The following is a 144,179-nucleotide window of genomic DNA, read 5'->3' as shown; positions in this document are numbered from 1 at the left end:
CATATAGTGAAAAATGGAAACGGTGGTGTAAACCCAGTTGAAATCAATATCACATTAGAAGAAGATGGAAAACTGAATGGAAACTATAAACGAAGAAGGAGAATTCATCAAGTCTTGAATCGTCTGAGATGGAGAAATCGGATCTAGGGTTAGCAAATGTGGGTTCTTTTCATTATCTGTGTTTAATTTTCTTTTTGTGTATGAAGAATTTTGTGAATTTTTTAGTGTGTGTTCTTAAGGACATGAATTTTGAAGGTACGGAGAGAATGTGAAGTTTGTTGATGAAATACACATTGAGAGGTAGAGAGTGAGAGAGTGAGAGAGAGTGAGAGAGAGAACATGGGGAACCGGTGGAGAGAGTTGATGTGGGGTGGGGTGGGGTGAGATTTTTTTTAATTATTTAAATACTAAAATTAACAAAAGAAAATAGAAAAAAGAAATGAAAAGGGTAAAATTGACATTTCAAGTGTATCAGGGACCAAAATCACACAAAAAACTTGATTTTTGACCTTCCATGCAAGTTAGAAACTTTTTGGACCCTATCCAAAGTTTTTGAATACCACAGGGACCAATTTTGCAGTTTATTTGTCTTGTTTCTAAGATTTAGAGGTTGTTTAGGTGTTCATCTAAAAATTTCTTATTAACTTATTGACTTCTTGAAAATTCAATAAGTTAAAAAAAATGTTTGAATACCGAAGTTTAGCCTTTGAAAATGAGTTTTCAAAATATAACAAATTGTAAAAACAATTATTAAAAAAAAAGTGTTTGGACACCTAAGAAGGACTTTTAATAAAAAATAAAACAATTGATCTAAAATAGACATAATTTTCACATAGCCTTGTACGAAAATACCAAAAGGTTGTGAAAACGTAATACGACGTCTTTGTAATATTTTAATCATGTTACTATGAAAGTGTAACATCCCAAAATTTAAGACCAAAAAATTTATTTTTAGTTTAATAATTCATAAAACCAACGGTACAAAAACATCTCATGTCAAAACCAAAGTGTCAATAATCAAAACATGTTATCATAAAACAATATCATAGTATAATCCCAAAGATCTCATGTGCGGAAAACAGAGTGTGATGCGTTGCGATCGTCGGCTCCTTTCCTTTGAAAATGAAGTACCTGAAACCAAAACTGAAAAACGTAAGCACGAATATTAGTGAGTTCCCCCATCATACCACATACCATACGATAAACATACTGCCAGGCATATCTGGGTGCCTGGCCTACCCCGTTGAGCAGATCTGGGTGCTCAACCTACCCTTGTCATACATACCGGGGTGCCCGACCTACCCCTGTCAAGCATATCTGGGTGCTCGACCTACCATGCCACGCATATCTGGGTGCCCGACCTACCCTCCGGTTTATTTCAACCGGTTACGGGGACTATTTCACCCCTACCACTACCACACAATAACATAGCATAGCATATTGTCAGGCATATCTGGGTGCCCAACCTACCCTGTCGGTCCTTACAATTGATATTGGGGTCTATCCACCCCTCCTACCACTATCACATAATATCATAGCATAACATACTGTCAGACATATCTCGGTACCCGACCTACCCTGTCGGTCCTTACAACCGATATTAGGGTCTATCCACCCCTCCTACTACTATCACATAATATCATAACATACTAACACATAACTCATAACAGATAGTGGCATACCAGACAATTATCATACAGACAATTATCACACAGACAATTATCTTAACTATAATCAACTACTAGTGGGTCGGCATTGGTGCCTTCGACCCACTTCTACTGGAAGGTAACTCGCCTCGTACTGCTAAAGTCCCGCATACAAAACTCTAGCTGCTGGATGACAGATTCCCGAATTGTCAATCATCAAAATAACACCCAATCAGTAATTGGGTTCCAACATATATCCATAAGTCCATGCTTGGGGTAAAAGGCTACTTTACCCCCATCTTAGCTTGATTTAAGCTCAATGCCCAATTCAAGGCCCAAAAGTCAAACTACGAATCAAAACCCAACATATGGCCCAATTTTCCAAATTGGGCCCAAACCTTTACATGGTCTTACCCTAAGGCCCAACCATTTCTTCCGGTCCAAACATTTGACATTCCAATGGTCCAACCTCTCATGATCCTTAAAGCCTATTTATGGCCCGATTTTCCAAATTGGTCCAAAACCCTCACATAGGCCTTACCCTAAAGCCCATCCAAATATTATAGTCCATATGCTTGTTCTTGAATGGCCCATCAATAGCCCAATCACCAAAGCCCAATAGGAAGGCCCAATTCAAGGCCCAAGCAAAATTAGGGTTTTCACATTAAATGATAATTAGGGTTAAATGTTTCTCACTTAACCCATTAAGGACTTAATCCATTAAGTCCATCACTCTAATAGATAAATCATATGGTGTGATCGGGTGTAATTCACAATTCAATTCCAATGGCCCAAAACGCGGGTCCCGATAAGTCCAAACCAATAAAATCCAAAATTAGGGTTTTCTAAACTCTAATTAGGGTTTTCTAAACTCTAATTAGGGTTTCCAACCCAATCGCGATCCAGTTAGCCCATTAGTTAAGTTGTTAAGTTAATTAATTATTAATTAAGTTGGACACCACCCACTACCACCTCGGGTAGTGGTGGTCAATGGCGGCTCATGGCGGCGGCCACCACCTCACGGTGGTGGTGACGGATTTTCCTTAATTATTCTGATCAAATACAATGTTACAACGCAATATCCAAATAAACGCACACACACAAATAACACATACACACACCCAGCCACCCTTGTGGCGGCAAGCGGTGGTTGGAGGTGGCAGCCACCACCTCACGGTGGTGGTGTTTTTTCTCATGAGATCTGGCCAAGCAACACCACACACAATACACTCTTTCTGATCGCAACATGAATCCAGCCACCCACCTGGTGGCGTATGGCGGCAGCCACCATGGCAGCCATGGTGGTTTTCCTTGAGTTTTTTTGTTCAGCAACAAGCCAACAACACACATACACGCGCATGGAACACAACAACATCGGGTTATGCACTCAATCAAAAAACTTATGGCGGCATATAGTGGTTGGAGATGACAGCCACCACCTCATGGTGGTGGTAGTGGCGGGTCATCTTGATTCCCTGCCCAAAATAACGCACATACATCACTATTAGCTCATAAAGCAGCCCTTAAAGGCGAACACACACGCATTCAGCCACCTACAAGGTGGCAGGACATCGCCGGAATGCCATAGAAATGGCGACCAACGGCGGCGGCGGCCAAAACGATGATTGCGGCCCCATACAACTAAAAGGAATGAAAGAGATGAAAGATAGCCTCACCATGAGCATTCCGATCGTGCACGACTCGTGTTCGCCGGTCACAGCTCCGTCATCGTTCTTGGTGGGGTTTCTCCGGCCTTTCACAACTTCACCGACGGCAGCAGAGGAGGTGACGGTTGAAGAAGGAGAAGAAGAAGAACGGAGGAATTTTGGTGCTCGCGTGGTGGTCGCTAGCTGATCGGAAAAACGAATTACATGGATGGCGGCGCCGAAGGTGGAGAATGAGGGTGGCGGCCGGTGGTGGGGGACATAAGGTGGCGGCTGATATGGTTCCTAGGGTTAGGGTTTTGGAACAGTTAAATACCCGACACTTTTTAAACTTTATTCCATAATGGTAGAAATGGTCCCTCCCCATAAACATCTTTTCAAACCAAGTCTATAATTTACCATTTATACCCTGCCTTCTGAAATCCCTTTCAAATCAAGTCCAATATTTTACCAAACAACCCCTCTCTCTACAAATTATTTTCAACTAAAGTCCTTATGTTGCCAAATACCCCCTGTCTTCTAAGAATCTTCACAAACAAATCTCGAATTTACACTTTAACCCCCGAATAATCCAAATTATAACATTTGGCTCCCGAAAACCAACACCCCACTAAATATTATGGATTTTAGGGCTGCTATTCATATTAATTTTATCTATTTTATTTATTTAATAACGGGGGTGTTACAGAAAGTAAGTTGGACCAACAATTTTTTCCAAGGTTCTAAAAAACTGTGTAACGTCCCAATTTTCAGAATAAATTTTTCGTTTTAAACACATGTTTTCATAAGACATTTTCAAGGCAAAACCATTTGTTTGTAAACCGTAGTCCAAATTAGAGTTATAAAGAAAAGTGTCACGAAATCTCAAATCATTAAATTGTTGATGGGTGTGTACAATCACACATTCGTCATCCAATAACTGTCAAAGTACCTGAAAAACATTTAATCCACAACTGTAAGCCAAATCTTAGTGAGTTCCCAACGGCTAACGGTATCATATACATCACAACATAAATAAACAGTTATGGATTATCAGTAACCATGGGGACTATCAGCAGTCCTGGGGACCATCAGCAGTTCAATGGGCTCACAACAACCCTAAGGGTTATAAGCAACCCTACAGACTATCAGTAGGCTTGGGCTTATCAACAACTCATATAACAACAATCAACAAATAAGAACCAGTTGGTCTAACATGCACACACTATGATATAGGTAATACAGTGAGAAGATTCACCTCAACTACCAGAAGAAACTCAACAAAGAACAACTAACCCAATCTACCTAGAGTCAAACCAATATTATCCCTTAGCTAAATACTCACTTTTAACCAAGTTTGACCAAAACTCAAACTAGTCAAAAAAGTCAACATTCAAAGTCAACTCAGCGGACCACCACGTCGTGGCAATACCATGGCCACGTCGTGGTCCGGCCCAATGTAGAACGCGATGAAACTGCTCACCACGTCGTAGCCATGCCTTGAACACATCGTGGTCTGCCCTATTCCAGCAACTCCAAGAAGACTTAATCCATTAAGTCCAGGCTTCCAACTTTCAGATATGATTGCTTTTTACATCTAAATGGATAAAGTTTCCAGTTTTATCGATTAAGAAGCTCCAAATAAGCAATATCCAAATCTGTAGGTCATAAGATGCTCAAAACACAATTTTCTTCATGTATTGAGTAAATAGAGTTATTGCAAGCACTCTCTGCTCCACCAAATGACCATATCTGATCCTAACATCAATCAAAAGCTTAAGAGTTCTGCAAAATCTATGAAATAAGCCTCAAAGGGACCAAAACTCATTAAAATGGTGTAATATCCAGATCCTTGAGGTATTCTTATTTTAATTTAAAAGGTTGAGTCTGATTTCCACGACGTGGTGGAGCCACCACCACGACGTGGCATATCTAGAATGTTTGCGGATTCTTAAGTTGGTTGCCACAGCGTGGCTGCATGTTGTCCACAGTGTGGCGACCATCTGATGAGAAAACCCTAATTTTTCAGGTATTTAAAGGAAAGTATGGACTAGGGTTTGTTTACCCTCAACCTCCATCACTCTCAAACCTTATAAACCCTAACACTAATCTCTCTTGAAGCTTTTAAGCTTATTTGCAAGCCTTTTTTGTGGGTTTGAAGAAAGTAGAAGAAGATTTTGTGCAAGAGACAAGCAAGCAACACTCCCCAATCTCTGAAATCATCTTGTTGGACAATTTGTAAGGCTTCTTGATCTGATATTTTGGTTCTTTCTTAGTTGATCTAGGTGTGTTGTAGCATCGGTAGTGTGACTTTGACCAATAGTGTAGTTGATTTCGTGAGACAGGTGAGTCTTCTCACTATACTATGTAGGATGCTAGCTGTCTTTGTGACTCTTGCATGTGTATGTTAGGTTGGGCTCATTTATTATTAGGATGGGCCCATTTATTCTATGTTGGGTTGGGCCCATTTGTTATTGGGTTGGGCCCATTGATTATATGTTGGTCTGGGCCTATTTGTATGATTGGGTTGGGGTCATTTATCAGTATGTGGTATTTTGGGGAACTCACTAAGCTTTGTGCTTATGGTTTGTGGTTTAAACATTTTAAGGTACTTCCAATCCAAATGGAAGGGCTCGGCTTGACTGCACAATATGCTCTCATGAGTTTCGCATCGATGATGTAACATTCTAGATTTTGTGGTATGTTCCTGTTTAACCCTTATTGTAAATTCTTTTCATTTTAGTCCCTAGTCGAGTACGTTGGGCATACTGGCTCAATTGATGGTCGTGGAGGCGCCCACGTACGTTGGTCGTATGTGGGAGTACGCTAAGCCGGGCCAAACCATAATTTTTAGGGTTTGTAATGACCCAAAAATAATGGTAAAATTTCGTTTTTTAAAAACTAGCCAACTCGTTCATTAAATTGTTCAGAATAAACATCAAGTCATAATATCCAATACATTAGAGTACAATATATCAAATGCGGAAATCGTGAGGGGGGATGTTGTGCCATCATGTCGGGCCCTTCCCTTTGGAACTGGATATACCTGAAACCATAAACATAAACTGTAAGCATAACGCTTAGTGAGTTCCCCAAGTACCACGTACCACACATGAAAGAATATAAATGTTATGTGCCGAATCATAGTCATATAGTAGTTTCCTGTCATGGTCCAAACCATGGTCTTTCCGTCCAGTGCCGAGGGCCAAATCTCGGTGTTGTATACAAATGTCAGGGGCCAGATCTTGGTCTTTCTAATAATTGTCAGGGGCCAGATACTAATCTTTCATATAAATTCCAGGGGCCAGATTTTGGTCTTCCATATAATCATCACAAGGCATCCAAAATTCTACACAACAAATAATGGGTCGACATTGGATCTAGTGAGGAAACTCACCTCAACCGTTGAAAAACCCAGATAAACGCTCAGGCTACTGGATTGGAGAAATCCCCGTGCTAACTAAACTATAGAGCCCCAATTAATAATTGAGACATAACCCAAAACTAAAAACCTACATTGGTAGCCTAATGTCCAAGGAAAAAAGGGCCAAGTTAGTCTTTTAAGCCCAATAAAATCTTACGCCCAACCCCAAGGATCATCCAAGGACCAATATGGGCCCAACATCATAAGTGGCCCAACATCATGAAAGTTTATGGTCCAACCTAATAATCAAAGCCCAACAATTAAGGCCCAAAAATTACCCAAGTTGGAATGGGCCATGCGCTCGACATACCAACTGGTACGCGTAGCGTATTCATCCGAACCGGGAGGATCACAATTAGGATGCAGTACGCGCGACATACAGAGAGTTACGCCCAACGTACGCACCCATCATGCAAACTTATGCAAAATGTCTTAATGCCTTAAGACCCTACAACCAAACATAGATTTGAACTCACTACGACCCCTAAGGCCATAAAGTTGCAAGCTTTATGCCTTTTCATGGCTACAAGAAGCCCAACACTAAAAGCCTATGTAACATCCCAAACTTCATCGGTATATTTCGAATCTCTTCTCTTTATTTAATTGCCATTGTAGTCCCTGGAGTTGGTTGAGTTGGGCCATGAGGAGTATAAGTACTAAAGTTGCAACTTTAACTCAGGAAGGAGTACGCTGAGCGTACATAAGGGTATGCTGAGCGTACTAGGCACGCCCCAGTACGCTGGGCATACTCATGTCAGGAAAAAACCCTAATATTTAGGATTTGGGGACTATATAAACACCCTTATGGATCATTTCCTATGATTATCCTCAGCCTCCACTGCCTACATTCGTCCTCCCCAAACCCTAACTCTTCTTTTGTGTGTTAAGCTTATTTGGTGTGTTTTTGAGGGCTTCAACAGGAAGGTATTTCATCAAAGTGTTGGAGAAGAAGATCAAGTTTGTAGATCTGAAGTTAGTTTGTGCTCAAGAAGCTCCAAAAGGTATAAAGTTCCAAACTTTATGCATATATGCTTAGATCTCATCATTTTACTTTATTAGAAGCATTTATTGTCCCAAAAGCCATAAATTGATGCATGTTGTGTTGTGGACGAAAAGATCTGTCCTTCCAGGCTCTTGAAGGGACCTTGAGTGATAAAAATAAGGTACCATAGGCTGTAGGTGTCCCATGCAAGAGAAATAAGGTCTTAATGGATTAAGACCAAGCATTTAGGACTTTATGGACGTCCAAAGAGATAAAGTTCGTGACTTTACGGACCATGGGCATGTTAGGCCTCTGGATCTGAGATTAGGACTTAAGTGCTTAAGCCATTAAGCACTAATAAGGTTTTGGCTAGTTATGGAGTACGCCCAACGTACTGGGTCAACCACCCCGATGGTGGTCAACATCTGGTCGCGTACGCCCCGCGTACCAGAGGAGTACGCCCCACATACGTCCTCTGTTGGGCCATTGACATTTGGGCTTCTGGTATTGGGCTGCTTATGGACTAAAGGGACTTGGGCCTTTGCTGGACTTAGTAAATAAGGTGTTATTGGCCAGTTAGTGGTAGTGGATCATGGGTTTAGGCCCAATAAGGAGATTGGGCCCAATTTAGTAAATTGGGCCAATAGTGGACTTATGTATATGGACTTCCAAGTTGAGGGCTTGGTGTGGGACTTTGGCCAACAAAAAGGGAATGGACTTAATAAGTTATGAGGACACTTAGTCAAGGGAGTAATGTTGAGTATTAACCTAGTATTTATTATTATGTGACAGTTCGGGATTCTCGGTGAGACAGCAGTTAGAGAATTACAGTATTTCAGCACTACTTGCGAGGTGAGTTATCCTCACTATACTAAGGGGTCTAAGGCACCAAGGCCGACCCATTGGATATGTTATCCTAGTAGTGTTATATGTTGAGTGTGAGTTAGTGCTGCATGCTAGTGATTATGCCAGTTAGGTAGATCGGTAGGACTACCTGTATTGTTATATGATTATCTGCATGCTCAGTAGTTATGCTATATGTTGATATGTTATGTGGGATGGGTTGAGGATGTACTGCTTCGTGCGGTGACCAATAACCCCTAGGAGCATTCCAAATACGAGTTGTGGGCCCGGTAGGCAATCCAGACTCGTACTGTGGGCTCGATGGCAATCCAGATGTGAGTTGTGGGCCTGGTAGGCAATCCAGACTCACACTGTGGGCCCAGGGGTATTCCAGTCTGTAAAGTTGTGGACCGAGTACATGCTGTTAATTGTATATGTATTATGTGCAGTGTATCGGTATTTTGGGGAACTCACTAAGCCTCGGGCTTACAGTTTCAGTTTATTGTTTCAGATACATCAGGGGATCGCGGCAAGGCGAAGGCGTGATCGTACAGCTCCTCATATTTATGTTTATGTTTCTGGGATACTCTGATATTATACCTTTTGAAAATAAGTTTTGTAATAACTAATGGTTTTTGGATTGTTTAAAAAGTTTTAAATTGGCTTGAATTTTATGGGTGTTATAGCCTAACTTACTTAACCCTTTTCTACACCCTAACTCTTGGATGGGGACAAATCAAGGTCCAAGCTTGCATTTTTATGACTTGAAATGCCTTAAAACTTCTGAAAGGACACCTGAAAGGAAAATAACACTTGGAGTTTGCTTTGGTGTGGCTTGAGCTTGTAGATCCAAAATCATCATCATCTTTGCAACCTATTTGAGGTATAAAGCTCTCTACTTGATGATTTCTTATGCTAGATCTAGTTTAGGGCATTGTTTGTGCATTTTTGGGTCCTTTAATCCATATTTGAGAGTATGGTCTACTCCAGAATCCATGGATGTTAGATCTTAGCACCTTTGAGGTCCCTTGTCCATAAAAATGCAATCTTTATGAGTTATATTGATCCATGCATGTGTTAGGATCATTTTTATGGTTCTCTTTGAGTTTTGGGTCCAATTAAGTCATGCATGGGAGTAAAGTTTCCAACTTTACGTGTGAAGTCACCATTTAGGATCAGATTTGAGAGTTTGGCTTAATGGCTTAACTGATTAAGTGCTTAATGGGATGGGTTGGTCGTTTGTGGAGTACGTGGGGCGTATCCAGCTCGTACGCAACGCGTACTGACCCCGGAGAGAGTACGCCGAGCGTAAGTCTAAGTACGCCAAGCGTACTCAACAGTTTGACTTTTGTTGACTTTTGCGTATTAGGCCATATTTTGGACTTTTAGGGTTTTTAGGCCTTGTTGGGCCATTAGACTTCTGACTTTTGGTCATTGCTAGGCTATGATCCTTCTTGGATTTAGGCATATGATGGGTTTTGGGCCCATTTAGGAAGTTGGGCCATATTGGGCATTGGGATGTCATTTAGAAATTTGGGCTTTTTGAGCAAATGGGTTAGGACTTGGTTTTTGGGCCAAGTAAAAAAAAGGTAAAATGGTCTTTTACCCTGGATGTTGGACAAGTGATCTAGATTCTTGATTATGGGTTAAGACCCAGTTATTAATTGGATATTATTTGATGATGTTAGCGCGAGGATTTTCCGGATCAGCATACCGAGATTTTATCTGAGGGATTCAACAGCTCGAGGTGAGTTTCCTCATTGTGCTTGACGAGTCGAAGGCACCAATGCCGCCCCATGATTTCTTATGGATAGGATGCTAGCTATCTGTGTGAATCTTGCATGTGTTGTATGTGATATGTATATCGGGCGGGGGCCGATGGCAGGCGGGGCCTGATGACTATATTGTATGTTAGATATCTTTGTGATTCTCTCATGTGTTTATATGTTTGTATTTATACCTGTCGGGTCCCGATGCCAGGCGGGGCCTGATGAATGTGATGAGGCAAGGCCCATCTCATGTTAATGACAGATCTGTTCCGAGCGGGGCCCGATGCTGGGCGGGGCCCTTTATATGTTTGATATGTATGTTATGTGGTGTTTTGGGGAACTCGCTAAGCTTCGTGCTTATGGTTTTCAGTTTATGGTTCAGGTACTTCCGGATCCAAGGGGAAGAGATCGGGGTGATCGCATCGCACACACTGCATTGTTCCACATTTTATTTTACTCTGGTGTATCTGGATGTTTTGGTTACACTTGATTCTATTATGGTTTTATAAAACACGTTTAGGCTAATGGTTCTATTTTACTTAAAATGAAATTTTTTGTCTTAATTTTTGGGACGTTACAGATGATTATTTTACTCTGATGATTTTGATACATTTGTATTGTGATTGGTTTTGAGACACCTGATGTATGATTTTATGATTTTAAAAATGAAATTTTTTTATCAGTATTTTGGGATGTTACAAGTTGGTATCAGATCCTTGGTTTGAGGGATTCAGACACACTTTCGGGTGTGCCTGAACTCAAACTGAGGAATTGTATGACATCCGTTAAAATTTTTGTCGACAAAAGTCAACAAGGGTCAACAAAAGTCAATTGTGCCTATATTAGATCAAAAAGGCGAAATGTGATTTTTGTAACATCCCTAATGTATTATTGAATATTATAATGCTACGTACGCTATTTTGAATCCATTGTCGAATAAACGCTTTTATTGCGGTCATTAAACTACGATAATGTAGTAATTCGATAAAACACACAAATATTACCGAGAATTGAGTAATGTTCATAACAAGAGGCTTAATTGTTCACAAATCCATAAACACATTTTAAACATCATATAATCTGGTATTTAGCTTGATACTCCGGTTAATTACCAGAGAAAGATCATACATCAGGAAAACGGAAGTTGTCACGTTTAACGCTCACATTTTATACAACAAATTTGAGAAAAACAATTTAATCATAAGGTGTTAATATTATTGTTAATAATATTAAATAACAATATTTTTATTAGTTATTAAACCTTACCAATTTGTCAAATCCCACCACACTTTTATAAAAATGACAAACTTTTATAAAAAGGATTAGGTTTTTATAAAAACTATATGAGACGAATTATGTCTCTCTTCTTCCAACATATCTCACCATATCTGGTGGTTGTCGAGGCCAACAAAAATAAATAACCCTAAATCTTTTACACTAAAATAGTGTATAGTGGTAAAGGGGTCGATCCACGGAGATTGGTTCAATTTATAACTCTATGGAAAATCTTTTTGCAACAGTACTTGTAAAATGACAATAAAATAAAAATGGGGGTTTTGATATTTTTGAAATACTTAAACTAAAACTAGAATTAAACTAGAACTTAAATGAATAATTTGGCAAAAATAAGAATTTGATGTGAAATCAATAAGAGAAAGATGGTTGATTTAAGGTTCCTTACTTTGAATTTTGATGAACATATCATTAGAATCCAATGGTGCAATACTTGATTTAAATTCTTAATTTGGCTATAGTAATCCAAGAAGCTTGAGATTACCTAGACTTTTCTTAGTTGTTAAAATGGTTAGAGAATCTCATAACAATTTCCTTAGTCAAAGTCACAATTTCCATTAAGCATGTAATTAGTGAAAGTCAACTAGCATTAAGAACCAAAAAGTCACCAAATCCAAGAGGGGTCAAATGCTTTCACCACCATGTTGGAGGAAATGTTTTTATGATTGTGTGAAGCAAAAACAACACAAAAATCATTTGTTGCTTGCTAATTTGAGGATCCTTTACTTAATCAAGAAGTTAGCCAACTAATCACCACAAACACATTTAAACTCATGAACAAAAACATACAAGTAGTGATAAGATGTTAAAACACAAAACATTCCCATAAAGATTTAAGAACATGTTCATGGATTCTTTAACATTCAACAAAAGTTCAAAGGATTCAACAAAAGTCAACCAAGATTAGTTTAGCCAAGCATGGCTAAACTCAAAGAAATAAAGTTAGAGAAGATTGTACCAAACATTTTACAATAATCAAGAGGTGAAAAGAAGATGTTCTTGAGGTGTTCTTGGCCTTCAAAAGTGCTCCAAACTCCAGAGAGAAAGTGTCAAAATCGGACATCCAAGATAAGGCTGAAGAGGCACACCAACCTTCCCAATATAGAGCTCTAGACAAAATCCTGAATTTGTCCTTGTCATGATTCCACGCGGGCCGCGGGGAATCTTACGCGGGCCGCGTGACTATGACGGAGTTTTTGGGCTTCTTCAAGTTTTGGGCCCCCACAGCTATTCCATTGGCCCAGTTCGAGTCCGATCAGCTTCTAGCCCATTTTTCTTCAAGTTCTCTTCAATTTGAGCCCAATTTGACTTTTCCAAATCCTCCAAAGCTCTTGTAATCGCCCGATCATCAGCCTCCGCACACTCGAAAATTCTCCCGCGCCTTGCAAATTTAAAGTTCAAATCTTCCAAGCCTTCAAGCAATTGACAAGCCCACTCCATGAATCACCTCCATAGCCATCAAGCACTAAATCCCCATTGCCCTTCAAGTCCAATCGCTTTCCAAAAGATCCCGCTCCGCTAGTCTCCTTAAAATCTGCATTTATACTCACGAAACTAGAAAGTACCCGAAAGCGGTCATAAAATAACAAAAAGGAAAATATGCATGGAAATTAATTAAAATGCGAATGAAATATGCTAAAATAAACTATAAAAAGAAGTAAATAAAATGGAGCTATCAATATCCCAACATAATCATATCATCTTTATATTTTATAATCAAAAGAAACCATATTTTATATATAATAACATAAAGTAAACCATAGTTTATGTATTTTATTCCAAATACCATAACCCTAAGATTTTGTATTCAAAAGAATGCAAGTTGCTACTTCCCCATGCAAACCACCACACCTCTCTCCCTCTCCCCTTACAAATTTCGGCCAAAAGGCCCTCCCCCTCCCTCATTTCATCTTCAAACTCTCTTACACTCTCTCTAGTGATTCCAAGAACACCCAAGTTGTTTCCAAGCTTTTTGCATGACTTTTGGTAAGCGTTTCCTCCTAATTTTCGAGATTTACCGCCATCCATCATCATCTTTTAGTTATTTTTACTCATAATCTAGAATCAAAAACCCTAGGCAAGATCTTGAAGTTCAAGAAGGTGTTGTCTGCCAAAGCTTGATTCATACCTCATCTTTCTCACCATTTATTTCCATCTTCTAGGGAAAGCACAAAAAGTGAGTTCATACCCCCTTTTCTACTAGTTTTCACTCATTTTACACTTTCGGGGGAGGTTACATGCCATGCAAACAAAATACATTTTGGACAATGACTTTACATAAAGGTCCTAGATCTAATATATGACGGATAAAACTTTTAACCATTGGTAATACTCTTACATGAATGTTTATGTTCTATTTATGAAATATATACATATATTCATGTTTTCAAAGAAAGCACACAAGTCTCATTCTTTCATATGCTCAAACTTCTAATAGTGGATCTATTGTATGGTGGATAATATCTTTATCCATTGGATAATATTATTACACAATGGATAAACACAAACTAACATTTTTACCAAAAGTCTAGTTTTGAAAGATTAAAACTTTGTGTTTACACATTGGACAAAACCATTACCCCTTGGATAATTGTAACGCCCATAGAATTCATGAGAATTAAAAAAAATTTCAAGCATTCAAAAACCATTATTTATTACAAAATGTTTTCAAAATAGTTTCATATCAGAGTATCCCAAAAATCAAAATCATAAAATGTGTGGAGGTGCACGATCAAGCCTTCGCCTTCCCGCGATCATCCGAAGTACCTGAAACAAAATCCAAAACTGTAAGCCCGAAGCTTAGTGAGTTTCCCCAAAATACCAACGTCATACAAACCATAACAATATCATAACAAACAACATGCATATAGAGTATACAATATGACTGGACCGCCCTCATCGGGCCTTCAATCTATCTGGCCCACTCTCAGAACCTTCAGCATGTCTGGTCCGCCCTCCCGGGCCTTCAGCCTGTCTAGACCGTTCTCCGGGCCTTCGGCCTGACTAGTACTCCCTGATGGGTCTGCAGTCTATCCGGGCCCTGGGTATGTTGGCCTTCAGCACAAAGCAGGACCACCTCAACCCACCCCCACACATACAATCAACATACAGATAACAAATGCTAGCATGTATAAGCAGTCAGACTGATCTAACAGATCACTAATCATAGCATCATCCTATATACCAGGCTACTTACCTAACAGGTCACTAAACATAGCATCATCCTCTTTACCAGGATACAGATCTAACAGATCACTAAGCATATCATCATGCGATAACCAGGATAACAATCCAAAAGGGCCGACATTGGTGCCTTCGACCCTGTTAGTATAGTGAGGTAAACGCACCTCACAAGTAACATTGGATGATAATGTCAAACTCCCAAACACAACTCCAAACTCAATCACCTACAATCATCATAGGACCAATTCTATCAAGACCCAAATTACCAAAGTACCCTCAGAAGTCAAACTTGGTCAACCCTTGGTCAAAGTCAAAGTCAACGGTCAAGGTCAACAATCCATGTTGACCCAACATGCACATCACTGTTAGCTCATAAGCACGAACACTCATTCCTGTACCGATCAGCCTCGGGCTGGAATGACATCATGTCGGGTCCAATCAACCATCGGGTTAGAATACATAGGGTTTATTGGCCTACCACCTCAACCCTACCGCTCCTCCTGAGCCTCCGTGCCTACGACTTACCGTTGGCCCGCACCAGGTGTCTTGGCCTTCCACAAACTACCAAAGTACCCTCAGAAGTCAAACTTGGTAAACCCTTGGTCAAAGTTAATGTAACATACCAAAAATCATGACCAAAATTTCTTTTTAAAACATTACTAAACCATAGTATCAAATCATTTCAAACATACTAGAAAGGTTATATAACAAATCAGAGTATCTTTTCAAAACACTTGTTTAGTTTATCAGAGTAAACATCCCAGGCTAAACTTCTTTGGTGTGTGTCATGCGATCATCCCGAGCTCTTCCCACCGCTACCGGAAGTACCTGAAACCAAAACTGAAAACCGTAAGCACGAAGCTTAGTGAGTTCCCCAACCTACCGCATACCACATACATAACCACATATTGGGCCTTGCCCACTGCATCGGGCCCTGCCCGACATCGGACTGAAGTACGGACTAAGTTGGGCCCTGCCCACTGCATCGGGCCCTGCCCGGCATCGGACCGAAGTCCGGACTAACTTGGGCCCTGCCTAATGCATCGGGCCCCGCCTGGCATCGAGCCCCGCTCGGTATACAAATCTGTTCTCTTAGACCCCGCCTGTCTCTGGGCCTCGCCCGTGACTAACAAATACAAGCATATAACATAACACATATCATAAAGCTAAACATACTCTACTGTACTACTGATCTCAGGCCTCGCCTATCTTGGGCCCCGCCCCTGTCCAGCTACTGGTGAGTCATGGAACCCCTTCCATGCTCCTGCTGATAGTGAGATACGGGCCTTCCATGCTCCTGCTGATAGTGAGATACGGACTCCATGGTCGATGAGTCGCTGAGCCAGGCGTTTAGCATTATCGAACGTGGCTGGGTTAGAAGACAACACATTTCCTTGGGTCGGAGTAGTCAGACCCCAAATGTATATTTCTATCTTCTTGCTCTCCGGGGTAACCATCCCGGGGCATAGAGCTGCTAGGTCACTGAACCGGTCAGTGTAGGTCACTATGTCTGAGCCGACCATAGTGAGCTCCCACAGCTCTTGTTCCAGCTTTTGAATTTCTCCTAACGGGCAGTATTCCTCCCGCATTAACTCTTTTAGGTTTTCCCAACCTATTGAGTTAGCCACTGATAGGGTCAGTGACTTAACATGGCTGTTCCACCATGTTAGGGCCTTGCCAGAGAAGGTGCAGGCAACAAACTTCACTTTGCTTCCTTCTGGGCATAAACAGATTTCGAAGATCGACTCTGTTTTCTCGAACCATTGCATGAGGGCAATGACTCCTTCAGTCCCATTAAAGGACAATGGCTGGCAATTGGCGAAGTCCTTGTAGGAGAACTCTCTCGAGCGCACGAGGACCTCACCTTGAGTAGAATCAGTAGGCGTTTCACCTCCGCGGGTACTGATGGAGTGATATTGAGCCATGGCTGTTGCCACAGCCGCAACCACTACAACGTTTATAGTTGCCATATCGATTTGCGAAGGAGGCGGTATTGGAGTTATCGGAGTAGTGCGTCTGATAGATCTGCGAGGAGGCATCTTTGCTAAAAGAACACAAAGATGAGACAGAATAAGTCTAAAGCAATGGACACAAGCCGAAAGCTAAAAAGACAAGGTTATCCTAGTTCTGGATGTATCGGGTCCTGACTTCCACAGGGTTCTAGAAACAATTCATAAAAGAGTCTATACCTAATAAACTCTATGAATTTGAAATAACTATCCTCGAATGAATATTTGTTTCCTGAATAACTGTTACCAGCTGCATATAAGAAAATAATCTTAACATATAATGTGAGCAGTGTTTCCACTCGCTCTTTTAACAAGATTATTATTTAATAGTGTGGCGTGTAAGATGTTTTGGTTACTTCGGCTGATCCCTCTTTGAAAACTTCTCATGAACTTGTTCTTGTTCCTCCTGGACTCTTATGTTGTCTACTATGAGGAAGTGGTTACATTTATCTGGGCTTGTCGTGCGAGAATGAAAGTGACTAAAGAATCTATGAGCCTTAAGGTAACTTTATGGGGTGATCCTTACGGTGTCCTCCTATAATTGTACAATGTATACAAGTTTGTATACAGTTGAAGATTAAATAGACCTTGAAATAAGTGGTCCTACTGCAAAACTACACCCTTAAGAGGAATGGATAGCGAAGCGTAGACCATATATTCTAAGTCTATAAGATCTTAATTATACATAAAACTTTAGGAATATACATTGCAAGATTATAGACCTATCCGTAAGGGTCTTTTAAGTTATCACATAAGTTATTTATATGGACTAAAATACTCCTATAGTATTTCAACGTAATGTACTTGGTATGTTCTAAACTCGTTATCGCGCTATCGTATCATAGAATACTCCTATAGTATTGTAACTCTAAATGTACTTGCTCTGGCGTTCTCTTAACTGGTGTTCAGGTAAGTTTTAACACTGTTGCAACACCACATCGTTCCCAAACACATGTCGGTCACATCTCGAATTAATATAGTTGATCAGGCTATATTGATCCTAGCTATGATTACATAACTGTTCGAGTTGCGACAGTGCCCAACTTTTAAATACTTTAGTTTTGTTCTCCTCGTGACACTAGTTCTATTATGTACATGTATAAGAAAGTAGGTATATTTTTTATAACTTGTAGTTATACTCTAAAAATATATCATTATCCAGAGCACTTAAGCCCCATTGTATTTATAGTTGTATATCTTTTATCGGTTGATATACTTAGTTCACTATAAACAATGCTCTGATACCAATCTGTCACACCAAAAACCGGAACGGCGAAAACGTTCTGGGGCGGAGGACGTCATGTTTAGTATCACAAGTCATGCATCATAGTAAGCAAAGTAATAAACTACCATTTCATTAGAAAGAAAGTGTTTACAAAGGGTGTGTTCACAAAACATAGAATATATAAGCAAATAACAAACAATACTTGAAGCTATACTGCTCCGTCTTCTGAATCCCAGTGCTAGTACCTGTCTACTAGGCTCCTGAGAATACAAGTTATTTGAAAGCGTAGATCAACATTTAAGCTGGTGAGTTCATAAGATTTTAGTGTTGTAATGTGAGTAGTAAGAAAGTTGTAGTAAGTTGTAGTAAGTTCTGTTTAGAAAAGTTTGCCTGTTCCTCCAGAAAATCCTATATTTCCTGCTTTGATGTAAGATAAGTAAAAATGAATCAACAGTCCTTTCTATTAGTAGTAAATGAAAACAAGTTATATAAAACCCAAAGTAAACAAACAATCGGTTGTGTGTATCTGCCCTAAGACCACAACCAAACAAGGAACAGGGAATGAGGCGGAAGACACACATCCCATTGTTTATTAGATCATCGTTGTATATAACCCCTTAGTATTCACTCGGTACTTACGGAGTTAACTGTAACAGTTCCTTTATATTTGAATGAAAAGATCCTTTAAGAAAACCCTTATTTCTTATAATAAAATGATAACCACAGTAGTTCCTTCTATAATCACTTAGTTTATACTAGTTATATATAATCTAATATCGAACACATAGTTAATTGTGTGAATCTGCCCTAAGCCCACAACCAAACAAGGAACAGGGAATGAGGCGGAAGGCACACATCCAACTATCTATCGGATATTAATTATATATAACCCTGGTGTATAAACTAAGGTATTATAGAATTAACCACCTAAGGGCCTTTAAGTTTTACTAGTTTAATAAAATGGATTAAACCCTTTACTGATGAGTTTCTAGTTTTGTATACCAAAAGTTCTTGTTTGAAAAGCATGTTTGTGTACTAGAAAACGGTGCATTGAATTAGGGTCCTATGACCTGACCCATACATGGTACCCCTTATGATTTCTTGGTGTATACGGAACATATATACATCTAAGCCCGGATAGATAGTAAGCTGGGTGTATCCGCTCTAAGCCCACAACCAAACAAGGAACAAGGAATGAAGCGGAAAGCACACATCTTACTACCTGTCAGACCCGATTAATATATATCCCTGACTGCATACACTAAGGAATCATAAAGTTAGCATTATAGGTCCCTTTCTACTAAATGTACTAGATCCGACTGTTCCGTTTGTCGTTTGTAAAAATGTATATTTTCCCTAGTTTATAACTATCTTGACTCGAAAATAGTTTGAGTTTGTCTTTCACGTGGTACCGTCACTTTATGAAGTAGTGGGAAAATAACGAAGTACTGTAGTATTATAGTATAGTGACTACTGCTGTACTAACTACCTTAAACCAATTGTTAATTAAGGTATAATGTGATATAATTGTAACCATACTTGATCGACCTTAGTAAAACACGACGCTCGAAGACGTCGAGATGGTATGACATTCATCACCCGAAGACCTGCAGGTCCCACTGTAGCTAGCAGCAAGGTGTAGGACGGTCAGTTTAGTATAGATCTATACACGAATTCACGCTCTTCTTTCAGAAGACTCTGGTTACAAGTCGAGCCATGACAGAGATGCCATGCCCCGAAGTAGTGCCTCATATTTAGGTTATAGTGTGTATGTATTGTTTGTACTAGTGTTGTGTACGTTCTCCCTGATTCTCATCATAGTATGTTCCTTAGTACAGTATTTAGTGTGTATGACTAGTATGTATTAGTGTATGTTCTCTCTTTCTAGTGTGTAGTATGTTCAGTTTTATAGTGTAGAGTATGCATTGTTTACAGTATGCATTGACTCATGTATGAACTGACTCTTTGTATGTTTCATAGTATTAGTAATAGTGAATAGCATTCTCCTAAACTATGCCTATTATAGTTTACTAATGTTCTACTTGGAGTGTTACTGAAAAGACTCATTTATCTACTAAGTTATGTTTGTACTTTAAAAACGGAGTTTTGTATAACTATAAAGTAACATAACTTTAAAGGAGTTTTTGAAATGTTTTGACAACTTATAAATGATATAAGTAGCATTTTGAAAGATGTTTATAACAAACATTTACACAATCATCATTGTGTTCAACTTGTACCCCCCCTTAAAACAGTTAAAACAGTTTAAAAGATTCATTACGGGGTATGAACTCACCTGATGCGGGTAATTCAACGAATACGCGTGTAAGGATGAGAAGTTCCACGAATGAAGTCCCGAGACACAACAAGTCCTAAATGACATACATTGGCATGTAATGACATAAATATAGTGCTTGGAAGCAACCAAATGTAAGGAAACACCTCACGGGACTAGGAAACACCTTGGCCAAGTGTTGGAATCACATGTGATTCAAACTAAGGGAGTGTACGGCCACAATAATGGGTGTGCGGCCGCACACTCATGGTAAAGAGTGCACAAAACGTTTTCCAAATGGTGGGGAGGCTTGTAGGATTGATGCTCATCGAGTGTTGAAGCTAGAAAGGCAGTTTGGAAGCCCTAAAGCACTAAACAAAGGGGTGTACGACCACATGGAGTGTGTGCGGCCGCACACTCCTTGATGAACATGTTTTGGACGTTTTCTAAGGCTCTCATCTAGCAAGTAACAAGCTTGGGGAATGGCATTCACAGTATACAAGTCTTTAGGGGTGTTTGGGTGGTGTTTTGAGAGTGTTTGAGGGGTGTATGGCCACATGAGTGTGTGCGGCCGCACACACCATATGATCACGAGTTATGGGCATTTCTAAGGACTTAAACAAGTGTTCTTAACAAGATTCAAGCATTGGAAAGAAGTACTTACAATCCGGAAGCTCGAGAAGGTCCAAAATCGCCAAGAACAAGTGTGTGTTCTTGGTGTTCTTGGTGAAATGGATGAAGATTTGAAGATCTAGCCAAAACACGATTTCAAATGGATGAAATCAAAGGTTGTAACTAGTTTATGAAGATTAACTACAAACCAAAGGAAGAACACTTACATTCTTGAAGATCTAGGCTGAAAATTGGATGCTAGTTGAGAGAAAAATCGAGTTCTAAGCCTTGGGGAGTGAAAAGGGATGAAAGGAGGCTGAGTTCTAAACTTATACACGTGAGTGTGCTGCCAGGAGAGGGGTGTGCGGCCGCACACCCATGTGTGCGGCCGTACACTCCTTGTGTTGGAGTGTAAGGCCCGGTTTTGATGCTAGAAGTGTACGCGATCCCTTCCTATGCTAAATGCTTGAATGTATTGACCTTTGGACCTTTAAACAGACTCCAAACGAGGCTAAATGATAGCAGAAATGGCTCTGACACTCAGCTGAGCTGACTGGCTGAGCTTTTAAAAGCAAAAAATTTTCGGGTTGTCACATCATCCCCCCGTTAGAGGGAATTTCGTCCCGAAATTTACTTTCTTCGTAGTACTACTGGGGTTGCGCTCCCCTGATTTATAGAATACTTACTCGTAGGCCTGGCAACTTCGCCCTGGTGTTCATAATAGGGTTCGTACTAGGTCCATCTATCATTACCTCGTGTATACAGGTCGTATATAATTAGGATTAGTAAGACGGTCGGATGTGTGACTCTGCCCCAGGCCCACAACCAGACAAGGAACAGGAGATAGGGCGGAGACACACATACTAAATCAGTGTAATCATAATCATATACCACCCTCGCGTATACACTGTGTAGTAATAGGTGGGTTGTATTCTTCCTTAGCCTCTGTGCTCGAACTTGGGCCCGTTGGACGAGTGGTATTTCGTGATGGTCTGCGGACATCTGATGATATGGCTTCGGAGGACAAAGTACTCTTCGCACAAGTACTTTGGGATTTAGAATATGAAGGATAAAACTGAGGTTTAGGTCGGACTGTCGGTACGAATGACGAAAGTTTTTGAGAACTTGTCGATCGAGGCGATAGGAACATATGAACCCAGTATGCTGAGGACCACGCCAATTCACGACGAAAGATAGTAACGAACTCTTTACTGAACAAAGTTTTGGCCGATTTGAAAGAAACGTTTGTTATACGATAATGTACTTCCCTAGTGTGATCGAAAATGTACCCTTAGTGCGTTCTACTATGTATTCTTAGTGTGTTCGAAAATGCACTTGTAGTGTGTTCGATAGCGTACTTTTCGTGAATGCCCTAGTGCTTTCTGTGTTTCCCCTTGATATTAACACCCCTACGTATCGTACCGCGATGTGCGCGTACATACCGCGAAAGTGCTTTGTTAACTAGTATCGATGCTTAAACTAAGATCCTCCTTGATACCACTACGGTCACCCCGAGTATACAAGTTATGAATAATTAGGATAATTTGGACGTCGACTGAGTAACTCTGTCTCAAATCCACAACCAGACAAGGAACATGAATTAAGGCGGAATCACTCACTCTTGGTCTGCAAAATCTTAGCTATGCACAACCCTTAATGTACACTCTGGCCATCATAGCTTCTCGAAACGGACCTGTTAGTTCTTTTGAACGTCGTAACTTATTTCAAAAAGTGAGTTATTATAATTACTTTTAGGTGTTATCCCCAAGTGTTAATCTTATACAAATATAAGTTTATTTTCAAAGCAATTACTAGGTCGAAAACGTACCATTGCTCGTCGGCGACTCCGGGGTTGATTCTCCTGCGGTGATCATTAGAATTCTTCCATCCGTGCATGAGTTCTTGGTTATCGGGCAGTCCTCCTGGTAGTGTCCAGTCTCACCACAGCCATAGCAGGCTTGGTTTTCTTCAACTCCAGGGACTTGGGAGATCGGTTGAGCCGGTGCCCTGCAGAAACGGACTGTGTGTCCCATTCTGTGGCAGTTCAGACACTGCATTATCCGACATTTTCCATGGTGGTGATAGTTACATTTCCCACACTTCGGAAGGGTTCCAGCATATCGACTGGCCGGTGCTGGAGTACTAGGCATTGTAGCGGCGTACATAGTACTCGCTCGTTGCCCTTGTGGGGTGTCTTGTGTTGTTCGCTTCTTCTTCCTCTTGTTCCCCGACTTCTGATCGTAGTCCTCTTCCCTCGATGGCTCGGGAATAGGGACTTTCACACCATGGCGGACTCCATGGTCGATGAGTCGCTGAGCCAGGCGTTTAGCATTATTGAACGTGGCTAGGTTAGAAGACAACACATTTCCTTGGGTCAGAGCAGTCAGACCCCAAATGTATCTTTCTATCTTCTTGCTCTCCGGGGTAACCATCCTGGGGCATAGAGCTGCTAGGTCACTGAACCGGTCAGTGTAGGTCACTATGTCTGAGCCGACCATAGTGAGCTCCCACAGCTCTTGTTCCAGCTTTTGAATTTCTCCTAACGGGCAGTATTCCTCCCGCATTAACTCTTTTAGGTTTTCCCAACCTATTGAGTTAGCCACTGATAGGGTCAGTGACTTAACATGGCTGTTCCACCATGTTAGGGCCTTGCCAGAGAAGGTGCAGGCAGCAAACTTCACTTTGCTTCCTTCTGGGCATAAACAGATTTCGAAGATCGACTCTGTTTTCTCGAACCATTGCATGAGGGCAATGACTCCTTCAGTCCCATTAAAGGACAATGGCTGGCAATTGGCGAAGTCCTTGTAAGAGAACTCTCTCGAGCGCACGAGGACCTCACCTTGAGTAGAATCAGTAGGCGTTTCACCTCCGCGGGTACTGATGGAGTGATATTGAGCCATGGCTGTTGCCACAGCCGCATCCACTACAACGTTTATAGCTGCCATATCGATTTGCGAAGGAGGCGGTATTGGAGTTATCGGAGTAGTGCGTCTGATAGATCTGCGAGGACGCATCTTTGCTAAAAGAACACAAAGATGAGTCAGAATAAGTCTAAAGCAATGAACACAAGCCGAAAGCTAAAAAGACAAGGTTATCCTAGTTCTGGATGTATCGGGTCCTGACTTCCACAGGGTTCTAGAAACAATTCATAAAAGAGTCTATACCTAATAAACTCTATGAATTTGAAATAACTATCCTCGAATGAATATCTGTTTCCTGAATAACTGTTACCAGCTGCATATAAGAAAATAATCTTAACATATAATGTGAGCAGTGTTTCCACTCGCTCTTTTAACAAGATTATTATTTAATAGTGTAGCGTGTAAGACGTTTTGGTTACTTCGGCTGATCCCTCTTTGAAAACTTCTCATGAACTTGTTCTTGTTCCTCCTGGACTCTTCTGTTGTCTACTATGAGGAAGTGGTTACATTTATCTGGGCTTGTCGTGCGAGAATGAAAGTGACTAAAGAATCTATGAGCCTTAAGGTAACTTTATGGGGTGATCCTTACGGTGTCCTCCTATAAATGTACAATGTATACAAGTTTGTATACAGTTGAAGATTAAATAGACCTTCAAATAAGTGGTCCTACTCCAAAACTACACCCTTAAGAGGAATGGATAGCGAAGCGTAGACCACATATTCTAAGTCTATAAGATCTTAATTATACATAAAACTTTAGGAATATACATTGCAAGATTATAGACCTATCCGTAAGGGTCTTTTAAGTTATCACATAAGTTATTTATATGGACTAAAATACTCCTATAGTATTTCAACGTAATGTACTTGGTATGTTCTAAACTCGTTATCGCGCTATCGTATCATAGAATACTCCTATTGTATTCTAACTCTAAATATACTTGCTCTGGCGTTCTCTTAACTGGTGTTCAGGTAAGTTTTAACACTGTTGCAACACCACATCGTTCCCAAACACATGTCGGTCACATCTCGAATGAATATAGTTGATCAGGCTATATTGATCCTAGCTATGATTACATAACTGTTCGAGTTGACGACAGTGCCCAACTTTTAAATACTTTAGTTTTGTTCTCCTCGTGACACTAGTTCTATTATGTACATGTATAAGAAAGTAGGTATATTTTTTATAACTTGTAGTTATACTCTAAAAATATATCATTATCCATAGCACTTAAGCCCCATTGTATTTATAGTTGTATATCTTTTATCGGTTGATATACTTAGTTCACTATAAACAATGCTCTGATACCAATCTGTCACACCAAAAACCGGAACGGCGGAAACGTTCTGGGGCGGAGGACGTCATGTTTAGTATCACAAGTCATGCATCATAGTAAGAAAAGTAATAAACAACCATTTCATTAGAAAGAAAGTGTTTACAAAGGGTGTGTTCACAAAACATAGAATATATAAGCAAATAACAAACAATACTTGAAGCTATACTGCTCCGTCTTCTGAATCCCAGCGCGAGTACCTGTCTACTAGGCTCCTGAGAATACAAGTTATTTGAAAGCGTAGATCAACATTTAAGCTGGTGAGTTCAGTTGTAATGTGAGTAGTAAGAAAGTTGTAGTAAGTTGTAGTAAGTTCTGTTTAGAAAAGTTTGCCTGTTCCTCCAGAAAATCCTATATTTCCTGCTTTGATGTAAGATAAGTAAAAATGAATCAACAGTCATTTCTATGAGTAGTAAATGAATACAAGTTATATAAAACCCAAAGTAAACAAACAATCGATTGTGTGTATCTGCCCTAAGCCCACAACCAGACAAGGAACAGGGAATGAGGCGGAAGACACACATCCCATTGTTTGTTAGATCATCGTTGTATATAACCCCTTAGTATTCACTCGGTACGCACAAAGTTAACTGTAATAGCTCCTTTATATTTGAATGAAAAGATCCTTTAAGAAAACCCTTATTTCTTATAATAAAATGATAACCACAGTAGTTCCTTCTATGATCACTTAGTTTATACTAGTTATATATAATCTAATATCGAACAGATAGTTAATTGTGTGAATCTGCCCTAAGCCCACAACCAAACAAGGAACAGGGAATGAGGCGGAAGGCACACATCCAACTATCTATCAGATATTAATTATATATAACCCTGGTGTATAAACTAAGGTATTATAGAATTAACCACCTAAGGTCCTTTAAGTTTTACTAGTTTAATAAAATGGATTAAACCCTTTACTGGTGAGTTTCTAGTTTTGTATACCAAAAGTTCTTGTTTGAAAAGCATGTTTGTGTACTAGAAAACGGTGCATTGAATTAGGGTCCTATGACCTGACCCATACATGGTACCCCTTATGATTTCTTGGTGTATACGGAACATATATACATCTAAGCCCGGATAGATAGTAAGCTGGGTGTATCCGCTCTAAGCCCACAACCAAACAAGGAACAAGGAATGAAGCGGAAAGCACACATCTTACTACCTGTCAGACCCGATTAATATATATCCCTGACTGCATACACTAAGGAATCATAAAGTTAGCATTATAGGTCCCTTTCTACTAAATGTACTAGATCCGACTGTTCCGTTTGTCGTTTGTAAAAATGTATATTTTCCCTAGTTTATAACTATCTTGACTCGAAAATAGTTTGAGTTTGTCTTTCACGTGGTACCGTCACTTTATGAAGTAGTGGGAAAATAACGAAGTACTGTAGTATTATAGTATAGTGACTACTGCTGTACTAACTACCTTAAACCAATTGTTAATTAAGGTATAATGTGATATAATTGTAACCATACTTGATCGACCTTAGTAAAACACGACGCTCGAAGACGTCGAGATGGTATGACATTCATCACCCGAAGACCTGCAGGTCCCACTGTAGCTAGCAGCAAGGTGTAGGACGGTCAGTTCAGTATAGATCTATACACGAATTCACGCTCTTCTTTCAGAAGACTCTGGTTACAAGTCGAGCCATGACAGAGATGCCATGCCCCGAAGTAGTGCCTCACATTTAGGTTATAGTGTGTATGTATTGTTTGTACTAGTGTTGTGTACGTTCTCCCTGATTCTCATCATAGTATGTTCCTTAGTACAGTATTTAGTGTGTATGACTAGTATGTATTAGTGTATGTTCTCTCTTTCTAGTGTGTAGTATGTTCAGTTTTATAGTGTAGAGTATGCATTGTTTACAGTATGCATTGACTCATGTATGAACTGACTCTTTGTATGTTTCATAGTATTAGTAATAGTGAATAGCATTCTCCTAAACTATGCCTATTATAGTTTACTAATGTTCTACTTGGAGTGTTACTGAAAAGACTCATTTATCTACTAAGTTATGTTTGTACTTTAAAAACGGAGTTTTGTATAACTATAAAGTAACATAACTTTAAAGGAGTTTTTGAAATGTTTTGACAACTTATAAATGATATAAGTAGCATTTTGAAAGATGTTTATAACAAACATTTACACAATCATCATTGTGTTCAACTTGTATCCCCCCCCCTTAAAACAGTTAAAACAGTTTAAAAGATTCATTACGGGGTATGAACTCACCTGATGCGGGTGATTCAACGAATACGCGTGTAAGGATGAGAAGTTTCACGGATGAAGTCCCGAGACACAAGAAGTTCTAAATGACATACATTGGCATGTAATGACATAAATATAGTGCTTGGAAGCAACCAAATGTAAGGAAACACCTCACGGGACTAGGAAACACCTTGGCCAAGTGTTGGAATCACATGTGATTCAAACTAAGGGAGTGTACGGACACAATAATGGGTGTGCGGCCGCACACTCATGGTAAATAGTGCACAAAACGTTTTCCAAATGGTGGGGAGGCTTGTAGGACTGATGCTCATCAAGTGTTGTAACTAGTTTATGAAGATTAACTACAAACCAAAGGAAGAACACTTACATTCTTGAAGATCTAAGCTGAAAATCAGATGATAGTTGAGAGAAAAATCGAGTTCTAAGCCTTGGGAGTGAAAAGGGATGAAAGGAGGCTGAATTCTAAACTTGTACACGTGAGTGTGCTGCCATGAGAGGGGTGTGCGGCCGCACACCCATGTGTGCGGCCGTACACTCCTTGTGTTGGAGTGTAAGGCCCGGTTTTGATGCTAGAAGTGTACGCGATCCCTTCCTATGCTAAATGCTTGAATGTATTGACCTTTGGACCTTTAAACGGACTCCAAACGAGGCTAAATGATAGCAAAAATGGCTCTGACACTCAACTGAGCTGACTGGCTGAGCTTTTAAAAGCAAAAAAATTTCGGGTTGTCACATGATCCTTCGGCTCCCCGAACTATCAATACCCAAAGTAACATTTAGACCACAATATTCCAATAGTCAATCCAGGTCAACGGTCAAAGTCAACCTCCAGTTAACTATGACTCGCCGAGTTGCTCTACCGACTCGTCGAGTCCATGCTTCTCCAAGTCAATACAACCACCAATCCTACCCGTCGAGTCTAGCAAGCACTCGACGGGTTCTACTTTAGTCTTACAATCGGGACCATCTTCAACCGACTCGCCGAGTTCATCCTTGAACTCGTCGAGTTCTTCTCCCTCTTATGAATGTAGACTACGACTCGCCGAGTTGTATGAACAACTCGTCGAGTCCATCTTCATAAACTAAGAAGATTGCCTTATGACTCGCCGAGTTCATCCTTGAACTCGCCGAGTACGATGATCTTCATACCCGCTATGGACCCAGACTGACTGAGTCCCATACCAACTCAACTCATACCCTTTAACAAAAGGATTCTAGGGCAAGAAAGCAGACTGACTCGCCGAGTCCCATAAGTGACTCGCCGAGTCCCTCTATGTCTCAATCTATATAGGCGATTCCAAGCCAAACAGCTTCTCCCAAAGGTAGATCCATCTTCCTAGAGCATGCTTTCCACGTAAAGTTGCAACCTTTACGTGTGAATAGTTCCCAAAGGATAAAACTAAGCTACAAGAAAGGGTTTTACTAAGGAGGAGGGCTTCATGTCTTAAAAGCTTGAAACTTTAATGCATTAGGGACCTTGGGGAGTCCAGATCTGAAATTGCAAACTTCAGACCGTGCCCCCATGCTAACACTAGCCACCAATATGCTAGAAAAGGCCATGAAACTCAAGATGAAGATATCTATCTAATGAATGCTCAAGGTAACTGATGGGTTTTCAGCATTCTAACACTCCTATGGTGTACATGCAACCCTAGAAACCTTGGATCTATGTTTGACTAAGATACATGCAAATAATTATTTTTCCAAGGTTCTTATCCTAACTAGCATGGCATGGGGTACTTGAATCAAATAAAACTAGTAGAATTACTTACCTTGTAGTAGTAGTTGATTGCTTGGAGTTTGAGAGCCTAGCACCAATAATGTGGATGCCTCAAATGGAAGTCACAAATCACCACAAACTTGGAAACTTGAGAGAATAGTCACAACCTTTCTTGAAATCGGGCCTCTTAGTTTTCTCACATCAACTAGTGCAATTTCAAGAACCAAAGCCTCCTTTATATAGTGTGGTGGATTAGGGTTACATCCATGTAAACCCTAATATCCATGTCTTTTCATTTCCATGAGATCCATGGGTTAAAGCTCCATGGAGTATCCATGGACTTTCCATGCAAGCCTAGCCCATTCCAAATAAGCATTAGCCCACACTATATAAATACAAGAGCCCATATTTAATTAGTCATACTTTTGATCTCTAAATTAATTCTAAATTAATTATAGATCAATACTAATTAAATAATATGATTTTATATTAATATATTAGGACTTATAATATATTAATAAATCATAACTTATACTATTCTCAAACGATTATCCATAAATTGTTCGGGTGAAGTGCAACCCAAATGGACCATGCCGGGTCGGGTCAAGTACATACCAAATATAGTTATGGACTTAGACACTATATCCAACAGTCTCCCACTTGGATAAGTCTAATAACTATAGTTGCAAGTATGACTTCAGGAACCGATCAACAATCGTAGCTCTTTAAACTCTGTTGAACTATGAAGCGCCATTTTAGATAAGTGATCATATAATCCTCTATTCTAGATATCAGCCGGACAAATACATGGAACATGGTATTGCTTATTGTCCAACATTTGTTTCCCGATTTCCGATTTGTTTGACATAGAACTTAACTGAACACATCAATTTAGTTCTGACCGGGCCCGGTACATAGGTCAAAACAAAATCATCGAGGGGCCCAGATATCGCTTCTAATCCTAGAAGGAACAGATAAACTTCGACTCATATGTTTGCTCTACTAATTGTTGAATTACACACAAAAGCACAGTTTATAACATCGAGTTACCAATGCGTTTTCGTGCAATCAATGCATAACCAACTCATAGGAAACAAATCATATCTCTAGGTTTGAAGACTTATATGATATTACCGTCTCACGATCACTCGAGATAAATTCCATGAAGTGATACAAGTGAGCGTGGGTTGAATCCAATACTCAGAACTTATGAGCACTCATGAGTGCTGTAGCCCCGCTTTGTCTAACATCTTAGACCTCTACAAGCCAACCCATGACAGTCTTGATTCATATCTACTTCCAACATATGACCGACTGTGGAGAGTTTGAATAATATGATATAAACCATAACATAATTATTCTGGAAGTCAAAACATGCAAAAAGAAATAATAGTAAACGATTGACAAGAGATAGCAACACTTTACTCATAAATAACAGCTTTTATTTATCATCAAATGTCAATTCCATTTTACAAATTTCAAGATTATCTAACTACTAAAACTAATATCATCCTTCAGCCCTATGCTCCGAGCATGCTGGAGATGCTTAGCCCGAGTCAGTCCCTTCGTGAGGGGATCTGCTGGGTTCTCATCCGATGATACCCTCTTTGCCACGAGGATTCCTTCTTCTATTCGATGTCTAATGAAGTGATATTTTATGTCAATGTGTCTGGATCTCCCATGATCTCTTGGTTCCTTGGCTAAGGCAACCGCACTATTGCTGTCACAGAAAATCTCCATTGGCTCCTTTATAGTTGGTACAACTCCAAGGTCTCCGATGAAGTTCTTTAGCCATATAGCCTGCTTTGCTGCCTCGCTTGCTGCTATATACTCTGATTCACAAGTGGAATCAGCCACTGTCTCCTGCTTGGAACTTTTCCAAGTAATTGCCCCTCCGTTTAGAGTAAAGACCCAGCCCGACTGAGAGCGGAAATTATCCCTGTCAGTCTGAAAGCTAGCATCACTGTACCCTACAACTCTCAAGTCCTCACTGCCACCGAGGGTAAGGACCCAGTCCTTAGTCCTCCGTAGGTACTTGAGGATATTCTTTACCGTAGTCCAGTGTGCCTTGCCAGGGTTCCCCTGATACCTGCTAACCATGCTCAAAGCAAAGGCTACATCAGGTCGAGTACACGTCATAACATACATGATCGATCCTATAGTTGAAGCATAAGGTATTCGACTCATTTCTGCTATCTCAGCCTCAGTACTAGGGCTTTCTGTCTTACTCAATCTGGCGTTACTCTGGATGGGTAACTCTCCTTTCTTGGAGTTATGCATGTTGAACCTTTTCAACACTTTGTCCACATAGGTGCTTTGACTAAGTCCAATTAGTCTTTTACTCCTGTTTCTCAAAATCCTTATCCCTAGGATATAGGCAGCTTCTCCAAGGTCCTTCATAGCGAAACACTTCCCAAGCCAGGACTTTACTTCCTGCAGGGTTGGGATGTCATTTCCTATGAGTTAGTATGTCATCCACATACAGTGCCAAAAAGCTGACTATACTCCCACTAGCCTTGATATAGACACAAGATTCATCTTCACTCCTTGAAAAGCCAAATTCTTTGATTTTCTCATCAAAGCAAAGATTCCATCTGCGAGGTGCCTGTTTTAATCCATAAATGGATTTCTCGAGCTTACACACTCTACTGGGGGTACTCTGTACTGACAAAACCCTCTGGCTGAACCATGTAAACATCTTCAACCAACTTTCCATTAAGGAAAGCGGTTTTGACATCCATTTGCCATATTTCATAATCATGAAATGCAGCAATGGCTAAAGGAACCCTAATAGACTTAATCTTGGCCACTGGTGAAAAGGTCTCATCATAATCAACTCCCGGAGTTTGAGAATAACCCTTTGCAACCAGTCATGCCTTATAAGTGTGTACATTACCATCCATGTCGGTCTTCTTCTTGAAGATCCATTTGCACCCAACTATCTTAGGATCAGGTACATTGTCAACCAAGTTCCAAACTTGATTGTCATACATGGACTGTATCTCGCTATCCATAGCCTCTTTCCATTTAGCAGCCTCAGGGCCTGTCATGGCTTCCGTGTAGCTTTTAAGCTCATCCAGATTTACCAGTGTGTTATCACTGATAAGTGTCTCACCTTCTGCAGTAATATGAAAACCATAATAATGCTCAGGTGCATTCCTAACTCTGGTGGAACGCCTCAGAGGTATAGATTCTTCAGTCGGCTCAACAGGAGTTTCCTCCTCATGTTGAGGGCTAGGGTTTGAGGTTCCTTCACCACTTGACTCTTGAATTTCCTCAAGGTCAATTTGCCTCCCACTGTCTCCTTGGCTCATGAATTCTCTCTCTCTCGAAAGAATCCTCTTCTTGCTACAAAGACCACATTATCACTGGGTCTGTAGAAGATGTAACCAAAGGATTTCTGTGGGTAGCCGATGAAAATACACCTTTCGCTTCGGGGTTTGAGCTTATCGTGAGTCTCGCGTCTCACGAAAGCCTCGCAACCCCAAATCTTGATGTGGTATAGATTGGGAACTTTTCCAGTCCACACCTCGTGAGGTGTTTTGGCAACCTTCTTTGTAGGGACTAGATTAAGGATATGGGCGGCAGTCTCTAAGGCATACCCCCAAAATGAGATTGGTAGCGAAGCTCGACTCATCATGGAACGAACCATGTCCAACAAGGTCCGATTGCGCCTCTCAGCTACACCATTCAACTGTGGTGTCCTAGGAGGTGTCAATTGTGAGACAATCCAACATTCCTTAAGATAGTCAAGGAACTCAGTACCAAGATACTCACCACCACGATCGGATCGAAGCATCTTAATGTTCCTGCCCAACTGATTCTCCACTTCTTGCTTAAACTCTTTGAATTTCTCAAAGGTTTCTGACTTATGCTTGATTAGGTAGACATATCCATATCTACTAAAATCATCAGTAAAAGTCACATAGAACCGATTAGCATCTCTTGTGGCAGTTCTGAAGGGTCTACACACATCCGTGTGTATGAGGTCCAACAAACCTTCACCCCTAGCACAAGTGCCAGTAAAAGGTGACTTTGTCATTTTACCAAGCAAACAAGATTCACAACTATCATCTGACTTTAGGTCAAATGACTCCAAGACTCCATCCTTTTGGAGTTGGCCTATGCGTTTCTTGCTTACATGTCCAAGACGACAATGCCATAAGGATGCTTTATCTAAGCTAGTAGAAGAGTTAATACACAATACATTATTTCCTAGATTATCTACAACAGATACAGTTTCATACACGCCATCACAAGGTAATGCTTTAAAATAAAGAACATTATTAAAGAAAGCATCAATACTACCATTATTATTATCAAAATAAAAGGTAAAACCTTGTTTATACAATGCATGAAAGGAAATAACATTTCTTGCCATTTCTGGCGAATAATAACATTTATTCAAATCTAATGTAAACTCACTATTTAGCACTAAGGAATAAACTCCTATCTTGGTGACAGGTGAAGCTTTCCTGTTTCCCATGATCAAGTTTATCTTTCCCTGCTCCATATTCTCACTTCTTTTTAGTCCCTGCAAATCACAACATATGTGAATACCACAACCTAAATCAATGTCCCAAGACTTAGAATGAGGTGAGTTATTAGACAATATATTGTATATACCTGCATGGTTGGGTTTTACTTTCCCATCCTTCAAATCTTGCTGGTACTTTGGGCAGTTTCGCTTCCAGTGCGACTTTTCATGGCAATAGAAGCATTCAGCCTCATTAGGGTTAGCAGAAGGAGTGACAAAACCTTTCTTGGTTTTGCTTGAAGAGGAGCCTTCAAGGGTCTTACCCTTGGTACCCTTAGAAGGTTTCTTTCTCTTCTTCCCTTTGCCATGCCCGATTGCCAAGACATTGGCCGCAGTTGGAGTAGGAGTAGGAGTAGTAACAACCGACTTACCCTTTAGACCACTTTCGGCGGTCTTCAAGAGTCCTTGAAGTTTGCTGAGGGTGACTTCTTCCTTGTTCATGTGATATGTCATGCGGAATTGATCATAACACGATGGCAAGGAGTGCAAAATGATGTCTATTGCCAACTCCTCAGGGAAGTTCACATTCAGCTTCAGTAACGGTCCACATACCTTTGCATTTTCTGCATGTGGCCCGTGATGGGTTCAGCATCCTTCATTCGGGTTGTTATCATGGAGGAGATTATTTCATATCGCTCTTGACGAGCACTTTGATGGTAGCGGTCCATCAAGTCCTGGTGCATCTCAAAAGGATAATAGTCCTCATAGGACTTTTGGAGCTCGACTGTCATGGTGGCCATCATGATGCATGCCACTTTTGTAGCATCTCTTTCATGTACCTCATATTCAACAAGCTCTTCAGGAGTAGCAGTTGGCTCGGGTACCTTCAGCTCCTTGTCGAGAACATATTCTTTGTTCTCATACTGAGTGACCATCCTGATGTTTCTGATCCAATCTATAAAGTTGGACCCATCAAAGATGACTCTCCCACAAAGATTCATGAGAGAGATGGATCTAGTAGGGTTTGAGCCAGAAGCATTGTTATTGGAAGACATCTGAAAAGAAGAGGGAATAGATTAGATTAGATATAGAGATAGTCCTTAACAAAACACCCAAATGTAATATTAAGGCTAGGACCCAACACAATATGTTATAACTTAGAAGAGGGATGCCGTAATCTAAGCTATAAGATATTTGAAGGTAGGTGATGACGATTCACCAATTTCCACCATGAAAAACGAAATATTTAATTAGGTTTTAATTGGTTTAGAAACTCCTAGATTCTTTGAGATTCATTGAACTTTCTTCAATGTCATGTTTTAATCTCGAGTGTGCCCTTCAAGTTTTGTGACTGGGATGCCGAGGATCACAAAACAAGGTGTGAAGTAACCATGCAAATTACTTGCTACCCTTAATGTATTACCCCTCAATCGATGTGTCGGTTAACCACACACGCTCCATCGATACTATGATAAACATTAAGTCACCCTTTACCTACCTTGTTAAGTTCAAGTTAGTGTGCCGGTTAACCACACACGCTCCACTAACGACTTAAACAAAGTGTAAAGTGTAATTTCATGGATTAGCACCTTATTCACATTTTCCTAAAATAACTAAGATTGGGAATTCAATAAAGTTTAGTTACTTTAGTATTATCATTATACTTTTAATGAGAATTTATAAGTCCTTGTCCTACCCGTTCGGCTAACGACCCTCCACCGATCAAGGAAGCGGTGGGTGAGAGTGGACACCCATTAAGTTGCCATTTTATAGGCAACAACCTTATACCCCCCTTATAGACCGGCTTCGTGAATGAGACGTACTAGCGGTAAGACGACTTGATCTTATACATATATAAATATTATTAAACTTATAATATTATAAAGTATAAGGGTTGAATTTTAACTTTTAAAATTCTAGGGGTTGGAACTAAAGTTTTTAATATGACTTTACATGTTCCAAAACTCGAGGGCAAGTTTTGTAAACTTTCAAACTTTTCATTTCTCATAACTTATGAGTTAATGGTTATTAAAAATGAAGACTCTTCATTTTTTGTAACCTATGTGTTCTTTTAATGGTTATTTATAAATGTGACTTTTGGTTATCCATAACTTAAGAACTAGTTATGGACTCCATTAAAACACATAAAGATCAAGAATTAATCTAATCAATTATTAGCACATAATTTCTATGATCTTCTAAACTCATATGTTTATGAATGTTCATATCAAAAATTTCAAGAATCGTAAAAACATATACAAAACTTGAAATTTTGATACGAGCTTTTGAACAAAACTTCGATTTTCAAGTTTTTTTTTTTTTTTTTTTTTTTTTTTTTTTTTTGCATCAAGTATCAAATAAACAAACCAGGCTCTGATACCACTGATGGGTTTTCAGCATTCTAACACTCCTATGGTGTACATGCAACCCTAGAAACCTTGGATCTATGTTTGACTAAGATACATGCAAATAATTATTTTTCCAAGGTTCTTATCCTAACTAGCATGGCATGGGGTACTTGAATCAAATAAAACTAGTAGAATTACTTACCTTGTAGTAGTAGTTGATTGCTTGGAGTTTGAGAGCCTAGCACCAATAATGTGGATGCCTCAAATGGAAGTCACAAATCACCACAAACTTGGAAACTTGAGAGAATAGTCACAACCTTTCTTGAAATCGGCCCTCTTTGTTTTCTCACATCAACTAGTGCAATTTCAAGAACCAAAGCCTCCTTTATATAGTGTGGTGGATTAGGGTTACATCCATGTAAACCCTAATACCCATGTCTTTTCATTTCCATGAGATCCATGGGTTAAAGCTCCATGGAGTATCCATGGACTTTCCATGCAAGCCTAGCCCATTCCAAATAAGCATTAGCCCACACTATATAAATACAAGAGCCCATATTTAATTAGTCATACTTTTGATCTCTAAATTAATTCTAAATTAATTATAGATCAATACTAATTAAATAATATGATTTTATATTAATATATTAGGACTTATAATATATTAATAAATCATAACTTATACTATTCTCAAACGATTATCCATAAATTGTTCGGGTGAAGTGCAACCCAAATGGACCATGCCGGGTCAGGTCAAGTACATACCAAATATAGTTATGGACTTAGACACTATATCCAACAGTAACAACTTGTTACCTTCTATTAACTACCAAAATGAAGTAGATGCTGGATCTAAACTCTCCTCCTCGTTCCTTGCTTCCAATCTTCCAAGAAGTGCACCACCAATACAACTTTTAGCTTCACAATACTCAAGAATGGAGTTGGATGGCTAGGGTTTCGTTTCTAGACTTGAGGGGGTAGTAAGGAGGCTGAGGGAATGCTTCCTCTTACTATATCCTAATGTTGGATACCCCTCCCAACGAATGGACCAGATAATCCTTCGAGTAATAGACTCATCCCTGCAACGGTTAGACTCAAACGAGAGCTGCGCAACAGAGTCAAATTACTCACTCTAAGATTATTTAATCCTGCTGTTAGTGGCCTAGCACCTCTCAGTCAACTAACTACTTCAACTCACGGATCCCCTTATTGTTGTCCCTGTCCGAAGATTCTGCTGTCTCTGATCCGCTCTCCGGACGAACCGAGACCACCCCGGTCCCAACTAATCTGCCATTACCTTGACTACCGGACTCCTACCGGTTATTGAACTCAAACTCCATCTCTCAGTCGCTCTCAGCGACTTCTGAAGGAAACTTCGGCTAACTAAAACTGCTCTGTCTACCTTTCCACTCTGGCTCTCTAAATCCTGGGATCCTCGATCCCCTATCTTGACTCTAAGGTCTCTACCAGGTCCCACCTGCGCCGCTGAAATCTCACGGGCCTCGCCCACGGGTCTCACCCAAACCATATCTTAGAGCGGTCTCTCTCTCTAGTCTCACCTGTACTGCTACTAACATACGGGCCTCGCCCACGGGTCTCACCCAAACCATATCTTAGAGCGGTCTCTCCCTCTAGTCTCACCTGTACTGCTACTAACATACGAGCCTCGCCCACGGGTCTCACCCAACTGTATCTTGGAGTGGCCTCTCCCTCAGGTCTCACCTATCTAGGGCTATGCAGGCCTGCCTCCATACTGAATCTCCACGAACTATGTCTACCTGATCCTGATCATACTTACTAGGAGTTACGGGCCTCTCCCACACTCTGCTAACTAGGAGATACGGGCCCTTGCCCACACTCCTCTATCTAGGAGATACGAGCCCTCGCCCATACTCCTCTAACTGGCTACTAACAGATGTTGCGGCTATCCCGCAGTCTTACCACACTCCCCATGCTGTCTCTACACTGACTACTAATCCGAAAGCATCCCATGCCGGACATTCACTCAATCTGCATCTTGACTCACTCGAGTCCTGCTGGCGATCCTCCAACCTGATTTTCCAAACCAGCTATCGTCTAACATGATCACTACTGTTATCCCGTAGCCTCACTACACTTCCCGTACTGTCTACCTGCTGGTAAATGCTACGATTGTCCTGTAGTCTTACATCCTGGCTAAATTGACGCCCTGCCGAGAAAAACTTCAACCTTGTTTCCCAAACCAATCATCTACTGATCGTCATTACACGAACTCAACAATGGGAAGTTTCCCAAACTCCTAACTCACTCGTTTCTAATTCCGAATAACCATTCGGACTATTACCCTGCTCAACAAAGTTGCGAACTTATTCCAACTCCTCACTTACTTCTGCTCCTGAATCCTTGGAGGGTTCTCCCCCACTTTGATTCAACTAGCTCCTTACAGCTTACTGCCTGGAAAGGATTCCCAATTCTTCTTACCACTCCCGATTGTTCTGCTAAGAACTAATGCTTATTGTTGCTAGTGCTCCAATGCTAACCAATATCGTGACGCTACCGTCCTTGAAAGCTGGCGAAATACTACTAGAGTCCCAACTTACGCTTGCTACAGCGACCGCATCCTGAGTAACCTGCTCTAAAAAGGAGTACCACTACGGACTACCACTCTAAAGCCCATGGTATGCAGATGGCATATAACTCAATCATAAGCAGGAAACAGAATCCAAAGCACAATCACTAATATCGATGCAGTACCATAGCAAATACATCGAAAATAAAATTGTCAAACAGATAAAGGATACGCACCTGCCACATCCGGGGTTGCTCGCATGTCATCTGAAACCAACTGGTATGCCCTGCTCCGTGCCGTAGGCGCCTCTGCCCGGCCCTGCCGACCGTCGGTGATCCTCAAAGTCGCAGGGGTAGGTGTTATCACATGTCCTGCTGAAAGTAAACTTGGACACTGGGCCTTCTTGTGGCCCCTCTGACTACAATGAAAACATATCATGTCTAATCCCTGAGTGGTGGTGGCTGTACAATCTCTACTAAAATGACCAGTCCGACCGCACTTGAAGCAGCCAGAATCCCCACCACTGCCACTCCTGCACGCACCCTCGTGTGTCCTACCACACTTTCCGCATCGGCTGCGGCTCTGGAAATCCCTCGATCTCGAGTCTGACCCCTTGGGTCTCTTGCCTAAACCTGTGGCTACTTGAATCTCATCCGGTTTCCTCTTCCTCTCTAACTCCAAATCAATCTCTCTCTCTCTCTCTCTCTCTCTCTCTCTCTCTGTGGCATGAGCAATCATATCCTCCAGTGTCTTGCAGCTGGACCTGCTCACAAACTGCCTGATGTCACATCTCAGCATCTCGTGATACCGAGCCTTCTTCGTCTCCTCGTCCGCCACATACTGCGGCACGAGAAGGGCTCTCTCTCTGAAGTTGGTGGTGATCTCCACCACAGTCTCAATCATCTGCTTCAAATCCTGAAACTCTCGTGCTAGCTGCTGCACCTCGATCACTGGTGCAAACTCGGCCCTGAACCTGGTCGAGAAGTCAGTCCATGTCATTGCGTCCAACGCGACATCATCTTCAATGGCATGTCCAACCTCCTCCCACCAATCTCATGCTCTGTCCTTCAGAAGACAGGAGGCAAGTCGGACCTTGTCCCCCTCAGGACATCGACTCGTACGGAAAGCGTTGGCAACATCGGCCAACCATCTACTGCTACCGATGGGGTCACGAGCCCCGTGGTAATCTGGTGCGCCACAAGCTCTAAACTCTCAAAATATCAAAGTACACGCTCCCAGCATGGCTACCATCTCGGCGCGAAAGGCTCCTAGCCTCTCATCCAATATCTCCAGTATGCCCTCCTTGACCGTGCCAAAGATCACAGGAGTCTGATCTAGAGTACTGCGCGTAACCTCAGCTGATACAAACTCCCTCATCCGCTCCTCGAGCTGCTCGGTCCCTGAATCCGAGCCTGGTCCCTCTCCGGCGCCTGATCCGCCAACTGGTCTACCCCGTAGTGTCACCATTCTCGCAACAAATCATAACTACCATAAGAATACACATTTATACCGAGGAATCACACTCACACTACAAGTTTCCCGGTTTCATCTCAGCCCTTCTTGAATCGAGTACAGATCCTCTGCTTTCAGTAGTATGGGCCCCTACTACCTTCCACATCTATCCCTACTTTCCTCAAGAATTGCCTCGACTACACCAAGTCCCTTTCACTGCTACTAACATTGCTCCCATCACTACTCTCATCCTAGGCTTGCCCTAGGGTAACCTCAAACTCACTATCTTCTATCAGCTGTATAAGAAGTCCCTGTTATCTCCCCTTAACTAACTCGCGAATACCATTACATATTGCTTAGACTAGATAATTCTTCGAATGAGAGGTCCTGCCCTACAACGGTTAGAATCAAACAAGAGCTGCGAAATAGGGCTAGACCTAACCTTCTGAAATTATTTAGTCCTTGCAATATGTAACTTAACATATTCGTTTACTAGTTAATTAGAGATAACTAAAACTCCTAATAGCACAAGCAAGCAGCATTCGGGCATTAAGAAAGATAACCACATAATACAATCAAGATGTTCTATCCTCTAATCAGGAATCTGTACTAATCATGCAATTCATAAAGCTCATACACATATAACAGACACATAAGGCATCCTCCTAGATCCTTAGTCCTAATCTAGCATGCAGTTCTAATACACATAGCATAACATAACTTGTATGGGTAATTTGGGAGAACTTACTTGAGCTCGGCTGATTGCATGCACCACACCCTTTTCTATTTTCAAATCATTTTTCTTTTCCTCAAAGCTCTTTTACAAAAATGATTTTTCCTTTGAAAACTTTCATACCAAGTCCTGAGTTTGAGTTCAGACACACCCGGGAGTGTATCCGAATCCCTCAAACCAAGGCTCTGATACCAACTTGTAACATACCAAAAATCATGACCAAAATTTCTTTTTAAACATTACTAAACCATAGTATCAAATCATTTCAAACATACTAGAAAGGTTATATAACAAATCAGAGTATCTTTTCAAAACACTTGTTCAGTTTATCAGAGTAAACATCCCAGGCTAAACTTCTTTGGTGTGTGTCATGCGATCATCCCGAGCTCTTCCCTCCGCTACCGGAAGTACCTGAAACCAAAACTAAAAACCATAAGCACGAAGCTTACTGAGTTCCCCAACCTACCACATACCACATACATAACCACATACTGGGCCTTGCCCACTGCATCGGGCCCTGCCCGGCATCGGACCGAAGTCCGGACTAACTTGGGCCCCGCCCACTGCATCGGGCCCCGCCCGGCATCAGGCCCCGCCTGGCATCGAGCCCCGCTCGGTATACAAATATGTTCTCTTAGTCCCCGCCTGTCTCTGGGCCTCGCCCGTGACTAACAAATACAAGCATATAGCATAACACATATCATAAAGCTAAACATATTCTACGGTACTACTGATCTCAGGCCTCGCCTATCTTGGGCCCCTCCCCTGTCCTGCTACTGGTGAGTCATGGAACCCCTTCCATGCTCCTGCTGATAGTGAGATACGGGCCCCCGCCCACACTCACCTCCCTCCTAACTCGGGCCTCGCCCCTGCTCTGCGACTAATGAGATACGGAACCCCGTCCATACTCGGCTAGTGATGAGATACGGGACCTCACCCGACTCACCTCCCTACCAGGCACATACAAGTATCACAAAGACCACAAGTATAACTACAACTACACTACTGGCTCGGGTACCACCCGACATTGGACCGAAATCCGGAACATATAAACTGCATCGGGCTAACCCCGGTAACGGATCTAAATCCGAACAAATCACAATAAGTGCCTAGGGCTAACCCCCGGGTCTTCCTGCTACACATAACCATAAGCATAAACATAATGGGCCGACATTGTGGCCGTAGACCCATGCACACAGTGAGGAGACTCACCTCGCACTCCTGAAGACTAGCTGAAACACTTATGACTGCCAACCGACAACTTTTGAACTGCTAATCCTTCGGCTCCCCGAACTATCAATACCCAAAGTAACATTTAGACCACAATATTCCAAAAGTCAATCCAGGTCAAACTTGGTCAAAGTCAACGGTCAAAGTCAACCTCCAGTTGACTATGACTCGCCGAGTTGCTCTACCGACTCGTCGAGCCCATGCTTCTCCAACTCAATACAACCACCGATCCTACCCGTCGAGTCTAGCAAGAACTCGACGGGTTCTCCTTCAGTCTTACAATCAGGACCATCTTCAACCGACTCGCCGAGTTCATCCTTGAACTCGTCGAGTTCATCTCCCTCTTATGAATGTCCAAACTATGACTCGCCGAGTTCATCCTTGAACTCGCCGAGTACGATGATCTTCATACCCGCTATGGACCCAGACCGATTGAGTCCCATACCAACTCAACTCATACCCTTTAACCGAAGGATTCTAGGGCAAGAAAGCAGACTGACTCGCCGAGTCCCATAAGTGACTCGCCGAGTCCCTCTATGTCTCAATCTATATAGACGATTTCCAAGCCAAACAGCTTCTCCCAAAGGTAGATCCATCCTCCTAGAGCATGCTTTCCACGTAAAGTTGCAACCTTTACGTGTGAATAGTTCCCAAAGGATAAAACTAAGCTACAAGAAAGGGTTTTACTAAGGAGGAGGGCTTCATGTCTTAAAAGCTTGAAACTTTAATGCATTAGGGACCTTGGGGAGTCCAGATCTGAAGTTGCAAACTTTAGAGCGTGCCCCATTCTAACACTAGCCACCAATATGCTAGAAAAGGCCATGAAACTCAAAATGAAGAGATCTATCAAATGAATGCTTAAGGTAACAACTTGTTACCTTCTATTAACTGCCAAAATGAAGTAGATGCTGGATCTAAACTCTCCTCCTCGTTCCTTGCTTCCAATCTTCCAAGAAGTGCACCACCAATACAACTTTTAGCTTCACAATGCTCAAGAATGGAGTTGGATGGCTAGGGTTTCGTTTCTGGACTTGAAGGGGTAGTAAGGAGGCTGAGGGAATGCTATAACGTTCTTTAAATAGGGTACAAGACCCGAATTTAGGGTTTTCCCCAAACCTGGCCAACTCGCCGAGTCAGTCTTCTGACTCGTCAAGTAGGTCACTTAACCCGCAACCCAATTGCGCTCCTACTCGTCGAGTCACCCATCTACTCGACGAGTCACTTCCTCATTTGAGGTTTTCTTCTCTTTTCCGACCTTTTAAATTCAGGGTGTTACAGTTAAAGTCAACGGTCAAGGTCAACAGTCAATGTTGACCCAACTCGTCGAGTTCATCTACTATCTCGTCGAGTTCCTTCAGAACTTAGAAACCAAAAACTTGAGTCAACTCGCCGAGTTACCAAACAACTCGTCAAGTCCATGCAGTGTACAGAAGATCGGGAAAACCCTAACCAACTCGTCGAGTTGGCTAACCAACTCGTCGAGTTCCTTCATCCCTTTTCTCATTCAGACGTTTTTAAGCGAAACCAAGGATCCAAACTGTAGATCTAGCCTCCTAGGGTGTAGTTACCACATAAAGTTGCCAACTTTACGTGCATGCAAGGCCTCGAGAGGCTAAAACACCCAAAACTAGTCTTAGGAATAGGTTTAGGGCATGAAGAAAGGCCAAGACTAGATAAAGCCGATAACTTTATGACTATGGGGGCCTAGAGGAGTCCAGATCTGAAGTTAAAGCTTCAAATCATGCTCAACTTCCAAAAATGGATCCAAAGTGGGCTAAAAATACCCTAAAATCTTGAACGGAGAGATCTAACAAGAAAATGATCAAGGTAATGACTTTTTACCTTCAAAAGGTTGCTACAACTGAGTAGATGTCGGATCTATAAGCTCCTAAACCTTCAAGTTTCTCCAAGAAATGCACCACACACACACTCTTTAGCCTTGTAAACACTCAATATGGAAGGTTAGCTCGTTTAGGGTTTTCTTCTGGGCGATAGGGTGGTAAGGGAGGTTGGAGAGAGGACTTAAGGTCCTTTAAGTAGGGTGCAAACCCTAAAAATTAGGGTTTTCATGCACAGTCTCAACTCGTCGAGTTAGGTCCTCCAACTCGTCGAGTAGGCTTCATAATCCACGTGGCCATATGAGTTTCTACACGACGACTTGGGGACTCCCAACTCGTCGAGTAGGCTTTCGTAAGTGCATAAAATCCCTAAAATCTCATTCCTGGAAATCGGGGTGTTATAATAATACCATTATCCATTGGGTAATACTATTACACACCGGGTAACCAACATACATCTAGAAAAACACTTTGAACATGGGAAAGCTTCGATTTCATTTACAACCTAGAATAACCTACTTTCGACGGGTTATGTGAGACATTTCTTGGACCATTACACTAAGTCCCGGACCTTATAATCGTTAAATCTTAAGTGAGCGGGAGAATTGTGTATAGATCTATATGGGATTGACAACCCCCACCTATGGTTGCTAGCTACAACCACGATCGACGGCTCAAGGGTGACAATTGTCTTAACATTTCGCGACGTCCGAAGAAGCGTCGTGGCGGGCAGCATTATAGTCGATAACTCAATTATAAGAGCTCACTATAACATCGAATAGTGAAATTCTAGTGCAAAACACATTCATAAGTATGGTTATTTACTTATACACTACATTTATAAGTATGGTTATTTACTTATACACTACATTTATAAGTATGGTTATTTACTTATACATAGTATTTATAAGTATGGTTATTACTTATACGCAACATTTATAAGTATGGTTATTTACTTATACACCACATTTATAAGTATGGTTATTTACTTATAAACTTGATTTTGGGATAATAAAAATCACATGACAAGTCACACTTATTTTTATAAGCTTAGAAGTTATGGGAACTTTTAATTTATAAATGTTTTTTTGGATACATACTACATACATACATTCTTCTTTTATGCTGAAGGTGTACTGGTGGGATGTCAAGTCCACCAAGCAAATTACACCCTTTGTTTTCAATAAAACGTAATATAATGGTAAAAAGGGGTATCGATCCTCGGGGAAATGGTTGTATTCAATCACCAATGTAATCTAAAAGAACTATTGTAAATAAACTAACTAACTACAACTAAACTAAAAGGGGGGGGGGGGGTGTTATGATTGCTTGAAAACTAAAAGACTTGAATAACTAAAAACTTGCAATTAAGCAAGAAAGTGAGATGCTCAAATATTGGAGAGAATTGGTAAACCAAGGCAATTCAACACAATGAACATTTGTGTGTTTATCATTAAGATTTAACATGAAGCTTATCATTCACCCCAAATTGGTTATAACAATCATGAAGCATGATATGCCAAGATTTCTCATAGGTAGTATGGAGGTTGGGGAAGGATATTGCGGATGTTGGGGTCTCATCAAAATGTTTGGTGGATTTTGCTTTGGTGGGTATGGGTTGTTTGGGTTATTCCTTCAATTTGGGTTGTAGTTGTTTTGAAAGCCCATGGGTCTTGGTTGACCTTGATATCCTCCCATTGCATTAACATCTTCCGATTCACTTCCAAGTGTGGGACACTTATCCGTATAATGCCCCGTCATTGCACAAATACCGCATACCATCAATTGTTGACCACTTCCCATTACCATTTGACTTAATACATTAGTCAAATCCAATAGCTTTGATTCCAAGTGTTGGGTGTTGCTAACTTCACCAACCATTTATGGTAATTTCTCTTCATTTAATTTTGAGCCCCAAAGTTCCTTTGATTTTGAGAAATGGTTCCAAAAAGTGATCTTATCTATTGAGGTGTCTTGTTGAAGATGTCACCACCAATTGAAGCATCAATCATCCTTCGATCTTTTTCATTCATACCCTCATAAAATTGTTGAAGAAGTAGTTGTTCGGGTATGTTGTGTTGAGGACAACTTGTACACAAGTTGTTGAATCGTTCCCAAAAATCATGAAAGGTCTCATTCTCCCGTTGACGAATCCCCAAAATGTCACTTCTTTGACTTGATATCCGGGAGGTGGGATAGAACTTGTTATTGAAGGCCTTGAGTAACTCTTCCCATGTGTGAATAGATCCTGGTGGTAAGTTGAATAACCACTCTCTAGCTTTATCTTCCAAGGTGAGTGGGAAGGCGGTTAGCTTGAAATCATCCAATGTCACATTTTCGGGCAACATGCTAACACATATCATATGAAAAGACTTCAAATGCCTTTGAGGATCTTCTCTATCCAAACCATGGAACTTGGTGAGTTGATGTATAAAACTTGACTTCATTTCAATCCCTCGGCGGTTTGCGGGATAAACAATACCAAGAGGTGTGTGAGTAACATCCGTCTCCATCATTTGTCTAAGTGTCAACTCTTGAGGGGGATTGGGTGGATTGGGGTTATTGAGATATTGTTGCATGTAATTAGGAGGTTGTTGGTAAGGTGGGTATGGGTATTGTTGGTGATTGTACATTGGTGGTGGATAAGGTTGGTAGTTAGGGTATTGGTTGTAGGGAGGTTGTTGTTATGGGTACATTGGGTTTTGGTACATTGGAGGGTGTTGGTAATTGGGTTGATTTGGGTAATGTACTTGTTGTTGAACTTGAAAAGCATTGGTTTGAGGTTGGTTGTTTTGGTGGAAGTGTTGGTTTTGTGGTTGTGGTTGTTGATAATTGGGTTGGCTTTGAGGAGGGGCTTGATTCCAAGGTGGTATATCAATGAGAGGTTCTTGTTGTTGTTGTCTTGGTTGTTAGGGTGGGGTATTGGCATCTTGATTGTTTGGGTTTGGGTTGGGATTGTGAGGTGGAGTGTGATTCATGGCTATGACGTTTTCAAACGGAATGTCTTCAAAGGAATGACCAACAATTGGAGAACTCGGCTCGGTGTCGGTATCACTTGAAGTGTGAACTTGATCTTCTATGTTGATTAGTGGAGAAGAGAAAGAAGCTTGAACGAGTTGTTGTTGCTTTGCTTGTTTGGACAACTTTTTCAACCTTTTTGCTTCTTTTTCAATTTCCGGATTGTAGAGTAGTTCACCGGTTCTTGTAGACCTAGGCATAAACAATCAAATAACAATAACCAATTTCCCCGACAACGACGCCAAAACTTGGTGGGATGTCAAGTCCACCAAGCAAATTACACCATTTGTTTGCAATAAAACGTAATATAATGGTAAAAAGGGGTATCGATCCTCGAGGAAATGGTTGTATTCAATCACCAATGCAATCTAAAAGAACTATTGTAAATAAACTAACTAACTACAATTAAACTAAAGGGGGGGGGGGTGTTATGATTGCTTGAAAACTAAAAGACTTGAATAACTAAAAACTTGCAATTAAGAAAGAAAGTGAGATGCTCAAATATTGGAGATAATTGGTAAACCAAGGCAATTCAACACAATGAACATTTGTGTGTTTATTATTAGGATTTAACATGAAGCTTATCATTCACCCCAAATTGGTTATAGCAATCATGAAGCATGATATGCCAAGATTTCTCATAGGTAGTATGGAGGTTGGGGAAACCCACAACTCACCTTCTTAATCAAAATCAAGGATCCAATTGAAGCAATTGAATCCAAGAAGTTGATTAGCCTTAAGAATGAAGAAATCCCCAATTCCTAGAGGATGTCAATGCTTACACATCCATAAAGGAGTTATGATTCATAAGCTACAAATGATTTCTACCATCATAAAGCCTTTGTTCTAAGTAAATTCAATGATTTAATGCTAAACCAAAGAAATAAACCAACAATTGCTTATTAAAGTACCAAGCTCATGATCAAAGCACTAAACAAACATAGGAAATATGAACTAGAATCATAGACATAAGATAAATGATAAATAAGCATAAGTCCTTCAAAAACCCACAAATATTCAGAGGTTTTAGCCAAGGTCTACCAAAATAGAGAGTTTAGCCACTCATGGCAATAGAACAATAATCACAAAAGTCTAATTGCATAAAGAAACTACCAATGACTTGGAAAGATGAAAAGAAATGAGTTTCAAGCTCCAAAATCGCCTTCTTCAGCTCTCCAATGGTGAAAAATCGAGATTATGGCTGCTAGATCTGATCCCCCAAGGTTATGGTGTGCCAAATGACCAAAATGCCCAAACTGGGCAGTTGTGCGGTGTCGCACCCCCAAACCAGAATGGCGGAAACATTCGGGGGCGGAGGACTTTAGGTAAGTATCACAACACATGCAATATAGTAATCAAAGTACAAACAACCATTAGTATAAGTTTTACATAAGTGTTCAAACGTTACATATTCAAACTCTAAAGTAGGTACAGTAGAAGACAAGAGTCGCGTTACGGTACTAGGTAGTCTTCTCAAAAGCTTCAGGAGTGTACCTGTCTACTAGATTCCTGAGAATACAAGTTATTTGGAAAAATTAGATCAGCATTTAAGCTGGTGAGTTCATAAGTATTTTAGTTCTGTTAAGTATACCCTAAGTTCTTTGAATAAGTTCACTAGTTTCTCCAGGAAATCCTATATTTCCTGAGGTGATTAACTGATAACCTCAATAGTTTCCCTCTGTAATTACTTAGTTTATACTGATTATATATAACCTAATATCGAATGGACAGTTAAATGGGTGTATCTGCCCTAAGCCCACAACCAAACAAGGAACAGGAAGTAAGGCGGAAGTCACACATTTCACTGTCAATCGGACATTACTTATGTATAACTATGATGTAATAACTAAGGAATTATAGAATTAACCACTAAAGGTCTTTTATGTTATACTGATTTACAGAGATTAAATGACTAAGTTCCATTTGATAAGTGGTTTAATCCCATAAACCGTTTCCTTTGTATAAGTGGTTTAATCCCATAAACCGTTTCATTTGTAAAAGTGGTTTAATCCCATAAACCGTTTCATTTGTAAAAGTGGTCTTAGTTATATCTGTTCTATCGTAAAAACCTTAGTATTAATCATGGAGAGTATTGTATTATCCATAATACTGCCTTGTGGTTTTAAATGTTCAAAACCAGAAGTACAATATTTGATTTCATGATACGTAGCTTTTACTGTAAGTAAAAGCTACTGAAGGTATATCTGGTCGGGATGTAATTAACTTTTCTTACTGTTATAAGAGAAGTATATTACTTTGTAATTCACTCGTTGTTTTATCCATGTGAGTCCTATTAACCATACTAATATGACTGATATGTCTGCGGCGACGTTCTTCAGGCGTCAGAACTGGAATGATATTTGACACCCTAGGCCTGCCGGCCAAATTGTAGCGAACAGTAGAGGTGCGGAATTGTCAGTCCCATATAGATCTATACACAAATTCATGCTCTCCCTACAAGAGATTCTGGCTAATAGTTCAGGACTTAAAAGGTCGTACTTAGATAAGTACACCGTGAAGGGTCTCACAAATTTATTGTTTCAACGAGATTTACGATGTATTATTATTACCCTGTGAATGCTAACTCTGGTACTTTGTATCGTACCCTTGGTTAATGCAAACCTGGTATAATGTATTATTACCTCGTGTTTGTGAACTCGGGTACTCTGTATAGTACCTTTGCTAACGCAAACCCGGCAGAATGTATTATTACCTCGTGTTTGCTAACTCGGGTACTCTGTATAGTACCTTTGCTAATGCAAACCCGGCAGGATGTATTATTACCTCGTGTTTGCTAACTCGAGTACTCTGTATAGTACCTTTGCTAATGCCAACCCGACATTACCTCATGTTTGCTAACCCTGGTACTCTGTATAGTACCTTTGCTAATCCAAACCCGGTATGATGTATCTTTACTTCTTTAATATGTTGTTTGTATATTAAAAGTATTATACATATCTTGATATAGGTGAATGAATCCTGGTAATTTCCTTGGAAAGTATACAGTCGTGAATCATACTTGTATATTTAGTTCTGAATCATAAATTATACCTATTATAATTTATATGTTCTATCTGATTAGCATGATTTCTCATGGATGAACACCTTTGCTCAGCCTGATACAAAGGTAATGATACCAAAAGGAGTAACCTTTTATACTCATATATGTATAATATATATATAATTAAGAAGGCAACGACCTTCGGACAAATAACACAACCTTAATTCCACATCCAAACAAGGAAAAGGAAATAAGATAATTCATTAGTCCTAAGCCCTTCAAATCTTATTTATATATTTATACATATATAAACATGATTTTGGTATTTATAATTTGAAATAGTTTATAAAACATTTTTCAAAGAATTTAACGGAGTTTACATGACTTTAAAGATTTAACATGGCTTTAAGTCATTTTGGAAGTATTTGATAATTCTTAAAAGCATACATAAATTCTTTGTGTGATTATTATCACATACAGTTATTAACACAATTTATTATTGTGTTAAACTTGTATTTCCCCCTAAAAAGAATATAAAACCATTTAAAAAGGTATATTATAGGGGTATGAGCTCACTTTGATAAGCGGTGATTCGGGTAGCGTTTCGTTTCTCGAAAAGAGTTTATTTGACGATAAACCGACTCAAACCGGGCAGAGTTTCGACAGGAGAGAGGATGACTTCTCGAGAATTCCGGGGCTCCGGGGCTTGCTTCGGGCTTTAGACACGATACCGGGGCCTTGGGGGGTCGGGAGAAAGTTTACGGGGTGGAAATGTGAATTTTGGGAAGTTTTGGGGTGAAAAACCCTTCTTAGCCGAGGAGTCTCGCACCCTTTATATAGGGGTGCGAGGGTGCGGTCCGAAGGCGGTTCAGCAGCCACCTGGCGAGGCGAGGAGGTGAGTCAGCAGCTACGTGGCAGCTCCTGCGAAGGCCACGTGCGAAGGCTTAAGGCGGTGGAGCTTCTGACCCGGTGCGAGACACGTGACTTCGGACAGGTGGACTCTTCTAAGTGGGTCGAACTTCGGTCCAGTGGGGGAGGAGGTGATGACTTCGGACCAATCAGAAGGCGACACAAGCATCTACGGTCTAATCAGAAGGTCACACGTGGAGGCCTCGCATGCGAGGGATGACGTGTCTGAGGTGACTCAGCGAAATTTCCCGGTTTTCCACATTTTCTTGATTTTTGTGCCAAAAACTTACGAAAATCATAACTTTCGCATACGAGCTCCGTTTTTGGCGTTCTTTATATGCACGCGTAGGTAAAATCATACTCTACGACTTTCGTTTAGACTTCGTCGGCTGATTTTGACTTTATTTTTAATATTATTATTTTAAACAGACCGGGACGGGAATCCGTTAAAAATTCATAACTTCTTCATCCGACGTCCGTTTTCGTCTGTCTTTTTACCGTTGTGCTACTTTTGACGAGACCTTCGATTCTCGTTTAAGTTGCGTCGGCTAAATATCGATCGATTTATATTTCGAATTTTTAGCTGTCTACTGCTAAACCGAAACTTCGAAAAATCATAACTTCCTCATACGAAGTCAGATTTTTACGTTCTTTTTATGAACGTTCTCGGTTTAACATATTCTACAACTTTCATTTAGATTGTTAAGGCTAAAAATCCTTTTATCGAAAATTCTCTTTTTACACTGAACAGTGTTTTGCCGGTTTTAGCGTGGATTTTCGATTGGTCATAACTTCTTCGTTATAACTCGGACTTCAGTGTTCTTTATGTTTTTGGAAACCTTGTTACAAACTCTACCACTTGGTTCATCCCAATTACGATTATCGATCAATTTATTTTGACCAAAATTTGACTGGTGTCACATGCGGGTACCCGCGCGACAAAAATTCCACCCGCGTAAATGTTGTTGTAATTCTATTGGTCCTTCATTCCTCCACTCCACCCTTCCACTACCAAAGATTCCTTTGGTCCCCTCCATATCCATGTGATTTAAACCAACCAATCATCATTTAGCTACAAAAATGGATGCTCCAAGCCCAAAAATAGAAGTTTATGACCCATCTTCACAAGTCCAAAAGATCCAAGTCTTCAACTCTTTAAGGCCCAAGTCTTCTTTTATGGATCCGCCAAGCCCAACAATGCCTTGAGAGTCCACTAAGCCCGTCTCCAATCAAATCGCAACCGTAACGAGCACCGAAAACCTGCAAAATACCTTATGCAAAATAAAAAGCACCCGATACGATCCATAATAAAGAAAATAAAGAATATACAATGCATTAATAATAAAAACATCTAAAAATTCTAAAATAAACTAATAAAAAGAAAGAAATAAAATAAGCTATCATGTAAAAATACAAAACTTTTTACAAGACGGAGATACAAATTTTCATCTACGGAAAAATATCGAATTTTTCTACAACTAAACTCTTATGAACTCACCAACTTTATGTTGACTTTTAAAATGACATGTAATTTCAGGAAACATTTAAGCTTGTATCAATGGAGCTACTTTTGAAGACAAGACACCAAATATCATTACGGGAACTACTATATTTGATAACATGCAAATCTTGTAATGTATTTTGATACTAAGTAACATTTGGGTCATGTAACTGATATAATCATACGATATGATGGTTGTTTATGTACTTGTGTTTCAATGTATACAATTATTGTAATATTGTAATTCTTGTTCCACCCCGGACGTTTCCGCCATCCGGTTTGGGGGTGTGACAAATTGGTAATCTTCTAAAAAGGAAAACGAGTTTTCTAAAAATATATTTACAAATAAAGGGGTGTGATGCGTGCAATCAGCCGAGCTCAAGTAAGTGATTCTTAAAATACCCATACCTGAGTATTATGATTAGTATGTTGTTGTGTGAATTTCATGCTAGAGTAGGGCTAATGATACCTTCAGGAATCGTATGATAAAATTGTCTGATTTATGTGATGCCTTGTAGCCCAGGAGGAATTGGGTGATATGTATTACATGGAATTTATATTGATTGAGTTAATTGCTAAGTTTATGTTCAAAAACTGTATACAGTTAGGATCATATAGCCTTAGAATGATTTATTTAGCCTTATTTGTTGTTCCTTGTTTGGTTGTGGGCTTAGGGTAGAATCATTATTCGGTCGTCTTTCTGATCTCGTATTGTGTACAATTTGTATGCATAAGGCAACCAACTGTGTTGGTATAAGTTCCTTGTATTGAGAGGCCAATGAGGCAAGGATTCCTAGGAGAGCCTATGGAGTATTTCAGTGGGGATTTTGTATGCTTTCTAGCATAGAGCCTGTGTGTTTTGCCTTAGTGGAGTGACTTAGAGGATTTAGGATGGTTCTTGAAGAAAGTACGGATAGGTGTGGAAGGTAGTATTGGGACCGTACTACTAAAATCACATGATATGTACTTGAATCAAGAATGGTCTTGAAGATTTTAAGGAGCTTGTGATGTGAGAATTCCCTCGAGTATTTTCTGGTTGTTTGTATGTTTGTATTTTAGTATGATGAGCACTCGAGAAGGAGGTTATGGTTCCGGTTCTGGATCTAGTGCATAACCAATTGATGAGATATTGTGCGAGTTCATCACGTCGGAGATCACTTGTGGTATTATGGTGGTTACCCCTGTGATGTTCGTGTTGGGTTTTGAGCATTATAACACTCCTAAGGTGTACATGCAACCCTAAATACCTTGGATCTATGTTTTCTCTATTATACATGCAAATATCAATTTTCCAAGGTATTACCCTAACTGGCATACAATCATATGTAATAGGATAACCAAACTAGATAGAATACATACCTCTTTGTTGTAGCTTGATTCCATGAAGCTTAAGACCCTAGTGCCCCAAGTGTGACACCTCAAATGGTTCACACAACATCATGAACATCTTGGAATAACCATGTGAGAGGATACTTGACTCATAGAAACCGACTTGCCCTCTTGTGTATGCACTAGTGACAATTTCACCAACCAATGGGGTCTTTATATAGTGTGCACATTAGGGTTACACCATGTAACCCATGACTTTACCCATTCCTTATGCTCCATGGGTTTTAACCTCCATGGAGTATCCATGGGTCACCACATGGGTTAAACCCAACACAAGGAATCATGGATCATAAGCCCACATATATAAGAATGAATGATTTACACAATCAATCCCCATATATTTAATTAGTCTCTTTTGATCACTAAATTAATTACAAATTAATTCTTGATCAATACTAATTAAATAATATGATTGCATATTAATATATTAGAACTTATAATATATTAATATGTCACAAATATCCTCTTCTCACAAAAGGTCTATCCAAATTGTTCCGTTGCCATGCAACCCAAATGGACCCTGCCGGGTCGGGTCAAGTATATACCAATTATAGTTATGGACTTAGACATTAATCCAACAGTTCGGTACCATCAAATAGGGGATTATGGAGCTCTTGGATGAGCATCTAGGGGATTTTCGGGTCGAGATTATGGCTTGCCAGTTTGGGGCAAAGGACCCCATTTCCAGCCGTCGATGGATCGCTGACATGGAGAATGCTCAACGAACAAGCTTCTTCCCTCGAGGGGTTGAAGGTGGGGTTCGCATCCTGCCTTCTGAGGGACCGAGCTCTTGACTGGTGGGAGGAAGTTGGTCATGTATTGGGATCTGTGGCCGTGGCGACCATGACATGTGATGATTTCGTAGCGAGGTTTTGAGCTGAGTTTGCACCATCGATCGAGGTGCAGCACCTGACAAGGGAGTTTCAGGACCTTCCCCAGACTACGGAGACTGTGACGGAGATCACCGCCAAGTTCTGGGAGAGAGCTCTACTGGTTCCACAGTATGCAACAGATGAGGAGATAAAGAAGACGAGGTACCATGATATGCTGAGAGATGACATTTATGAGTTTGTGAGTTTGTCGGGTTGCAAGACCTTGGAGGATATGATTGTCAGAGCCCGAGAATGGGAGATTGATTTGAAGCTTATGAGGAAGCAGAGAACAATGCAGACACAAACATCAGAGGGCCAGATTAAAAGGCCCAAGACTGTTGGCTCGAGATCGAGGGTCCATCAGGGTCGGGGCCGTTGTGCCAAGTGTGGAAAGAATCATGAGGGTGATTGTCGTAAGAAGGGGCTTGTTTTATACGCGGCCAGACGGGCCGTTTCAGAAAATATTGCACTCATGGAGCACTGATTTGCATCCATTGCAATCAGACGGGACATAAAAAGGCCGTCTGCCCGAGACTGATACGAGGAGCAGTGGCGGTGCCTGCACCTACCACTCTGAGGATTACCGATGGCCACCGGGGCAAGACGGAGACTCCTATGGTGAAGAGCAAAGCATTCCAGTTGACAACTTAAGCGAATACTTAATACTTAAACGAATTGGTCGTAACAATGTTGATAACTAAGATATTTGTTTAGACTATCTAATTGAGTTTTGGAAGTAACATGCTAATAAGTCATGTTTGCAATGTTTTTTTTCTTCAAAACAAATGATCTGATGTGAATGTGGATGTATGATTATAAAACAATTTGAACATACGTGCTTGTAAATCTTTTGAAAAGATCTAATATTAAATAACATCAACAGGTTGATAGTAAGAACATGGACTTTGTTTTATGACTTATATTTAGCAAGTTGGCTTATTTTTTTTAAATAATTATTTTTTTGCCGTTTGTAACTTGTATGTAATGAACTAGTTATAATATTTTCTTTTTGTTTTAATGGATAAGAATTATTTTATATTAACTAAATTAAAAAAATGATGTAACCGGGTAATCCGTCGGTTCCGGGACTGGTTCCAAAAATTTAAGAACCATCTAAATCAGTTTCGGTCCCGGTTCCAACGAAATGAGGTGGATACCCGCCTATACTCATCCTAGATATAAGCATGGATGATTTTACAAGTTTGAAATTTCTATAACCCGCCAAGAAGGTGAGACTTGAGAGCCAGACACATAGTGGGCATTAGGTCCACACGGATTGTGGAATTTATATAAACTTTTCGATTATATATTTTATTCATACAATATTTATTTTATAATTTTATTAATTCCAATATATCGATTTAAATTATTTTAAATAAGTAAAAGAGTTGCATATTAAAAAAAAGTAAAGATGTTTAGTTATTTAATACTATCGATTTTAATTACATGTTCAAAATATTACAATTATTGAATACTATCGATTTTAATTCTATCTTTTTTTATATATAAAAAAAAGTAAAGATGTTTAGTTATTTAATATTAAAATAACTATAATCGATGAGTCCACATATATATTCTTAATCGATGAGTCCATAAATATATTTTTAGTTTTTTTTTTTAACAAAAGTATTTGACATGCTGATGCTTCAAATAAAATATTGGATTTTTGCATTGGTATGATTGGGGCCACTAGAATTTATCAATTGACTTATGGAATGTCGATGGATGGCATAGAAATATCTAACTGTTGAGAATGTTGACTTATTTCAGTGTATGAATTATATGAATATAACATAACTAATTTATTTTATACAATTAACAAAAATGGTCTATATAAAGAGCATTAGAAGTTCACAAACAGATAAAATACATATCAACCCTTTTTTTCTTTCATGGCTCCATACTTGAATCACTTCAACATGTTGCAAATCATCTCCCTTCTATACATGTTAATCACAGTCACATGTGCTAGATCATCACTAAGCCATGATGAAGAGTGTTCAGCCTTGTTTCAGTTTAAGCAAAGCATTATTCATCAAGATGATGAAGCACTTTGTGGTGCTAGTTGGTTTCAAACATTCCACTCTTGGAAGCCCACAAGCAATGCATCGATTGCTGGTTTTGATTGTTGTTCATGGCATGGGGTGGAGTGTAGAAACAATGATGCATATGGTCATGTGATCGGCCTTGACTTGAGCGAAAGCTTTCTTTGTGGGCATATCAACTCTAACACCACCCTTTTCAACCTTGTTCATCTTCAAAACCTCAACCTTGCCATGAACGACTTTCACGAATCTCAAATCCCATCCGAGATTGCTCGACTAAAGCAATTAAGAAGCCTAAATCTCTCTTATTGTGGGTTTAGTGGCCAAATCCCAATTGAAATCTCACAAATGATTCAATTGTCGTCGTTAGATTTGTCAAGGAATCCACTACAACTTCACACTCCTAGCATGGAGAACCTAATGCAAAACTTAACACGACTTGAAGAGCTCGATCTCTCACTCGTTGACATTAGTTCTTCCGTACCTCACTTTTTGGTCAACTTTTCTTCTTTGAGGTTACTTAGGCTATATAATTGTTCGCTTCGAAATGAATTCCCTATAGCCATATTCGAGTTACCAAAGTTGAAATTTCTTAACGTGGCACTCAATCCTAACCTCATTGGTTATCTTCCTGAATTTGGCAACAACAACTTACTCGACTTACGACTTTCTAGATGTTCATTCTCAGGGCGCATTCCACGTTCACTCTCTAACTTGACACAACTCACTTTCTTGACTCTTGGTGGCAATAAGTTCACAGGATTTATTCCTTCATTGGTAGGTCTTTCAGAACTCAATGCTTTGGAACTTAATGGTAACAACTTTGAGAAAGGACAATTGCCCGATTGGCTTGGTAAGCTCACTAAGCTTAATCAGTTGTATTTGTCCGATAACAACTTAACCGGTGAAATCCCATCTTTTCTTGCAAACTTAACTAAACTTAGTGTTCTTTCATTGGGATTGAATTCTCTTAATGGTCATATACCATCCTCGTTTTTCAACCTCACCCAACTAACAATGTTAGACCTTCAAGGTAATCAATTGGAAGGACCAATTTCAAGCTCATTTTCTAAATTCAATGGTCTTCGAGCCCTTCGCCTAAATTTTAACAGTTTTATTGGTAGGGTAGACTTAGACATATTCCTAGGACTCAACAAACTGGAAGTTCTTATGTTAGGTGGTAACAAGATATCATTAGTGCCTACTGATAACTACACCATTAGCACCTTACCACAATTGAAAGATTTACAATTGTCATCATGTAACTTAAAGAAATTTCCTGGCTTTTTGCGCTTCCAAAATAAAATGAGGACATTAGTTTTCGACCATAACAAAATTGAGGGTCGGGTACCAATATGGATCTGGAATAATAGCCAAGAAACATTACAAGTGATTAGCCTTTCATTCAACTTCATCACTGGTTTTCATCAGCATCCTCATTTTCTCACGTGGGGATATTTAGAAGGATTTATCATCCGGAATAATCACGTACGAGGACAAATACCAATTCCACCACAAACCATAGTTTTTTATGATGTCTCAAATAATAATATGAGTGGAGAAATACCACCATTGCTATGTGAAATGAAATCTCTTCGAAAATTAGATTTGTCTTCTAACAACATGAGTGGAACTCTTCCTTCGTGTTTTGATAGCTTAAGCAATTCGTTGGTGGATTTGAATCTAAGAGGAAATAAGTTTCATGGGACAATGATGGATGCGTTTATGCATGGAAGCATGTTGGAAAGTATTGATTTGAGCGAAAATAGATTTATGGGTCAACTGCCAAGATCGTTGACAAATTGTACAAATTTAGAGGTTCTCTCTCTCGGAGATAACTCTTTTCATGGCGTCTTTCCTTTTTGGTTGGGAACTCTTTCCAGACTACAAGTTCTAGTTTTACGTTCCAACAAGTTTTATGGTCCAATTCAAGGTTCGACAATTGTTTCCTCACAATTCTCTAACTTACGAATCATTGACCTCTCGAACAATAGCTTTAGTGGTGAATTGGACCAAAACTACTTCCAAACTTGGAATGCCATGAAATCAGTATATGTTGGCGAATCATCGACTCTGGGAATAGAATTGAACTTCGAAGCAGGCTACTCAAAATCATCATACTCGATGACATTAATACACAAAGGTGTCAGAACAAATTACGAAAAGATTTTAACCATATTCATGGCTATTGATCTCTCTTGTAACCATTTTGAAGGAGAAATTCCACTATCACTCCAAGACCTTCGAGGGCTTCAATCACTCAATCTTTCCAACAACCATTTTTCTGGAGGCATCTTGCCATCATTGGGGTACCTAAAGAATCTTGAATCTTTGGATCTGTCTCGAAACGAGCTATGTGGAGAAATTCCTCAACAGTTGGTGGAACTCGGCTTCCTTTCCATTTTCAACGTGTCATTCAACAATCTTGAGGGGCGCATACCCCATGGAAAACAGTTCGATACATTCGAGAACAACTCCTACATGGGGAATTCTCGATTGTGTGGACAACCATTATCCAAGGAATGTCAAGATTCAAAGGCGTCAGAACTTCCACCACCAACAAGAGATACGTATGACTCCGAGTTTGAGTCTCTCCTCCCAAGCGAAAGAATTGATTGGATTATTGTATTTTGTGGAGTTGGAAGTGGGCTTGTTGTTGGGATTTTAATTGGGAATTTTCTGTATACAAGGTATAGTGATCGGTTCATAAAGAGGAAGGAAATATGGGTAAGGCCACTTCGTAACACGAGGAGAAACCAAGGTACAATAATTTGTTAAATTATCTTAAAACTTTGTAGCAATCGTTACAATATATTGTTGAGATTAATTGTAATATATATGTTTCTCAACTTTGTCTTATTAACAATTACTTTTAAATTTTTTTTTATCATTTACCAAAACATTATTAAATTATATATAAAGCCAAATGTGCATTTTAGCAAAGAAGGTATTATTTTCATATTTTAAATTTAAAATACTAAGGAAATATATTTTTTATTTTTACTTGGATATGTAATGAGTCCAGTTATGTGATGTTGGTCTATATTTTCAACATGTTATTCGTTTAAGACACATTTATCATGATGTTTATAAAGACATGTTTGTTTTAAATGTCGTATGATATAGACATATAGTACATGTTTGAAGTAATTTGTATGTAATCCATATTTTAACCATATTTTCTGAAGTACACATTTTATGACTGTGGATGCGGTATTTTCTATAGATAATCATAAACCTTACCTAATTAGCATGTATCTGCAGGAGTGTCATAGGCTTCAAGTTGGAAGGCCAAGGAGAAGGTGCATAAGGTCCGGTCTTCAAGGGATTTTAGCAAGTATCATGTGTCTTATAAGCTTAAGATTATGTTGATTTCAGTTGTATTTCTATGAGTTGAGCGTTCATTGTAATTTGTAAGATATTTGATATATCATTTAAAAGTGTATCCTTGATACATAAAAGACATGTTTGTTTTAAAATATGATATATATTGCAAACTCGGACTATATTCCCGAGGATTTCAATTTCGATGTCATGAAGGTGTTTCTTTCATGCTTTAAACAATTTCATGATTCACAAACATCAACTTTCTACATTAAATCAACAATAACCCATATGATATGACAAGCAACTCCCACAATATGATCTCTTTTGGGTAGATTATGGTTATATCTTAACCATTCAGTATTACCACCATACTTTTATCATCAATTTGAACAAAATCAAACCAATACATCAGTTCAATACACATACCTTGCTCAACAGATGTTTGAATTTGTTGATCCCTTCCAATTGTAGAGTATTCTTAATTCTGAATCTTCACTTCTCTCCTTCTCGATTCAAGTGTGGTATCCACTGCCTAACACCTCCATTCATGATTTATTGATCATCTAATTGCTTAGATTAACTTGAACATGCATAGCCTAAGTTTTATATGACACGATTTGTACCCTTACTATACTCTTTCCATAACCATAAACAATTTTCAATTGTCCTTTTTAAAAAAGTAGTATAGCATATCAATGTATTGCCCGAGAAATGCTCGCATTGACAAAATTAGGTCAAAAAAGGCTATCTCAGGATAACTTTCTTGTAAGTTATTTATATGTCTTGATTTAGCTTATACATTCCAATATAAAATCATTTTACAAACATCAATTTAACACACCGTTAACAAATTTTACAAAGATATTCAACATACCTTCACTAATGAGACTTCGACTTCAAACCAGACTTACACCCTGTTCTCGAGTTCAACTTAACTAGGGAAAAGAAGGGGAATTGATGGAAATAAGAAGAAAGTAAAAGAATTTGATATTCCTAAGTTTCAATAAAGGATAAAAATGAAAGGAAATGAAAGGATCACTTTCCCTCCTAACTCTCCTTCCGATTTGGAAGGATTTAGAAAGAAAGGAACAAAATGTTTAAGTTTTATTTCATTTCTTTCCAACTTGGGAACACAAAATACAAATTTCTTTTCCTTTCATTTCTCTTCTTTTGTCTCCTTACTTTCTTTTATTTTCTTTGCTAAAACTCGGGAGCAAATCTGTTCACCCTTTGAAGTGAAATGTATAAATCGACATACTATGATCTTCAATTCACTAATATGACTTTGACTTCAAAGCAGACTTGTGTTTTTCGTTACCACCATAAATCTATTAATCTACATAAACATAAGTATATTCACCAAATATAATAAATAAACATAGATATGTTAAAACAAAAACACAAGACAAGCTCCAACTATTTTAGAAGACGGAAACATGATATCATGTAATATCCCTTCCTAAGTCCAATAAATTTTTTCCTTTCCAATTTCTCCCGATTCTTGTTCCTCACCACTTAAGTTCTTGATGTCGCTCAAAATCTAAAGATCAATTGGTCCCAACTTTGTTTAAAAGATGAAGTTTACAAACCCCAAGTCTCTAGGATCTTTGTTTCTAATATCCATTTGTTTACATAATATGATGTCAAACAAACCCTTATCCAACCCCTATTTACTATTTAGAATGAGTATAAACAATTACACAAAATCTTTTCCGAAAACCAATTTGCGAGATTAGAAGCAACATTTGTTGGTGATTTTAGTGTCACCAACTCATTTTAATATAATGAAGCCAACAATCTCAACATGAATCTCACGGATATCTCGTTAAGGTTAAATTGGGAATTTGACCGTTCAACAAAAGGGTAGTACAGTCATTTGATCAAACAAATATTACATAACTCCCAATTTGCACAAAAACACAAATCGCCTCCATATGTACATCAGCTCAGTATACATCCATCCATCCATCCATCCACTACTACAAGTCTATGTGGGATCTAGGAACAATGTTTTGGGGTCATACGGGCCCACCACCCCATTTGTCAAAACACGCATGGCGGCCCCACGTGAAAACTTCCTTGCAAATAAGTAACAAGGACCACCACACCATTCCGTCCGGTTCTCAGACTTGAAATAAACATGGTCAATATCCTACAGTACAAGAAATAACAACTTACTTTCATTTATTTGGATCATATTGTTATAATTTAATTGGGTAGCTTTTTTCAAGTAAAACAAATTAATGAAAGTAGATTGCTATTTCTTGCATTTAATTTATTACCTTGATAGCTTGGATATTTTTTTGGCTAGCACTTGTGTAACCAAATGTTACAGGGTGCCAGGCTAATGTATTCATTGTTTCTGTTGATTGGTTCCATAAAGAATACGTTAATGTTCTTCTCACCAATTCACCTTCAATCCCCCGCATCTTATTACCCAAAAAAAAAAAAAGATAATCGTTAGATCTGTCAAGGGTAAAATGGTCATTTACTCTCGTTTATTATTTCCTTCAATTTCCATGATGAAACAATTGTATAGAATCACTAAGATTCAAGATTTTGCTTTACCTCAAGTAAAGTGGGCACATAATGTTCATCTGGGATGCAATTGTGTTGCTGTTGCTCTTTCTTCAATATAATAATAATAAGAAAATAATATAAGAATTAAGAAACAGTAGATGTTAAAAGTAAAATAATAACATGAAAGCCTAAAAAATAGTAATCATTGTACACTTACAAGAGACTCGTTTCCTTTGCTCAAGTCTAAAAGTGGTCGCCTCTATTTTTATACAGAAAAAAAAAATACTAATCAGAACCATAATATAAGAAGGGTATTTACGTCATTTGCACAAAAAAAAGAGAACCTCAAAGGTAACTTAATCAATCTTTACCTTGCAGTGTTTGTTAAAGATTGGGAAAACAACATGATCATATGCAACAACCTCTGCATGTCTTCTAACCAATGTAATCCACTGAAATCATGTGATTATTTAAAGTTAACTACAGCTGAAAGCCTGAAACTAATAATATAATGATTTAGACGAATAAACCAAAGAAAAGGTTAAAATTACGAAAATGACCTGGGATCCTTTCCGCCATTTGTCTTCAGGTATGTCAGGGGACATTTCTGGATTATAACGTTTTTCTGTGGCATCATCAATAAAGCTGAATAAAAATAAAAGAATACTCAACTTCAGTTGGTTAAAAAGTCAAATGAAATCAAAAGATGCCAAAGTAAATACCTGTCCACAAAGCTTTTTGGAGATGACATTATATATTTGTATATATAACTGAAGTTATATAGTGGGACACAACTGCAAAGAAAAGAGACTTAAGATACTATAAGTGTTATTCATCAGATATAAAGATAATCAGACTTTAACATTTAAACAGGTGAAAGAAACCTGTCAGAGAGGAGTATGAATATCTGATTATTAGTATCTTCAAGGGCTGCTTTGAATAATAGCTTCTCTGCTTCAATCATTGTTGGTTTACCCCAACCCACCTGTACAAATCATGTATTTGATTATTTGATAATGTTAACAAGAAAGTTTAACCAGAATTTAATTTAACATAAATCTAATTAGCTACCTCAACACTGTTTTTCAACTGTCGATTATAGAAGAAGGCTGATCTGGTAACCGATTCATCAAACACAAAACCAGGCTTCGAGTGTATGTAAATGGTGAAATTTTCAGGATCTGCATTCTGTAAGCCCATCAACTTTAAATGTTCGATTATGTGTCTTGAAACAATTTTGTAATTAGGGACATATACATATATATGAAGTTCACATGGTTTGCAGACACAAAAATTAGGGTAAAAATCTGTAGAAAGCAAATCCCACAACAATTATGCAGCCTGATCTATTAAATCTAATATACAACCAATGTTAAACATTAATACATTAGCATTGTCTGCAAGGAGACAATGATTGAGCTTATGAGTTCATATCATCTGCACTAAGCTCAAAAATGTAGGGAAACATCATAGACACTCAAATTCCAGAAGATAAGTGTTTACTTATAGAATTTAGTGGTCAGTTGTCTGAACTATATAGTAAACCTAACAATCAATACGACGCAGAAGAGCATAAGCTGGAGTTAATTATAGATTCAAAACATCAAGCGTAAAAGGTAATGTAACAAAGTTAGAAACAAACGAACCTTAAAGAAGTTGTGCCATAGGAAATCAAGAGGAAGATTATCTCGAACAAGGAAAAGGAAAGCAATCTTCATACGATAATCTTCGAGGCGAAACTCATCAAAACCGAATTCAGTAGATACAGACGACGACTGAAGCTTGAATTGCGAGAAGAGTCCGAAAAAGACGACGAAGCAAAACAGTACCAACAATGAGATCACAAACTTGGAAACAAACGGCGGAATCTGGCGTCTCGAAGCAACGGCAGCAAATCTCTTCTTTGCCGTCATAATCTCCCCGTAAAATCCACCTTCTCCTACAGCGACAAACGCGGAATCGATTGATAACCGATAGGCGATAGGAACGTTGAAATTAAAGACGGAAGTCGTTTGTGTGTGTGAAATGTAGGTGAAGAGTAAATTGATGGCAGAGTTTAGGTTTGGAGATTGAAAATGGATGGGAGAAAACGGCAGCGCCGACTGTGCGGCGGCGTCGCTACGGTGGCTTGAGTTTATCGACAGAATCGGACAGAAAGCAGGAGAGAATCGGTGGCACGTGAGCTGTTATCATGTTTCCTTCATTCAAATCATTTTTTGGTGAGTATAATCATCAATACACCCAACCGGTAGCTAGATACAAAAAAGGCAAAACCGATTCCAATATTCTTTTAAACAATTTATATAATTAATTAATTATACATTGTTTGTAATGAAAATTTCTGATTTGTAAATTCGATACTATTTGTTTCTTATGAAATGTTTTTCATTGGTTTTAACTAAAATTAAATAACCCATCATCTTAAGGAGTTTGTCCTATGATTCTGAAAATTTCTAATAGTTTTAACTTTTAATAAAAAACTCGAAAAACAAAAACTTCTTATCCAAAAGCCACTTCAAATAAAAACATACAATAACCTATTAGCTACTTTTACCAAACATGTCCTAAAATTTATATAAATAAATAATTTAGGAAATTTGAGCACATTTTGCAAAATCCTAAACCACCATGAAAAAGTCTTCAGAATCTGCCACTATCAAGTATTAACCAATACATTTTTTTTCTTTTACACCATAACAGTTTGATACACTTTACAAAGGGTAGAATTGACAATTCACATAATAATATCTTTTTTTCAATATAATGAGAGCAGTGAACGCTTTGCATTAATCAGATGCTTTCATCACTAATGCCACCATAACTCCTAACACTGCCCCTGCAACCACCTGTTTTAAACAAGTTGAACGACTTCATCATTAGGTAACCCATTACCATATTTTTTATTTACTTTGATGACATGGATGCCAAGTCATGATTACATGGCTTATCTTTGCCATGTCATCCACTGTTTGACTCCTTTAAAAGTAGAATGGTGTAATAGGAAGAGAAACCTGTAATGGAGTATGTCCAAGAGAATCACGCAGAGGTCTGGATGTGGATAAAGGGTGTTCAGGAGGAAATTCACACACAATTTGGTTCAAAACCTGCAAAAGTTTAACAAAATAAGATTTCAAACTATAATTTATTATGATTTTTTAAATTTCTGATAAGAAATTAGTTAAAATTTTACTTCAGCTTGGCGTCCAGCATGGAGTCTGACTCCAGATGCATCATACATAACCTGAAAACATTTTCAACATATGAATAAGAAGAAATTGTACAAAAAGAAACACAAAAACTGGAGAGATAATCATCAGAAATTTTGCTGAAATGGAAGAAGAAGAAGTACATACAATAAAAGTCAAGACAACAGCAATGGCAAATGTTGATGATTCAATTCCTTCATGTAGACCTATGGATACTGCAAGTGCCACCACAGTTGAAGAATGAGATGATGGCATTCCACCTGAGCCAACAATCTTTTTAGGATCCCATTTTCTTTCTTTATACCTGAGCTTCTAAGATTGACATGCGAAGAGGTCAGTAAATGCAGCAATGTCACTCATGTTCTTCTTGGAGATCAAATTAATTGGATGCCAAAAGTAAGGGTTTACAAGAACAGAAATAGCATAACAGAAAAGGAAGTAAGGTGTTGTGTTTAGCATGTTTCTGAATCGAGCAAAATCCTCAAGGTTTGAATTTAGCTCTAGCAATTGCAAATCGCAAATCAATTGCTAACTACATGATTTACCTATCTGTTTCTACACTAAGATCCGAGTTCAGCTGCATAAGAGAAACCATAAAAACTGCGAAAATTTGGGAGGTTAATGCTAGTTCAGATAAGATACTTCAGAAAAGTTGAAATGACAAAATAATATGAAGTTCTGGAATTATATGAAGATCTAGTAGGAAAAGTAAAACAATTCAATACGTGTAAAGGAAGATAAAGGTTCCGAATCGATGGAGATCGAACTGACCAGGTGGTGATGACCTTGAGGAATTGAGCAATAGCAAAGGCAAGGAAGGCTGACAACAGTGGCACACTGTAGGAGAGGGCCTGAACTGAAGGTGAAGGTGTCGCTGCCGTCTCCGTCGCCTTGCTAGCGCGGTACGCCGCGTCGGCTATGGTGATCACTTCGTCCATTGATATTTTCAAATCGATTCACACTCGAGAAATTGCTCCGACTCTACAACAGAGTTGTTGATAAAATCGAAAAAATCAACGATCGAGTAGAGTTTGAAATAGTTACGAGTTCTGTGGAGGCGGCCGGACGGCGACGTTGACGGTGGTGCACTGGTCAAACAACGCCTGTTATCCAACGAAACGGCCGTCTTCGGCTATGCCGTCCCCTGCCCGTCAATTATAAGATCCAAAGGTACTAGTTTTGATGCGTTGTGTACAAGTATGACAACGCAGAGTTCATATAGTTTGATTGGTGGAATCTTTGTCCTTCTGTTATTAGGTCCATTATATTTGAATTTTAAACGTTACTTTATTTGTTTATGTAAAATTTAAATAATTTAAATTGTATATTAAACAATACAAAAATATAAGGTCGAATGGTATACATACAACGAGGGGGTCTATGGCATACGTGGCCACGAACCACGATCTTGTACACCGTCTCGGTGTGTCGTCGTGAGCTGTGGTTGTGGCTATTCATGGTGGCTACGATGGAGGCGGACGACCAATGATATTTCGAGGCTTGCATTCAACCATTCAACGGTTATTTTTGCTGTTTTTTTTTTACAAACTCAATACCTATATAAACACAATAAAACCCTCACTTTTCATCAAATTTTACATTCACATTCTTTAAACCAAAAAGCACATGGATTTCTTTAAAAATTTTGACTCGGATGATGACGGAGAATTCATCTCGATCTTCTTCAATGTTGTGCAACACTTTCACGATGAAGAAAGTTCGAATGTTGTGCTTTCGAGAGCGGTCGTCAAGCCATACACGACTTATTGGTACGTGATTATTTTGCCGATAATTGTCTTTACAATGATAACTCGCTCGAACGTCGTTTCCATGTAAATAAGGATATGTTTTTACGTATTAGTAATGCTTTAGAAACTCGTTATGATTTTTTTTCAAACAAAAACTCGATGCTAGAGGAAGAATGAGTTTTAATAGTATACAAAAATGTGGCCGCGCTTAGGTATTTGGGATATTGTATAGCATTTGATGCATTTGAGTTCTGACGAGTGCTTGAAAGTATCCGAGAGGACCACAATTAATTATGTAGATTGGTTTTGTACATGTGTGTATGAGGCTTTTCACCAACAATATTTACGTAAACCTACTCCACGTGATATTAAGAGATTATATTCAGCTCATGAACAAAGACATGGATTTCCGGGTATGCCTGGCAGTCTAGATTGTACGCATGTGGCTTGAGAAAAATGTCCAACTGCATGGCGTGGTCTTCACTCAAGGAGATATAGGTGAACCAAATATAATCCTAGAAGCTGTTGCATCTCAGAATTTGTGGATTTTGCATTCGTTTTTGGAGTTGCGGGGTCTAACAACGACATTAACGTTCTTGGCCAATCTCCCATTTTCAACGATATTTGGACCGGCAAAGCACCTGATATGTCGTTCACGGTGAACGGGCATTCGTACAAATACTGTTACTATCTTTGTGATGAGATATACCCGGATTATTCTACACTTATGAAGGCATACTCGGTTCCTCGAAATGAAATGACAAAGTTGTTCACAAAAAGGCAGGAATCATCGAGAAAGGATACCGAGAGGGTATCTGGAGTCCTCAGGCAGACATGACATGTAGTGAAATACGCTACACGACTTTGGGATAACGATAGGATTAAACGAATGGTTCGAGCATGTATTATAACGCATAATATGATCATTAAAGATCAAGGTCGATCGATTTGCATGTATGACCCGGACGACATAGTCATCCCGATTGAAGAGTTTATACTTAGAACGACTGAATTTTTAGCACGGGTTGTTGAAATTCATGACAGTGAAACGTGTAGTGAAATACGCTACATGACTTTGGGATAACGATAGGACTAAACAAATTGTCCAAGCATGTATTATAACGCATAATATGATCATTGAAGATCAATGTCGATCGATTTGCATGTATGACCCGGACGACATAGTCATCCCGATTGAAGAGTTTATACTTGGAACGACTGAATTTTTAGTTTGAGTTGTTGAAATTAATAACAGTGAAACGTGTTTCAATTTTCGAGAAGATGTCGCAGATCATTTGTATCAACTCAACATGAACGAAGATTAGTTTTTTTTTATGTTTTTTTTATTCTAGTTTTTTAAGTAAATGTAGTTTTTTAAATTAATGTAATGTTTCTTTATTGAATGAAAAACCAATTAAAAAAATTTGTATGTTTTTTTTTTGTATTTAAAAGTTATATTTTTATTGTATTTTGAATTAATAAAAATAAAAAAATGATATGAAATAGAGTTATAATAGTGGTAGGTAGTTGTGATAATGTGGCACCCACCACTATACTAGTTAGTGGTGGGTATAACGGATGGTCTAACAACAACCAAGTTCCATAAAAATGAGATGGACTGTAGTGAGATAAATTTTAAATAAAAATATTCAAAATTTTATAACTTGGAACTTTATTCAAAAATTTAAATCATTGTTTTGGTAATAAAATTGAAATAATATTTATATATAAATCATTTACAAAATTAATACAACATGTTGATAAATTAAATAACGCGATGCATGTTTGTTATCGATTGTTGGAAAAATGTATTGAGATAAATTTATAAAAGTTCAGTTGTATAATAAAACCTAAAAACTAGGAAGGGAATTTTGTCAATTCTAAAATATACGTTGAATATGATGTAGTGTAGTACAACGAATGTGATAACATCACCTCATGTTCATCAAGTAAATGCTTTGCTCGGAGGAGGGGGTATCTTGGGGATTTCAAATAAAAAATTACTGAATTGGGCAATCTACATCTGTATTAGTTTATTTTCTTATAAAATTTTAATATACGCTATAGTTTTCGTTTCATGAAAAAAAACTTTATAGTGGCTTCAAATGAAGCTACTATATGGGTGATAGTAATACATCAATAAAAAATTAATATATTTAAATGGTATTGAACATTTGTTTTTTGGAAATTTGGAGAATTATAATAATACATTAATAAATATATTGAACACCCTCGTACCAAAGATAAAGATGTTTAGGCATACCTAAGAGCTCTGTATCAGTTATCCTGTTGATTATCATATCTTAAAGCCAATAAATTATTGATTACAAGTCTAATTTAAAACATCATAGATTTTTAATTCATATGATGGGCTAATCCTTTATCTAAGAAAAGGAAGTTATATTTTGTTATCGGTGAATGTAACCAATTTGAATTTTACCAATTCATAAAGTTTTGTTTCAATTTAGGGTCAAGAATCTGTCATTTGGTATATCATTTTTTATTTTGATAGAAAAAAGTAACAATCTTTTCTTTTAAAAAAGATTCTTTTATGACCAACTATCTCCCTCCCCCACACATGTTACATGTTAGGATATATTGATATATTTGTCATTCTTTCCATGGATGATGGATCCATAGCAACCGTTAATAACATATCCAAGTACTTCCTGTTAAGGTGGTAATGGCTATGAAGATCAGTGGTTGGATGTAGTTTGAAACGTTACGAATCATTGTTCCATCAATCACAACAATATTAATCAAACTAGAACTACAAACTAACGTTGTGTTAAAAACAAATTTTATTATGCAACTAGGACTATAAATAAGAACTCAACCGACCATATTCATATTTCTTGATATAGGTAGGATTAGTTTTTTCTGTATTGCAACCCATATAAGGAGGCTAGAATTTTTTTTTTTTTTTCATTTTTAATTTTTTTTTATGGATTCACTTTGATGAACTCATTTCTAACAACGTAACTTTGTCAAAATCTTAACCAACACATATGCTATAATTATTTTTTAAAGACTACAAAATATTAACCTGAAACACTTTAAATCATGTCTATGCTATATAAAGTAAAAGTACTTTCTAAAAAGGTAGTCCAAAATGTTAATATCCAAAATACATTTAGTTCCGTATTTGCAAACACGCAAAAAGTTGATTATTTTTTTATATTTCAAAACTAGTTATGAGACTCATATGGATTAATTAAAAAAAATAATTATAAATGTCTAAATATTTAAAGATTTTGAATTTATAAGAAAATAAAAAAATAATGACTTATTATAATGAAAATATTTTTTGTATTTTAAATTTAAACAAATAATTTAAATAAATAAAAAAAAAACTAATGAGTTTTAATTTTGAGAATTTTAAAATTAAAGACTAAACTGCACAAATGGTCCCTGTGGTTTGCTCAAAATTGACACTTTGTCCAAAAATGTTTGGACTAGCACCAGAGGTCCAAACTTTTCATTTTGTTGCAAGTTTGGTCCAATTTGCTATGAACTTTTTCATAATGACGAATTTGCCCTTGCTTTTTCCTTTTTCAGTTTTTTTATTATTTAAAGATTTTTTTCCGATTAATAGAAAAATAAAAAAGAAAATTTTCCTTTTTTATTTTATTTTTATAATTTTTTATAACAGAAAAAAGAAAATAAAATGCAAACTCTCTCTCTCTCTCTCTCTCTCTCTCTATCTATCTCTCTCGTTTCACACAAAAAGTTGCTCATCTCCTTCACCACCAGCCACCACCACCGGCAATGGAGGCTTCCGACGAAGCGGGTTTCGATGTTTGAGGCTAGGGTTTCTGGTGCCATAGATCCGAGAAAGGGGCGAAGGGCGAAGGACGAACTGAGAAGATAGATGAACTGAGTCGGGGTTGCCAGAAATCGAGAAATCAATTGCAAAATCCGAGAAATCGTTTTTCCGGCGAACAAGAAACCCTCTTAAGGACGACGTAGATCTGTCGGAAACCGGACTCAATCTCTCCCTTTTTCTATTTGCTTTTCGTCGGAACCATCATCGCCTTTGTCTTTTATCTTCTCATATGACGACGCCTTCGATGTGTTCGTCATCGGCGATGACGATGACGTCTGTGGCTCGATAAAACTCTAGTTTCAGACGTCGGAACCATCACACCATTCGTCTCTCTTCTTCTCCGACGAGGTGTCTACATAGCAAAAGCCCTAGCGTCGCCACCCTTCTAGTTTTACGAAACTCTAAGTTTTCAGATCTGTTTTCACCCTCTTTCTCTCTCCTTTTCTTGTCGAACAACTAGCAGATCCAGATCTCCGTCGTGGCGGCGAGATGTTGGTGCTCCGGTGATCGTTGTGTGGCGGCAGTGACGACCTGTGGTGGTGGCGGCGACAATGTTTGATCGGTGGTGGTGATGTTTTTCTTTGTAATAGAGAGAGGGTGGAGAGGGTGTGGAAAAGGTAAGTTCATTAATGACATTAATTGATATCAATTTATTACTACATTTATTGTAATTATTATATTAAAATATTATGTGGACTTTAAAAAAATGGCATGTGGAAAAAAAATTTAATTCAAAATAACCACAAAAAATGACATTTGACAAATTAAAGGAAAGAGTGACAAGTGATAAAAAAACCTTCATTTATCAGAGTAGATTACATTTGGGTTATTTTTGTGAATATCCCCGATATATATATCTCCCTAGTGATAACCTATGCAAAGATGGTCATGTAATTGCTGGAGTCCCACATAAACCTGCTGGAGTCCCACATAAACCTGCACCTGTTAGTCATCCACAGTGAAAGCTGATAAAAAAAACCCTAATCAACACTTACAATTACGGTCGATTTCATCCGAGTTGGTCCAATTTTTTGTGGAACATCAACCGACAAAGATCATGGTTGTGTGTAGGAATCCTAGGGAAAAAATGTAGGTTTTATGAGTGTTAAGGCTCTTGAACTACAAAAACTATCACATGGACCAAGAAACCATTCTTGCGGGTTATTCTTCATTTTATTATTACATTATTTTAAAATAAACTATTTATGACTACATATAAATAAATAAAACTAGAAAGGTTACCCTCGCTACGCAGGGGCCATAAGCTTTCAATGTTGTTTGCGAATCGATAAATATGACAGACGTAGAAAGTGCAAGGATGAAAAGCCCGGACTTTGCCCCGGACCGTTTTTTTCATGTTTTTGTGAAAAAATGTAAAAGTTTTGACTGCAAGGACCAGAAGTGTCAAAATGGCTAAAGAATTAAAGGGGTAGGAATTAGCAACTTTTTAGAAAAGGGATCAAAGTTATCAAACCGTTAAAGTTTTGTGGCCAAACTTTAAAGATTAAAAGGTTCCTAAAAAGTGTAAAAATATTGATTGTAAGGACCAAAAGTGTCAAAATGGTTAAAGAATGAGGAGCAAAGTTGCCAAAAAACAAATTTCATATGAATTTAATTCCAACCTGAACCCGAGTCTCACAGCTGAAAAAATGTAAAAGTTTTGACTGCAAGGACCAGAAGTGAAAGAGTTGTTTGTGAACAAAAGCATAAAGGTGAAGAGTCAATGTTGTAAGTAGAATTACTAATAATATGTAATAAAAAGCGAGGGTTATGAAAAATTCAAACCAAAGTTAAAGGGTTGTTTGTGAACAAAAGCATAAAGATGAAGGGTCAATATTGTAAGTAGTGGAGGACCAAAAGAGACCAAAAATATGCCTTTACTGTTAAAATTTTTCACAATCTTAATATATATATAATAATAATGCACATAAATTAAAGCATTATTAGCCTTATAAGAAATAACATAGCTTATAAACCACTTCATTACAATACACATTGGCATATGTTTTTTTTCCATCAAGAACAAGATGGCCCAAATTGCCAACACCAAAAACAAAGCCCATCTTTTGATCAACCAAAACAATATACACATAAAAGGCTTCATCTCAAAATCATTCTCAACCACTCCACTCACCGAAACCCTAAATATCCGATCTTACGGACACGATCTTTCATCAGTAACACACAACAGTGTTCGCGATGACTCGCTCCGTTGGCTCCGAACCGGCGTGTTGACCCGCGACTCACGTTTCGTAGGGACAAGCGCCGGTTCTTTCGGCCACTCATCATCACTCACATCCCATTTATCTTTGTTACTAAACACCGGATGAATATACGCATCTTGTAAATAATCCTTCACATTTAAACTTGGCTCCCTTGCTCTTTCTAATGTGTCTTTCATCATAGCTTCCTGTAAAGGGTACCTAACGAAAGCTGGTTCAAATCTTCCTTTACAGAATCTATGAAACCAAAGTGTCAACACAGGGAGTACAATAAGCAATGGGGTTGATTGAGCAGCTTCTTTTGTGCTAAGTAAACCCATTAAAAGCAGCTGTGAAACAACCAGTGCAGTTATAATTCTCCCATGAACATCTGGCCAAAATGCTCCAGCGCTTTCGTATTGTTGATTATATACATTTATAATCTACATATAAAAAAATAAATTATAACTGTCAGTATTTAAAGAATATATTTATTATTTTATTTATATTTATTACCTGATGACGATATACAACGTAGGCTAAGGCAAAGAAGACGACTATGAAAGGAAGAAGAATTGGGGTGACAGAAGCATAAACAAGGCCGAGTAAGTAATAAAGCTGGATTTGAGGTTCACCAGTGTTGAAAGGTAAACTCCCTGGATTCATTGCTTCTTCTCTATCTTTTTCAGTTTTCACCAATAAAAAATTCTTCAAGTGATAAAATATCAGCGGTTTTAATCTTAAAATCTCCCCTGCAACTCCCGCCCATCCGTCTACCATTATGTAAGTTATGAAGAAGGTCGCCTTCATCGGTATCGATGCCCCGATTGTAGCTGGGATCCTGTAATTTATCATAAATTTCAACAATCAATCAGAATTCAGACAGAAGTTGCAGGTTTTTACTCCGACAAATCTTACGTGTTTGCGGATTGGTGGATGAAGGTGTTTAGCTGTTGAAATGCAGTTCCGGTGATTATGCTTCCAAGGAAGACATTGATGAATTGAAAAATGTAATATCGAGTTGCGGATCTTCTCTCGAGAGCTGAAATGGATGTGAATCCTTCAAATTTAGACATCATCATAAGGATCGAAGGAAGAACAATCAGGAAGATCTTCAAAGCGATTCCAGGAAGAACTCCTTGGATCAAAGACTTGATAAACTCCCTGCACCACGAAAACACAGTAAATAACTTGATTTAATAAGAGCAATATACGAGACAACTTACAATTCGAGAAGATCATGCAAGAAGGGAGCGGCTTTGACGATTCCATCGATATTAGCTAGCGATTGAACGAATGCAATCGGAATCATGAAGAAGAAAGTAAGGAAGAAAAAGGCGACAGCGATTACAAGCCTTCGAATCGTGAGTGAAACGAAGGGAATCGCGAGATTATCCCAATAAACGTCGCGAGGTTCAGGAGCCCATTCCGTTAACCAAATCGTCGGATTCCTGGATTGTTCGGTTTGTGCACAAACCGCAGCTCCCCATCGTGTTTTAAACGAGACGAATGCAGCTGCCATAACATGTTTCGAGCTTTTAGTGATTTTTTCCCTCTCTTTGAATATCTGCAAATTAATAAAATCACGAACTAGGGTTTAGGGAGGACGATGAAAACGTAGATTAAAAGTTAAAACAACACATTTGATTTTGGAGCTTACCTTTTTCGATAGTTTCTCGACTTCAGATTCGTAAAAGTCGATAGCATCCACTCTCTTTCCCCACAAGCCAAGATAACCAGTCTGTTATATAAGGATAAAATAGTCATTTGATCACTTATTTCATCACATATGTGATTATGTTCATTTGATCATATATGTTCCACAGAGATATGGTCAATTGATCATATGAAAAAAGAAAACAAATTCTTAAAAAACATAAACAGAAGGGTAAAACAGTCCGATATCTCTTCCATATAGAAAAGAAACCTATTCCTAAGAAATCATAACCATAAGGTTGGAATTGTAAATTTAATCATATTCAGGTAGTTCTTAAGGTTAAAAAGAAGCTAATATAGCAAACACAAACATAAAGATAAAATGGTCATTTTTTCATATATATGTTCCCTAGAGAAAAGGAAACAAATTCCTAGTAAAAAAGTCATTTGCTTATGTCTATTCCATAGAGAAAAGAAAACAAATTCCTAAAATATCATAGGGTAAAATGGTCATTTGATCATATCCTCCTTCAGTTAAACAAAAGCTAATATAGTAAACACAAACATAAGGGTAAATTGGTCATTTGATCATATTCCAAAAAACACAGATATGGTCATTTGATCATATCTGTTCCACAAAGAAGAGAAAACAACTTCCTAAGAAATTGTAAACAAAAGGTAAAATGGTCATTTAATCATGTCATTTCCATAGAGAAAAGAAATTTTTTTTCTAAGAAATCAAGGGTAAAATTGTCATTTAGTCATGGTGATAATACCTTTACTGATGGTCTTTTTGACTGGTTATTTCTATTATATTTAAGTTGATAGTAGTCAAGCCAATTTTGCTTTGTTTTCTTCTCGTTTACCAAATCAGAGAGCAAGTTCGCATCATAAACAACCTGAAATGACAATCTGCTTATAAGAAACATGAATAATTTTATAAATCAGATATTTTTTATAAGATTTTTAAGAAAACTATATATTAAAAAAAACCTGATGAGATAGATAGTGATCAGGATGGTTGACTAGAAAAAAGTGTTCCACGAGTTCGTTGACCGATTCATCAGGGTCAGGAGGGACATTTCTAACTAGGACCTACAAAATTAAAATGTTAAATAATCTTGATTTATTAAAATACAAATTCAATAAAAAAATATACATGATTTTATAATAATCTTACTGTAAATTGATCAGGTCTTCTGTTTTCTGATGCGATAAAATGTAACCTCATTGATGCAACTATCTCATATTCTCTTTTTAAAATATAACATGTCCAAAAGGTAAAGGCATATGCCATGACTATATGTGTAAAGAATCTGCAACACATATTGTAAAATTATATTGGGATTCAATCTTTTTAAAATATTATTGCCACAAAAGTTTAATATATAAATAAGTTGTCATTATTACCTGTTTGATCCAGTGGGAATGTTGGATATTGAAAGCTTGTCTATGTCACTATATGTTAATTTAGATTCCTCCAAAGTTCGATTGGTGAAATTGACTGGAACCATAACTGAGAAAGCGAGGCATGCTATTGGAACAAAGATCTTCAATCTGATATCAATTATGAAGAACAAATCAAGAACACTAATCAGTATTCTTAATTGCATCTGGTAAAAGTTATAAACAAAGTAAGGTAAAGTGGAAGAATACCCCGTCAAGTAAATTCTCAAGTAAAGAACAGAGTCTAATCCGGCATGATCGATAAGCTCAGGCTCAGGCATACGTAATGCAGCAGGCATCCAATTCAGGAACTTCAAGTATGATCTGAAGTCTAAGTTTACAAACTTCTGCACAAATGCACCTGATTGAAGTGGATTGCTCCTTAATCCCCTTAGATACCATTTTGGAAAATACACTCTATCGTTTATAGGTTGAATCCGAAGTATGGCAAATGCTACCAAAAATGCAAATGCAGTGAGGATGTTTATGGTAGCTGCAAGCCCTATTTCAGAACTTGAAGCCATAATGTTACTTCACAAAATTGTGTATTCACCTGAAGAAGATTGATTGAAAAAAAAACTGTCAGAATCCGATTTAACACCTAATTTCAAGTTTCCAACCACTAAAATTTTCAATTTCGGCACGAAATCACAATTGCATTGATCTTCGATGATATTTTATCGTGTTTCGTTCTTCAAGTAGATAATAATTTGTTATAAATGTAGAAATATGATGAGAAGAGCTTCCTGTTGAACCAGTGAAATTGGTAAATTCTACGTAGCATCAATTGGGGATTTCAAACGAAGTTATATTGATGAATAATCACAATCGAACACAAAATATACGGAAAAAATCGTAGATACGTACTGATTCGAAACTTGTTGTGCTCCAATTAGTAACCGATATACTTGTAAAAACCCTTCAGATGCCGAACAAAACTCGACGCTTTTAGTTGATTTGATGCCTGTGAAAGAAGCTGATGAAGACGATACAAAGAGTATATGAATCCGTCTGGAAGAGATTGATTATAGCGATGATGGACGTGTGAATTCTGTGTGTGAGAGTGAGTGAGTGATTTGGTGAACGTTCGATGAAGGTGAAGGGGAAGGCGGTGGGCTTTTTGTGGTTTGCGGTTTGAAACTTGTAGAGACGTGGCATCGGATCGTAGCAACGGCTATATTTTATATGGACTCCTTTGGACTTTGGTACGTTCATACTTTGACTTTATGTTACAAAGTTAACTAGTTTGCTATGTTTATTAATGTAACGTGACGTGATTATTTCATAAGAAATTCCAAACGAAATATATGTTTTATGACCTATAAGATAATTGTAATTGTATTATATCTATGACAAAACCCATTTGAATCTTAATAGTTAAATATTGTATATTGATGTATTTTTCATGTTTTAAATTATCTTTTGTTAGTAGAGTGGTTAACCAATGGGCCCACATGTATTTTTTACATTTTAATCTATATCTTAAAATTCCGATTCAATTTTACAATCACGATCTTGCAAAACGAAAACCGATCCTATATAAGATACTGATCTTGATAATATTGGTAGATATGTATAAACCACAAGAACCAACGTTGTAATTTACTCTTTATTTATATAGAAATGTTTGAGGAACCTATAATTTACTCTTATTTATATAAAACTGTTTGGGGAACCTATAATCTTTTGACCATATAAAATAACATAAAACCTAAAATCTAAAACTCTTAAAATCTATCAAAATGTTTGAAGTAGTTTTTGAATTTAAACTTTTTAGTTTAAAATAAACTTTCAAAAAGCACGTTGCCGAACATACACTTAATTAAAAAAAAAACACTTGAGTTAAGAATACAATTCAAGTAGATTTAATGCCTACCAATCATATATCAACAAAATGTTTCATAAACGTGCAAATGAATATTTGGTAATGCCTAATACATGCAACTATTCTCTTAAATATGTATATTCTTTAAGAAATATATATATTTTGATGGTCGTATGATGTTTTGGACGCATAAATACAATATACATCCTTCCAAAGATCCAGATGAACCCAACTACCATTTAAAGTTACAATGCACATGCACTAACAATATCAAACACACAACAACAATGTATTTAAATGGTCTTTATATGAGACAATACAATTTTTATGTACAAAGTCAATACATTTTAATATGTTCACTTAAGCAATATATTTTCGTAACATTATGCAAAACAATAATTTATTTTAAAATAAGTTAATATCATAGAATAGCTACATATTTTTCATAAATATTTTGTTTTTTAAATGTATTTTTTTGTACCATGTATGTGATTAAACTTGAATAAGTGTTTATAAAAACCTCATCAAACTTCTAAAGGGATTAACATTTTGTTGGATAAACCCGAGATTCAAGATTGAAAATTGGTTTCTTAATAAAATTAATAAGGAACGTTTGATTTGAAGAATTTGAAATTCCATTCAAATTTCATGATTTGGTTTCATGTTGATATGGTTTCCAAAATACTAAAAATGAAGGATTTCACTTTTACAAGAATACCATCCTTTGTGGATCATTTTAACCGATTTGCCTTTATTCGGGTCGGCACATGACCGAACCCGAATAAACCGAAAACCGAATAAGACTATTTGGAGGAACCGAAAACCGAACCGTTTAAACCAATACGGGTTCGGTTCAGTTCAGGTACTAATCGGTCTGGTTCGACTATTACCCGAACTAAATAACATTTATAATATAATTAAGGACCGAATAATATCGAATAACATTTACAATAATCAAAGGAAGTCAAATTATTTAAATTCAAATGTGGATCGAGTGATCCAACCATAGCTCTAAAAATATTGAAATCTTCTTCTACATGGGACAAAACATCTCAAACATATATAGGATCTATTACAAAAAAAAAAATTGTTAGTTTAAAAAAACAACTTTAATACCTCATCTTTAGGAGTCTGTATCTCGTTGAATATACAACCAAAAAATGCATGTAAACTATGTAAACGATAGTTTAAATTGTTAACTACAAGTTGGAAAAATCGGGCAAATTAGACAAATAATGAAGACGTTATGACACTTTAAAGTTGCCATAAAATTCTGCAAATATGCTGAAATAGAAAACTCAGCTTTAATACGTCATCTTTAGGAGTCTGTATCTCATTGAATATATAACCAAAAATGGGTATAAATTATGTAAACAATAGTTTAAATTGTGAACTGCAAGCTGGAAAAATAATCGGACAAATCGGACAAAAATAATCCGGCTCGATCCTTTAGGCCCGATAAAGACGTTGTCCGAGTAACCCAAACTGAATAACCGGGGAACCGAATAAGCCTAAAATATATACCAGAGAACCGATCCAAATAACTTATTCAGTCATAATTTGGTTCGGTTCAGTTCAAGTTTTGATTTTGGTTTGAGTTTTCGGTCCAAACACTCCTCCCTAATCCTTAAATTATTTCATCCTTGTTGACATGCTACTTTGTTCAAAATAAGCATATAAGATCATATACCTTTTTCGAATGTAGACATATTTCGTGAAATTGTTATATATGAGTATATGGTCATTTAGTTCGAATATTCTTTAGTAAGTCATGGTTCTATTTATGCGACACATACATATCGCCTTGATTATCTTTTACTAATAGTCATTTCCTAGCAAAATTTTATAAAACAACTACGTATTTTTGTTATGTTGCTTGTCAATAGTGATGATTTACACATAAAAAATAGTGTACTTTTGAGTTTAATCTTGGTATCTTCTTGATATTCTACTTGTATCAGGGGCGTAGCCAATATAGAACAAGCGTAGGCCTATATATATATATATATATATATATATATATATATATATATATATATATATATATATATATATATATATATATATATATATATACACACACACATATGGTATATGGTATGTACAATATATATTTTTGTTAACTAAAAAGAATTAGGGTTGTGATATGACTTATTCCATTCAAAACTTGAAATTAGTAAAAAAGAATACATTATTGTTTATGTCGATTAGACCATATTTTAGATTATTTTAATGATGTAAGACAATATCATATGCAACTTAAATAAAAAATTTAGTTAAGATTGCATATATAGTTACATTTTGTTATCGTTTGCAGAATTTTGCCACTGGTTTGTATTTTGTATATTATTTGGCCTACCCTAAAACAAAATTCTGACTGACTTGTATAATAATCTCGTGAATGTATAGATGTTTCATAAAACGGCGTGTAACAAGTTTTACATGTTATATAAGAGGGAAAATGACGCAACGGCCTTACTATGTATTTCGATTTTGCCTATTCACTCCCTAAAATTATTTTCGAGCCTTTTAAAGGAACAAAATGTTTAGTGAGCTCTTCATCTAGTTAATAAAACCTGTGACTTTTAGTTAATTAAAAAATAATCTCTCTCTCTCCAATTAAAAAAATATAAACGCACACATCAAACTTCACATATAAACACACACATGCCTACATAAGGCATATGGTTCTGGAGTTTTACATTTGGTCCTTAACCCACGAAACAACCGGATTATCCGTAACTTACTTGTCTCCAGCTCCGATGGAATACCGACCTTCACCACCTTCATATTTCTTTCAATATCATCATATTTCACTCGTATCTGCTCACCAGAGTTGTCTCCTAATCTATGTCAGAAAGTGGAGGCCTAGTCAGAAAACATCCGATGGTCAAACATTCCCATGGCATTGGTGTTGTTGGCGTTGTCTTGGATGGAAACCTACTTTTATTTGGCGAATGAGCTACTAACCTTCTAGATGGTGGCTTGATGCCTCTGTCGTTTTCCTTAAAAATCTCGCCGATGCACTTCTCCGGCCGTTTCGTGGGAACCGTTTTAGGTGGTGGGGACGTTTTTTTCTTTTTTCTTTTTTTTTTTTTTTTTTTTTTTTTTTTTTTTTTTTTTTTTTTTTTTTTTTTCTGTGTAACGACGCCATCATCTTCGATTTCAACTACCTCCTTCGGTATCTGTGAAGGTCGACGTAGACATGGTGGTAGAAGATAAGCTTTTATTGTAACTATACATCTCCGACGTCTCAGTAACAATTTCTTGGATTTATTTCTTACCGACGTCTTTTTAATGAATAACTTGTGTGGTGCCTTGGATGATTGGTGTGGGAGTTTTAGAGTGGAGTAGCAGGAGGATATTGTTGAGAGAGAGAGATTTATTTTTTTATTTGTAAAGTGAAAAGAAATTAATATAAATATAAAAAGTCAATGTCTATGAACCAATAGTAAAAAGTCAATGTGTATATGGCAAAAAGATAACCGTGTTACCCTTCATTTTGTCAAAAGTGACAAAATCCACCCGAAATAAAACAATTTATTCCCTTAAAGGGCACAAAAAAACTTTAAGGACCGAAAGGATAAAGTCAAAATACATAATAGGGTCGTTGCGTCATTTTCCTTTTTCCTTCTATAAGATGTTCCACAACATAAACACAACCAAATTTCATACAAAACCTCCTATTGGCTTAAATCAAGAAAAAAAGATGATTCAAGTGGTCTTGCATATAAATCATAAATTTACACCAATACCACAAACAATACCATCAATTTACACAACCAACAGGCCCTTTAATCAACCGATATCATAAACAATCATACTTTCAATAACAAACACCACATAAACCAAGATCAATTCTTCTGATGAACCGCTATTTGATGAATATCCATTTCTTTCAACATAACCGCCCGACCACAAGAATCACACGGGGCAGTCCGGGACCCACATTGACTCTCGTGCTCTGAAAGTCCTTTTAACCGGTCCCGCGCATCAACCGCCAGTTTCCCTGCTTCCACCATATCCCCACAAAATCTACATATCACCAAACGTAGCGCGCACTCCGACGCCTGATGTTCCACCTATAATAAACAAAAACCCTCATCATTATATAAAAATAATTTCACATAACAGACTGTACTGCGTTTAACATATCAGGTTGTACTGCGTTTGACATGTATTGGACCAGGACTAATGTCAACGGGACAAAATTTGTACTCAACAAGACTATTTTATTGTATGAAATATTTGCTTACCATTTGCGTCTTTTCAAGGGTGATACCACAAGGACAAAGTAAAGGCTCATGGAACACTTTCATATGTTTTTCAATCTCTCTACAATGAAAAGCCAACCCACATTTCACACAATGCACATGATTCTTAACCTCTTCAACCCTAAGAACAACCCCACAACCATCATGCTTACAAACAACATTATGTCTTCTACAATACGCCTCATGAAGCCCTATAGTCCTCAACGGTATATAATGCTTACAATTTCCACACTCCACAGTATCCACCAATGATGAAGAAGAAGACACACTTTGTTGACCTTGTTGACTTACATTTGTGGTGGGAGTATCTTGAATGCTTACTATAACATTGTATTTTGTAGTACCCTTGAACCCATATACACCTACACTATATCCACCAATACCCAGATTGTGATCTTTTGACCCGAGAACCAAACTTTTTGAACCCATGTCATGTGAAGACCAACCGTGCTGATGTGTACTCGGGAACAAAAGCGGGTGTCGCGAAAGATAAAGATCGGTGTCGCAATCTTTCGCTTCTGAATCTAATTTCACTTCAATTTCAGCATACCCAGATGAAATTTTCCCCCATGTTTCATCGTTTATTGTGAATTTGTAATATATGTAATCACCTTCGTTTATGATTCCTGATTCGGGTTTTCCAAATGTTAGTTGTTTTAAAACATGTTGGGTGTTGTTTTCGGGAAGTGAATCGGGACCCACGATGTCGACTTCTATATCTGTTTCAAGAACGGATACACTTGGTGAAGGTTTGAGCTCGAGGACATGGAGATGATAAGTCAACACACCATGTTTGACTGTTAAAATGTCGTTTTGAGAAAGGGTTGCGTGTTGGCGAAGGGTTGTTTCAAGGACTGCTTTGTGATTGGGTATGTCTGAGAATCCGAGTTCTTGTGATTGAAGCTTTGCGTATGTTCCTTTTGGAAGCCATACGTATTTGACTTCGATTAGAGGGGTAATTGGGTCTTTTTTGGAGTATAGGTTGTTCCAGATGTGAGGAGGGATGATAACAGTACCTTCATCTGCAGTGAATTCTAGGACACCAGCATGGGTTGTTATGGTTTCTGATGGTGAAGAGTTGTTTTGGTGATGTACTGAAAGTTGGAAATGGAGGGGGCCTTTGTCGAAAGCACCTTCACTGGATAAATCGTTGAAACAGGAAGGTGGGAGTTTGATTTTATCACCGGAGCCTTCGAATGGTACAGCTTCAAGAACACGATTGAAAGAGATTCCTCTTCCGACAAGTATGTTTTCTTCCATCTGTTGATCTGCCTGAACAATAGCAAAATGATCGAAGATTAAAATGTTGCAATTTAGTTGTTATTGTGTTTCTGTGCCCTAAATCATCATGAAATTGGATTACATGAGTCGCATCAAGTAATCAATACATAGAATCTGATGAAAATCGTCAGGATGAAGGAGTAAACTCATCGTGATTTCAATCATGAATGTATTTATTCAATAGAATTGGATAACAATCGTTAAGATGAATGAACAAAATGGCATTGATTTCAATCACTTGACAATCAATCGAGAAGAACAAAAGGGGGGAAATGATGTACCTTAAGTTGGGCTTCCATGGCATCGATTCTACGAGCTCTCTGAGAAGCCTCGATCGCCTCACGCTGACGATTAGCTTCTTGTTTGGCCTTTCTCTCTCTATCTAATCTTGCCCTCGCCTTCTCTTTCCTATCCTTTTGCTCTTTCTCCAATTTCTCTCTCGCTCTTCTCAACTCAAAATCCATCTTCTCTAAACTTTCACAGATCTCCAACAACTTCAATGTCAATTTGAATCTTCGATACTTTTGATTATCGATCCGATTTAATATACTTTAGACAATCTGCAAATTAAGCTTTGCCCTGTTCCTCAAGAAACTTGGTTAGGTTTTTTCCTTCCTCTTTCCAGTTTCCACTTGATATTTGTAGTTTTACATGCGATCCCAAATAATAATATGACAAGATAATTGTAATGGATCGAGAAGCATCCACTACCTTCGTAGCTTTCCTTCTTCGGTTTGAAGTCTTCAATGGAGGCTGGCCCGGGTTTCTCGAAGCCCAAATTCAAACAGCTTACCGTGTGTTCATACGTAGGTCCGATGATCAAATAAAGTTTAAAAATAGACACATGTTCATGTTGGTTTGATTTAATATTTTAAGATGTAATTCGGTTCGGCCCACAACGAAAACAAAACCAAACAAGTATCTCTCCTATTTTATTTTCCTAACAATGTTTGTGAGGTTTATTAAGATCATGATTTCTTTTAACATTATTTTATATTTTATAAAATTATGATTGTAAAATTAGATTCGGAATCGATTATTAAAATTAACTAGTTTTCAAATTTACTCGCAATGTCTTGTTTGTACGTAGACCTGACAAACGTGTCGTATCATGTCATGTCAAAACATTAAACATGGTGAGAATGATTGACCATAATCCGACCAATTTATTCATCATAAGGGACCATAATAAAGCATCTATCGTTGGTCGTGGTTATGTGTATTTATGTTTTAGTTGTGGAAAAAGTCTTCTTAAGAATGTTATACATGTTCCTAAGATTAGGAAGAACTTGGTTTTTAGTGGTGTAATTAATAAGTGTGGTTATAAACAAGTCTATGAATCTGATAAGCATATATTATCAAAACTAGATTATGACCCGCGTAAAACGCAGTGAACATATAAAAAAATACATATAAAAGTATAAAAAGTTGGCACAATAATTAAAAAGAAACTAATAGAAATGGAATTAACATTATTGATAACATTGAAAAAACAATGAAATGTTTGAATATCTATAATTGATGAAGGACCTCTTTGTAAACAACGTTTTTTGTTTTATTAGTTGGACAACCTTCCTTGTCATATATGAGTACCTTCAAGACTATTTCTTTTTAATTTATACTCTTCTTAGGTTCAGGAACCAATGTCAGTTGTCTTTTTTTATTTCTTGTTGATGTATCAATGAATGTAAATTGGTGCTATAGTTGGAGCTTGTAGTGCTATCAGTCGATTTGTTAATGATCTTCCAGTAAGTTCATGCATTTTTTTTTCTAAAAAATTACAACTTTTTATATTTTCTTCGAGTTAATGTTTTACTATAGATTTGTAATAATAATAATAATAATAATAATAATAATAATAATAATAACAACAACAACAACAACAATATGATTGTGTAGGAGGGTCCTCAAACACTTATGGGAATTACATTTGACTCATTGCAACATGATATTTTTTTTTATAAAAAATAACATTTCAAAAAGAATTATTCCTTCAAGCTCTTTTGTATTTTTTATTGCAGCCATTGATTTTCTTAGTTTCAGACATATATGATGTTTACACTCCTCTCCCCTCTGATGTTATTGCTCAACTTTCTAAGGTAATGAAGTTACCAAAGACTGGTATTGACGATCATTGGACATTAGCAAATAACATAAATGCTTTTATAAGAATCCTGTAAGTAAATATGTTTCTAACTTAAGTTACGACAATACCCTTGTGTTTGTCTGTCGTGTGTTTATCATAACATTTATTAAGGATATTAGTATCAATTTATACATATCTCCAAATATAAGTCAATTTTAATCAAGGGGCATGCTCCTTTTTCTTGAGTTGGCAAAAAACTTTAACATGTAGAACACAAGTGCGACCTATAAGAAAACTGTCAAATGTCCTCTAGAATCTGAAATGTCATAAGTTGTATTTTTAGTTGAATTATCTTTCATTTTTCATTTTCATTTAAGTTCTTTTTGGGATTAAACAAAAGGAAAAACAATATAATTTCGTTATATGAAAAATAAATTCAGAGTATAAGGCTACAATTAGTATAAAACCCAACAATGATAGTTCATAACATTGGCCTAGTTCATCTAATTTTGTATCATACACTAAAAGAACAAATAAAAGAATAAAAAAGCAGCTACAATAAAACCTTGTTTTGTGTCGCAATAAGTTGGCATAAAACTCAACAGTTCTTGAATATAGGAAGAGTCTACTCTTCAAAAATGAAATTGGAAACTATAATAAATGACCAGTTTGTGTAGATGTGCAGTCCGTAATCAAATTCAACCGTTCGAGTATACCTGAAGGGCTAATTTTCTTATGAGAGAGCATGACAAAATCATCGATGAGAAATTCCTTTGGTGGCAAGTTAAAAAGCTTTTTGAATGTCGAATTCCTATGAGGTGATGATGTGTGCATATTTAGCTATATATTTAGTATAGATTTTCATTATTTATTAGCTAATTATTTACATATTATGGACAAAAGGTACTTAATAATGTTCAAATTGTATTTTCAGTCCAAAAGATATGCTCGGAAGCAAAAGGAAGCAGGAGAAGCAGTTGGAAGTTCGGGAGTTGAAACAAAGAAGAAAAATGCCAAAAACAAGAAGGACTCTTCGAGTCAAAACCTGACTCGATGAGTTGGATTGAAGATTCGCGAAGCTCTAGAAGTCCTTGCCATACACGGATTTTTAATAAGGGACTCGACGAGTTGGGACCTTGACTCGGCGAGTTACCTCTGTTTCCAGAAAAATATAAATAGGGACTTTGAGATCGAGAGGGGGACTACTCTGGAACCCTAGGAGGCTCAGATTGCGATTGAAAGTACTGCTAGACCGAGAGAAGCTGAGGAATCAACCCTAAGTTCGACTTTGAAGAGGATTAAGGCAAATTCTCGTTTATTCTTAGTTAAAGCTTTTAATTGAATCATGTTTGCACGAATTGAATTCGTTTTTGAGTTTGTTTTTACTGCAATTATGAACTAAAACCTTTGTCTTCTGTTTAGGGTAGATGATTTTGTGAATATGGATTGATTTTATGGTTAGAATTAATTTTAATTGGAGATATTGTTTTGTTAAGCTTGTTAAAGAACCTCATATATTAATAACAACTATTTTCTGTAAATAAATCAGTAATTAAGTTGTATGAACATCTCTTAATTATTAATTTCATATGATTTATGTGATCACGTAGTTATATGTCTAGGAATAACGAATGTGAAACTAGAATTAACTAGAAGATAGGTAAATTAATACGTGAGCTTGTGTGATACACCATCAACAAGAGGTTAATTGAATCACCAATTCAATTAACCATTACAAGTCTTACTAAACCCGAATTAATTAACTAGGGAACTTATTAATTTAGACAACTGGCCACTGCTTGAATTAATCTGTTTTCTAAGGATTAGCAATAACGAACGTGAACCTAATCATCTCAATCGGTAGCCAATGAAAAGTTAATCCGATATATTTACCATAAAATCAACCATAGGATCAAATGAATCAAACCTAGACAGAAGTCCTTTTTATCATTGAGTTTAGTTGCAATTTAATTGTTTAGCTGCTTAATTAAGTGCTAGGTAAGTTTTAGTTAAGTTTCTAGTCTTGTAAAACTAGAGAAACCCCTCCTATTTTATTATTTGTTTTAGATAATATTAGTAATTAGTTTAATTACCGTTCCCTGAGTTCGATACCCTGCTTACTAAAAACTATACCACCAATTGACAGGTACACTGCCTATTGTGTGTCAAACTTACATTAGAAAAGTAGGATTAAAAGTAGTTCGTTTCACACACATCAGATGACTTCAGATTAAGTTGTGTAGAAGTTAGGATAATTCTATAGATGTGCAGCCCGTAATCAATATATTGCAAAAGTTAAAAGATTTTTACAAAAAATGAAAATAAAACGCCCTAAAAAAAGAAGTGTAAAAGGGTCATTTACCAAACTTTAGATGGCTGCAAAAAAGAAACGCTCTTTGTTCATACTTACTTCACACATACATCATTTTTATAATACAAATGTCAATTTACCTATAAAGAAATTAAAAATAAATAAGAAAATAAATAAATAAGACAAACCTGAGATCCTATTTGACAACATATGCATCCGACTCAACTATATTGGATCTTGAAAAACAAATGTATTGGTTAATGCAAGTGAAGGATATGGAATGGATTTTCCAACATCCATTTTTTGGTAACATCCACTTTCATATCCCTTTTACACATACTTTTGTTCTCATCATGTGTGATTCTTGTTTCTATTAAAAAATACAAAGTTATACAACCATATAAACTTGATAAGAATTGCACTTTTAGAAAGCATGCACATTATGGAATAAGATTAGAACATGTTTGGTCTTCAAATGTAAGAATCTTAAGAATGACCTAACTACAAAGATTCCCAGGTATAGTGTCCCACGGATGGTTTTTTATTTCAGTGAAGGGGATTGTATCCCATTACCTCGATGGTAAATTATCTAAGAAAGTAAGAAATAAGGTTAAATGGAACTTGATGGCGGCAAAACGCCATTCTTTTGTTGGTTATACTAAAGAATATATAAATTTTATAAATTCTAGGAAGTGGATATATTTTGTTTTAATAATCAACCTTCTATACATAAAAATCCTAAATCTTCCCGATGATAAACTTTTATAGTACACGGTCATTACAATATTTTTTTGTCTCAATAGCTTAAGCATCTAATAACGGCTTAAGGATATGAATATAAACTAAAGAACTACATATAATACATACCTAATGTCACACCCCCGAACCAGACGGCGGAAACGTCTGGGGGCTCGTGTGACTAACAATTGAATTATCATCACAATAAATATACATGAAACATAACACATTCATCACCAACATTACATATAACAACCAACATTGTTCACATCAAGTACATTGTTATAAATTACATAAGTTCAAAGTATTAATAGTACGATGAGCGATGTTACATAAAATAAAACCATACATACTTGAAAATCTTCCCGTTTAACGATTACATGAGAATACAAGTTATTTTGAAAACGGTCAACATATATAATGTTGATGAGTTCATAAGTATGTTTGAATAAATGTCTTTGTATCTTTTGTAAAAACCCAGAAAAAATCCGATATTTTCTGTAAAATGTCTCAAAATGATGTGATAATCAAGTATAGATGCATGTGTGAATTTCGTAGTAGTAACCTATATGAAAGTAGTTTAGATTTCTTTGTATTGTAAGTAAGTGATAATTGAATATTAATATTTCCCCAGAAAATCCGATATTTTCTGATTTATAATAATGTCGAGGTTCTTGTATCGTTAAATAAGTTGTTTTGTATTGACACACTCGAAGGGTTAATCTCTGAAATGTTAACTTGGTATTGGATCTCTATATGAGCCGTTATAACCATACATGATAATGACTAGGTTGCCTGTCTTGACATTTTTCCAAATGTTGGTATTTGCTCAAGGTTTTTTCGCCCTAGACTGGCCTAGTCTAGCTGTAGCGAACAGCTAAGGCGTAGGGGGTCACCCCGTATAGATCTATACACAAACTCCCACTCTCCCTCCAGGAAACTCTGGTTATAACTACAGGCTACGATTGTACACTCAAAGGTGCCAACCGACACATCTCACTAGGTTCTCAAGCTTTTGTACTATGTTTAATGTTCACGTGTATGTTGTATGTTTTCATATTCAAAAGGTACATATATAAGTATACGAAGTTCAATAATTATGCAAAGGTATTGTTACGATCTACTAAGCATGTGAATTTCAATCCAAGCCCAATTAGCATGTAAATGGACCACAAAGGCCCAATAACATGTAAGAGGGTAATTTGGGCCTAATACGCATGTAAATGGACCACCAAGGCCCAACAAACATGTGACCCATAGCTCAGGCCCAAATTAACATGTACATGGGTCGCAAGACCCAATCAACATGTCATGGAAGATATTGGGCTCAATATACATTTGAATGGGCCCTTAAGGTCCATTGGCCATGTAATGTGAATATTAGGCGCAATAAAATTGTTATCGATGTATTTCGTCCATTCATTATTGTTTCGTTGTTTGTTTTAGCTCAAAGTTTGCCAAATTGATTATAGAAAGTCCTCTTTTTGAAAAACGACGTTCTTGGCCAATAAGCTTCAAATTTTCAATTAAAGCCCAAAGTTTTGTAAAAATAACACTTTAGTCCATAACTTATAAAAATTTGTAATTCCGTCCCAAATGTTTAGAAATTCACAGTTTTATAAAATTTGACACTTTCGGCCCAATTTTGATAAAAGTTACATTTTTGGTCCAATTTAGAAATAAATGTTATTTTCACCCTTAAATTTGGTTTATTTACATTTATGACTCAAACTTTGGTCAAATAACATTTTTTTATCCCAAAACTTTCATTTTTTCGCAAATTTGGGCCTAAAACCGTGAGGCCCAAATGTTTGGCCCATAAAGCTAAAATTTACATTTTTGCCCCTTTGGAAAACATGTTTATCATAAAAATCCATTTTTATACAAGTAGGACCTGTTTGATCCTTATAAAAACATAAATGTCACTTTTTGTCCTTATCTTTAGTTTTCTTGACAATTTTGACCCTTAACAAGGTTTTTGCCTTAAGTTTTTATGTCTTAAACATATGAACACTTTTAGCTTGATAATATGATGTATAAGATGTCTTAGTTCATAAACGTTTTACTTAATGTTGCTTAAGGGGTCGAGATATGTTAAGATCTAACACATTTTTACAAAATAAACTAAGAAATCACACAAGACATGCATATAACACATAGATCTACATATTTTACTTGTATTCTCCCCCAAAAATCATGTAAAAACCGAAAACAAGGGGGTATGAACTCACCTTTGCTTTGATGTTTCGGTTTTGAAGAAGAAGCGGAAGAAGTTGATGATATTTTTGGCTCTAGCAAGCTCCTTGAGTAGATTTCGAGCTTAAGAAGTTTCCAAGAGTGTGATCATGGAATAAAGCTATGTAAGAAGGAGTTTTTCATGTTAAAATGAAAGGAGATGTTTGTGTTTGATAATAACTTACCAAAGATTGGAAATACTTGATGAAGATCCTTAGAACTCAAGCAAAATTTTGAGATCTTGGAGGAATGAGGATGATCTTGAAGAGTGTTTGGAGAGGACTTGAAAGAGAGAGAGTGTGTGTGTGTGTTTTGCCTCTCGGCGGTGAGTAGAAGAAGAGAGGAAAGAGAAGAGTGCATCCTCATTTTTTTTATGGAACTTGTCTAGATGTATGTGATGCATTAAGCTTGGTTATCCTTTAAACAAAAGTGATGTGTCATGGTTTGGATTAATTAGTCATCTCTTTTTTTTACTCATGGGCCGAGAATTAAATTAAGAAGGAGAAGATGAATTATTTTTGGCCCAATCTTGATCCTTACTCGAAATCATGAGACCCATAGAGAAGTTTTCGGCCCATTGGGCCTTTAGGGTAGTTCACGGCCCAAAATGGCATAAAAGAATGGATTTATGGCTTATTAGGGTTAACTGGATTAGTTATGACCCAATAAGGCCCATTAGGGTTAGAATGAATCATTCTTGGCCCAAATGGTCCAAAATGTTATAGATTTGTGAATTGGGTCCATTTAGAATCCAAATAGGGTTTCCAAGCCCAAAATAGTTGAATTGAATGCTTATTGGCCCATTAGGCCCAATAAGGAAATCCTAATCCAATATGGACTTAAACCGGGATTCTTAGGGTTTTCAGACTCTTTGTTGAACGTGAGAGGTGAATTTAAATGAGCACTGGGTGATATTTACTTAGAGTATATGTTTTACAATGATTGAATGATTACACAAGAATAGAATTTCCTAGCTAAAATGCTAGTTGTGACACCTAATAACCTCATATGCTCCAGAGCTTCAAATATTCTTCTCACACTTCTTCTCTCAACTTTTACATATTGACGGCATGTCTCCAATGGGTTGAAGCGCTTCAAGAGTTATGAAATTGTTCATAATTTACAATGATAACAGAATACTTTTTAATCTTAATCCAAATATAAATTCTATTCGAGTACCTAAAAAACTATATTATGGTGTCCCTGATTTACAGTATTAGAAAATTAAATAAAAAAGTTCATACCTGTTTTGCAACTTTTTCATAAATTGCATTAAAAGATCTATCAATCTTTTTCTGGTCAAGGATTTAATCTCCCTCATCATACCAAAATCATAGTATATTAATGATTCATGATTCATGATTCATCCGAGCCAATTGCAAGGTTTCTAGGATGAGGATCAACATGAAAGAAACCGGTTGGTATCTACATAAAATAGGAAAAATATATTAAAAATTCAACAAAAAATAAAAGAATTTTTTATTTTTTTAATGGGCGTGTTCATCTGAGTGTTGGAATCTTATTTTGGGAGTTTTTCTAAGTTTTGTGCCCCAAGATACTCTTTTTTAGTCCAAAAGAAAAGTTTCATTTTATTTTAGAGGCAAAATTATAAAATTATTTGACCACTTCTATTTTTTATGATCATACAAATCAATGTTGACCACTTTTTTATATTATTTTACCAACTACTCAATCAATCTGAACTCTGGAACTAATAACTCACCTAATATCTTTTGACGACAACATCTCTGTCTATTCTATCGTTTTCTACAACTAAAAGCAAATACAAAAAAGAGTTATATTTAACTATCATATTACTTGTTCCATCACTAACAACAAAAAAAATCTAGCAAGAAACATATTTGAAGATTGAATTGCTACCTGATGCAAATTGACTCCCTTTTTTTATTCCCTTTTTTGTTTATCTTCATCTGATGATACCATCAAAAAAGGGTGTTCGCAAGATGGAGTTAGATGTTCTTGCGATACTGGGTGAATGCCAGTTGACATCAAGAACGCATATCATAATTGTGTTCAACCAAAAACCCAAAATCAACATCAAGATAGCCCTGAAGAAAAAAGTAAACACACAAAAGCTATATAAAAAACAGAAAATGGTAAAAAAAAATTGAGGGAAAGGAAGAAAATAGTAACAAAAATCATATAAAATGGAAAGCAAGAGGTTGGAGTGGTGTAGAAAACAAACCTCTGAGCAAATCAAAAAGACGAACGCATTCACTGTGTACTTTCTGCAACAGATAGAAAGAGGGAGGCGGAGAAGGAGCGGCGATTCCCTTAACTCCTGAAAGCAAGTGTAGAAATTAGGTTTTTTCATCAAAATTGAGAAATAAACACTAGATATCGAAACATAACAAATCAGTTCTAAGTCATTGTGCAGAGAAACAAATAATTGACTGGAAGAAGGAGAGCCCTAAGGTGAAACATAAGAAATATAAAGAAAGAGAAGGAGACGAAATAGATGAGTGCTTGCGGTTGTGATCATAAGATGAAAGGGATTCGAGGTTACACAAGGAGGAATCAAAGAGATAAGATTATGGATTGTTTGCGCATAGAGACATGGGAAGAGAAATTGTATCTGGATTCGAGGTCGTAGAAAGGAGAATCGATTGAATCGGTGTGAAAGAAGACGTACGCATCATTGAAATTAGTGGGAGAATATTTCTTATATATCTTCTAGCACCATTGATCTCCATATCTTCTTCCCTGCAATAAATTGAAAAGAAAATAATGCCCGTGTTTGTGATTTTCAAGCCAAAACAAAAGAAACGGGTAATGAGGGGTAGGGCGATGTATCGTTTTATTTTATTTTTGTGAGATTTAATTGTCATTAATAGATTTCATAATTTTAAAGTAATTTTATTTTTGGTGAGATTTAATTGTCATTAATAGATTTCCTAATGTTAAAAGTAATTGTCATTAATAGATTTCATAAAATTGGTGGACCAGAAAAAAAGGGGTTGACCAAATGATGATGTCAACGTAACGATCTAAAGGTGGAAAAGATATGAATGAAACACAATCAATGATTCTGATTGTTGAAGGTGATGTCACAAGGTTTCTCTTTTAATAATATTTAGAGATATGGAACATCTGTTGGGTTTGGATATTATTATAATTGCATGATTAGAGTAAATGTAAATAGTAAAGCTGCAGATTCTATATATATGGTTTGTTCTAGTATTAATGTAACACCGGGTTCATGGTATGATTTTATTTAAGTTTTCATCTTATTTTTGCCACGAACTCGGCGAGTCTGCGTCCCGACTCGCCGAGTAGCAGCAGGGTGGACACGGGATTTGAGCGGTGAACTCGGCGAGTCGATGCATGGACTCGGCGAGTCCACCTGTCTGGATGAAACTCTATTTTCAGACATTGCACCCTATTTTACCCATTCTAAAACACCCATTTCGTCCCATTCTCTTCCAGAAGAACTGGAGAGCGAAACCCTAGCCTATTTTGATCCTTGTGAGTGATTTTGGCTTGGTGAAGGAAGTTTGAAGCTTAAGAGAAGAAGGAGGAAGTTGGAGGGTGTAAGGAAGTGTGGTAGATCCGAAATCTACCCTGGGAGAAGCTCCTAACCAGGTAAGAAAGCTCCTTCTTGATCTTTAGTATAATAGATTCCCTTTTTGTCCCTTATATGTGGATTGCAAGACCTTAAACCTCCCAAACTCTGTGTGTTTATGCCCTAGGGGCTTAGATTTATGGTTTGGAACCATTGCATGTCTCAGAATTGGCCAGAATGGGTGAAGAGTCGAAGGGTACTCGGTGAGTGCCAAAGTGCACTCGGCGAGTTCCATGAAGATGGCCTTAGACTCGGCGAGTTGGATAAACAACTCGGCGAGTCCTATGAAGATTGCCTGGTACTCGGCGAGTCGTTCTTCAAACTCGGCGAGTCCCTTGAATATAGCCTTGAACTCGACGAGTTGTTCTTCCAACTCGGCGAGTCATATGATCAGTCACTAGGATAAGAAGGGTTTAAGTGTAGGAGGTCCAACCCTCCGTAGTCGCACGTGGAATTAGCAATTTAACGTGTAGCTATAGTCCCAGAATCTCCAAATCTCCAAGGTTGATGTTCTGATGGAAGATTGGAGCGATTTGTGAGATCTGTTCGTTGGACTCGGCGAGTCACCCCCTTGGACTCGACGAGTCCAGTCGCGGGTTTGTTAGTTGTCCCCGTCTAGCGAGTCAGGCTGACTCAGTGAGTAGGAACAGGGACCCGATGAGTCAGAGTCGGGCTAGACATAGAAGGACTCGGCGAGTCGCCATATGGACTCGGCGAGTCCAGTCAATCAGAGGTTGACTTTGACCAAGGAGTTGACTTTGACCGGTCATTTGACCTTAGGGGTATTTATGAGTACCTAATCCATGTTTACGGATTTATAGCCGGAGGGATTACCGGTGCGGCAGCCAGGCGTAGTCTGAGCAGGTTTTCGGCAGCTACTCTCGAGGTGAGTTTCCTTCCAGTAGGGACGGGTCTAAGGCACCAAGGCCGGCCCGTATAGAAGATATGTTAGTATCGGAGTGTGGGCGGAGCCCGTATCTCATAGCTGAGTTTGATTGTGATATATGCCAGTATGATAGAATTGCTTATACTTGTTGTATGTGTGATACTTGTATGTTATGGTTTAGTAGCGGAGTGTGGGCGATGCCCGTATCTCCATGGATAGCAGAGTGTGGGCGAGGCCCGTATCTCCTAGCTAGTAGAGTGTGGGCGAGGCCCGTATCTCTATGGGTGTGGGCGAGGCCCGTATCTCTTAACTGTTCACTATATGATTGCATGGTATGTGGCATTATGGGGGAACTCACTAAGCTTCGTGCTTACGTTTTATAGTTTTGTTTTCAGGTACCTCTTCAGCTAGGGGACAGGAGCCAGCGCGGTAGCGGCATATCACACACTCTCATGTTTTCCGCACTATGGATTTTCTGGGATGTACTCTGAATATTTTACTATGATGTTACCGGTTCTCAGACATAAATTAATATTATGAATGTTTTGTAACGATGTTTTTATGAATTAACCTAATTCAAAAATGAAATTTTTAGCTGGTATTTTTGGGATGTTACAAGTTGGTATCAGAGCCAGGTTTGAGGGATTCGGACACACCTTCGGGGGTGTCTGGACTCAAATCGAGGGGTTAAAAGATTTTTATAAAGAAATGATTTTCTAAAGACTAAGTAAAAGGGGTTTCTAAAAGGAAAAAGGTGTGTGATGTGCGCGACCGGCCGAGCTCAAGTAAGTTTTCCCCAAAGTACCCGTACAAGTTTATGTTATGATTATTAGTTTTAGCTTCAGTAGAACAGCATGCTAGAATAGGACTAAGGATCTAGGAATGATGCCTTATGTGCCTGCTTTATGTGTTTCAGCTTATTGAGAACTGCATGCTAGTATTCAGTAGACAGCAGTAGGATAGCCTGTTTAGGTTATGCCTGATAGTAGGAGCTTAACATTGTATGCTAGTACAATTTCTCGTTATGAGGATAGAATTGCTTGAGTAGTTTCCTGTGTCCGAATGCTGCTTGCTTCGTGCTTAGTAGGGCTCGGAGTGATGGGAGTTAGCCATTATGTGAATACGTCACGTCACATGTGATCAGGGTTGAATAATCTAAGAGTGGTGGATTTGGCCCTATTGCGCAGCTCTCGTTTGAGTCTAACCGTTATAGGGACGAGTCTCTTACTCGAAGGATTATCTGAGCCTCGTCACATGTGATGGTATTCAGGTGATGGCTAATTGGCATTACAAGGAGGCCTTCAGCAGCTGAGGACTGGTTTGGGAAGAGTCAGATATTTCCCTAGGGCAAGCCTATGATGAGAGTAGTAGAGATCAGTAGCAGTAGAAGAGACTTGGTTGAGTTAAGGTAACTCTTGAGGAAAGTACGGATAGATGTGGAAGGTAGTATGGGCCCGTACTACTGAAAGCAGAGGATCCGTACCCGACTCAAGAGGGGCCAAGACGAAACCAAGGAAATTGTGGAGTATGTGTGAGAACCCTCGACAACGATGAGTATTTTGACAGTTATTGTGATATGTTTTCAGCATGGTGACGTTGCGCGAGATATCAGTTGGCAGTTCAGGTGCCGGGGAGGGATCTGGCTCTGACTCAGGAGTCGGGCAGCTTGATGGTCGGATGAGAGAGTTTATTTCAACAGAAATTATGCGCAACATCATTGATCAGACTCCTGTGATCTTCGGTTCGATCAAGGAGGCCGTCGTGGAGCTTTTGGACAGTCGTCTTGAGGCCTTTAGGGCCGGATTAGTTTCAGGGCAGGTTGGGGCTCGTCAAGAGCCCGATTCTTGTGGATCCCAAGGAACCATCAGGGAAGGGGATCCCATTCTTAGCTCTTTCCATCAGGGGTCGGGAGTGAGTGGGGCACCCTGTCCCCAGGAGAGTCAATTACAGGATTGGATTGCTGCAGAGGTTTCGCGGGCCCTCCGCGAAGAGCTACCAGACACCATTGGGCGTGTCACTGATAGAGTGGTCGCCGGGATGGAAAGGCGGGCCTCAGCTATCCAGGCGATAGGTGAAAGGGTCACTGTGACACGGGAACAGGAGATTGGTTCAGATAGTCAGCTAAGGAAGAGAAGGCGGTATTCCGGCCTAGTTCAGCAAGATGGGCAGATAGACACTGTCGTAGCTGGTGTCAGGGACCCACATGGTCGAGATGGTTGCACGAGGAAGGAGGGAGCACGGGATGACGTGCGCAGCAAGTCTAAGTGCGGCAGATGCGGATGGAGGGGTCATAGACGCCAAGAATGCACAATAGAAGTAGAGTTATGCCATCGTTGCCATCAGCCTGGTCATGTCAGGGCAAATTGCCCCGCTCAGCGGATGGGACAGCCTCGGTATCATCGCAGGCCTCAGAAGGAAGGAGAATTCGGGGGGGGGGGGGGGGGTTCTTTAGAGAAGGTTGCGGGTATGAATCTTCCTCTCCCTATCAGCTTATGTTATGATTTTATTGTTATAGTTCTGTATCAGTAAGGATAATAATATTTTGGAATTTTATGGCCTGCTTATGATTGAGTTATATGCCATCTGCATACCTTGAATACTAGAATAATAGTAGAGGACATTCCCTGTGGAGTAGGTTACTTCGGATGCAATATTAGTAGCAAGTATGAATAGGACTCGGTAGTGTCTCACTATTTTCAGGAAGGTGTTATTTGTATTTAGATCGGTTATATTCTCAGCAGTGGTAAGCTTGAGTTCCCAGTAGGGTAACCAGAGGACGATAGGATAGTAGTTCGAAGATGTTTCCCCTTAAGCGCAGGTTCTCAGGATGCAGTCAATGGAGCAGGAACAATCGGGGATTGAAAGGTGCTCGACTAGTTGACAAGGCTGGTTTAGGTCTGATGAAGGGTTAGTTGAAGAGCCAGCAGAGATAAACGTTGATTGTCAGCGGATCGAGCCTTTAAATGATATGAAGGATGGGGAATCCTTTCCAAGACTGAGGAGCATCAGGAGAAGCACCTGAGGGAGGTGCTAGAGACTTTGAGGAGGGAGAGAATTTTTGCAAGGTTCTTCAATTGTGAGTTCTGGTTGCGCGGGGTGCAATTTCTTGGGCACCTTGTCCATCAGAAGGATATTCAAGTCGATCCGGCCAAGTTAGAGGTCGTGATGCAGTGGGAGATTCCGAGGTCTCCAATTGAGATTCGGAACTTCCTAGGTCTAGCGGGTTATTACCGGAGATTTATTCGGAATTTTAGAAGTTGTGTGATCTTTTGGATTAGCTGGTATTGAAACCCTAGCAATGGTAAGCATGGGTTCTAGGAGATTGGTCATGGGTGATCAGAAGGATTGAGAATCCTTCCAGTATCGTGTGTTGTGGAACGTTAGATGAATCAAAGTTGGGGAGAATCATCCAAGGATTCAGAAGTAGGAACAGTCTTGAAACGGGGATAAGTTTCGCGTGCTTGTGTGGAAGGAGGACAGCCCAAGCGGTTGTATGGTTAGAGGATAGTGCGAGAAGGAAGTTTGGAAAAACTTGCCAATAAGGAGATCGTTTTCCCGTAATATTTGCTAGCAGCCAGATAGTGTTAGAGTGTTGTAAGTCTGCGGGTGTAGCCGTAGCATTCACTGGCAGCAGATAGTGCTTGAGTGATGTAAGTCTGTGGGTGTAGCCGCATCCTTCACTTGGTTGGTAGATAGCGTGCGCGCGTTGTTAGGACGCGGAAGGAACAGTAGTACCCACCAGTTCGGGTGTAGCAGTAAGGATATGGAAATCCACGGATTGGATTTTGGAATTACCCTGAAGGATTAGATCGGGTTGAGTCAGTGATACGACTGCAGGAATGCCACTGCAGTTGTGGCGTCTGGGAAGCAATGGACTATATAAGATTGCTTGTGATATAGGGCTACCATCGGTTAGGAGGCAATTACTTTTAGCCTGTATTTGGTGACGTCAGGATTCGACGTACGAACCCGATCGGTTGGATCGGGAGGTTGTTAGAGTCTCAGTGGCATGGAAACTAGTGGCAACTAGTTCTAGAGAAGGAATTTGTTCAGAAGTCATGTGAGGCGATTAAGTGGGAGTCCTTTGGGTCTGCAACCGGGCCGGAACCCGGTATTTCAGATAACTGGTGAACGAACTGAGACCAGGGAGGTCTCGTTAGATTTTGGAAAGCAACCATGTGGCAGCATACTGCTTCAGGCAGTTCAGTGTTCGGGCAGTTTCAGCGTTTAGGCGATGTTAGTAATTGTGCCCTAAGTGCAAGTTCGGGCAGGATAGCTGGTTTATTAGAAAGTAACAAGTCACTCACAGCGGAACTAGCTGAGCATTGGCCAAGTATAAGCGATCTATAGGGATATTCGGGTCGCTTCCAGGTTTTGGAAGAAATTCCACGACGAGTTGGATACTCGTCTGCATTTTAATACCGCCTTTCACCCGCAGACGGATGGCCAGAGCGAGCGGACCATCCAGACTCTGGAGGACATGCTGCGAGCGTGCGTTTTAGACTTCGGTGGTAGCTGGGATACCTATCTTCCTTTAGCCGAGTTTTCATACAATAACAGCTATCACGCGAGTATTGACTGTCCTCCCTTCGAGATGTTGTACGGGAGGAAGTGCAGGACCCCGATATGTTGGGGCGAGGTTGGACAGAGAGTCATGGGGAGCACCGAAGTAGTGCTCAAGACGACAGAGAAGATTCAGCAGGTCCGGAGCAGGCTTCAGACTGCTCAGAGTCGGCAGAAGAGTTATGCCGATAGGCGCCGATCAGACCTGGAGTTCCAGGTCGGGGATATGGTTCTCCTGAAAGTGTCACCGTGGAAGGGCGTCATCCGATTCAGGAAACGGGGCAAGTTGGGTCCCAGGTATATTGGACCGTTTAGGGTTGCAGCCCGGGTGGGCAGGGTGGCATATCAGCTGGACCTGCCAGCCGAACTCAGTCAGATCCACAACACTTTCCACGTCTCCCAGCTGCGGAAGTGCATGGTGGACGATTCAGCAGTGGTACCTTTGGAGGACATCCAGGTTGATGACAGCCTGAATTATATCGAGCGGCCTATGGCTATCCTAGACCGGAAGTCGAAGGAACTGAGGAACAAAAGGGTGGAGCTGGTGAAGGTGCAATGGCAGCATCGGAAGGGCTCGGAATGGACTTGGGAGCCCGCGAACGAGATGATGGAGCATTATTCGGAGCTGTTCCGGAAGGGAGCGGCAGACTTCGAGGACGAAGTCTAAAATAAGTGGGGGAGATTTGTAACACCGGGTTCATGGTATGATTTTATTTAAGTTTTCATCTTATTTTTGCCACGAACTCGGCGAGTCTGCGTCCCGACTCGCCGAGTAGCAGCAGGGTGGACACAGGATTTGAGCGGTGAACTCGGCGAGTCGATGCATGGACTCGGCGAGTCCACCTGTCTGGATGAAACTCTATTTTCAGACATTGCACCCTATTTTACCCATTCTAAAACACCCATTTCGTCCCATTCTCTTCCAGAAGAACTGGAGAGCGAAACCCTAGCCCATTTTGATCCTTGTGAGTGATTTTGGCTTGGTGAAGGAAGTTTGAAGCTTAAGAGAAGAAGGAGGAAGTTGGAGGGTGCAAGGAAGTGTGGTAGATCCGAAATCTACCCTGGGAGAAGCTCCTAACCAGGTAAGAAAGCTCCTTCTTGATCTTTAGTATAATAGATTCCCTTTTTGTCCCTTATATGTGGATTGCAAGACCTTAAACCTCCCAAACTCCGTGTGTTTATGCCCTAGGGGCTTAGATTTATGGTTTGGAACCATTGCATGTCTCAGAATTGGCCAGAATGGGTGAAGAGTCGAAGGGTACTCGGCGAGTGCCAAAGTGCACTCGGCGAGTTCCATGAAGATGGCCTTAGACTCGGCGAGTTGGATAAACAACTCGGCGAGTCCTATGAAGATTGCCTGGTACTCGGCGAGTCGTTCTTCAAACTCGGCGAGTCCCTTGAATATAGCCTTGAACTCGACGAGTTGTTCTTCCAACTCGGCGAGTCATATGATCAGTCACTAGGATAAGAAGGGTTTAAGTGTAGGAGGTCCAACCCTCCGTAGTCGCACGTGGAATTAGCAATTTAACGTGTAGCTATAGTCCCAGAATCTCCAAATCTCCAAGGTTGATGTTCTGACGGAAGATTGGAGCGATTTGTGAGATCTGTTCATCGGACTCGGCGAGTCACCCCCTTGGACTCGGCGAGTCCAGTCGCGGGTTTGTTAGTTGTCCCCGTCTAGCGAGTCAGGCTGACTCAGTGAGTGGGAACAGGGACCCGATGAGTCAGAGTCGGGCTAGACATAGAAGGACTCGGCGAGTCGCCATATGGACTCGGCGAGTCCAGTCAATCAGAGGTTGACTTTGACCAAGGAGTTGACTTTGACCGGTCATTTGACCTTAGGGGTATTTATGAGTACCTAATCCATGTTTACGGATTTATAGCCGGAGGGATTACCGGTGCGGCAGCCAGGCGTAGTCTGAGCAAGTTTTCGGCAGCTACTCTCGAGGTGAGTTTCCTTCCAGTAGGGACGGGTCTAAGGCACCAAGGTCGGCCCGTATAGAAGATATGTTAGTATCGGAGTGTGGGCGGAGCCCGTATCTCATAGCTGAGTTTGATTGTGATATATGCCAGTATGATAGAATTGCTTATACTTGTTGTCTGTGTGATACTTGTATGTTATGGTTTAGTAGCGGAGTGTGGGCGAGGCCCGTATCTCCATGGATAGCAGAGTGTGGGCGAGGCCCGTATCTCCTAGCTAGTAGAGTGTGGGCGAGGCCCGTATCTCTATGGGTGTGGGCGAGGCCCGTATCTCTTAACTGTTCACTATATGATTGCATGGTATGTGGCATTATGGGGGAACTCACTAAGCTTCGTGCTTACGTTTTATAGTTTTTTTTTCAGGTACCTCTTCAGCTAGGGGACATGAGCCGGCGCGGTAGCGGCATATCACACACTCTCATGTTTTCCGCACTATGGATTTTCTGGGATGTACTCTGAATATTTTACTATGATGTTACCGGTTCTCAGACATAAATTAATATTATGAATGTTTTGTAACGATGTTTTTATGAATTAACCTAATTCAAAAATGAAATTTTTAGCTGGTATTTTTGGGATGTTACAATTAATGATTCTTCTTTGACATGTACATTATAAAAGAATGCTTGAAAAGTCTAAAAATAGATTAATACCATTTTTTGATATTAACATAGAAAAGTATAAAACTTGTATGCTAACTAAGATTACTAGACAACATTTTCTTAAATTTAAAAGGAATTATATTATGCTTGAATAAATTCATAGTGATCTATGTGCTTTGCATTTCATCCTTAGGAAATAAGAAATACATAGTTACTTTTATAGATGACTATTCTCGTTTTTTGCTATGTATATTTGTTACATTCTAAGGATGAAACCCTTGATAAATTCAAAATTTATAAAAATGAAGTTGAATTGCAATAAAATTATTTAATCAAATGATTTTGCACTGATCGAGGTGGTAAATATTATGATCGTAGTTATTTCCAATCTATTGAAATCATACATGAAATAACTAATGGGTTTTCTAGGTTACAAAACAATTAATTGCATAGTGGAAACATATATGGACACATGCAACCTAAAGATTTATGTCTTTACTCATTATAGTAACATACCTATGAAACAATCATATAAACTAGGTATAATCGAAAGCAATGGATTGGAATACATACATTTGTGTTATAATCATATATAACATTCTTGAATACTCATATATGCTTCAGAAAGCTAGCACCAAAAGTATGAGTGCCTCGAATGGATCACACCCAAACCCTAGAAAGTGAAGAAACAATTTAGAGAGGTGAGAGGGGATGAATTTTCGGTTTTGGCTTCTCAAAAGGGTTATAGCTAAAAATCCTATGTTAAAGGTCATATTTATAGTTGTTAGGATATCAGGATAAACCCTAATATGAATATTAAAATAGTCCATATTTATCTTATTCAAGTGGTTATCCTTATCAGCTAAGGAAGGCTTCTGGAACCCTTCTGAAACCTCTCCAAAACCGTCCTCCACACTGAAGGTTCTCGAAGTGCCTCATTTTCTTAACTATTAAACAATTGCAATCATACTCTTTCACCTTTAATTAATTCTAATTAATCCAAAATTAATTTCTAATTAATTATGATTAACTCTAAATTAACTGCTATCAATTTTTAATTAATTTATTAATCATATAATAAATTAATAAATTATTTTCTCTCTCTCCCCCTCTCTCTCCTAATATCATTTCTAGCTATTCCTGGTTACGAGGGCAACCCAGAAAGGACTTTGCTTTTATTCCACAAAGTTATACCACTTTAGTTATGACCTTAGACACCTTAATCTAAAAGTAACATCTCCATATACTCCTAAACAAAATGGGATTTCTCAACGGAAAAATAGAGTTATAAAGGAAATGGTGAATTGTATGTTATCATATTCAAGTTTAAGTGATGGATTTCAGGGAGATGCCATGTTAGCAACCTGTTATCTTTTGAATAGAGTTCCAAACAAAAGGAATAAGATAACTCCCTATGAACTTTGGTACAAAAGGAAACCAAACTTAGGATATCTTAAAGTTTGGGGTTGTAGGGTAGTTGTATGACTGACTGAACCAAAGATGAAGACTTTAGGTGAAAGATGTATTGATACATATCTTTATTGGATATGTTGAGCATTCCAAGGGTTATAGGTTTTATGTTATAAAACCTAATGCTTGTGTTTCAGTTAACACTGTTATAGAATTTTAGAGATGAAATATTTAATTGTGGTCTCCCTTAGCACCTTATCTCCCCACAGAAAGTAGTTTTCGGCTGTAAACCCCCCCCCCCCCCTTAAGTGAGAAGAAGAGCTTGGTTTAGCAAACTTGGAGTGTTGAAGAAGGGATTTAGAAGAAGGAACAAGAAGGGAGGCTGTGGATCCGGTATCTACACTGTATTGGTCACCATTCTAAGGTAAAAAGTCATGACCTTGACCTCTAGAAGTTAGATCTCATTTCTTGGAAGTGAATGACCATTATTGGGAAAAATGGAGTCAAGCTTGAATTTGGACTTATGGTCCCAGATCTGGACCTCTTTAGGTCCCCAATGGCATAAAGTTTCCCCCTTTATGCACTTCAGCTTCTTTCCATGCATAAGAACCTTGTATGAGGACTAGTTTTGGTGTTATGGCCATGTGAGGCCTTGCATGCACGTAAAGTTTGCAACTTTACGTGACATTTACACTAGGGAAGGCTAGATCTGAAGTTTGGGGCCCTGGATCCCACTGGAAAAGGCTGAAAACGAGAAGGACTAAAGGAACTCGTCGAGTCCTTTAATCGACTTGACGAGTCGCCAAAGAGTATACGACTAAAGAATTTACGGCCAAAGAGTTTTTGGCCATGGGTTTGCGGTTGAGGGTTTGAAACCGCGAACATTTAGGAACTCGACGAGTCACTCAAGTGACTTGGCGAGTTGACGAGTTAAGCAAGGAACTCGACGGGTGGCTGGTTATGCTCGACGAGTTGAGGTCAACATGGACTGTTGACCTTGACTGTGAACTTTTACCTTGACCTTGATTTTGACCAGGGTTGATCGGAGAGTATTTATGGGATGGTGTTAAGTTAATCACTTGATGATTATAGGTAGTTGATAAGGAGCAGCGTGTGGGGTATTTTTGACTTCAGCTTACCAGTTCAGCATTCGTGAGGTGAGTCTTCTCACCATACCAATGGGTCTAAGGCACCAAGGCCGGCCCATTTTATGTTATGTGGTGAACTAGCCGTAGTAGAGATATGTGGTATGATAGTTAGCTTTATGCTAAGTGGTATGCTAGTGATTATATGATAATTGCATGGAAGACCCCGGGAGGAGCCCGTGGCAGTTGGATGTCAGACCATCTGGGGGAGCCCATGTCATTCCTAGGTAAAGACCATGTGGGGGAGCCTAAGGCATGATGGTATAAGACCCTGGGGGGAGCCCACGACATCCTGATGTGTTTATGTATGTGTTATGTAGTATGATAGATACTTTGTGATATATGATATGATAATTGATTATGTATGTTATTGCATGGAAGACCCCGGGGGGAGCCCGTGGCAGTTGGATGTCAGACCATGTGGGGGAGCCCATGGCATTCCTAGGTAAAGACCATGTGGAGGAGCCCATAGCATGATGGTATAAGACCCTGGGGGGAGCCCACGACATCCTGATATGTTAGTATGCATGGCTTATGTGATACGTATAGCTTTATAGCTAATTTGATATGTGTTATGTGGTTTACGTGTGGGGTATGCTCTGGGGAACTCACTAAGCTTCGTGCTTACAGTTTTTTTTATTGGTTTCAGGTATCATCGATTTGGAAAAGAAGGGCTCGGATTGATCGCAGTGCACACACCCATGTTTTCCGCATTGAATGATTTTGGGATGAACTCTGATAAATGATTTAACTAACGATGTTTTGGACGTTTGGAATAAATGATATCTATGTTTTGACTATATAAAAATGAAAATTTACCCTTGATTTTTGGGTCGTTACAGGTTGACAGCAGATCCCATAAGAACTCTGCAGTTAAGCGTGCTCGGGCGGGAGTAGTACAGGGATGGGTGACCCCCTCGAAAGTCCTCATGTCGAGTGGCCCAAAGCGGACAATATTGTGATACGTGCCAAAGGGGGATGTTACAAATGGTATCAGAGCTGGGGCACGAGTCGATGTGTTCGACGAGGACGTCGAACCCTATAATGGGGGGTGAAGGTGGGTTGCATCTGATCCCACATCGGCTTGGAAGGAGAACGAAGCATTTCCTTAAAAGGGATGTGGATACCTTCCTTGTCACAACACGTTTTAAAGCCGTGAGGGCAGCAGATCCCATAAGAACTCTGCAGTTAAGCGTGCTCGGGCGGGAGTAGTACTGGGATGGGTGACCCCCTGGGAAGTCCTCGTGCCGAGTGGCCCAAAGCGGACAATATTGTGATACGTGCCAGAGGTGGATGTTACACAATATTCATATTGTTTTAGTATTGAAGAAGATCCTAAGACATATGGTGATGCAATGAGATCTCAAGATGTTGTTTTCTGGAAAGAAGCAATAAATGATTAGATGGATTATGTTATGGGAAACAATACTTGGGTATTATCTGATCTTCCTTAAGATGCAAACCTTTAGGTTGCAAATGGATTTTCAAAAGGAAGATGAAAGTTGATGGGTCAATTGACAAGTTTAAAGCTTGAATGGTTATTCAGTTTTTTTTTTGATAAAAACCAAGCATTTACTAATTCGATACCTATGCTCCTATTTCTCGTATATCTACCATTAGATTGTTGATTGCACTAGCTGTAACTCACAATCTAGTAATTCACCAAATGGATGTTAAAATAACATTCTTGAATGGTGATTTGGATGAAAAGGTATATATGAAACAACATGAGGGTTTTGTTATGCCTGGAAATGAGCATAAGGTATGCAAATTGGTTAAATCATTATATGGGTTGAAACAAACACCAAAACAGTGGCATAAAAAGTGTGATGATGTTGTCTTGTCGCATGGTTTCAAGTTTTGATTCAATTAGACAAGGGTGTATATAGTAAATTTGATGAGTATAGAAAAAGAGTGATCATATGTTTATATGTGGATGATATGTTGATCTTTGGTACTGATCAAAGGAAAGTTGACATGACCAAAGAGTTTTTATCATCTCAGTTCTCCATGAAGGATATGGGGGAGGTAGAATTGATTCTTGGAATAAGAATCAAATATGAACATCAAGGAATCTCAATTTTACAGTCTTATTACATTGGGAAAGTACTTAAGAAGTTCAATTGTTCTGATTGTTCTCCAACGAGTACTCCTTTTGATACAACTAATAAACTTATGCCATTGGATGTTTGATGTATGATATGACTAGCATAAGGCCTGATATTGCATTTGTTGTAGGAAAGCTAAGTAGGTTTACTAGTAATGCTAGTACTCATCATTGTCAAGCTGTAAGGAGGGTGCTGAAGTATTTTAAGAAAAACATGGATTATGGTTTGACTTATGTAGGGTTTCCTTATGTCATAGAAGGATATTCAGATGGTAGTTGGATTACAAATGTTGAGGTTCATTCTTTTACAAGTGGTTGGGTGTTTATTTTTGGTGGATGTGCCATTTCATGGGCTTCTAAGAAACAAACATGCATCACAAATTCAACTAGGGAATCAGAATCTGTCGCCCTTGCAGCTGTTGGAAAAGAAGCAGAATGGTTAAGGAATTTGATTTATGAAATTCCTTTGTGGACGAAGCCTATATCCATAGGCGGATCTAGTATACACCCCGAGGTAGCCCGTGATGCCCTCAAAAAAATTTCAGTAGTGTAATTTTTTTCAGAATTTTTTCTTATTGTATATTACACGAAGGGATACCCCTTTACTTTGTTCCTGGCTCCGCCACTGCCTATATCACCTATTTCTATACACTGTGATACTGATGCTACCATGGAAAAAGTATATAGTTAAGTGTATAATGGAAAGTCATGACATTTGGGTGTTAGACATAGTATGGTACGTGAGCTCATTACTCATGGAATCATTTCTGTTGAATTTGTTCGATCTCAACAGAATTTAGCTGATCACTTGACTAAGGGGTGAGCTAGAGACTTGGTAAAGAAGTTAGTTATAGGGATGGGTTTAAGGCCCACTTGATATCTCTATGGGTGAGATACCCAATTCCCTTCTAATACAATGTTATAAGTTGATTTCAATGTGGAAGGCTTGCTTATGGATATTGGAGCACATTTATGTTATTACATCCTAAGGTATGTGCTTATAACCTATTGAGTTAAAGTAGGTTGATTAAGTTCTTAATAGTTCTTTTGAAAAATTAAATTAACTGGTGCATGATACAGAAGGACTACCTATGTGAGTGTGAAGTGTTGCCTTTTCAGAAAGCTTGGGCTAGGCTTTTATGCACTCATGAATATATAGGACACATGGTTGTAATAGTGTCAAGTATGACACATTAGATTTTGTGTTTAACTTAGGTGTATAATATATTCAGTTACTCAAATGAGTTAAAGGGTTTAATCCTTAGTACATCCTGATTCTTGAGTAATTGAAATGTGTATTATACTAATGTGAAAATTCAATCTTCAAGATATTTTCATTTATGCATGAGTTTGGTTTTGTGTTTGCTTTTAGTTAATTAAGGATTACACTAAAATCGGGGAGGAATGTTAGTGATTTTAGTGTTATCGACATATTTTAGTGTTATCGACATATTTTAGTGTAGTTATTATTAATATTGAGATATGTTGAGTTCTATTTAATCACTGAGATTGGAGGTGTAGGGTTCACACTCAGAGTGATAAATGTGAACTCGGAAATACGGAGGTCCGGGGGAAGCACCCCTGGGCACGAGGTTCCAAAGGGTAGTTCCACTGGAGGGGTCTAGGGGTAGCGCCCCTTGCAGGGTCCAAGAGGCAGAGCCCTTGGCGGTGGAAACACTATGGACATGCATTTTCCCGCCAAAACAAGTGGTGACATCATTATGATGTAAGAATCGGCTGTGTCATATAACCACTTCTCTAACCACCATTTTTTGGCGCCGAAATAAATATAACCACCATTTAACCTCTTTTGTCTCTTATATAAGAACAAAGAAATGTTCCAGAAAAAGGGTTGGATTTTCTCATACTCGAATTTGATCATCAGATTCTTTCTTTCTCTCATGAACACAAAATAACAAGGTGTTTTCTGTGTTTCAAATTTAAAAGTGGTATGACTTCTAAATTGTTATTCTTGCGTTACCTCAAATATGATTTCATGATACCCTAGGCTATAGGATCGAATGTAACATCGTGGTTTTTACTCAATCTCTTTTTAGTTTATTTTTAAATCCTTTTAACGGAAAACGCAACGGAAAACTTTAAACGTTGTTTATTTTAAAAACATTTCAAACAACAACTGTACGTTCATTTCAAAACCAAAAGATCAAAAGTATTTAATTGTAGCGGAAGCATAAATATCCAAAAGTAAGTAAATAACATGTCTAAGTGGTATCTTTATTCTAAGGACCAACTACCCAAAAAGTGACCCCATCTCACCAAGCCAAGCTCCTAAGCTACTTGTACCTATCATAGAGACACAAAGCAAAGAAACAAGTGTCAACGAATGCTTCGTGAGCCAATAGGAGTTTATACACAATCAAATAGAAACCATACCATCTCCTAACGGGTCAATCATTCAAATTATAATCATATAAACAAAATTCGCATATCAATCATTAATCAATCATCTTTCACATATCATTCAATCGTTCCATCTTAAATCATCAATTCATATTTCATTCATTCTTTTAACATCGATCGTATTTCAGGCATAATCATATTGTAGTCGTATATCAATCTTAAATCATAAATTCATATTTCAATCATTCGTGTAACATCGATCGTATTTTAGTCATAATCATATCGTAATCATATATCGACATATCAAAGGAATGTATTATAATCATATAGTCGTAGGTAGTCTCGTAGTAATACCTAACCCCAAGGGAAAAACTTGTTTTCTACTTGTGTGCCCGCCCAACCAAATGCTTTAGGTGGTTCACGACTCCCACCCGTAACACCGATCCCGAGACTTCACTTTCACTATTCTAACTATGCAATGTACAAAGTACATCGTGGTGTCGTTCGGGTGTTGGTACAAGCGGTTCCATTCATCTAAAACCTCCCAACACCTACGTGATGCTTGTATATGCCTTGTTCGAATGGACAAGATCACTCCGGTTCGCAAACACCAAAAGTGTAAGCGTACCATGTGTTGCACGGGCATCTAGAAAGACCGAGCAACTCATTAATGGAATAAGCTCTTTTCCTAGAAGATATTTTTCAACCAACCAGGCTCGAAGGTATCTTAATAAGGTTTCAAGCTAAGTGTTAGGTTTTACCCTTACCCTCTACGCATAACCCCGCATAATCAGTCGTAAATCAAATACAAGCGTGCAATATTCATATATTCATAATCAAGGATCATAGTATGCATACAATATAAGATACTTATCAAATAGCATAATAAAATATCAAATCTTTCATATGACACATCATAATTACAAATAATCGTATCGAGTACCTGTAACATCCCGAGATTTGGCAGGTATTCCCGAACCCTCTTCTATCATTACCTTGTCATGTATAGTCCTTGGGGGTTGGAAGTGAAGAGCCAAGATAAGTTTAAGGGCCAAGTTTGAAAACTTGGGCCAAGAGGGGGTACACTGCGCGTACATAAAAGTACGCTAAGCGTACTTAGGTCCGCCTTAGTACGTTGGGCGTACACTTGTGTACGCTGGGCGTACTAATGTCTAGGTGAAACCCTAATATTTAGGGTTTGGGGCCTATATAAGCAACATAATGAGCACCAAAACCTCCCTTACCTCAGCCTCCACAGATTATACTTGTCTTCCCCAAACCCTAGCCTTTCCTTTGTGTGTTTAAGCTTATTGAGTGTGTTCTTGAGTGCTTTAAGAGGAAGTTATTGCATCAAAGAGTTGGAGGAGAATATCTAGCTTGTGGATCTGAAGTTAGCTTGTGCCCAAGAAGCTCCAGAAGGTATAAATCTCCAAACTTTATGCACATATGATTAGATCTCACCATTTTGCTTTAAAAAGACCATTTCTTGTCCCAAAAACCACAAGGTGGTGCATGTTGTGATTTGGACGAAAAGGGTTGTCCTTCTAGACTCTTGAAGGGACCTTGAGTGATAAAAATGAGGTCTCATTAGCTGTATATGTCCCATGCATGGAGAAATAAGGTATTAATGGATTAAGACCAAGCATTAAGAACTTTTTGGACGTCCAAAGTAATAAAGTTCATGACTTTATGGATCCTAGGCATGTTAGGTCTCTGGATCTGAAGTTTGGGCTTAAGTGCTTAAGCCATTAAGCACTTAATAAGGTTTTGGCAAAACTGTTGAGTACGCCCAGCATAAAACCAGTACGCCCAGCATACTGGGTCAACCACCCCGATGGTGGTCAACATCTGGTCGAGTACGCCCCGCGTATCAGAAGAGTACGCCCCGCGTACGTCCTCTGTTGGGCCTTTGTCAAATGGGCTTCGGGTTTTGGACTGTTTATGGACTATATGGAATTGGGCCCTTGTTGGACTTTGTAAATAAGATATTTTGGGCCAGTTAGTGTTAGTGGATCATGAGGTTAGGCCCAATTAGGAGGTTGGGCCCAATTTAGTAAATTGGGCCAATAATGGGCTTAATATATATGGACCTTCAAGTTAAGGACTTGGTATTGGGCCTTGGCCCAATAAAGAGAATGGATTTAATGAGTTGTGTGGACACTTAGTCAAGAAGTTATTTTGGGTATTAACTTAGTATTTATTATGTAATAGTTCGAGATTTCCGATGAGACAACAGTCACAGGTTCGGTATTTCAGCACTACTTGCGAGGTGAGTTATCCTCACTATACTTAAGGGTCTAAGGCACCAAGGCCGGCCCTTTGGATTGTTATCTGATTATGTTATGCTAGTATGATCTGTTAGATCGGTATCCTAGTAGGTAGGATAGTATTATGTGGTATGTGGTATGATCTGTTAGATCGATATCCTAGTAGATAGGATGGTTTTATGTGTTATGTGGTATGATCCGTTAGATCAGTGGTTGTCTATATATTGCTATATGATTATCTGTTATATGTACACATGTTTGTTTGGCGGTTGAGGCTTATCTGCTTTGTGCGAAAGCTAATAGACCTGGGCATTCCAACCTGTTGGTTGTGGGCCGTGAGAATTCCATCCCGAGGATGATTGGACTCATAGTATATTGGCATTCCAACCTTTTGGTTGTGGGCCTGGGGTATTCCATCCCGAGGATGATTGGACCCATAGTATGTTGGCATTCCAACCGGATGGTTGGGGCCTGGGGTATTCCAACCCGATGGTTGACTGGACCCATAGTATGTTGTTTATGATTATATGTGTATTGTTGTGGGTATGGGTATTTTGGGGGAACTCACTAAGCTTTCGGGCTTACAGTTTCAGTTTATTGTTTCAGGTGCATCAGGGGATCGCGGCAAGGAGAAGGCGTGGTCGTACAGCTCCTCATGTTTTATTTATGTTTCTGGGAAAAACTATGATATTAGACTATTTTGAAAACAAATTTGTAATAACTGTTGGTATTAAATGTTTTGAAAAGTTTTAAATTGACTTGAATTTTATAGATGTTACAGTACCAAAATAGACATATTAACCAAATATCTGAAACATACAATTATCAAATAAGGCAAACCAGTAGTACATCTCATATAGAAAATATTGGCATGATCAACGATAGGAAATATTATAATTTGAATAATCGTGCCGTTTCCGAAAGGTAGTTTTCGACTATGTACATGGTTTACGAAAAATCTATCGACTCACCTTTTATTTCCGGCACCTCGTTGCACTTTAACCCAATCAAATACCTAAACAATAACTTAATAGTATTAAGATCGTGTCATAAGTGTTTCTTATATTACCAAACTTAGTTTATAAACAGTTTTTTTAAGTATGATCTGTTCACATATTTTCCTTCAGAACTTAGATAAACAAAACTTATTATTTTAATATAAACTAAGAATAATATGAGATCTAACTAAAAGTAGTCGATCGGTTTAATCATTTTACCACATAAAATTTAGAGGATGGCATTTTAACCCAACATAATCATAATTAAATATCTTCTCTCATAATTAAGCTACTAATTAATTTAGATAGTATATTCAAATATGTATAATATGCCCACTAATGTAATACATATGTTTACATAACTAGATACGTTAATAATAGGATTTATTGGCTTCTGTATACACGTACTTATACACACATAGTCTGTTTACCCTTTTACAACATTTATTCATTTACATACATTAGTCGCCATTTGATAATAAATTCTCAGCACTTGACAAAATGGGTTTTCTCACTTATTTGGGTATATGTGGTTGGGCAAAAAGTTCATGGATGCTAATAAAGTGCTAGTGCAGCAGGGGAAGGATCAATGTGTCAACATAAAATTTGACATTATAATTCGTGTCTAAAAAACGCATAGGGTTTGGTAGTTTTTTTTGCCAACAGGGATTTGTTGTTGGAAGAAATAGTGTTTATGTTGGAGATCTGGATATTTCTACCACTTGGATCGTATGAACACTTTCCGAACTGATATTTCAACCATGTGTCTGGGTTGCAAGAAATTCAACCTAGGATAATCCAATAGGACACTTACGAATCTAGACACAGAAAATGTAAGTCAAATTGCTAGAAGGATTCTCTGTTTGTTTGAAGAAAAGAGAGCTAATAGTTTTCGTGTGTATCTTCTCAAAGAGAATAGCCATTTATATAATAAACGAGATTAGGGTTTGCCTCTTAGGATTGGCCGTCATGGGTTGCTTTGGAAGCAAGTCAGGGTAATCTGATTTTAATGAGGATTTAGGGTTTCTCAGCCAGGGGCTTTGCTCCTTGGACCCCGTTAGGGGCGCTGCCCCTAGATGCCCCTCTGGAAATCCCAGACCCAGGGGCGTTGCCCCCGGACCTCCGACTTGTCGTTGAACTGGCTTCTAATTCGATCTTATACATGTGTGAACTCCACACAACTCCGTACATATATTAGAGTATAAATTATGAAGCTCCTTAGCTCACATGTTAGTTCCAATTACATAAAATGACATTGTGACACTAAAATCACCAACATTTGTTTTCCTTTTTATAAAATCATAAGCAACTAGCATGAACTCGGCAATGCTATGAGGTAGATAGAGTGGGGTGTTAATGGCAACAAGATCATGAAACAGAAGGACAAAACGTCATGTGATGAGGGTCGAGAACTTACCAGCAAAACCAGGGACAAAAACATTGGAGCAAGACCATACTCCTCATTGTTTCTCTCCCTCGTACTTACCTTCTTTCTGTTTCTATCGCTCGTCGACTCCCTCCATCTCTAGTAAATGTCGATGGTGAAATAGCCCAAGAGGACGGAAGATGAGGAAACGAATGTAATTAGGGGTTTTAAATTCATGGGCTTTTAATTGAAAATTTTCAATATTGTTCCGTGTACTTTGATATTTATTACAATAACTAGTTGTGAGACTCATGTATTACATGAGTTAATTTAAAAAAAAAAGTTAAATATAAATGTCAAAATATTTGAAAACTTTGAATTTATAAGAAAATAAGAAAAATAATGAATTATTATAATGAAAATATTTTTTATCTTTTAAATTTAAACAAATAAACAAAAGAAACTAATGAGCTTTAATTTTTGGAATTTTGAAATTAAAAGGTAAGTTGATTAATGATTGATATCCATTTATTACTACAATTATTGCAATTATTACATTAAAATATTATTTGAAATTTAATAAAATAGAAAAACTCATAAAATGACATGTGGAAAAAAATTAATTCAAAATAATCATAAAATGACATTTGGAAAATTAAATGAGAGTGTGACAAGTAGCAAAAAAAAACATTCATTTATTGGAGTAGATAACCCTAACCATATTATATATATATATATATATATATATATATATATATATATATATATATATATATATATATATATATATATATATATATATTTTACTTTGAGTATCAAAGGGCCTTTGGCTTAAGTGTTAATTAGGAGTGATCATAATATTACTTAAATACCTTTAATAGATTTTAATTATTATTTAAACCTTATAAATTATTTTAATCTCTATTAAATTATTAAAACGCTAATTAATATGTTTTCGTTTATTTTATTATATATTAAACCCATCTAATCTCACATCTTAAACGCACATAAAACTTAATTCTACGCAACGGAAAACTAACTTCACTAAGTGATTACAATTACGATCGTAAAAATTATCTAAATATATTGATATTATTAGACCCAAAATCTATCTAAGGACGTGTTTGGCAAAAGTAGCTGTTAGCTGGAAGCGGATAGCGGTTAGCTGGTAGCGGGTAGCTGGTAGCGTGTAGCGGGTAGCTGGTAGCAGGAAGCTATAGCTTTTATTTGTTATATGAATGTTTGGCAAAAATAGCTAAAAACTTTTGAAATATATAAAATTACATAAAAAGACAATTGATTAAAAATAAATAAATATATAAATATATTTTTAAGGGTAATTATGGAAATTAATTTCAAAAGCTCAGTAGCGTTTTGTTAAACGCTACATGAAGTAGCTTTGAAAATTGGAGCGTTTTGTTTAAACTAAAAGCTAAACGCTCGTATTGTCAAACGAAACTTTTTGTTTAAACTTGAGCGTTTTATCAAAAGCTAAAAACTAGAAACTTCCAAACGCTTCCAAAAGCTCTGTGCCAAACACGCTCTAAGTGTTCTATATAACACTATATGCCTTAGTTTGTACTAGTGCTTCGAATAAAACTTGTCATTCCGAAATCTTTAGTTGAAGGCACACAACATGTATTTTTTTTATACATTCAACAAATTTAATTGTGATTGTAATAATCAAGTTTTATAAGCATATTAAAACGTTAATTATTTAAATATTAGACAAAAAAATATTTTAGGTCAACCCAGTCGATCGGAACCCTTTCCAAACATTAAGCACGTTTCGACACATTTAAAGAGACAAATGCGAATCAAAGTTCAGAAACGAATGAACCATTTTCCATAGCCAATTGCTTGGCAAGATTTTCGTACGCTTGTGCTGCAGCTTTATTCTTTGCGATTGTTTTCTTGTTCTTGTTGTTTCCTATCCCAATTAACTTCTCATCTACATATATTTCAATTTCCTTTCTATCGTCCCATAAATCTTTATATTCTGGTTTTATCCCGATCTTCTGGCACATTTCATTAAACCTCGTAACAGGGTTTAAGTTAAGGTTTTCTGGTATGACCAAAGGTTGTAACAAGTTCTTCACCACCTACAAATCCAAAATCAAGTTATCACAATTCATAGACTCTCAAAATCGTTATATCAAGATACATTTGTTACATGAGACTAGACTGAATTGGACTGATTAAACTTTCTAGGCTAGATCATATATCCCATGTCATAAAATGAACGCATGAGTGGGTTGAACACAGGGGCGGACCTAGGGGTGGTCCACGGTGGCACCGGCAACCCCTAACTTTTCCGGCCGCAATGGAAAATTTTTCGAAAATTTTCAAAAATTTTATTTTTTCTACTACTGTGCAACCCCTAACTCTCCCGTGCAACCCCTGCTGTAAAATCCTGCGTCCGCCCCCGGGTTGAACAGCATGTCATAATTTACCTCCCATGTAGCATCGACGGATAAATTGGTGTCAACATAGACAGCACCAACTAGAGACTCGAGAATATCTGCAAAGATCTTAGGCGAATGGATCAAACCAGTGGAGTGCAATGGGTATTCCTTGATTCCTTCCATGAGTTCTTGAATCTTCATATATGTTGGAGGTGATAGTGTATATATCAGCTTGAATTCGAGAAAGAATGAAAAAAAAAAAGTTGAAACAAAATCAAGATTACCCGTTCATCATATAAATGATCTTGGTGCCTGAGAAACCGATGTAAGCCATGTTTAAATGCAGCACGAGCCAAAGCTTCGGTGTCTATATTAGCAGCACGCAGTCGAGTCAACTCACCAGATGTCATCTCCGGGTATAGTAGATAGTGTTCTTTGGCAATCATAAGGTTCAGAAACGAGTCGCCGAGGTACTCTAGTCGTTCATAGGATTGACAACAATCGTCATCTTTGTAAGTATAATGAGTAAAAGCTTCTTTCAACAAGCCTTTGTTTTTGAATTCATACTCTATAATCTTCTCCACCTCCTGCAAACTCGGCTGCAATGATGAGTCTGACATGATGACGAACCCGTTCATTTAGCTCCTAATCATTAATGCCACAAAAATGCCTTTAATTTGATAGAATTTAAGCTTGTATCCAAGAGAATACACCAAACTAATGCACAGTTCTTCTACATGATTGAACAATAATATAAAAAAACAGTTAAGAATTTCGTGTTTAAACAAGTTGGATTTTAATACTTCATGTTGTTATATTCTCTCCCATTTTTTAATTTATTATTATGATTTATATACATATGAATGTCAAATTTTTATTTGTTATTACATGTTTGTGCTACCTTGTTTCTAACATAATCATCTTTTCTATACTTTTTCACTACTTTTTCACTACCTGATGTTGGAAATTATAGAGGTTTTATAGCAAGTTGGCTAATTTAGTTTTATCCTATAATTGGTAGGGAAGAAACATTTTATGGATTTATAAGGTTTTTTTATAGACTTTTAAAGGCTTTAAATTGATTAAGAGATAGGCCAAACCTACACGCACATTGGAAATTCAAATATTTTATCTAGAATATTATTAAATAATTTCTTATAGAACCAATTATAAAGGATGAAATCTAAACATTTTATTTCGAAAGAAAAAAAATAACCGGAGGCTAATTAGTTAGTCAAATAAATATATATAAGAATTACATTCATGATATAATTGACTTTTTATATATATATGAACAGTCTTGAAAGGATTGACTTTTTTTTCTTCAAACCGATCTAATTTTTGCATGATATTTTAGATATTCCGTTACAATTTCATAATAATATGAACATATATTCTTAAATAATGTGATATATTATGGTAGTAATGGCATACAAGAAAAAAGAATTTAAAACTAAATTACATCAATAGAATAAACATTCATGAATCATGCTAATGGTCTTACTAAAACTACTACATATTAATATATACTATTAATTCACAAAGGGTTTAGGGAGATTCAATATATATATAGTTATTCCTTTTCACAAAGTTGCCACGTTAATTTTCGGTTTGTACGTTTCTAACCCTTCTTCTTTAACTGGTTTACACATTAGCCACATGGTTTCACAAATTTAGTTTGCACATATACTCGGTGCCGCCCTTCTCTTCCGATAAGACTCAGTGCTGCCCTTCTCTTCCGATAAGAACCTCCACCGCCATTGACTCTCTATCCTCAAGATTTTTCTTTTACCCACTTCCTTTCGACTTTTACACCCCGTTCCCGAGTTCAACTTAACGATAGAAAAGAAAGAAAATTGGTGGAAGTGAGAAGAAAATAAAAGAAATTGTTGTTCCTGAGTTTAATTAAAGGAAGGAAATGGAAGTATTTGAATTAAAATACATACAAAATGTCAAATAAAAAATCTTTCTACCGAATTAAAATACATTATATATATATATATATATATATATATATATATATATATATATATATATATATATATATATATATATATATATATATATATATAACGGGGGAAGAACCATGTATGTATTTTATTTTTCTTTGCAATAGATTGCTCCTCTTCAATTTTGACTACATATGTATCCTCGATGAACAGGGTTGTGTTGGCTACAATATTGAAGATGTCGGTGTAAGGTTTTATGTGTCAATGTGTGTGTCTTCCGGTTGCGATGAGGCAACAGATGACGGTTGTCATTGTTGTGGTGGTTTTGCTGCTCCCCAACAAAAGTTATATGTATGTTTTCCGAGTATGATGAGACAAAATGCGAGGGCTTTCAAAGAACGTGCCATTACCAGTTATGATGAATCAAAGAAGAAGACAAAGGATGAATATGATCAACCGACCCTTTGTGGTGTGTATATATGATGCACAAAGGTTTAATTAGGAGAGAACAACTTTCATAATTATAGAATTTTTAGTTTTGTTTGTTAATTAATTACTCAATGCAATTACTTAACTACCCTTTAGGTTTACTTAGTATATAACCACAACCATTAGATCAACACTTGATCAATGGTCCCACTTTGTTATACATTCACATGATAATTAATGATTATATATGATCCTAACTCCCCCTCCCTCTCTCTCTCTCTCTCTCTCTCTTTATATATATATATATATATATATATATATATATATATATATATATATATATATGGCTAGGTTAAAATGTGGATGACACCTATTGTATGGACGTATGTGGACAATGTTATTCTATGAGTATGACTAAATGAATATGTTGTTTGGTAATGTGAATACGTTCAACCTCACATAAATATCATCATTATCATGCATTCTTAGTATTTCTTATTCGTTTTGGTTCTCAAGCATCGTTTTTCACTCATTCTCATTATTACAGAATACGATTATCAAGAACACATCGTAGATGAGAATCATAAAAAAAATGTCCATAATAGCCTTATAGACGAGTTAATTGGTAAAAATGTGTGATAATGATAATATTTATGTGAGGTTGAACGTATTTACATTACCAAACAAAAAATTCCCTTAGTCATTCTCACAGAATAATACTATCCACACGTCCGGACAATAGATGACCATCTAGTCTACTGCTAGTTTATGGAATAAGGTACCATCCATGTAGTTTCGGAGTCCAAACTAGGAGACTTGGTCTATAGTCTATTCATAATTAACCAATGCTTTTCACATCCTATGTATGCTTGACCACAAGCATCATTTATTTCCAATATATTCAATCATTTACATATTGTGTATACAATGCATAGTTAATTATATCATATAAACCTTTTGCAAGAAACCTTAACATCAATTGTCACTTTACAATATATATATATATATATATATATATATATATATATATATATATATATATATATATATGAAATTATAAGAAATGCCATCTTTTACTCAAAAAAAAACACACACACACAGTTTCCACTTCCCCACCTTTCCAAATTTCCAAAGAAACGTACTTAATACCATAATAATTCAAGAATGTTAATATTATCATCCGATAATTATTTCCAATCAATTCCTTTAACCTTTACCCTTTTATGATACTCTTATATTATATCAGGTTTTAAGTTCATAAAAATCAATACATTTTCATACTTTCAATTTTAAAATCTAGTATAAATTTTAAAGTATATTTCTTTATTCTATTATACGATTACCTAAATTTCATATGTGTAATAATCCCAATTTTTTCCATAATGCTACAAATGTCATTTTATATTCACTTTGAACAATACCTATCATAATTTCTTTCCAATGACACTTCTAGATAGTGTCTTACCTTTAATTCCATTACCTTTTTTCTTTTCATAAAGTTCATATGACATACATGTCTTTACCATAACATAAATTCTTCATTTTTGCATATTTTTCTAATTTTACTTTCTAATTAAGCATTTGAATCCTTTATGACATTTTTCATCCATAAATCAAGGTTCTAAATGTAATTTATACATCAGAACCTAAACCGATCAACATATTTCACTATTATTTGTTCATATAAATACCAAGAATTCTTCATTTTGTGGCTATACCCAAATAGAACTAGAATCAAATTTTGCATCCTCAAGATTCTTATATATTTCATTTTATCCATTTGGTATTGAATGATTACAAAGCTCAATCAACTCATATCAATCCAAAATTCTAATATGCAAGTTTAATTTCCATGATTAGAAGAATCATCAAACCCTACCTAACTTGACATTTCAAAATAGAAAGTTAGGTTATGATTCCATACCTTAATCATTAAATGTTGCTTATCCTTGATTATAGTACTTGTTTTCACCTCTTTGAAGCTTAAACACACCAATCATACCTATGCTTTCACTTACACACTTTTAGAAGTTTTTGGAAGGAAATGAAGCTTCAAACACTTAAAATATGTTAGTTAATGGGTCAAACTAAAATAGGTATAAGCTTATGCGCAACCCGCACTAATTTTTGTCATGGGGCCACTCAGGCTATGTTAGATTTAGGTTGAATTTTTTTCGAGGCTTAATGATCTGCATCCCCCACTCATGTTACTTGGGGTTTTTTTTCCTTGGTTTGGCTCAGATCATGTGAACTATATAAAAGGTCCATTTTATGTTGTTTTTAATATGCTTTGATCCTGTATATCAAAACTTGTTATATACATGTTTCATAAACATAATGACACTTTAAATAAGTCTTAAAGTTTCATTCATGATACCGTTATAGTATTTACTTATATAATTTTTGTAATAAGCATGTGAGACGTTTTGTACCTTCTTATCTTTGTGCCACATATGGAAACCTTCTTTAACATCCTATGAATTCTAAGTTTTCCAAGATTCACACATAGATGAAATGATGTTCTTAAATGATTTCCACAACTTGATTGTTTCTCTAAATGCCAAGTATCATTATTCCCTTTTGTTGCATATTGTTAAGAAATAGCAATGTACTCTGGTTTTTGTTATATTTCTTATCTAATCATGTTCATATATTTAACTAACCTATAGTAAAGACCATCCAAACATGTTCAAGCATTGTAGACATAGAAGTTCAATATAAGAAGTGACATTCGCATCTTTTCATGTTTCCCATAAATGAAGTTTTACTTTCCAAATTGATATCTATAATGGTATTTCATAATGCCTTATCTTTAATGGTATTCCATAATGCCAAAGTGTTCATGCACAACACTACGTTAGAAGTTATTTCAAATATAATTTTGTCAAATATGTTGATATCCTACTTGTGTCTAAAACATATGTATCTCACAAAACTTTATGTTTTACATATTCCTCTTATATGACATATATTCCAAGTTCATGATTGATAAAGTAGATGACCTATTTTTTCTACACACAGATTTTGTGATGACTAGAAGAAATGGATTTTGTAGATTAGTGAGATAGATCACTTAGATTTGCTTTAAAGTTTACATGTTTTATATAATATCATAGCTTCTATGGCTTGTTGATGTTGGTTGTAACACCCATGTAGGGCATGTTTCTCCTTAATTTGAAATTTTAGGACCTTGCTTCTTCTAATGGACAATAACATTATTGTAAATGATGTCCTTGTGATAGATTAATTTCTTACAATAACATGTAGGATATGTTATAGCATGCATTTCAACCCCATAACTTGCTTCGATTTTCTCTCCGGTTTTAAACATTTGCCAAACATTCATAGTGTGAAATATGAAGTAAGCTCATAGCATAATAATACTCTAGGTTTGATAATGGGGTTTGGATTTGATAATAGGGAAAACATATATCATATATCATTTTATAGTTTCATACAGGGAAAATGGAACTGTAGCCCTATGAAGTTTTGGGAATTGTTCTAAATAGTCACTAGACTTTTTTTGTTTTGTGAGGGCGTAAGGTCGTAGGCGACCTGTATTTTTAGTCACCGGAACCTATTTTAGCTGGTATAAGTGGCAACATCAACAAATCTAGCCACAACAATAGTGACGTGGATTATGATTTAGTTTTTAGTTTTATTACTCTTAAAACTAGTTTTTATATATCTAAGTAAATATTATAATGTAAATGGAAGGTGACTGACTTTGACCAGGCCTTCTACCTCTAGTTATACCCTACTCCTCAAAATGACCACCATTGTTGTGTACTCCATCTTCAGTATCGTTACCTCCTTTTCACCTAACACCAATTATTGTCTCTCCCTCGCCCACTCTTGACATATCCATCTCATCCTCTTCGCTCCCTTCAAAAATCTTCACCCCCTCCATTAGTTTCGTCCTACACATCGACACTTTCATCCTCTCTATAATGTGCATCAGCTGTTTCTCTAAGATTAGGGTGTATGGGAAGAGATTCGATGAGAGAGGGTTTTCGATCGAGATACAGACGAAGGAGACATCATGAAATCCATATTTGGGTTTGATCCAAAGAGGGATTTCCACATATTCATCCCCACCACAAATCGATTTCATATCAAGCTTTGGTGTTCGATTTTATCGATCTATTTTTGTCGGTCACCATCTTCCTTATTCATTTGCTTTCAGATTTTATTTGCTTAAGGTTTTAGTTGGGGTTTTTTTTTTTCAAATTTGATTTTTTGAGGTCTTATATAAGTTTCATAGTTGCATTTGTGCTTTGTTGATTTGTTTTTATATTAAGTTTTGTTCATCAATGTGTTTAGATTCGTTTTTAGATTAGGGTTTGTTCATAAAGTTAGGTGGGGGTTGGTGTTGAAGTGTAGTTGTTGACGATGATTGTTGATGCTGGTTATGGATGTATATGCTTTAAAAAAATAAAAACATATTTTCATGTTCTTCATAAATCATAAACAAATGATAAATATATTGTATGTCTAAATTACTAAACTTTTAAATAAAAATAATAAATTTTAATTTGAAAAAAATATATTTTACTTTTAAAAATCAACATGGACGCCACAAGGACAAATTTTGTTGACTAAAATATTATATTGCATGTCACATGAGCATCGTTACCGGATAACCCCTTCACTTTCAAGAAAGTGATCATTTGGATCCGACAAAAACCATCTTATGCCCCACAAAAATATAAAAAATAAAAACGTCTAGTGACTTCGAGGTCTATAGTGTCTGTAACGACCCAATTTTCACGCCCAAAAATTTCATTTAAAATAAGTGGTTTGCGAAACATTTATAGTAAAACATCATCCGATCATATCATTTCATAAAAACATATCTCGTGTCTGAAAACCAAATCATAAAAATAATAATAATGTCAGAGTACAATCCCAGAACATCTCATAATGCGGAAAAACCAATGCGTGTGTGTATGATGTGCCGCTACCGCGCCAGCTCCTTCCCCTTCGCTGAAGAGGTACCTGAAACAAAACTGTAAACTGTAAGCACAAAGCTTAGTGAGTTCCCCCCCCCCCCATCGTCAACATACCATACAATCATATAGCATACATACTGCCAGGCATATCTGGGGTGCCCGACCTACCCGGTACGGCCATTCTGGGGTGCCGACCTACCCGTGCGGCTATTCTGGGGTGCCGTCCTACCCGTGTCAAGCCATTCTGGGGTGCTGACCTACCCATGTCGAGCCATTCTGGGGTGCTGACTACCCTTCGGTCCTACAACCGAACCTCAGGGACTATTTCACCCCCTACTACTACTGTCACATATATCTTAGCAATATCTACTGTCAGGCATATCTGGGGTGCCTAACCTACCCTTCGGTCCTAACAACCGAATCTCGGGGACCATTCCCCCCTCTACTACCTCTATCTCATATAACATATCATGCTAGCAGCTAAACATATCATAACATACTGTTAGGCATATATGGGGTGCCTAACCTACCCTTCGGTCCTAACAACCGAATCTCTATCACTATCACATATCATATCACGCTAGCATATAACATATCAGGTAGTAGCAACACAGATGAATATCACAAAGACAAACATCTATCATACGATCCCTACTGGTGGGCCGGCATTGTGGCCGTAGACTCACCGCTACTGGAAGGTAAGTCACCTCGTAGTAGCTGTTCATCTGTGCGGGAACTCTCTATCTGCTGCTGCTGCTCCGGAAATCCTCCGGCTATAAATCCCACAAAACACACAATCAGAGTCTGATATCTACTCTTTGGGTAAAATGATCATTTTACCCCTGATCAAGTCAAGTCAAAGTCAAAGTCAACTTCCAGTTGACCTGACTCGCCGAGTTGGATAGCCAACTCGCCGAGTCCCTAACCTTCCAAGTGTCCTTATCCACGACTCAACTCGTCGAGTTGGGCCGTCAAATCGACGAGCTCTTCTCTCATATGAACGTCACATGAAAACTCATCCGACTCGCCGAGTTGATGAACAACTCGCCGAGTCCACCTTCATCTGATGAACAAGATCTGTCCTCGACTCGCCGAGTTGATGAACAACTCGTCGAGTTCTAAGAAGATTGCCTTGGACTCGCCGAGTCCAAGAACGGACTCGCCGAGTCCAGTCTTGACCAATTCCATACAGTTGATTTAAATGGGATCTAGCACACCAAAACCATAGATCTGGCCTCCTAATGTCCACTTTATACGTAAAGTTCCAAACTTGATGCACATGCATGGGGTTTTTAGCTCAAAAATCCACATAAAGTGTCCTACAATGCACATGGGGCTCTCATGGCCGTAAAGTTGGCACCTTTATGCCATGAAACCCCTCTTAAGGCCCAGATCTGAAGTCAAAACCCACTCCACACTTCCAATACCAAAACATGACTTAGCAATCCAAAGAAATCCCAAGTTAAAGATGAATAACACATAGATGAGTCAAGACAGGGGCATTATACCTTGAAGCTACTGAAAATGAAGTAAATTCTCTGGATCTACTGTCCCCAACTCAGGTTCCAAGCTCCTTTCTTCCTTCCAAGCTTTACAACCACACAAGAACACCAAAAATGGCCTCAACAATGCACAAACGGCTAGGGTTTCAATGAGAAGTGTTTTGGGAGCATAAGGGACAATATGGCCGTCATATCATTGCTTAAATAGGGTGAAAACCCTCAGATTAGGGTTTTTGGTCCGAACAGCACCTACTCGCCGAGTCCGGGACCCGACTCGCCGAGTTCATCACTTAAGTCCCGCGTCCCTTCTCGCTTCTACTCGGCGAGTTGGTCCTTCAACTCGCCGAGTCCAAGGCCAAAATGCAAAATATTTAAAGAATTAATAAAAAGAATACGTACCAAGAACCAGGTGCTACAAATCTCCCCCATTTATTTTAGACTTCGTCCTCGAAGTCTGCTGCTCGTTCCTGAAACAGCTCGGGGTAATGCTCCATCATCTCGTCCACCGGCTCCCAAGTCCACTCCGACCCCTTCCGGTGCTGCCATTGCACCTTCACGAGTTCCACTCTCTTGTTCCTCAAATCCTTCGACTTCTGGTCGAGAATCACCACAGGCCGCTCAATATAGTTCAGGTTGTCATCAACCTGAATATCCTCTAGGGGCACCACTGCTGAGTCGTCCACCAGGCACTTCCGCAGCTGGGAGACGTGGAAAGTGTTGTGGATCTGACTGAGTTCGGCTGGCAGATCCAGCCTGTACGCCACCTTGCCCACCCGGGCTACAACCTTGAATGGTCCAATGTACCTTGGGCCCAACTTACCCCGCTTCCTGAATCGAATGACGCCTTTCCAAGGCGACACCTTCAGGAGAACCATATCCCCGACCTGGAACTCCAGGTCCGAACGACGCTTGTCGGCATAACTTTTCTGCCGACTCCGAGCAGTCTGAAGCCTGCTCCGGACCTGCTGAATCCTCTCCGTCGTCTTGAGCACCACTTCGGTGCTCCCCATGACTCTCTGGCCAACCTCGCCCCAACATATCGGGGTCCTGCACCTCCTCCCATACAACATCTCGAAGGGAGGACGGTCGATGCTCGCGTGGTAACTATTGTTGTAGGAGAACTCTGCCAATGGAAGGTAGGTATCCCAACTACCTCCGAAGTCTAAAACACATGCCCGCAGCATATCCTCCAGAGTCTGGATGGTCCGCTCGCTCTGGCCATCCGTCTGCGGGTGAAAGGCGGTGCTGAAATGCAGACGAGTACCCAACTCGTCGTGGAATTTCTTCCAAAACCTGGAAGTGAACCGCACATCCCTATCCGAAATCACCGAAACTGGCACTCCATGCCGCGCCACCACCTCTCTGATATAGATATCGGCCAATTTCTCGGCCGAGATGCTCTCCTGAATCAGGATAAAGTGGGCGCTCTTGGTCAATCGATCGACGATGAACCAAATCGAATCCACTCCCCGCGCGATCCTGGGAAGCTTGGTGATAAAATCCATCGTAATATCCTCCCATTTCCACAGCGGAATATCCAACGGCTGCATCTTGCCGTGTGGTCTCTGATGCTCGGCCTTGACCTTCCTGCAGGTCAAGCACCGCTCCACATACCATGCCACATCCTGCTTCATGCAGGGCCACCAATAGTCAAGACGAAGATCCCTATACATCTTCGTCGCCCCGGGATGAATGGAGAATCGGGATTTGTGCGCCTCCTCCATCAAAACCTGGCGCACGCCTCCGTGGTATGGAATCCACACCCTGCAGTGTAGCATCAATAATCCCTTGCTGTCATAGTCGAAGGAGGAAACCTGACCCACTATACGCTCACTCTTCCGATGTTCCTCCTTCATAGCCTCCTGCTGGGCCTCTCGGATCTGCTCCAATAACGGGGTCACTACTGTCATCCGCATGCAGATATCTCTGATCGGTGCCGCCTTGCGGCTAAGCGCATTGGCCACCACATTGGCCTTCTCCGGATGGTAACGGATCTCACAATCGTAATCCTTCACCACGTCCAACCACCGACGCTGCCTCATGTTTAGATTTGGCTGATCCATGAGGTACCTCAAGCTCTTGTGGTCCGTGTAAATCGTGCAACGAACCCCATAGAGGTAATGACGCCAAATCTTGAGGGCGAACACAACAGCCCCCAGCTCCAAATCATGCGTCGGGTAGTTCGCCTCGTGAGGCTTCAGCTGCCTCGAAGCGTAATCGATAACATGCCCTCTCTGCATCAATACTGCGCCCAAGCCTGAGATGGACGCATCACAGTACACGACGAGATCCTCCATGCCCTCTGGCAGGGCTAAGATTGGCGCCTCACACAATCTCTGTCTCAGTGTCTCGAATGCAGCCTGCTGCTCAGGCCCCCAACGAAAGACCACGGCCTTCCTCGTTAGCCTGGTCAGGGGTAAGGCTATCTTGGAAAAATCCTGGATGAATATCCGATAGTAGCCAGCTAATCCCAGGAAACTCCGAATCTCAGATGGAGACTTCGGAACCTCCCATCTCATCACGGACTCCACCTTGGCCGGATCTACCGAAATCCCGTTCTGGTTGACAAGGTGCCCAAGAAACTGCACCTCGCGCAACCAGAACTCACACTTGGAGAACTTGGCATACAAGTTCTCCCCCCTCAAAGTCTCTAGAACTTCTCAGTAGATGCTCCTCGTGCTCCTCCTGCGTCTTGGAGTAAACCAAGATATCATCAATAAACACTATCACAGACCGGTCTAACATCGGTCTACACACGCGGTTCATGAGGTCCATGAACGCGGCATGAGCATTGGTGAGCCCGAAAGGCATCACCACGAACTCATAGTGGCCATAACGCGTCCGAAACGCCGTCTTCTGTACATCCTCCTCTCTGACCCTCATCTGATGATACCCTGAACTGAAATCAATCTTGGAGAACCAAGATCCCCCCTGTAGTTGGTCAAAGAGGTCGTCAATCCTCGGGAGTGGGTAACGGTTCTTCACCGTTACCTTATTCAGCTCCCTATAGTCTATACACATACGATGCGACCCGTCCTTCTTCTTCACAAACAGAATCGGGGCTCCCCAAGGCGAACTACTCGGCCTGATGAATCCCTTGTCTAGCAGCTCCTGCAGCTGCGTAGACAACTCCTGCATCTCGGGAGGAGCCAACCGATATGGTGCCTTGGCTATCGGAGCCGCACCAGGAACTAGGTCGATCCTGAACTCTACCTGTCGCTCCGGAGGTATCCCTGGCAACTCCTCGGGGAATACATCCGCGAACTCTCGTACTACGGGCACATCGCCCACCGTCGCCCTACCCGCCTCCCGGGTATCCATAACATACGCGACATAACCTGCGCAACCCTGCTGAAGGTAACGCCTAGCTCTCGCTGCTGAACACAAAGTTGGTCCTCGCTGTGGCCTTTCGCCCTGAATCACTAACTCTCCCCCACCTGGGGTCCTGACTCGCACTAGCTGTTGTGCGCAATCTATCACCGCCCCGTTGGGGCTTAGCCAATCCATACCGATAATCACCTTGTTCCCTCGTAAAGGTATGGGAACCAGATCCACCAGGTAGCGCTCCTCAAATAATCTCAGTACACAATCTCGGAAGACCTCAGATGCTCGCACTGATCGGTCGTCCGCAATCTCGACCTCTAGAGGGCAATCCAACATGCCCGAAGACTCAGAAAACTTCTTGCTAAGCGCAAGAGAAACAAACGATCGGGTAGCACCCGAATCAAACAATACCTGAACTGGGATACCGTTCACATGGAACGATCCTAAACAGAGCACATATCAATATCATAAACATCATATAAATAAATCAGAGGGAAAGAATCATACCCGTCACCACATCGGGTGCGGCGCGTGCCTCCTCGGTAGTCAGCTGAAATGCCCGACTCCTCACCACCAGAGCCTCTGCCTTGCCCTGCCGGCCATCTGTAATCCACAGGGTCGCTGGAGCTGGCGCCTTCACTGGCGCTGCTGCTGCTGTCAACTGGGGGCAGTTGGCCTTCTTGTGGCCCCTCTGGTTGCAGTGGAAACACAGCAACTTAGACGTCTGAATAACAGGTGCAGGGGCGGTACAATCCCTGCTGAAGTGCCCAGTCTTTCCGCACTTATAGCAGCCCGACGACCCCAATCTACATGCCCCCTCATGTGGCCTGCCGCATTTCCTGTAGCGGCCCGGTCCTGACTGGCCTTTCGGCCTACCATCTGATCCCTTGGGCTTCTTTCTTGAAGCCCCTATCGTCTGTCCCTCCTCTGCCTTCCTCTTCCAGATGTGCTCCAGATCTATCTCCCTCTCCCTTGCCCTGGCAATCATAGAATCCAGGGTAGGGCAAGCTGAAAAACTAACATGCTCCCGAAAGTCGGCTCGCAACATGTCATGGTAGCGGGTCCTCCTCATATCCTCATCACCCGCATACTGGGGCACCAGTAACGCCCTCTCCCGAAACTTGGCGGTGATCTCCGCCACAGTCTCCGTCGTCTGCCTCATATCCAAAAACTCCCTGGCCAGCTGTTGAAGCTCTACAGCTGGCGCAAATTCTGCTCTGAACCGGGTCACAAAGTCCGGCCATGTCATAGCCTCAACAGCCGAGGCTCCCAATGAGTCACCAACAGACTCCCACCAATCTCTAGCTCTGTCTCTCAAACACCCTGCTGCATATCTCACCTTCGACCCCTCGGGGCAGAAGCTGGTCAGCTGCGCAGACTCAATGTCTGCAATCCATCGTCTGGCCACAATGGGGTCCTTCACCCCGTGGAAGTCTGTCGCACCACTGCTCCTGAAGTCCTTAAAGGACAGTGTGCGAGATCCTGACTGGCCAGATGCCATGTCACTCCTGAACGCCCTGAGGCGGTCCTCCATCAGCTCAACTATCCCTTCCTTGATCGACCCGAAAATGATGGGGGTCGACTCAAGGATGCCTCTGGTGATCTCTAACGCGATGAACTCGCGTAGCCTCTCATCCACTGGTTCGGAACCTGAACCCGAACCCGATCCCTCTCCCGAACTGCCAACTGCTGGCCTCGAACGTAGTGCCACCATTCTGCAATACATAACGACAATTGTCAGTGGTACTGATACATCTTAGAGGGATCACATCTACTGCAAGGTTCCTGGTCTCGCCTCAGCCTTCCTTAATTCAAGTACGGATCCTCTGCTTTCAGTAGTACGGGCCCATACTACCTTCCACATCTATCCGTACTTTCCTCAAGAACTGCCTTGACTCCACCAAGTCCCTTCTACTACTACTGCTGATCTCATGCTACTCTCATCCTAGGCTTGCCCTAAGTAACCACCAACCCACTCTCCGTCATCAGCTGCATAAGAAGTCCCTGCTTTCTTCCCCTAACTAGCTTGCGAATACTATTACATATTACTCAGACTAGATAATTCTTCGAATGAGAGATCCTACCCTACAACGGTTGGACTCAAACAAGAGCTGCGAAATAGGGCTAGACCCAACCTTCTGGAATTATTTAGTCCTTGCAATATGTAACTTAACGTATTCGTTTACTAGTTAGTGAAAGACAGCTAGAACTCCTAAAAGCACAAAGCAAGCAGCATTCAGACAAAGGAAACTACTCAAGCAAATCTATTTTCATAACAAGAAACTGTACTAGCATACAATGCTAACCTCATACTATCAGGCATAACCTAAACAGGCTATCCTACTGCTGTCTACTCAATACTAGCATGCAATTCTCATAAAACTGAAGCACATAAAGCAGGCATATAAGGCATCATTCCTAGATCCTTAGTCCTATTCTAGCATGCAGTTCTACTGAAACTGGTAAATCATAAGATGAACTTGTATGGGTACTCTGGGGAAAACTTACTTGAGCTCGGCCGGTCGCGCACATCACACACCTTGTTCTTTCCCAAAACTCTTTTACTTAGCCTTTAGAAAATCATTTCTTTATAAAAATCTTTTAATCCCTCGATTTGAGTCCAGACACCCCCGAAGGAGTGTCTGAATCCCTCAAACCAGGGCTCTGATACCAACTTGTAACGACCCAATTTTCACGCCCAAAAATTTCATTTAAAATAAGTGGTTTGCGAAACATTTGTAGTAAAACATCATCCGATCATATCATTTCATAAAAACATATCTCGTGTCTGAAAACCAAATCATAAAAATAATAATAATGTCAGAGTACAATCCCAGAACATCTCATAATGCGGAAAAACCAATGCGTGTGTGTATGATGTGCCGCTACCGCGCCAGCTCCTTCCCCTTCGCTGAAGAGGTACCTGAAACAAAACTGTAAACTGTAAGCACAAAGCTTAGTGAGTTCCCCCCCCCCCCATCGTCCACATACCATACAATCATATAGCATACATACTGCCAGGCATATCTGGGGTGCCCGACCTACCCGGTACGGCCATTCTGGGGTGCCGACCTACCCGTGCGGCTATTCTGGGGTGCCGTCCTACCCGTGTCAAGCCATTCTGGGGTGCTGACCTACCCATGTCGAGCCATTCTGGGGTGCTGACTACCCTTCGGTCCTACAACCGAACCTCAGGGACTATTTCACCCCATACTACTACTGTCACATATATCTTAGCAATATCTACTGTCAGGCATATCTGGGGTGCCTAACCTACCCTTCGGTCCTAACAACCGAATCTCGGGGACCATTCCCCCCTCTACTACCTCTATCTCATATAACATATCATGCTAGCAGCTAAACATATCATAACATACTGTTAGGCATATCTGGGGTGCCTAACCTACCCTTCGGTCCTAACAACCGAATCTCTATCACTATCACATATCATATCACGCTAGCATATAACATATCAGGTAGTAGCAACACAGATGTGATGGGTTTTAGGTACAATAAATAAACTAGAAACAATTCCTAAGTTCACATGCAACCTACTTTGGATCTATGTTTTAACTATTGAACATACAACTTTGAATTGCAAAACAAGAACCCTAGAGGAGAGAGGCTAATTTCGAAATTAACAAACTAGGGTTTAGGGTTTACATACCTTTCAATTGTTATAGCAAACAATTGATAATCCTCTTGATCTTGATCTTGATCTTCTTGGAAGCTTAGCACCACAAATGTAATGCCTCTAATGGAATCACACCCAAGAACTAGCAAGAAGGAAAGTAGAAGAGAGAGGGGAGAGGGAGTATGCAAAATCTCGGCCTTAGGGTTTCTTCAAAAGAAAGAGTGTCCAAAAACATGAACCAGGAGGCTCCTTATATAGCTGAGGGATCTAGGGTTTAAGGGAAACCCTAGTTATCCTTTGCTTAGGGCCTAAGCAAACCCAAGGGCCTTATCCAAGCCCCTATGGACGAAATTATTAGGGTTTCCCCTAAAGATTTCGTCCACCCTCTTCCAAGGGGGTTCTAGAGCCTTCCACTCAACTATTAGATAATTGCAAACTAGTCCCTGCACCTTATAATTAATTCTTTTAACCCCAAAATCAATTCTGATTAATTTCTGGCTAACAATTAATTAAACATAATGATTTCTAATTAATATATTAATCCATTAACATATTAATAAATCATTTATATATATATTAATTTATTAATCTTATAAATTAATATCTCTCTTTTCATAATTTCCTTGTCCAGTTGCTAGGTTGAGGGCAACCCAAAAGGACTGTGCTGCTATCAATTCAAGTACATACCAATTATAGTTATGGGCTTAGACACCCAATCCAACAGTCTCCCACTTGGATAAGTCTGTAACTATAATTGCTAGTATGCCTTCTAAATTTGACCAGCAAATTGTAGCTTCCAAAAAGCTGCTGCCGAACTCTGACCCAGTCAGTTATGTGTCCTAAGATAAGTGATCATATAACCCTTCGTTCTGCATGATATCCCCAGACAAAAGACATGGAATGTAATCAATCTCTTTGTCCAGAATCTATGTTTCCCGATTCCTGATTTGTGATGATGAAAGACTTCTAATCGAACACATCAATTCAGTCCTGGCTGGGCCCAGCACATAAGTCAACACCAAATCATCGAGGGGCCCACAGATATCGCTTTTCCTGTTAGGGCAAAAGGAACGAATAAACGTTGACTCATATGCTTGTATCTTTTACTCATCAAATTATGCATGACAATACGTTTTATAACACCAAGTTACTGATGCGTTTTCGTATCACCAATGCACAACCGACTTGTAAATTACAACTCATATATCTTCGTTTCAAGATTATAAGATATTATCGTCTCAGTATTACTCGTGATGAATTCCATGAAGTAATACTCTGAGCGAGGGTTTATCCAATACTCAAATCTCAATTTCTGAGTACTCATGAACATTGCAGCAATTCTATTGCCATGTCTATCCTTAGACAATCTGCAATCCAATTCATGACAGTCTTAATTCACTACTTACTTCCAAGAGTACGAGCGACTGTGGAGTTTGAATAATCTCATTATTCAGGAAGTAAAACATGCAAAAATGAAACACAATAATAAACAATCAACAAAAGGTAGTAGCCAAACTTATAAATAATACTTTATTATTTAATCACCAAAAGTCAATTACATTTACTTTGTTACAAGTTTCAAAAACTAATCTAACTACTAAAACTAATATCATCTTTCAGTCCTATGCTCCGAGCATGCTGAATATGCTTAGCCCTACTCAGACCCTTTGTGAGAGGATCTGCTGGGTTATCTTCAGATGACACCCTCTTTACTATAAGATGGCCTTCTTCTACTCTATGTCTGATGAAATGGTACTTTCTGTCGATATGTCTGGTCTTACCATGATCTCTTGGTTCCTTTGTCAAGGCAACCGCTCCTTCATCATCGCAGAACAGTTCCATAGGCTCCTGGATGGTTGGAACAACTCCGAGATCCCCGATGAAGTTCCTCAACCAAGCTGCTTCTTTCGACGCTTCACTTGCTGCTATGTACTCTGATTCACAAGTAGAATCAGCCACCGTATTTTGCTTGGAACTCTTCCAAGTAACTGCTCCTCCATTCAGTAAAAACACCCAGCCTGACTGAGAACGGAAGTTATCTCTATCCGTCTGAAAGCTGGCATCACTGTAACCATCTACTCTCAAAGTATCACTGCCACCAAGCACAAGGACCCAGTCCTTTGTCCTTCGCAAATACTTGAGTATATTCTTAACTGCTATCCAATGAGCTCTACCTGGGTTTCCCTGATAGCGACTGACCATGCTCAAAGCAAATGCCACATCAGGGCGAGTACATGTCATAGCGTACATGATCGATCCGACAGCGGAAGCATAAGGTACACGACTCATGTCATCTATTTCAACATCTGTACTCGGGCATTGAGTCTTACTCAATTTGGTATTGCTCTGGATAGGTAGCTCTCCCTTCTTGGAATTTTCCATACTAAACCTCTTTAGTACCTTATCCAAGTATGTGCTCTGACTAAGTCCAATTAGTCTCTTCTTTCTATCTCTCAATATTCTAATCCCAAGAATATAGGCAGCTTCTCCAAGGTCTTTCATGGCAAAACACTTTCCAAGCCAAGACTTAACTTCTTTCAAGGTTGGAACGTCGTTACCAATGAGTAATATGTCATCGACATACAACACCAGAAAAGTTACTATACTCCCACTAGCTTTGATATACACACAGAACTCATCTTCACTTCTAGAGAAACCAAATTCTTTGACTTTCTCATGGAAGCAAAGATTCCAACTGCGAGATGCTTGTTTCAATCCATAAATGGATTTCTCAAGCTTGCACACTCTATTAGGGAACTTTGCATCAACAAAACCCTCTGGCTGACTCATGTAAACATCTTCAGCCAACTTCCCATTAAGGAAAGCAGTTTTGACATCCATCTGCCAGATTTCATAATCATGAAAGGTAGCTATGGTGAGCAATATCCTAATAGATTTAATCTTAGCCACTGGCGAGAAGGTCTCATCATAGTCAACCCCTGGGGTTTGAGTGAAACCTTTTGCAACCAGTCGAGCCTTGAATGTATGCACATTTCCATCCATGTCTGTCTTCTTCTTGAAGATCCATTTGCACCCAACTGTCTTGCGACCTGGTGCACTATTAACCAAATTCCAAACTTGGTTGTCATACATGGACTTAATCTCGCTGTCCATTGCCTCTTTCCACTTGGAAGCCTCTGGGCCTGCCATTGCTTCCTTATAAGTGACTGGTTCATCTAAGTTTACCAGTGTTCTGTCACTTATGAATGTGTCACCATCTGAAGTAATATGAAAACCATACAACTCAGGTGGCACACTCACCCTAGTGGATCTTCTAAGAGGTAATGAGTTATCAATTGGTTCAATAGGAACTGTTTCCTCTGGTTGAGTGCTAGTGTCATCTAAGGTTCCTTCATTGGCTGACTCTTGAATTTCTTCAAGGTCAATAGTGCTCCCACTGTCCTCTTTGAATATGAGCTCTCTTTCAAGAAAGACTCCTCTTCGTGCTACAAAGACCACGTTTTCACTAGGCCTGTAGAACAAATATCCAAAAGACTGCTTTGGGTAACCAATGAAAACACATTTCTCACTTCTAGCTGCTAGCTTGTCGTGAGTCTCTCGTCTTACGAAAGCTTCACAACCCCAGACTTTAATATGTGCTAACGAGGGAACTTTCCCTGTCCACATTTCGTGAGGTGTTTTGGCAACCTTCTTTGTAGGGACAAGATTGAGGATGTGGGCGGCTGTCTCTAAGGCATACCCCCAGAAGTGAATGGGAAGCGAAGCCCGACTCATCATAGAACGAACCATGTCTAACAAGGTTCGATTACGTCTCTCAGCTACACCATTTAACTGTGGTGTCCTAGGAGGAGTCAATTGTGAGACTATCCCACATTCTTTCAGATAGTCGTTAAACTCGATACTAAGATACTCCCCGCCTCTATCGGATCTAAGTATCTTTATCTTTCTGCCCAATTGATTTTCGACTTCATGCTTAAACTCTTTGAACTTTTCAAAAGTTTCTGACTTATGCTTGATCAAGTAGATATATCCATATCTGCTATAATCGTCAGTGAAAGTCACATAGAATCGATTAGCATCTCTTGTAGTTGATCTGAAGGGCCCACACACATCTGAGTGTATGAGATCCAACAGACCTTCACCTCTTTCACAAGACCCTGTGAATGGTGATTTTGTCATCTTTCCCAAAAGACAAGATTCACACATATCATCTGACTTTAGGTCAAATGATTCCAACACTCCATCCTTTTGGAGTTGGGCTATGCGTTTCTTGTTAATGTGTCCAAGACGACAATGCCACAAGCATGCCTTGTCTACACTATTAGACAAGTCAATATTAAGTACACTATTTCCTAGGCTATCAACACAAGTCACTGTTTCATACACACCATTACAAGGCAAAGCTTCAAACATAAAAACACCATTCTTATAAACAGAAATTGAACCATTCAAATCATTAAAAGAATATGTAAAACCTTGTCTGAACAATGCATGAAATGAAATAATGTTTCTCGTCATCTCAGACGAATAGCAACAATTTATTAAATCTAATCTAACATCATTACTAAGCAGAAGCTGATAAACTCCGATCTTGGTTACTGGTGAAGACTTTCTGTTTCCCATGATCAGGTTTATCCTTCCTCGCTCTATCTCCTCACTTTCCTTTAGACCCTGCAAATCAGAACAGATATGAAAACCACATCCTGTATCAAGGACCCATGAACGAGAAGATAATGAGTTATTAGCAGAAATAGTGTAAATACCTGCCGAAGATGGCTTCACTTTGCCATCCTTGATATCTTGCAGATATTGTGGGCAAGATCTCTTCCAATGCCCTTTTTGGTAGCAGTAAAAGCAAACTGCCTCTTTTGGATCAGAAACATGGGGAGTGGAACCATTGGGCTTAGCCTTTGGGCCATTACTAGATGACCCAGCTTGAGCCTTGCTCTTCCAGTTTTGCTTGGGAGGACCTTTCCTCTTTTTCCCCTTTCCCTGTCCAATAGCCAAAACAGGGGCACTAGCAGGCGTGGAGGGTATACTTTTACCCTTCATCCCTGCCTCAGCTGTCTGCAACAAGTTGTGCAATTGGGCCAAGGTCTGCTCAGTATTGTTCAAATGGTAAGTTAGAATAAACTGACCATAACATTCAGGAAGTGAGTTCAAGACCATGTCAATGGCCAATTCCTCATCAAAGTGAATATTGAGCTTGACCAAACGCTCTATGTAGCGTTGCATTCTTTGCACATGTGACACTACCGACTCCCCATCCTTCATCTTGCAGGCCATGAGTGACTTGACTACTTCGAACTTTTCTTGACGAGCTCGCTTATGGTACTTTTCCATAAGGTCCTTGTTCATCTCGAAAGGCCAGTAGTCCTCATAGTACCTCTGCAGTTCTGGGGACATAGTTGCCACCATGATGCATGCCACTTTGGTAGCATCATCGTAATGTTTCTTGTAGGCAGCAAGATCTTCAGGAGTAGCTTCATTCTCATCAAGCTCTTTGAGCTCCTTTTCAAGAACATATTCTTTGTTCTCGAAACGAAGAGCCATCTTGATGTTGCGCATCCAATCGTTATAGTTTGAGCCATCCATAACGACTTTGGAGCATATATTGAGCAAAGAGAAGTTTTGGTTGGAGGAGGACGAAGCAGAAGTGTTTCCAGGAGTAGACATCTGAAAAGAAAGAAAGTTTTAGTTAGATTTCAAGATACCTTAATAGAATAACCCAAAGATATAATATCAAGGTTAGGATCCAACTATGAAGATTCACAACTTAGAAATGGGATGCCGAGATCCAAGTGCAAATTTCATAAAGGTAGGTGAATGACGATTCACCAATTCCACCATTAGACGAAACAAACGAAGTGAAATTCCTAATTCTTTTGAGATACATTGAAACTATTCAATGGCATGTTTTATTCTCAGATTATGCTCTTCTATTTGTGACTGGGATGCCGAGGATCACAAACAAGATGTGAATAACCATGCAAATGTGCTTGGTAACCTCATTGTCTTTATCATTAACTATTGATGTGCTGGTAAACCACACACGCTCCATCAAAATGACAATTATGAGATACCCATTACTACTCTTTATTAGTGCCTTTTAGTGTGCTGGTTAACCACACACGCTCCACTAACGACCAATAAAGCATAATGTGCAATTTCATGGATTAGCATACTTTTCACATTTTTCCTAAAGTAACTAGAGTTGGGATTTTGAAAATAATGTTCTAGTACTTTCTTTAATATCATTATACTTTTAATGAGAAGTAGTTGTCCTATCAAATCCGTTCTGCTAACGACCCTCCACTAATCAAGGAAGCGGTGGGTGAGAGTGGACACCCATTCAACTACCATTTTATAGGCAGTTTCCTTATACCCCCCTTATAGATTAGCTTCGTGAATGAGGCATACTAGCGATTTGACTGACCATATTCTTATACATATATAATATTAAACTTTTAATTATAATATATATATAAGGTGTGTTTTAAAACATTTTAAAACTTCAAGGGTTTATAAATTTCGAAATTTAAGCTATTAAATTTAAATTTAAATAAACCAATTAACTAGATTCAATATTTATCTTTTAATTAACTATTAATCAAATTATTAAATCTTGTAAGGATTATCTAATTAAATTAATCCATTAATTTAATCCTAATCCTTATCCCTCTAAATTTCGAAAAATAGGGTAAGGATAATTATCCAATTAATCTAATTAAGTAACAATTATCCAAAACAAGAAACCCTAAAACTTCTAAGCAAATTTCGAAATTTACAAGGGAGGAGGCTAGGGTTTTCAAAACCCTAACCCTAATTTCGATTAGGGTTCTTTGGAGGCTAGGGTTTTCGAAAAAACCCTTTGATCCAAAACCCTAGAAATCGAAAAATTGGCCTTTAGGGTTTAATAGCTATAAACCCTAATTTGCAATTCAACAATTGTAGCAATTCAATTTAAAACAACAATGGCTCTGATACCACTGATGGGTTTTAGGTACAATAAATAAACTAGAAACAATTCCTAAGTTCACATGCAACCTACTTTGGATCTATGTTTTAACTATTGAACATACAACTTTGAATTGCAAAACAAGAACCCTAGAGGAGAGAGGCTAATTTCGAAATTAACAAACTAGGGTTTAGGGTTTACATATCTTTCAATTGTTATAGCAAACAATTGATAATCCTCTTGATCTTGATCTTGATCTTCTTGGAAGCTTAGCACCACAAATGTAATGCCTCTAATGGAATCACACCCAAGAACTAGCAAGAAGGAAAGTAGAAGAGAGAGGGGAGAGGGAGTATGCAAAATCTCGGCCTTAGGGTTTCTTCAAAAGAAAGAGTGTCAAAAAACATGAACCAGGAGGCTCCTTATATAGCTGAGGGATCTAGGGTTTAAGGGAAACCCTAGGTATCCTTTGCTTAGGGCCTAAGCAAACCCAAGGGCCTTATCCAAGCCCCTATGGACGAAATTATTAGGGTTTCCCCTAAAGATTTCGTCCACCCTCTTCCAAGGGGGTTCTAGAGCCTTCCACTCAACTATTAGATAATTGCAAACTAGTCCCTGCACCTTATAATTAATTCTTTTAACCCCAAAATCAATTCTGATTAATTTCTGGCTAACAATTAATTAAACATAATGATTTCTAATTAATATATTAATCCATTAACATATTAATAAATCATTTATATATATATTAATTTATTAATCTTATAAATTAATATCTCTCTTTTCATAATTTCCTTGTCCAGTTGCTAGGTTGAGGGCAACCCAAAAGGACTGTGCTGCTATCAATTCAAGTACATACCAATTATAGTTATGGGCTTAGACACCTAATCCAACAAGATGAATATCACAAAGACAAACATCTATCATACGATCCCTACTGGTGGGCCGGCATTGTGGCCGTAGACTCACCGCTACTGGAAGGTAAGTCACCTCGTAGTAGCTGTTCATCTGTGCGGGAACTCTCTATCTGCTGCTGCTGCTCCGGAAATCCTCCGGCTATAAATCCCACAAAACACACAATCAGAGTCTGATATCTACTCTTTGGGTAAAATGACCATTTTACCCCTGATCAAGTCAAGTCAAAGTCAAAGTCAACTTCCAGTTGACCTGACTCGCCGAGTTGGATAGCCAACTCGCCGAGTCCCTAACCTTCCAAGTGTCCTTATCCACAACTCAACTCGTCGAGTTGGGCCGTCAAATCGACGAGCTCTTCTCTCATATGAACGTCACATGAAAACTCATCCGACTCGCCGAGTTGATGAACAACTCGTCGAGTCCACCTTCATCTGATGAACAAGATCTGTCCTCGACTCGCCGAGTTGATGAACAACTCGTCGAGTTCTAAGAAGATTGCCTTGGACTCGCCGAGTCCAAGAACGGACTCGCCGAGTCCAGTCTTGACCAATTCCATACAGTTGATTTAAATGGGATCTAGCACACCAAAACCATAGATCTGGCCTCCTAATGTCCACTTTATACGTAAAGTTCCAAACTTGATGCACATGCATGGGGTTTTTAGCTCAAAAATCCACATAAAGTGTCCTACAATGCACATGGGGCTCTCATGGCCGTAAAGTTGGCACCTTTATGCCATGAAACCCCTCTTAAGGCCCAGATCTGAAGTCAAAACCCACTCCACACTTCCAATACTAAAACATGACTTAGCAATCCAAAGAAATCCCAAGTTAAAGATGAATAACACATAGATGAGTCAAGACAGGGGCATTATACCTTGAAGCTGCTGAAAATGAAGTAAATTCTCTGGATCTACTGTCCCCAACTCAGGTTCCAAGCTCCTTTCTTCCTTCCAAGCTTTACAACCACACAAGAACACCAAAAATGGCCTCAACAATGCACAAACGGCTAGGGTTTCAATGAGAAGTGTTTTGGGAGCATAAGGGACAATATGGCCGTCATATCATTGCTTAAATAGGGTGAAAACCCTCAGATTAGGGTTTTTGGTCCGAACAGCACCTACTCGCCGAGTTCATCACTTAAGTCTCGCGTCCCTTCTCGCTTCTACTCGGCGAGTTGGTCCTTCAACTCGCCGAGTCCAAGGCCAAAATGCAAAATATTTAAAGAATTAATAAAAAGAATACGTACCAAGAACCAGGTGCTACAGTGTCATTTTTTCGTCCATAAACATTCACTCCATCTTTTATAATATAATCATAGCCTTCATCCTTGTATCCTCGAATGAGACTGGAGGGTGCACTCACACTCCACCACTTACTTTTTTATGTCATGTGAGTTTTTCATTAACTCGCCTTTTACTCACCAAAAGGCAGTAATGGTCACCTTTAACTATCTTTCACTTTTATTTTTTAAAAATAAAAATAATATAATTATAATGTTTATAATTCAAAAAATAAATAAAGTTAATTAAAAATGATTAATAGACACAAAAATTAATTAAAATAGATATATTTCATTACTTAAAAATAAAAATTACATAATAAAACATAGAAAATATAATTAAAAATCACATAATAAAAATAATAAACCATCATTAAAAAACTACGTAACTCTGAATCGTCGTCCTCGTCCATTCGAATCCTCGCTCGAGTCTTCGACGAACATACCTGGATCTTCATCTGATTCGTCAAAAAAATCATCGTGCTAACACTCTGCCTTGGGCTGTATGTGAGCCCTGTAAATATGCTCAACCAAATTTGCACGAAGGGAGTGATGAATGTCGCGATCATGTACTTCTCTTCTATTTTCCCTATACTCTGGCGTACCAACTACTATGTGACATCTTCAATTTCGATGCCAGAAAAGACCAATTTGTTTATGTTTATTTAAAATTCAGAGTATCATTTTTGAAGAATAATATTGCGGAATTTGTTCCCAGAAAACAAGATAATGATATTATCAAAACATTTCCAAAGAAATGTATTTTATTTATATTAAGACATTGGGATGTCATCGTCAATACAAAAACATAAGCATAACGAAATATTACAAGCCTTACAGTAACTTAAACTAGTGACTTAATATTCCTTGAATCTCACAGCAGAATGTATCTTTAACATCGCTACCTGTGATACAATAAACTGAGTGAGTCAGGTTGGGAAACCTGGTGAGTGCATAGGGATTTCAATCCCACAATGTTATAACACACACACACACACACACACACACATATATATATATATTAGAACTCGCAATATACAATTTCACCTCATATAAGCAATTTTACCCCACCCCGTCGATCCTCACAACGACACGATCCATACTCTCGGATCTAAAATGAACGGCTTTACCTAATCCATACTCTCGGATCAGGTATGTCTAATCCATGCTCTCGGATCAATGACAAATGACTAAGCGCACTCCATACTCTCGGACTAGGGACGAATGACTATGTCTAATCCATGCTCTCGGATCAATGACAAATTTTAAAGTTCTACCCTCCGTGTATATCTCACCCGTACTCATAAGAAGATACTAGTCGATATTCATCGTAATTAATTTAGGTTTATTTTGTATCCTAAATCAGCATATATTATCATATATGCTCTTAACACGTATTTCAGGCAATATCAAATATCTCACACATAAAACTTATATTTAATTCTTTAATGAATACTTGTATTAAAATCTTGTTCATGAAAGAGATTATGCACTCACATGTTAAAGTGATGACTTGAAATTCGGGCAGTGTTTCGCTTCTAGCAATTGTCTTTTCCTTTGACGAAACCTAGTATCATTATCACTAAGTTTTAGTCTAATATTTATTGTGACTAATTATTAGTCTAGATTCATCATTAACTCAAAGTCTACTTCAAGATCTATCAAGTAAGGATCAGCCAGGCAGGACAGTTGGGAGGCAGGACCATTTCGGCGTATAGCCTTTCTGAAATCCAACAACCAAGCCAACGTGACCATTCTAGACACCTCTCCAGTAAGTAGATCAATCAATATAACGACTTTGAATCACTGATAAATCCTTTTTATAGGTTCATAATAACGATAATGAACTTAAACATAAGTTATGCTTAAAGTACGGTAAGCATAACTCAACTTACATGTGGTTTAGTGAGAAATCGGGCTCTGCGCGGGTAGAAATTCTTAGCCGAAAGCTCTTCTTCTTGGGGCTTTCCGGCACTCCAGGATTCGCTACTAACACCTAGGAGGTGCTAGATAAAATCTTAGAGGCTTTGGGGGTTTTGGGAGAGAATTGGTTGAGAAGGTGTGAGATTTTGAGTGAAAAACGAGCTCTATTTATAGGTTGGAGGAAGTACGTACGCAGGGCATGCTAGACCAGTACGCTGGGCGTACTCAGAACGTTGGACGTACTTCGAGCTATGATGGGCATGCTCCATCCAGGTGTCGCGATCTCGTTCCAAGCTGTGGGGAAGAAGTTGTGGCGTAGATCTTGCCACGTGTCACTCGCTGGTTAATCCGAAAATTAATTATCTTCTAAAATCCGTAACTTTCACATCGTGTTCCGTTTTTGATGTTCTTTATACCCGCGTGTAGGTATCGACGAGATCTACAACTTTTGTTTAGACTCCGTCGGCTAATTTTGACTTTATTTTTAAAAGTTGTATTTGAACAGACTTAGACAGTTAA

General features: G+C 38.6%; 7 protein-coding genes and 1 pseudogene across 8 annotated transcripts; 3 read left to right on the top strand and 5 right to left on the bottom strand.

The window, feature by feature from the left end:
• Positions 1–56,839: 56,839 nt before the first annotated feature.
• On the top strand, positions 56,840–59,257 carry LOC145127426 (receptor-like protein 6). The gene has a single exon (XM_079062627.1). The coding sequence runs from the start codon at positions 56,888–56,890 to the stop codon at positions 59,255–59,257; it is 2,370 nt and encodes a 789-aa protein (XP_078918753.1). The 5' UTR covers positions 56,840–56,887.
• Positions 59,258–61,386: 2,129 nt separating this feature from the next.
• On the bottom strand, positions 61,387–64,576 carry LOC145127873 (glycosyltransferase BC10-like). The gene is made up of 10 exons (XM_079062992.1): positions 63,973–64,576; positions 63,398–63,514; positions 63,211–63,311; positions 63,049–63,120; positions 62,887–62,971; positions 62,698–62,778; positions 62,544–62,585; positions 62,375–62,434; positions 62,089–62,235; positions 61,387–61,958 (listed from the first exon to the last, which is right to left on the bottom strand). Exons 1-10 carry the CDS (start codon positions 64,237–64,239, stop codon positions 61,794–61,796), a joined length of 1,137 nt encoding a protein of 378 aa, XP_078919118.1. The 5' UTR covers positions 64,240–64,576; the 3' UTR covers positions 61,387–61,793.
• A 379-nt stretch (positions 64,577–64,955) lies between these two features.
• On the bottom strand, positions 64,956–66,656 carry LOC145126235 (uncharacterized). The gene is made up of 5 exons (XM_079061636.1): positions 66,304–66,656; positions 65,680–65,836; positions 65,517–65,567; positions 65,338–65,430; positions 64,956–65,172 (listed from the first exon to the last, which is right to left on the bottom strand). Exons 1-5 carry the CDS (start codon positions 66,468–66,470, stop codon positions 65,113–65,115), a joined length of 528 nt encoding a protein of 175 aa, XP_078917762.1. The 5' UTR covers positions 66,471–66,656; the 3' UTR covers positions 64,956–65,112.
• Positions 66,657–73,055: 6,399 nt separating this feature from the next.
• LOC145124612 (ERD (early-responsive to dehydration stress) family protein) lies at positions 73,056–77,558 on the bottom strand. Of its 2 annotated transcripts, XM_079060021.1 has the most exons (11): positions 77,277–77,557; positions 76,620–76,962; positions 76,374–76,520; positions 76,144–76,279; positions 75,957–76,058; positions 75,740–75,862; positions 74,968–75,048; positions 74,534–74,874; positions 74,226–74,471; positions 73,824–74,148; positions 73,056–73,750 (listed from the first exon to the last, which is right to left on the bottom strand). In XM_079060021.1, the coding sequence occupies exons 2-11, from the start codon at positions 76,931–76,933 to the stop codon at positions 73,262–73,264; spliced, it is 2,304 nt and encodes a 767-aa protein (XP_078916147.1). In that variant the 5' UTR covers positions 76,934–76,962; positions 77,277–77,557; the 3' UTR covers positions 73,056–73,261. The 2 variants fall into 2 exon arrangements, with proteins under 2 accessions (XP_078916147.1, XP_078916146.1); XM_079060020.1 differs by having other exon boundaries at positions 76,374–76,962; positions 77,277–77,558.
• A 4,386-nt stretch (positions 77,559–81,944) lies between these two features.
• On the bottom strand, positions 81,945–84,498 carry LOC145124019 (Ubiquitin fusion degradation UFD1 family protein). The gene is made up of 3 exons (XM_079059228.1): positions 84,071–84,498; positions 82,491–83,780; positions 81,945–82,316 (listed from the first exon to the last, which is right to left on the bottom strand). The coding sequence occupies exons 1-3, from the start codon at positions 84,251–84,253 to the stop codon at positions 82,089–82,091; spliced, it is 1,701 nt and encodes a 566-aa protein (XP_078915354.1). The 5' UTR covers positions 84,254–84,498; the 3' UTR covers positions 81,945–82,088.
• Positions 84,499–106,466: 21,968 nt separating this feature from the next.
• On the top strand, positions 106,467–106,584 carry LOC145127918 (5S ribosomal RNA; annotated as a pseudogene).
• A 945-nt stretch (positions 106,585–107,529) lies between these two features.
• LOC145127425 (secreted RxLR effector protein 161-like) lies at positions 107,530–107,988 on the top strand. Its single transcript, XM_079062626.1, has one exon. It carries the CDS (start codon positions 107,530–107,532, stop codon positions 107,986–107,988), a length of 459 nt encoding a protein of 152 aa, XP_078918752.1.
• Positions 107,989–116,058: 8,070 nt separating this feature from the next.
• On the bottom strand, positions 116,059–117,573 carry LOC145125419 (RNAse II-like 1). Its single transcript, XM_079060876.1, has 3 exons — positions 117,117–117,573; positions 116,881–117,027; positions 116,059–116,529 (listed from the first exon to the last, which is right to left on the bottom strand). Exons 1-3 carry the CDS (start codon positions 117,468–117,470, stop codon positions 116,245–116,247), a joined length of 786 nt encoding a protein of 261 aa, XP_078917002.1. The 5' UTR covers positions 117,471–117,573; the 3' UTR covers positions 116,059–116,244.
• Positions 117,574–144,179: the final 26,606 nt, after the last annotated feature.

Source organism: Lactuca virosa, chromosome 7 (genome assembly GCF_052849685.1).
Source record: "Lactuca virosa cultivar CGN04683 chromosome 7, Lactuca_virosa_CGN04683_v6, whole genome shotgun sequence".
Lineage (NCBI taxonomy): Eukaryota > Viridiplantae > Streptophyta > Magnoliopsida > Asterales > Asteraceae > Lactuca > Lactuca virosa.
This window is presented reverse-complemented; position numbering and strand designations above follow the sequence as displayed.

Excerpts from the sequence above, each read along its gene's own strand:
- LOC145127426 (XM_079062627.1), top strand. The coding sequence starts at position 56,888 with ATGGAGAACCTAATGCAAAACTTAACACGACTTGAAGAGCTCGATCTC.
- LOC145125419 (XM_079060876.1), bottom strand. The coding sequence starts at position 117,470 with ATGAACGGGTTCGTCATCATGTCAGACTCATCATTGCAGCCGAGTTTG. Across the intron at positions 117,028-117,116 it reads ATCATTTATATGATGAACGG|ATTCAAGAACTCATGGAAGG; the intron begins GTAATCTTGATT and ends ACATATATGAAG. Across the intron at positions 116,530-116,880 it reads CCGTCGATGCTACATGGGAG|GTGGTGAAGAACTTGTTACA; the intron begins GTAAATTATGAC and ends TTGGATTTGTAG.
- LOC145124019 (XM_079059228.1), bottom strand. The coding sequence starts at position 84,253 with ATGGATTTTGAGTTGAGAAGAGCGAGAGAGAAATTGGAGAAAGAGCAA. Across the intron at positions 83,781-84,070 it reads CCATGGAAGCCCAACTTAAG|GCAGATCAACAGATGGAAGA; the intron begins GTACATCATTTC and ends GCTATTGTTCAG. Across the intron at positions 82,317-82,490 it reads CCCTTGAAAAGACGCAAATG|GTGGAACATCAGGCGTCGGA; the intron begins GTAAGCAAATAT and ends TGTTTATTATAG.
- LOC145124612 (XM_079060020.1), bottom strand. The coding sequence starts at position 76,933 with ATGGCTTCAAGTTCTGAAATAGGGCTTGCAGCTACCATAAACATCCTC. Across the intron at positions 76,280-76,373 it reads ATTCCCACTGGATCAAACAG|ATTCTTTACACATATAGTCA; the intron begins GTAATAATGACA and ends TATGTGTTGCAG. Across the intron at positions 74,875-74,967 it reads TCGAGAAACTATCGAAAAAG|ATATTCAAAGAGAGGGAAAA; the intron begins GTAAGCTCCAAA and ends ATTAATTTGCAG.
- LOC145127873 (XM_079062992.1), bottom strand. The coding sequence starts at position 64,239 with ATGACGGCAAAGAAGAGATTTGCTGCCGTTGCTTCGAGACGCCAGATT. Across the intron at positions 62,779-62,886 it reads AATGGCGGAAAGGATCCCAG|TGGATTACATTGGTTAGAAG; the intron begins GTCATTTTCGTA and ends ACATGATTTCAG. Across the intron at positions 62,586-62,697 it reads TCTTTAACAAACACTGCAAG|AGGCGACCACTTTTAGACTT; the intron begins GTAAAGATTGAT and ends GTATAAAAATAG.
- LOC145126235 (XM_079061636.1), bottom strand. The coding sequence starts at position 66,470 with ATGGACGAAGTGATCACCATAGCCGACGCGGCGTACCGCGCTAGCAAG. Across the intron at positions 65,568-65,679 it reads CTGTTGTCTTGACTTTTATT|GTTATGTATGATGCATCTGG; the intron begins GTATGTACTTCT and ends AAATGTTTTCAG. Across the intron at positions 65,173-65,337 it reads TTGGACATACTCCATTACAG|GTGGTTGCAGGGGCAGTGTT; the intron begins GTTTCTCTTCCT and ends TGTTTAAAACAG.
- LOC145127425 (XM_079062626.1), top strand. The coding sequence starts at position 107,530 with ATGACTAGCATAAGGCCTGATATTGCATTTGTTGTAGGAAAGCTAAGT.